This window comes from Sinohyriopsis cumingii, chromosome 16 (assembly GCF_028554795.1).
Source record: "Sinohyriopsis cumingii isolate HCF-2022 chromosome 16, ASM2855479v2, whole genome shotgun sequence".
NCBI lineage: Eukaryota > Metazoa > Mollusca > Bivalvia > Unionida > Unionidae > Sinohyriopsis > Sinohyriopsis cumingii.
In genome coordinates this window covers 26364903-26504685 of record NC_142976.1, presented here as the reverse complement: position 1 = coordinate 26504685, position 139783 = coordinate 26364903, and the positions used below count along the sequence as shown (strand labels likewise).

General features: G+C 36.9%; 1 protein-coding gene across 5 annotated transcripts; it reads left to right on the top strand.

Moving 5' to 3' along the window:
* The first annotated feature begins 62006 nt into the window (after positions 1 to 62006).
* On the top strand, positions 62007 to 138035 carry LOC149780109 (E3 ubiquitin-protein ligase TRAF7-like). 5 transcript variants are annotated; one of them, XM_089936879.1, is made up of 17 exons: positions 62007 to 62336; positions 74969 to 75081; positions 77970 to 78116; positions 78481 to 78584; positions 81072 to 81193; positions 84853 to 84980; positions 87334 to 87363; positions 93730 to 93826; positions 95141 to 95282; positions 103576 to 103680; positions 109476 to 109553; positions 111758 to 111844; positions 116293 to 116428; positions 125053 to 125201; positions 131290 to 131409; positions 133770 to 135485; positions 135610 to 138035. In XM_089936879.1, exons 1-16 carry the CDS (start codon positions 62110 to 62112, stop codon positions 133815 to 133817), a joined length of 1833 nt encoding a protein of 610 aa, XP_089793005.1. In that variant the 5' UTR covers positions 62007 to 62109; the 3' UTR covers positions 133818 to 135485; positions 135610 to 138035. The 5 variants fall into 5 exon arrangements, with proteins under 5 accessions (XP_089793005.1, XP_089793006.1, XP_089793007.1 ...); XM_089936880.1 differs by lacking the exon at positions 125053 to 125201 and adding an exon at positions 121310 to 121458; XM_089936881.1 differs by lacking the exon at positions 87334 to 87363.
* The last annotated feature ends 1748 nt before the right edge of the window (positions 138036 to 139783 follow it).

Below are 139783 nucleotides of genomic sequence, written 5' to 3'. Positions count from 1 at the left end.
CTTGCTAGGTTTTCGATCGTTAAGGTGGGATCCCCATCCACCTCTGTATGCTGACCAGGGTGAAGTAGGCAATGTTTAGGGTACCTTTTCTGTCCCATTCCTCGCGTTATGAACGTGAACAGTATGGTCCTAAAATAGGCTGCTCAGTCACACAAGGGGCTTCCGAGTTCCAGTGGTGTTTTATTGCAATGAAAATCGACCCAATACCCCGAGCCGCCTGTGTGCAGGACTGTAGCTACATCTCCCAGTGTTTCCACACATGCTTCTTTGCCGCTCGCCTATCACTAAACGTAACTTGAATGAATCATGGGGGGGGGGGGAATTAGTTATATCACTTGCGAGTGAGTTGGACTTAACTGAGTATACGTTGCACAGAGTCTCCCTCACTCCCTCATCCAGGCCTGTCTCAATCTAGTGGCACGACAGAATCTAGACATCAAGAGATAGGTCCGGATGTAGTGAATGGATATCAGTTTCTGCTGCACCTGAGTTATTCCCTGTGCTACCCACACTGCTCTTACCATCTGCCTTTACAGCCGGAGGAGGACGAGCATATCTGCTTGGCCGCCTGATCCACCAAAAATAACTTACCAGAGGGGGCCAAGTGTAGATGTCCACTCTGGATCAACTGTCGCTAGTAGTACCGTCTATTGTTACTTACAGTGGCAGATGATGCCTGACTGGACATTGATAAACAGTATGATAATAGAAGTTTTGGGGCTTTTATTACTATTATTAATATGTGCAGAATTTTGTTTTCAGTTGACTGCCATAACTTAAAGCAAAATAATATCTTCCAACGTGTCACTCCTTATAATCGAGTGGAAATATGTAGTCTGTCATACAAAAGGTCAAAGATCAATCCTGCTCTATGGTTTGATATTTTTAAAAAGTTAGTATATGATTTGCTATCTTAAATTAAGAAAGAATTATGTTACTCATATTTACTGTGAAAACACCTAAACACCGCAGGACATAAACGCTAAACACTGGCATTAACTTATAAATCTGCTCCTGTCAATCTCTTAATACACTCAGCAAGCCTACTAAGTTCAGCATAAAATAAAAAGAAAATTTCTTTGTTCTGCGTAAACAATGAAAATGTTTTTTTTGACTGGGTAACAATACTGAAGCTTTTCACCTATGAGATTCACTCAATATTTATTCGAAAATTTATATTTCTGTCAGAGATAAAGGAGTATAACAGACTTGCAAATATGGAATTAAAGGCATTCGGTAGTAAAAGTGAGTATATCTCGCAGATCGGGTACGCAGCATCCGTACGAATAGTAGGCAAATTATACATAAATTATATATTCGGTGGCCTTGACGATAGTCTATTCAGATGAGGTACATAGCGTGCGTGCCAATAGTCTGTCAGTTTAGCTGCACACCGAAGAGAAGAGTCTCTGTCTTTAGTTTATGTTTTCTAACGAAAGTATTAACAATAAATACTTTTAGCATTATCCTTTCTAACGGAGTACTCGATGAATGTATCCGAACTGGAACTATCATTTCCAAGACTTTACATTCAAGAACATACTCACAAAGCTATGGGTAACGGTATGTGATACAGAAAGTAAGTGTCATCCATGTTATCCGGGTAATTCATGATTACGTGAAAAGATAAGAAGTTCTACATTACATAAGTAGTGAATGGGGATACCCTAGCGTCAATGGGAATTAGCATTAAAAAACACCCTGGGACAATCTAGCGTCAAGGGAAAATTAACATGGAGAAAAATCGTGGGACAATCTAGCGTAAAGGGAATTTAACATGGGAATAAATCGTGGGACTGTCAAGCGTCAAGGGGAATTGAATATGGAGAAAAAATCGTGGGACTATCTAGCGTCAAGGGAAATTGAATATGGGATTTTTTTTTATTTTTTTATTTTTTTTAAATTTTTAAAATAATTTTTTTTTTTGTTTTAAAAAGGGTAGGCAATTGAAAGTCATTCTCTTTTCGAGAAATATGGGTGGCCCTGAAAAGGGCCTTTGGGTTTATGTTAATGTATCCATTAACATAAAGGGCATCTGCGGCATCTTCTTGTCCTCAAGCTGCGTCTTACTCGAGGGCCATAAATCAGTGTCCTCTTGAGACAACCTTGTCTTTCTACGTACACTCTTCGTATCCACAGACTGGTGTCTGACTTGTCGACAACGGTCCACTTGGACCGGACATACATGAGCATGTCCGTCCTAAACATCATTGAAGACACAAGGTTGGATGATTCGACTGTGGTCCACATCCTGAAGCGACGAGAACAGGTGAATCAATGCAGTGAACTGCGTTTATTTATAGGTAGAGGAAGGATTGAAACGGATTGAGTTCATTCACCAATCCGAACGCGCGTTAAAAATTCAGTCAGCCCGCATCCAATCCGAAGAGAGCAGTCTGTGACGTCACGTGGTCTATATAGATTCGCTAGCGCTTGTGTACAGTCAATCTATGCGACAGTGATTCAACATGACGAAAACTCAGAAAACGATCCATTGGGGTGCACCAGCAGGGAAGACTGCCCAAGGGAACCCGGACTTACTTTCAGAAGAGGTGAACTGGGATTTTGTGGATTTTCTTACCTCGCAAGAATTTGTTCCGGAACCTTCGTTACCTTCTTCATTACCGCAAGTGGAGAATTTTAAACAGAGACAGAAAGAAAAATTGGAGAAATTTATACAACGACAAAAGGAAGCGGAACAAACTTTTCTCCTACAGCAATAGCAGCAAGAAGAAAATGTAAGAAAAAAACAACAGCAACAACAGCAAGAAGAAGTAGCAACAAAGAAACAAGAGGGTGAAAATCAAACGGTTACGGTACTGTTGGACATTTAAGCGGAGTTAAGAAGTCTGAAACAAATGTATCAGACTTTTTTATTACGACCGAAGAGAATACGACCTTCCCGAGCTAGACACGTTAACCCTGTGACTAAGTCTACCGTACCACCCTTAGTGATTTCAACCCAATCATCATCAACATTACGCAGTCCAGAAGTAGGCCTTGGCCGTGGCAAAGGCTTAAGGCAGTTAAAGTTGATTGCTTAAACTCACCCCTACACCAAAAAAAAAAGGCCCTTTTCAGCGCCACCCACATTTCTCGAAAAGAGATAGCCTTTCAATTTGCCAAGAACTCAACAAAAAAAACCCAACCCATTTTACCCCCTATAGTACGTGTCTTTGTATGAGTGCGTGAGTGTACGTTCTTATTTTAAAATCATAACTCAAAGACACTTACCTTATATAATTAATTTATTCTTTAATCCATTGTTACAATCCAATTCACAATTCATAACAGAAAACTTTAATTAAAAGTTCATTTACTTCTTCTTTCACCTTGTTTAGTCTCTCTGTTTTTTTTGAATTTCTTCACCGTCTTTTCCTCTTCTTTCTCCTCATTTTCTTCCCTTCTTTTCTTCTCCTGTTTCTTTGCCTCTTGTAAATAGAATTGTCTTCTTTCTTCCTCTTCTTCCTCTGAAGAATCCCTCTCTTCCTCTGAAGAATCCCTCTCTTCTTCTGAAGAATTCCTCTTTTCTTCTGACCCCTCTTGTTTCTTTTTTGGGCAATCTGGAGACCAATGTCCTTTTTCTTGACAATAATAACAGGTATCTTGACTTTTGTCTTTTTTAGCCCTTTTTTTTCTTTTTTGACGGTCTGGACACTCTGAAGACCAATGCCCTTTCTTCTGACAGATATAGCAAGTATCTTGACTTTTATCTCGAAAGGAAGGAGAGTAGTCCGTGGGCTGGTCTGAAGAGAATTTTCTAATGACCCATCGCAAAGCTCTGATGAAACGTTCGATTTGGCTAGTCTCTTCCATTCTTGTGCTCAGCTTGAGAGTGAAATGAATAGTGAAAGGACAAGACAGACACCCTTTTATATACGCTGGTCTGCCATGACTATAAATTAGTCTATGGTGTTTAAACTTGAGTCATTTGACTTTTTGCACTCAAGATGAAACGATCCTATTCATTCGAGAAGAAAGAAGAAAAAGAAAGTAAGAGGCAGAAACGTGATCTATCGCCTCGTACCAGAGCTGAAGTCTTGGCACAAATTCATGCTAGTGATTTTGAAGAGGACATGAGTGAACCAGAATCCGAACCCTCTAAACCAAGTTCACCACCCTTAGTCAACCCTGAAAAATACTATTCCATTCGAGAGACGGAAAAGCGCTCCTCTAGAAAATTTAGAACCACGGCTTACAAATACACAGTGAAGTTTAAAGATTTCAAGGCTGAAGTGCCGTTAGAGAAAGCAGAAGGGTTTATTACTGGGGTGTGGGATTCTTTGCTCACCACACTCAAGCGACAATGTCAACCCAAAGAAGACGATCGCTTGAGACTTTCCATACAACACGATGGTTTGAAATCCCCTGTTTGGATCGAGTTTAGCACCCCTGCAGAATTGACCGCTTCCAAAGTCATGGACAAAATTCAACACGTACAACAATCTAATGACCAGTTTGACATCACCGATGGAAAAGCCACACTGGACATGACCCACGTCTCTCCTCCTCAAGGGACTGGACGCAAAAAGATGTTATTGGTGGACGACCTTCGCAACACCAAAACAAGTCTCGTCCGAATTAACAACCCTCAAGACCAGATGTGTTTAGCCCGTGCCATCGTGGTGGGACGAACCTATGCCAATAAGAACGACACGGTAGAATGGAAAAGAACCTGGAAAACTATTCAACAATCCGACCGAGCCAAACAACGAAACGAAGCAGAACTCCTGTTACAACAAGCCGGACTGTCCAAAGACACACCCTGTGGCATTCCTGAGATGCAAAGATTGCAAGATGCCCTAGCTCCACGATACACCTTGAAAGTGCACCCTCAAGAAATGCGCGGGCCTCTGTTGTTTCGAGGCCAAGACTTTAAGGACGGAAAATACATTCATGTCTATTATCACGATGACCATTTCGATACCATTACCAGTATCACTGGATTCCTGGGATACGGTTATTACTGTGAGAAATGTGACCATGGTTATAATAATCGAGAGCAACACAAACATTCCAGATCGAAATGCTCAGGATGTTTGGCCTCTCCACCCTGTCTGAGCGAAGGACCAGTGCCTTGTTCAACTTGTCTGCGCGCGTTTGTCAGCCCTACCTGTTACCAACAACATCTGAAGACGCAAGGTTCACAGCAGAAGTGTGCTTGTCAACTCCTGAGATTGTGCCCTACGTGTGGACAAGGCCTACGTACCAATAATGTCAAGGCACACGTATGTTCAGGAAAGAAAAAATGTCACATTTGTCACCACATCGTGGACTTGGAACACCAATGCTACGTGCAAAAATACCAACCCCCACCAGAGAAAGAGGACGGTCAAAAGAAGAAAGGCAATTTCATCTTTTTTGATTTCGAATGCATGCAAGAGACCGGTATTCACATTCCTAATTTCTGCGTGGCTCATCGAGCGTGCGCGAAGTGCATTCAAGAACCTATTTTCAGTCATTGCCCTCACTGCAGCAAGATTCCCGGAGGGCGTGAAAAAATCTTTCGAGGACCAAACACGTTAGCCGATTTTGCCCAATGGGTCTTAGACCCCATCGACAAGACGTGGAGCCAAGAGGACATCGGACGTTACGAAGATTGTCATCGTCATGCCACGGTGATGGCTCACAATTTCTCCGGATACGATGGACAGTTTCTTCTCAGATACTATACGGAACATGGCACCGAACGTCCTAAAGTGACTTTGAACGGAGCCAAAATCATTTTCATGCAAGTGGGACAAGTACAGTTTAAAGATTCGATGAGCTATTTGGCCATGCCTTTGAGTCGAATGCCTAAAACGTTTGGAATGACAGAAATGGCTAAAGGGTACTTTCCACACTTTTTCAATACGGAAGCCAATCAACACGCCGTTCTACCCCATTTACCTGAGGCTCACTATTACGACCCCGACAACATGCGTACCGAACAACGAGAAGCTTTCTACGCTTGGTACCAGGCTCACGCCTCGGACCCTTTCGACTTTCAGGAAGAAATGCTAAAGTATTGTCGTTCCGACGTAGACATTTTACGGCGTTGCTGTGGAAAATTTCGAGAACTGTTCATGGAACACGGAGGGGTCGATCCTTTGAAAGAAGCTTGCACCATTGCCAAAGCGTGTTCCTTAGTGTATCGACAACGATTCATGCCTGAAAACACCGTGGCTGTCATCAGTCCTCAAACGACCCACTATGTCAAACGTCAATACTCGGTCAAAGCCCTACGTTGGTTACATTACTTGTGCGACAAGGAAGACAAGTGGATTCAGCATGCCCGCAACGGAGGGGGTGAAAAGACCATCGGAACGTATTCGGTAGATGGCTGGGACTTAGAAAACCCCAAGATCGTGTACGAGTTTAACGGTTGCTTATTTCACGGATGTCCCGTCTGTTACCCTGATCGTAGCACTAAAAATCAGTTTTTACAACGAACCATGGAAGACTTGTACCAGGACACTTGTCAGCGGCGCCTAAAGTTGGAACAGGAAGGATACAAGTGGTGGAAATGTGGGAACACGAGTACGATCACCGTATGAAAACCGATCCCGATTTTAAACGCCTCGTGGAAAGTTACCAGTTCATGGACCCGCTGAACCCGAGGGATAGTTTGTACGGAGGAAGGACCAATGCCACCTGTTTGCTGTACCAAGCCAACGAAGAGAAAGGAGAAGGAATCAAATATTTGGACGTGTGTTCGCTGTATCCCTACGTGTGCAAATATTGTCGCTTTCCTGTAGGGCACCCGCAATTGTTAACGGAACACATCGACCTGAAAAACATTCGACAATACGAAGGCTTGATCAAGTGTAAAGTTTTGCCTCCCACGAACCTATACCATCCCGTATTACCTCACCATTGTCAAGGCAAACCGATGTTTCCATTGTGCCGTACTTGTGCCGAAACGTGCAACCAAGACCAACCTTGTCAGCACACCCAGGAAGAACGTTCCTTGACGGGAACCTGGGTCAGCGTAGAATTGTTCAAAGCTCTGGACATGGGATACCAACTGTTAGAAGTGTACGAAATTTGCCACTTTCCCAAGACAGAACAATACCTCAAGGGTGATCCCAGTCAGAATGGCATTTTCGCTGACTACGTGGATGCCTTTTTGAAACTGAAACAAGAAGCCAGCGGCTATCCTTCCTGGTGTCACACTCCCGAAGACCAAATACATTTCAAAGAGAAATACTATGAACAAGAAGGCATCTCTTTAGACCACTTCGAGAAAAACGAAGGCAGGCGATCGTTTGCCAAAGTGATGTTAAATTGCTTGTGAGGTAAAATGGCACAACGACCGTGTTTACCCAAGACGGAATATTTGACAGAACCTTCCCGCTACTTCCAGATGATTCACGACAAAAACAAATGCGTGAAACACGTGGACGTCGTTCGAGAGAATTTGATCTTGGTCAATTACGAAGAAGATCTGGACTTTGTACAAGACGACCCCTTTGGAAATGTCATCATTGCGGCTTACGTGACAGCTCATGCTCGCTTAAAATTGTACGAAGCTTTAGAACTGTTAGGAGAACGCGTACTGTACTTTGCCACGGACAGTTGCATTTACATCCATCACGCGAGTCAACAGCACCCTGACATCGAAGGAGACCGTTTAGGAGCCTGGACAGACGAGCATCCCGACGACAAGATTCTAAGTTTCGTCAGTGGCGGTCCCAAAAATTACGGCTACGAATACCGGGACAAACAAGGAGAAGTGCACACGACGTGCAAAGTGAAAGGACTGACTCTGAATTATCGTACCAGTCGTGTGGTCAACTTTGTGGTATTGACAGAAGCCTTGCAGAGAGGATGAACACTTTAAAGTGACCACCTATCAACCGAACAAGATTGTACGTTTACCAACTCATCACATCGTGAGTCGGCCCTTGGAAAAAGTCTATCAAATCGTGTACCAGAAGCGAGTGCTACTTCCCAATCATTTCACCTTACCGTATGGACACGTCGGTATTGGTCTGTATATAAAAAAGGAACCCTACGCATGATCGATAGTTCATTGTGACTACCAAGACCGAGCGAACAAGATGAATACTTTCAGAGAAACACAAAGTTGTTTAGAAAGGCACAATTCAAGTGTGAGGCTTCTGAAGTGGAATGCGATTGTGAGCCTTGCGATGGGTACGATGCTGTACGTTGTGACCTTAGCGATGCCGTAAAGCATCATGGGAACTTTAGTGTCACTACCCCTATCATGGAAAGGGATGCTGTGCGTGTCCAACCTGAGGGATGCGAAAGTGATGCCGCTCGTCCTCTTGGAAATTTTACTGGGTTTCGTTTTAAAGGGGAATGTTCACCTTGACGTCTACCCCCCTACGGATGTCATCCAGCCCTGAGCAAACTCCTGTTCATGTCACCCAACCCTCATCGAAACGAACCTGTGAAAGACGAATATTCGTTTCCTGTGCGTTTGTCGGAATACTGCGACTTTGAAAATCGTCTTCAATCGTTCAAAGGAAAATGGCCTAAGTATCTGGGAGGACCGACCCCCGTAGAATTAGCCAGAACCGGATTTTTCTACTTGGGCGAAGGAGATAAAGTCAAGTGCTTGAGTTGCGGTGTGTCACTTCACCACTGGGAACCGCAAGATTCGGCCTACGTAGAACATGCTCGATGGTCGCCGAATTGTCATTACTTACCCTTAGTGGGACCGAGACACTGAAGTAACTTACCATAATCTGTTCATGGATACTTTACACTAGAACATTCGTGCTTTCCCTGTGGAGTTGAGAGAGCGCATTTACCGAGAGCTGATCAAAATACAAGTCAAACGTAAAGAACAGTTGCATCCGTTACGTCACCAGATCTTTAACCACTGGTACCTGAATGGTATAAGAGAACTGATTCGTCAGAAATTGTTTCAGTGGTCAGACCTTGTTCAATACTTCCAAGCCCCCGATGATCCACGTGTTGATCATTTTGGTTACTTCGAGATTCACCTAGTACAACATATTGAGGAAGACAAGGTAAAGGATTACCGACATATTTTACGTGGAATCTACTTAGCGGAAGAGGAAACTTCTAAACGAAATCTGACGTTTCGGTTACAGTATGCAACATTTAAATTCCCCACTGGAGAACGAAGATGTCTGGCTAGAAAGTATGTGTATTGTTTCCGAAACAAAGAGACTATCAAAACACGTTGTCATTCCGCGACTTTTCTCGCATGTAATCCAACAGATTCCGTGGTAGGAACTCAATGACCATATTCAAACCGTGGATCATTATCATCGATTATTACAAGAACTGTATCCATTCAATTTGGGTCGACAAGTGGTGTGTGTCTTAGTGACTTGTTTTCTGGGATTTCGTTTACCAGCCGATTCCTTGTGGACTCTTTACGAACAGTACTTACCATCCCAATGGCCTTAAATGGTCACGAAAAACTCCTTTTGCTCAAAGCCTTGCGTTTTCATCTGGATACTTCTCGACCTCTACGGGAAAAAAAGATTCGTCAACTTTTAGCTACCCAAGACGTGTATGACGATGTGTGTGTAGCTTGTGACTTACACCCTCATTGGACAGATGTCCGTGCCTGGAAAGAATGGGATTTTGAGGCTTGGACCCAAGAAGTGGCCCAGTATGCACGAGAGTTGTTCAAGGAAAAAAGTTACTTTTCAACCCGTGTTAGTGACGGTGCCATAAGAACCCATCACCCAGGACGGGACTGTCGTGGACATGCCGGAAAGACCCTTTCGGGAGGACACTTGTGTGACCTTACCCCCTACTATAGAACTGGTTAGAACATTACCCAAAACATGTTGTTGTACAGACACTTGTTTTTATTCCACGTTAATGGTTATCATGTGCCTTTTATCCTTGTACTTAAGCCTTTGGCTTTTATGTATTTTTGTCTTTCGTATTCATGTTTGAAACATTCAATAAACGTGTTCTGAAAACACTATATAAACTCTTGTCTTGTTTGTTTTCGTGTCACAAGTGACATTTTTCACACTATGGCTACCTCTGCTGTCTCTGCTCCCTCTTCCTCCACTGTCAAAGTCATCGACGAACACTTAGATTGTGCCGGTTGGGAAGCTTTGTATCTTCGCCATCCCTTTAACATGCTCATTGCTGGACCTAGCGGTTCAGGCAAAACCGAATTCGTCAAACGTTTGATCGAACATAAACATCATTTGATCGATCGGCCACCTCAACGGATCGTGTGGTGTTACAAAGAGTGGCAATCGGCGCACAGCCTCTTGCGAGAAAGTCAAGGCGATTCCATCGTGTTTGTGGAAGGCATTCCTAAAGAAGACGACGGCATCGTCTCTCACTCCCGTCAAACCCATTTCGTCATTTTCGACGACATGTTAGGAGAAGACGAAGTAGAAATTAAACTGTGGTTCACGCGCAAAGGGCATCACCGTAATGCCAGTGTCGTTTACATCACCCAAAACTTGTTTCAACAAAGTAAAGCCCATCGCACCATCAGTCTCAATGCACATTACGTGGTCTTGTTTAAAAGTCCTCGAGATAAATCGCAAGTGCAAGTCTTAGCCAAACAGTTAGGAACGCCTTGGCTGACTCAGGCGTACGACGATGCCACTCAAACGCCACACGCCTATTTACTCGTCGATTTGAAACCTACAACCCCAAGGATTTGCGATTTCGTACCCACTTGATTCACCACTGGTGCCAAGACGGAGGGCCTGTCCTGTACACGTCTCCGTCCTCGACTTAATTTCACTCCACATAAAAAAATCTGTAAAAACCTCAGACCCTTTTCGTCTGTCTCACACAGTGTGAACATGACGTCCCTTCAGTCGCATCTTCCCGTCAAATTGATTCGTGCCTTGTATGGCATCAGTCGATAAAAAAATCCACAAATACGAGCTCTTGTCTTAGAAGCTAGTCTCAAAGAAGTCTTACGATGGTTCACGGTGACGGCACGTCAAATACTCCAAGGAATCATTCAGATTCCTCATCAAACCAAACGCTTTCTCGATCGAAACAAAGTCGCTTTGGTCCAACTGGCCGATCCCCGCATCGACACTCAAACCAAAAAACAAATTATTTTGAAACCTGGAGGGAGCGGTACTCTAGGAGGGGTCATCATTCGCTCTCTCTTAAGATGGGATCCTAATGCCCCCAAAGGTATCCCCAAGAAAAAAGTCCAACGAAGCCCCAAGAAGAAAAAGAAAAAGACCAGGTCCCCAAGGAGAATTTCTTCAGTGGCAGGACTCTCCTCTGACCAGACACCACCCCGGAAAAAGAAAAGAAACCCCCAGAAAAAGAAAAGTCCACAGAAGAAAACTAATTGCAAGAGAGGTACTTCGGCCAGGACGCAACTTTACACTCGCAAACCACGACCTGCCACGGCAGTGACTGTGTCTCCGGCAGCCTCACGTTCATCCACTTCTCCATTAATGACACCAAGAACTGAAGAGTACTTGGAGACGTTGATCACACCAAGAACTTCTCCGTTAATGACCACAAAAAGAACTTCCCCAGTGGCAGGACCCTCCAATTTAGTGGCAGTGGCAGCTGCTCACAAAGTACCTTCTCCCAAAATCAAAGTCCAAGAAAGATCGGGCATGTTACAAAGTTTACTGGATTTGTCCAAGCAAGAACTGGCTCGATTTAGTCCGTTGCGTACCCCTCCACGACGTGTCATGCCTGTCCTCAAACTGATACGACGTAAAGACAATCAGTGGCGACGCGTTCCAGTATAAAAAAGACCTGTGACCAAGTCGGGGGTATCAGTGCTTTTTTTTTGGTGCTCCGGAAGACTCAAAGATGTCACCCTCCAGAAAACCCCAAGGAAAGAAAAGGAAAGGACTACCACCACGTTTAGTCAAACATGGAGACATGTTATCTGTCCTGTCCAAAGCTTCTCCACCTCTACGAAAAAAACTCATTCAATCGGCCTCCAAAGAGGTCATTGATACCGTGTGCGAATGTTGTTTGAACGTCTTGAAAGGCACGATCCCTTTGTCCAAACACCAGAAACAATGCTTAAGCAAACATCGTCACGTTCTTCGCCAAATGGTTCAAAAGAAAATTCCCATTCGTCAAAAGAAGAAGATGTTGGTTCAGCGTGGAGGCATTTTGCCTCTTTTGTTAGGCCCCATACTGAAATGAGTCTTGGGAACCATGTTGGCAGGACTGGTGGGAGCAAGATGAAAAGGCCTTCGGAAGTCCCAAGATCTCAGAATCGACCCCTGACAACCCCATGGAAGGACGAAAACTAGCTTTAGTGCCTTACAAACGATGGATGCAATACCATCGGTGGAAAGAACAACGCACCACGCATTTACCTCCCAATCCCAATTTGAGCGAGATGTCCCAGTTACAACACGAATTGCAGTCCTTGATGGCTCGCCAAGATTTGTCCGAAACAGAAAAATCGCAAAAGTACGGTCAACTCTTGCAACGACTGCAACTCTTTCACCAGAAAGCTTTAGACGAAACAGCTCTACCCACTCTGAAAGATTTTAAGACCTTGATGAAAAGTCCAGCACCATCATCATTACCACCACCACCACCACCACTACTACCATCCCCAGAGGTCAGCAGAGATGCTACCCCACGAAGGCCTGAGGAAGAAGAGATGCGAGAAGTGTTTCAAACACCGTCAGCACCTCCCATTTCGAGTAAGATTGCAGCATCCTTGTTGACCCCGTCCCCCACACCCCAACGTGAAGAAATGAAAGCTTGGGTTAAAAAGATGATGTCCACTCCTCCTTCGACAGAAGTGAAAAAGAAAGAAGGGAAACCAGAAGTGAAAAAAGAAAAGAAAACCGAAGCCATTCCATTGCCACCTCCACCACCACTACCTTCGACTTCTACTCCCGTAGCCCATCGGACACGTAAATCCGTTTCTAAACCACCCTTTCGACCCACCCAAAGTAGCATCACCGAAGAGTGGGTAACTTATTAACACACCAACCAACACAAAAAAAAAAATAAAAAATGGAAAAAGTCTTAGCCAGCATTTACTACGATCCCTCTCATCCTGCAGGTTACGCAGGAGTTCAAAAATTGTATCGTGCTGCCAAAACTCGACTGAAAAGTCTCCGTTTACCTCAAGTGCAACGATGGTTACAAGAACAAGCTACCTACACTTTACACAAACCCATTCGACGCAAGTTTGCCAGAAGTCGCACCCGAGTGGAAGGCATCGATCATCAATGGCAAGCCGATTTAGCCGATGTCTCTCATTTGGCCAGTTACAGTCGTGGCTACAAATATTTGTTCTGTGTCATCGACGTCTTTTCCAAATTTGCCTGGGTCGTGCCCTTGACTTCCAAATCGAGCAGCGAGTTAGTGCGAGCCCTGCAACGGGTGTTGAAACAAAGCGGTCGTCACCCTCTTCGATGGCAAACGGACAAAGGCACCGAATTTCTGAACCAAGCTTTCCAGAAAGAATTAAAGAAACGTGACATTCATTTTTTTACCACCGAGAATCCCGAAACCAAAGCCAGCATCGTGGAACGTTTTCAACGCACTTTGAAAGAACGCATGTGGAAATATTTTACGCATCACCACACTCTGAAGTACATCGACATCTTACCGCATCTGGTGCAAGCGTACAACCAATCTTACCATCGAAGCATCGGACGTGCCCCGCAAGAAGTGACTCCCGACAACGAAGTGTTGGTGTTTGAGCGCCTGTTTGGTACGTCCCCGACGAGGGCTGTCCCCAAGAAAAGTGGAGAGTTGGCCGTAGGAGATTGGGTGCGAATTGGCAAAACCAAACGCACTTTCGACAAAGGTTACTTACCTAACTGGACGACCGAATTGTTTCGCGTCACTGGACGAGTGCATGGTCGTCATCCTGCCGTCTATAAATTGGAAGACATGAACGGAGAAGTGCTCAAAGGAACGTTTTATTTGCCCGAGTTACAACGTGTCACCAAAAAAGAAGACGACGTGTACGACATCGAAAGCATTCTCGAACGCAGAACCCGTAAAGTGCGCAAACCACTTGTCAAAGAAGTAAAAGTACGTTGGAAAGGATATCCACCCAGTTTTGATTCTTGGATCGACGCTTCGCAAGTCATCGACTATAAAAAGAAGTGACCATCATGCCTTTTCACACAGACGCAGCTACGTCGACCACTGCTTCACCTAGTTCTTCTGTGCAAGATCTACAAAAACAACCCTTGTGGGTGTGGTGTGGAGAACGTGTGCCTAAAACGCAAATCGTCTTTTTCTGCCAAATCTTCGTGGTGTATTGTGTCATCGGGGCAGCCATTGCCAATTTGAGTTTGCAACAATGAGACAAACAATTGTGGACCATTTTATTGAGCAGTTGCATCGGTTACCTGCTTCCCAATCCCTCCCTGAAATTCACCTCGAAAGGGAACCACGGGAACCTTGTGTCCAGTGCCAGTGCCAGTCACCACTCCAACAACCACAACAACAAGCCCATTTTGGGCGGAGACACGCCTCTGACGTCCAGTAACCACTCGGACAGCCACAGAACTCTGGAATTATGAGTCACGAAAACCAATTTTACTTAACCTTACCCAGTGACAGTTCCATGGAGGTGTTTCCCAAGAACACGTTGTGCTGTTACACGGCCAAATTACCTCAAGCCATCCCCTTAGATCACGAAGCCCATTGGCAAGTGGCTTTAGTGGAAATCATTTACCCAACACAAATCAAAAACATCACTGAAATTCAAAACTTTTTTGAGGTGGAAATCCTGAATGCCCAATTGGAGGAAGAAATCAACAAAATCGGGTTTTCAGGGGACACAAGACCAGCCAGCAATCCAGCCTTAAGTATCTACACCTTGAAAATTCCGGCAGGGTTTTATTTTAGTGGCCAACATTTGGTGGACACTCTTGCGGACAGTTTCGAGTTAGCCTTTGGCAAAGCCCTGAACAAACTAAATAAACGTGTCACCCTGGAGTACCATAAAATGGCTTGTCGCTTACAAATGAAATTTCAGGATACTCAAATGTTGTCCTTCAGGTTCAATGGTAGTTTGTTTGAAATTTTGGGTGGACATCCAACAATGGTCGCAAACAATTGGAGCCCCAAGATCAACAATGATATGGATTTTTACAAATCTTTTGGAAAACCGGTAGAACTGAACCAAGGACTGAATTTGATGTTTGTGTACTCCGATGTGGTGGAGTACAACGTGGTGGGACACACCACTGTGCCGTTACTGCGTGTCATTCCTTTCAAAGTGGATAGTACCACAACCAGTGACCAGGGAGGTGGAAACACCTATCACGTCCACCAGGAATTTGTACATCTTCATTATTTGCCTGTCAGCAAGTCGTATTTGGACACGGTCAACATTGCTATAAAAGGAGATTTGGGACAAAATATTCCATTCACCAAAGGAAAAGTCACGGTGAAACTCCATTTTCGAAAACGGTTCTCTCACGACTCGTAAGTAAGTCATGTATCCAGTGTACCGAGGGGTTGCACGACAGCCAGGACACGGTTTAGGAGATATGTTAAAATCGGCCTTTCGTTCGGTGGCCCCGGTGTTGAAACCGATGGTGACACGCGGATTGCACGGCCTGAAAGATGCGGCACTGACGCAAGGCAAAGAATTTCTCCAAAATGTCATCATCGACAAGCAAAACCCTAAAGAAGCTTTCATGAGGGCAGGCAAAAATGTCTTGCTGCAAACGGGCAAAGACCTTTTGGGCCGCCGAGTCACACCTATAAATGCCCTGCACGCTACCGAGTCAGGCATTCAGCAAGGACAAGGCAGAAAGAGACGACGAAGAAAACACCCTTTCACCAGACTTCAAGCTAGAAAGGCCAAGAAAAGAAGAACCGTTCGAGACTTAGACGTTTTCGATTATTGAGACACAGAAAAAAAATGATGCACCGAGAGTCATGTGCTTGTTCCAAGTCGGAACTGGATATGTTTGCCATGCCCCCCACCATGATGACGATGCAATAATCCCAGTGGGTGGAATTTCATCCCGTCTCCTCATTGGCCGATTCCGCTCCCATCGAGTTTGAAATCAAAGGACAGCCCGAAGATTACATCGATCTGAATAGCAGTTACTTGTACTTGAAAGTGAAAGTGATCGAACCACCCAACGCTAACCTAGACAATGATGATGCAGTAGCTCCCGTCAACAATTTCATGCATTCCTTGTTTAGCGAAGTGGACTTGTACTTGAATAACAAACTGGTCAGCAGCAGCATGGATACTTACCCTTACCGAGCGTACCTGGAAAATCTCTTGACGTACGGAAAAGAAGCCAAGAACACTCATCTGGATGCTTGCGTGGTATGGAAACCTGACCAAGCAACTAAGTTCAACGGCATTACACTTGCTGGGGATGCTCAAAATTCGGGATTTATAGAACGACGAATGAAAATTCATCTAAGTCGTAGTTTAGAACTGATGGATCGTTTGCATTTGGACATGTGGTTGCAAGAAAAGTATTTGCTGAACGGGGTGGATATCCGCTTGAGACTGAATCGCAGCAGTGCCGCTTTCCATTTGATGGCTGCTGCTGATGCCCCTTACAAAACCAAAATCGAAGAAGCCAGGCTCTACGTGCGTCGCGTAGAAGTGTTACCTAAAGTGGGAAACGACATCAGTCAGACGTTGAGCAGAACGACCGCCAAGTATCCAATACGACGCGTGGAAGTGAAAACCTTCACGATTCCCACTGGACAGCGATCCATGTTCGAAGATCATCTGTTCCAAGGACAGTTACCCAGGTGTTTAATCCTTGGCATCGTACGCAATGCAGCCTTCAACGGAGCCTACAACAAAAATCCTTTCAACTTTCATCATTACAATGTGTCCAAGATTGAAGTCAGTCGTGATGGCAAGACCTTGTGTACCCGACCTTTCGAACCTAACTTTGGTGCCGCGAAGAATTACTTGAGATCGTACTTGTCCCTGTACGAAGCTACCGGACAGTTAGGAACCAACACCAGTCACGGCATTACGTACGAAGATTACGCAGAAGGCTATGCTTTGTGGTCTTTTGATTTCACTCTAGACCAAGGCAGCGACGAGGGACATTTCCACCCTATAAAATCTGGCCAGATTCGAGTGGAAATTCAGTTTGCGAGTGCTCTACTCAACACGGTGAACGTCCTACTGTATGCCGAATTTGACAATACCATAGAAATCAACAGTTTGAGAGAAGTCATTCTAGACTATTAGAAGCCATGGAAGACTGTTATCCCTCTTTACCTAGTGGAGAAACTTTAAAGATGGAATGTGAGGAAACTGTGGAAGAAGAATCCCAAGACAAAGACGAAGAAGATATCATGATGAAGTCAAGATGGCCAGAACAAGAAGCCCATTTAGTCTGCTGTTTTGCCAAACACTTGGTCGAAAAAATGACGGAATTGATCAAGAAAAATTGCTGTGGATGTCAAAACGATCATCCCAGTCAAATTCAACACGATAAATGCCTGATGTTGAGTTAAGAAGAAAAATTGGATGAGTATCTGGACGAATCTTGGAGTCTCATCTCGGACGAAGACGTGTGGCACCAGTGGTATAAAGACTTGCGTGAACATTCTTGTCCACCATTAACCACTCAAGAGATCCATCGTATCGAAGCTCTCCTGAATCAGAGTGAGGAGACGAAACGAAGAAATGGTTATTTGTCAGACATTTTCAAGCAAAAAGTCAGGATCGAATTGATGACTTATTATTACCTGTGAATAAAAAAAACACACAAAACAATGGATACCTACGAACTTTATTACCTTTTGAACCACAGTTCGTATACGGCTTCTTGGAATCCTGTCGTCTGTGCTAAAGATGAAATCCCTCATCGCAAACCTCAAGACCATCAAGCTTATGTGATCAACACGGACGACAGTCATCTCCCAGGAACCCACTGGGTAGCCGTTTACTTTCCTCAAGAAGGATGTGTGGAATATTTCGATTCGTATGGATTGCCACCTTTGGAAGACGATATTATTGACTTTATGAGAAGAAATGCTCAGACCACCCGATTCAATAATGTGAAATTACAAGGCACAGATTCCTTGGTGTGTGGACAATATTGTGTGTATTTTCTGCATCATCGCAGTCTGGGCTATTCCTTAGAACATTTAGTGACTCATTTTGATCCTCGTTCTTCTTCTAGAAACGATGTGAAAGTAGATCGATGGTTCTGCGACCATTATGCTTATCTTTTGTGTCAAGCTAGGAAACGTAGTGTCCATCAATGACCTAATGACTTCCAACAGTGGAAATCACAATTTCATTCACAACGTTGTCAGCCCTGTTTAAAGTAGACTGTAAATTGAAAAAAATGTTTGTGATTTGAAAAAAATGTTTGATGTTATAATGTTGGATTATTGTTAAAAAATGTTAGAGTTGTTGTTGGTTAGTGTTAAGTGATTATTGAATAAAAAATGTTGTGTTTTGAAAAAAATGCCTTTGTCTTTTGTTTGGCTATAAGAATGTTTGATTGATGCTCTTTAATTTCTTACTATCCCTCTCATGTCACTCATTGAACGTTGCGGCTCGAAAACCGTGTGGGGGATGTTTTCCTTCACGTCCGCGCTTTGACTTTAAGAACCGGGTTGTTTCCAGTCTAACCATCCATTGTCGACTCATCCTCCTACGAAGATGTGCTCCAAACTAGCTAAGCTAAACGAAGCCTACGTGAATTTGCATAGGGTCAGACACAGTCTGATACCGAAGCCAGAAGAAATAGAGAATGTGAGAATGTTAAAAGTCACTGAAGACCTGATAGAAGAGCTCTTCAGAGAAGAAGTGAACAGGGAGAAAGAAGAATGGACAGAGAAGTACAGACTTCAGAGACAGCAGCAACAGCAGCAACAGCAACAACAGCAGCAGCAGCAGCAACCTGAACCTGACAGAGGCTTTGTCGATTGTCGTATTGACACTAAAGAGTTCTTCTTCTCTTTTCGAAGAAGCAGACCTATTGCCAGAAAGTCTATCCTCAGAGGACATCGCATTCTTAGAAACTAAAAGATTGCCATAGCAAACAAAAAAACAAAAAAAAAAACACAGCCCTTTTCAGGGCTACCCCAATACTCTAGAAAAGAAATAACCATCGATTTGCCAATGTGTGTGTGTAGGTAGAGTAGTGTGAATATAAACACTAACTCCTTTTTTTAATAGTGCGAGGGTATGTGTTTGTGTATAAGATTGTGTGTTTGTAAGTGCTCACGTACGTTGGTATGGATAGTAGATTAAGATCATGTTTTTTTTGGTGTTTGAGGTGTGGGGAGAGTAGATTTGGGGGGTTTGATTGGATTGCTTTGCGTATGTGAATAGTCTATTGAAGTGATTAATGAAAATTTTTTAGAATAGGAATGGGTAGTATAAAAAAAAGTGAGTGAGTGTTTCTTTTAGGTCCGAGCGTTGTTTTTTTTGGTCATGATCTAGGTAAGATCAATTTCATGTTTTTTAGGGGGATGTTTTCATTCACGTCCGCACTTTTAGTATAAATTGAAACTCGTTCGGCAGTCCAGCTACCCTTGTTGATTGATCAACACCAAAAATGAACACCAGACTAGCGAAATTGTTGGAACTTCATGTGCATCTGGAATATGCCAGGCGCCTGTTGAACGAACTGGCCGCGGAGGCCATTGTCGAAGAGGGAAGGATGAGAGAGGAGGAGGAGAGAAGAAACAAAGTTGAGGAGGAGAGAAGATACAAAGAAGAGGCGGAGAGAAGATACAAAGAAGAGGAGGAGGAGAGAAGAAACAAAGAAGAGGAGGAAAAGGAGAGAAGAAGAAGAAATTTCAGAATCCCAGAGACCGAAAATTGGGATTCTGAAGCTATTTATCCTGCCTCTGCTCTCTCCCCAAAAAAAGTAAAAAGCAACTGGGGAACAAGATGTGTATGTGGCGCCAGACCTGGAAGGTGCCACAATTAACCAGGTTTCCATGAAGTTCCAAAAAAACAGCCCTTTTCAGGGCTACCCAATACTCTAGAAAAGAAATAACAATCAATTTGCCAATGTGTGTAGGTAGAGTAGTGTGAATATAAACACTAACTCTTTTTTTAATAGTGCGAGTGTATGTGTTTGTGTGTTTGTGTTTGTAACGGCTCACGTAAGTTTGTGTGAATAGTAGATTATGGGTTTCTTTATTGTTTCTTAGCGTATGTGGAGAGTATAGTTTGGGTTTTATTATATGAAATGAGAAAGGGGGATGTTTTCCTTCACGTCCGCGCGTTGTTTGGTCATGATCTAGGTAAGATCAATTTTATGTTTGAAAACTATCTCTGAATTTGCTTGACTTGTTTACTGTTTAAAACCGGCTTGGTGTATAATTTTAAAATTTCTACTGAGTGCGGCCACCACCAACACCAATTAATATAGAAAAAAGGAACAGGACAACTTGTGCAAAGAAATAATGCTAAGAAGAGGAAACGATTAGCAACCCGGCAAGCCGTGAACAAAGGAAGTGCACAGATCTAAGGAACTCTCACAAAGGAACGATAGGAACACGCAGTAAGATAGTAATATATCAGACAAAGGAAATCCAGCCAAGCAGCCCGCCACGCAGCCATTTTGGATCATACCACCTCGTATAAAAGCTAAGTACTTTAGTACAAGGTAGGAAAATTACTAAGCCTGCGGGCAATTAAAACTCTATGCTGTTTACATCTCACTATAATATATTTTACCTTACTTGTACTAAATTCCGTATCTACTCAATTTACCGCCTATTCTCTTAAACAGTCTCTAAGAAACATACTAGAACCGACTGGATTGAACCCACACATGATATAAGCACCAAATATCATTGTGTGATTTTCAATCATAGAGAATAAATTCGACAAATTACACAACTAACCACTACCTTTTTCTTATAATAACAACTCTAGCTGTTAGCACTGTTCCCGAAAACAGGCACTAGGAAACACACTGATACCACGCCTGGTCAGAATCTCACAAATTACAAGCACAAGCTAACCGCTGTGAGATTTTCCGATTCACGGAACGTAACAGAATCTCATCTCTCATTGTTTCTTCATAACCACAACCACTATTAACAACAATAAGTAACCTAAACCTTATTCAAAACCAAAGTAGGAATGTCTCAATCAATCACAAACAAACTTAACACTAGAAAACAAATTCTGAGAAACAATAGGCTTGAAAAGGAAATGAAATCACATAAACCTCCCACCCCTATGACACCAAACCCGCAAATAATCACGGGGAAATTGGATCTCAGTGAAAACTCCAAGCACCTTGAACTTTGCGAGAAGAATCTCAACTTCTCATCCACTCCTGAAAGGAAAGATTTAACAACACCGCATCTAACCACCCCTGAGAGAAATGAACTAATTCAAATATCAGCAGCCGACTTAAGTATCAACTCAACTGTAAGTTTCAAAAACTTACTAGATCCATCGGCAAACAAGGACCTGGATGATACAATACCTATAGAAACACCAATATCGCCACTCCAAAAACAAGACCAGCCACCCACCCCCAAATACATGGTCATTGCACAATCCCCGGAAAAAAAACATATAGCCATGATAATAAGAAACCCACCGAAAATAGGGCCCAACTCATGTAACAAAGGAAAAACTACACCCAAAATGGGGCCCATGGTAACGATAACTCCACCCATTCATATCAGTAACAACAAACCGAAATATCATAACAGTCAGACCCCTGGACCATCAAAACCCTTAACTGAAGAACAATTACTCAGCAGCCGAAACAAAACACAAGCTAACCCAACCACTAAATCAAAACCTAACAGTCAGACCCCTGGACCATCAAAACCCTTAACTGAAGAACAATTACTCAGCAGCCGAAACAAAACACAAGCTAACCCAACCACTAAATCAAAACCTAACGTGTGGGATGGCAAGGGTAAAGGGAAGGGACCCATGTTTACCAAGAACAAACCTGCCCCCCAAAATAATTCAAACTCACACCCCCACAAAGAACCAAAGAAACAGGCCAAATTTTCATACCACCCCATAGAACACACACTTTATATCAGTAGCAACTCCAATAAACTGATAAACTTAACTGTTAACAGTCTCACACAGGCCCTCCTTAGGGTTCATCAAGGACAATTCAAAATATTTAGGCCAAACACAAGATACATAATAGTACACTGCAGCACTCGCAGTCAAATGGCCAAATTCCTAGAAATTGAAATTATTAACAACATTAGGGTTAACGTCGAAAGACACAAACAAATAGGGACAAAGAACATAATAACCAAAACACACAATAGCAACCAGACCCTCATGGCAATAAACAATAACACACGAACAAATGACTTAGCCACATACTCCCGCACGAACACCCCCACATTTAAAGCAGTTCTAAAACTCACAGGACAAAATAAAGGGATAAACAATGAAACCCTCACTGCCAAACTCAAAGACAGTGGTACCCCCATAAATAGGGCGTATAAACTCAAAAATCATTTAGGACAGGAAACCAATACAGCGATACTAGAATCAAATTCTCCACTCGCAACCATGATAAGACTAGATCACTCTGGGGCACGCCACCGCCTTGAGACATACATAAACAAACCCAGGTTCTGCAGCAACTGCCAACACTGGGGACATTTCTCTAACAGATGTAGATATACCCAACTATGCTACAAATGTGGGGGAAACCACAAAGATGTATGTTGTAGAACCACACCCAAATGTACCAACTGCAGGGGCCCGCACCTACCTAAATCCCACGAATGCCCCAACACTATCAAGGAATATCAAACCATAGATATCATGAACAACAAGCAAATCCCGTATCATGCGGCGAAAAAACTAACCCCCAGTAATAAAAATTACCACATCATGACCCCAAACAAACCAGCAACTGAAGCAACCACAGCCCAAACACCCAACCTACCAAGGTCAAACAAGGTCAAACAAGATCAAACAAGATTAAATAAACAAGATACATTCTTAATCAAATCCCACAAAGACTCACAACTCCACCCCGAAGAATCAGATAACACTAACACCAAAAACAAATCACTGTCAAACCCGACAATAGAAAAGTTACTCACAGAGATCAAAGCCGAACTTATCAACAACCACCACTACATCGTGGATAAAATAACACAGATAATAAGCATAATAAGCAAAATCGAATCAAATTTGAAGTTAACATAATAACCCTCAACACAAAAGAATCAATAAATGACCACCCCAATAATGGATTATACAACAAACCGGAACATTATAATATGGCAATGGAATGCTAGAGGCTTAATAAGTAATATCAGTGAACTCAAAGCCAAATTACAAAGCTTAGAACACAAACCAGATATTATATGCATTCAAGAAACAAAAATAACAAGTAGAACCAAACAAATACCCAAACTCCCAGGATATGCCCCAGGTCACTTCAAAAATCGAACCACGGGACAAGGAGGTGGGGGTTTAGCAATCTATATAGCAGATAACATCCCGAATGTAACAACAATAACCATAACACCAACCCCAGGTAGCAACGAAGCATTCGAAATTCAGTCCCTCATAATTCATACAGGCAAGGGTCAAATACAAATATTCAATATTTATGACCCAGGGGGAACATCAGGCACAGCTAACTTAATTACTTACAAACAAATAAATGATCACAAACGAGTAAATCAGATCGTCATCTGTGGAGATTTCAATGCCCATAACGAGCTATGGGGGGGGGGGGGCGGTGTGACGGACAAAAGAGGCAAATTGATTGAAGAATGGACCGCAGAATCTAACTTAGCCATTTTAAATGACGGTACAAAAACACGCCTTAACCCAGAAAACGGTCTCATGTCCGCCATCGACCTCACCATTTGCTCGCCATCAATAACCCAGGTGGCGGACTGGAGAGTGGATCAAACTGACCCCTTGGGCAGTGACCACTTTCCAGTAATAGTCACCCTGCAGATGACGGTCCAATACAACTCGCTAAAAAGAACCCCTAGATGGATATATTCAAAAGCAGATTGGACCTCATTTAATGAAACACTAAGCAAAATAGACACCAAAAACATAGAAAATGATAATATTAATAAATATTACGAAGACCTGATTGATACCATATTAAAGGCAGCCACCACTAACATACCCAAAACCAGTGGTAACCCACATAAACAAGGAGTCCCATGGTGGAATGATGAATGCAAACAAGCCATCACTGATAAGAAAAAAGCCCTCAATAAATTCAAACGCACTAAAAACTCTATTGATTTCACTATATATAAACAAAAGGAGAAAAACCTTAAAAACATAATTAAACAGGCAAAGGAATCAACTTGGCATAATTACTGCACGAATATCAATATCACAACTAGTACCAAACAAGTCTGGGATAAGATTAGATCAATTAGAGGAAAGACAACTAACACCACTCCAAAAATAGCTGGAGCCATTACTAATAAAGAAAAGGCTGACCGACTAGCTCAGCATTTCTCAGATATGAGTAGCAACACCAACCACACCCCAGCATTTCAATTACATAGGGACAAAGTAGAAAGAACCCATAGTAATCTCTTTAAAGACCTCGGTCCCAAAGTCTCGAACCTAAATAAAGACATTACAACTTACGAATGGGACCTAGCATTGAAAACCAAAAACGAAACTAGCCCAGGGGAAGATCAAATAGGATACACAATATACAAAAATATCCCAAATAACATTAAACAAACAATTATTAAATTACTAAACCAAATATGGACCTCAGGCAAACTACCCGATAAATGGAAACACGCAATAGTAATTCCAATACCCAAGCAAGGAAAAGACCCTAACGATATTAGCTCCTACAGACCCATTTCCCTAACAAACAACATTTCTAAGATCATGGAAACCATAGTCACCAACCGACTCAAACACCACCTAGAGAGCAATAATTTAATCTCCGATAATCAATGCGGATTTAGAAACAAAAGATCCACCACGGATCAACTAATACGATTAGAAACCGCAATTAAATTGGCGTTCAACTCCAAACGCAAAGCTGATAGGAATTTAATTGCAGTATTTATTGACCTCGAAAAGGCATTCGACCTTGTATGGACCAAAGGCTTATTAGCCAAACTCAACCACTACGCCATCACAGGTCGAATGTTTAAATTCATTGAAAACTTCCTCGCTGACCGTAAAATATCAACCAGAGTCGGCGACACCTATTCTGAACCACACACACTTGAAAACGGTACACCACAAGGGAGCGTACTCAGCCCAACCCTTTTCAACATCATGATTAATGACTTGGACACCAACTTAACATCAAAACTAATTGAACTCTCACAATTTGCTGATGATAGTGGATTATGGAGAGCAGGAAACCCTTCCAACCACAAAGTAATCAGCGATATTCAAACAAGTTTAAACAAAATAGGGAAATGGGCTGATAAATGGGGTTTCAAAATATCCCATGAAAAAACCATAGCAGTATTATTCACCACCAAACGTAAATTACAAAATCAGTTTCCCAAACTCACCATCCAAAATCAAGAAATTAAATTCGTAAATGCAGCACGATTTTTAGGAATGCATTATGACTCCAAGCTAAACTGGGGACACCACATAAACGAACTAGTCAAAAGGTGTAATAAAGACCTTAACCTCCTTACAACCCTTAAAGGAACCACCTGGGGATCCAATCAAGAAACCTTACTAGCTTTATATAAATCGTTAATTAGATCTAAACTAGATTACGGATGCCAAATTTACAACTCGGCACCGCAAAATAACCTCAAAAAACTAGATAGCATACAAAGAAAGGCCCTAATTATTTGCACTGGTGCACTACCATCCACATCACTAGTGGAACTTCAAATCTTAACTGGAGAACTGCCGCTCCACCTTAGAAGACAAGAACTCACCCTCAGATATGCAGCCAGGCTAACAACACACCCCGACACACACCCCACCCGGCTAGCTATAAATAAATGCAACATACCTTTTAGAACTAAATTATCACAAAACATACCAGCAGGGAAATTAGTCCATCAATTAGTTGAACAACTTCCTATAGACAAACTCCAAGCAGAAATTGAAAATCACTATGACAAAGAACCATGGATAAATATCAACCCCACAGTTAACACCCTCATTACGAAATATGGCAATAAAAACGAACAGGAACTCAAACTAAACACAATCTGTACAGAAGAAATCAACTCAAAATATTGCAACTACATTAAGATTTACACTGATGGATCCAAAATTACAGAACCACCCAGAACAGCAGCAGCTTACGTAATCCCCGAACTTAACATTAAAGTAGGAAGAAGACTACCTAACCTCTGCTCTATATACACAGCTGAATTCTGGGCCATACTTGAAGCACTCAAATGGATCAAAGAGAACAAAATACCCCAAGCGGTAATAATAAGTGACTCGCTAAGCGTCATAAACTCAATACTTAATAACAACACCAAATCAAGAGAAAACTATCTTAGGCAAACCAATTTATTGTTAAAAATACTGAACAATAATAACTTACAAGTAGAATTTATGTGGATACCATCCCATATTAACATACCAGGTAACGATATGGCAGATATAACAGCTAAACAAAAACTAAACGAAACCACTCACATCAACCTAGATTATAGCATATGCGAACTCAATAGCATATCTAAAACCCTCATTGATAATAAATGGCAGGAATTATGGAACACAAGCACTCAAGGCAGGAAACTAAAAACCATCATTAAAGAAGTATGTAGAAATAGGAAACCACCCAAAACAAAAGGCAGTGAACAAAAATTCATAAATAGAATACTCACGGGCAAAACCAAGCTGGCTAACAGCTTCGGACAGTACATAGGACCACAACCACATAACCCTAACTGCTACCACTGCAGGGTCCCAGAAGACATAAAGCATATTTTTAACAACTGCCGTACACTTGAAAAAGAAAGGGCTAAGTTTAAAGTTAAACAGCATAAAATTGGATCCCCTACAACATACCCAGAATTCTTGATGAACACAAACCCCAATATTAATCTAACATTCAAAAATATCATAAGTTTTATACACGAATCCAATCTACTCAAAAAAATCTAAGAAAGTAAATCAAAGACCAGTTAAAAATATAACAAATCACAGTTTGGGAATTATGACGGCCGGCTCGGTCTCGTGGGTTCACAGACTGACACAGCCGTTCATAGCCCGAATAATAAAAACCAGTTAAGGACGAATATTACAAAATCACTGTTTGGGAATTATGACGGCCTGCTAGGTCTCGTAGGTTCACAAACTGACACAGCCGTTCATACCCCGAATAATAAAAACCAATTAAGGCCACAAAAAATTAAAATAGGAAAATAGGAATTAATTAAAACAGGACTCCATAATAACATACAAACAACCATAAAAACAAGTTTTCATTCCAAACCAATAAGATAGGGAATCAAAATAAATAAGGAATTGATGAATAAAAAAAAAAAAAAAAAAAAAATAAAAAAATAAAAAAAAAATAAAAAAATACTTCTAACCGTCTCCTTGTCTCTTAAACAACATCTGGCTGAACTTTTAAATCAAGCTTCCACAGCTATTTCTAGCAACATACTCAGCCAAATCCAGGCAATGTTGGCAGACGACACTGAAGAATTTGAAACTTCCACGCTGGCAGCGGCCCTGGAAGTATCATCATCCAGCGGCGATGAAGCTGATGAACCTGCACCACCTAAACAGAGTGGAAAAAAGGAAGGCTCTGTCTACCGGAATATCGGACTGGGAAAGGCAATTGATGATATCAAAAAAGCGGGCCACTTCGTCAATGCCACAAGACCGGGTGTCCTAATGTGACCTCATCGCTGCCGACCAATCGTGGCGGGAGTCACATACTGCTTGGTTTGACACCTGGGGCATTTCAATCCAACTAAGAAACACGAGTGTGTGGTGTGACTATTCCCACTCATGTCTATTAGCCTTTCAGTCAGGTTGTTAAGGACTAGTTAGTCCTACACCTGAGTGGCTAAATTAAAAAGTACTCTTTGAGTACATAAAAGCCTGGGGGATGAGGCTCCTTTTCCTTCCCCCAGGAGTAATTAAAAATCACGCAGTGCGTGAATAAAAAAGTGGTACATGTTCAAAAGAACGAAAACCACTATAATCCAACTAACTAACTAATTTTATGTTTTAGGGGGATGTTTTCCTTCACGTCCGCGCTTTTCGTATAAGAACCCACAGTATTCGTCGTTCAAACCATTCTACAAAAAATAATCTAGACAAGATGACGCAAGTGACTGATTTATTTAATCAATTGAGGCATATCTATTTCTGGATAATAGATGCAGAATATGCTATAGAAAGGATACAAAAGGAATGGGAGTATGAAGATAAAGAACACTTGGTAACCAGTCAAGTCGAACGTATAAAGACCGCCAGACATATAATAGAAGGAATGATAGAAGATGAAGTCAACAAATCAAGAGGATTTATTGACCCACCTTATGTCAGAGTGGGGAGTTTGAAGGAAGCACTGAATTATGTCATCCAAGTCCGGTGCTTCCTAGAACATATAGTGTATTGGACGGAGTTGTCATATATGAAGAGGGGACTGAACAGGTTGAAAAAAGGAGAAGAAATAATGAAACAAGTGATGACTGAAGAGGTGAAAAAGATAAAAGAAAAATGGAGTCAAGAAAAACAGGATAAGGAAACAATAAAGAAGAAAGAGGCCTTTGACAAAGTCAATCAAAATTGGATCAAGATACAAGAGAAGTTCAGGGCTATGGGTCACCCAGACTGGTTACCTGAAAAAGAAAAGAGGAAGAACAAAGGAATTTGGGGAAAGATTAGGGGCTGGATGAGGAAATGGAGGAAATAGAAGAAGAAGCAGAAGAAAGCGAAAGGCCCTTTTCAGGGCCACCCATATTTCTCGAAAAGAGAATAACTTTCAATTGCCTACCCTTTTTAAAACAAAAAAAAATTTTATTTTAAAAATTTTTAAAAAAATAAAAATAAAAAAAATCCCATATTCAATTTCCCTTGACGCTAGATAGTCCCACGATTTTTTCTCCATATTCAATTCCCCTTGACGCTAGACAGTCCCACGATTTATTCCCATGTTAAATTCCCCTTGACGCTAGATTGTCTCACGATTTTTCTCCATGTTAATTTTCCCTTGACGCTAGATTGTCCCAGGCTGTTTTTTAATGCTAATTCCCATTGACGCTAGGGTATCCCCATTCACTACTTACATAACAGTGATAAAGCTACAATTTGAGATGATGTTTTATAACTCAGTTATAAAAGTATTGTTTTCCTCCTAATTACTTTCAATTTTACTATTAATATTTCATTTGGAGTCTCAAATACTATCTTCCTATTACTGCTTCGTTCATCATCTTAGTACCATAATCTCCTTCTAATGACGCGTTGCCTTTTTCTTGATAATGAATACGAAAGCAAACTTGAACAGTACGTCTTCACTTAATCATCTCTCAACATTTAGAACCACAAAGTGTTCGATTGAAGTAGTACCCTGAGATATTGCTACTACGTTATTCAAATAATATAATCTTATCCCATATCATAATATTCCTGCAAGAAATTAATTTTGAATTAAACGCCCAATGATTCAAGCGTGTAATGCAATTAAACGCTTTAAGCAAAGCTTTCAATGAGTTCTCAAGGAGTTATAAGTTTAAGCTTTTTGTTGTTTCCTAACAAATCTTTCTCTTTCTTCCAGTTGTTTCAATAATGCATTTAACATTTAGTTTTCTATCACGAGTTGATGCCAAAATAAAAATAAGCATATTATGTTTTTTTTTTTGTTTTTTTTTTTTTACACTAACCATCTGACACTAACCACCAGTACATTAAAGTAAGCACTATTCCTTATTTTTGACGAAACGGTTATCACGAGAGTGTATACAGTGTAACAATCGACCAAAGCCTATTCATTACTGCAAGTTTCCTTACAGTATCCGTGCCTAGAACCAACATTCCTTGTTGAAAGAAAATTGCAAATAGTAGAAGTCCGACTCCTATACAGCTATCAAAACAAATGACAAAAAAATACGATCTTTATTGCCACATTCAAATTTGCATTCTTTTCCCCATCAAATAGGAAAAACAAATATATTCATTACCACAGAGAATTTCACAATCATGTGCCGATAACACGTACAATACGGACATTAACATCAACAATGAGAACATCCCCACTTAGCTACGGTGTCGTAGCCTCAACCTGATTTGTTATGGCTGAGGCTACGAACTGATCCCATATCATAGAATGGAGCAGAAAAAATACATCACTAAAGTCAGAAAAACAAACAGTGTAGAAATCTACTACATAAGTATAATCATGTTGCGAAAGAAGTTTGGCTTATTTTGAATTTATTAAGCCCAAACACGGTAAAATAAATTGGCCTGTCCGCCATGAGAGATAACGCGAGACTCTCGCCGCGACCCCGTTTCTACGTAAGGCTTGCCAGACCATATTTGGATATTCTACGCTATGTTATTATCAATCAAGTGGCGAATAATGGTTTCTTGGTGGAATTTCAAAGTTGCCGATAAACCGTATTTACTTTAAATGCGCAGAATTTCTGACTCAAACCGTGCCATATTTTTACAACGATTTGTTTACGTTTCCAAACAAGGCCTCAATGTTCTTATATGGCACACAAACAAACGAGGCTGAGAACGGAAGTAATCATCATTTGAACTAATATGGCGGACGATCTAAACTAAAATATCGGATAAAAAAAGGTAAACGAGATTTGACAACTATTTCTACAATGAGTTTCGATACTTCCGGTATTAAATAAGAGGACTACTCAATTTATTGAATTATATGCAAGGAATATATTCAAATTGTTAATATTCGGCTAAAAGAGCGCCGGCTTGCTCCATTGACACTTATATGCTCATGTTAGTACCCTGTCCACGAGGTAGGAGTAAGGGTACTAATATTAGTACCGATCCCCGCTGGGAACCAACACAACTTCATGTATGAATTACCATGTCATAGTTAACATTTTTACTAGGCATGTGAAACTGAGTGTGCAGTATAAATCAACAAGCTTCACACAGTTCTTTCTTTTCATGTTGTTTCAATTATTACATTAAAGATTCCTGGACCCGCGCTATTAAGTATCGTATCACTCTTAGCATCCGTACTCAGAACCAACTTATACATTTATGTTTGTATATGTCTGAGTAAAATATCCCGTCCTTCCCGCACATTGGTACAAGTCAAATTATATGCATGTAAATCGTTTAGCATCTCCTGTTTCTTACGTAATATAGTTTAACATCTTTATTCTTTAATCATTGCGTGATCGCTCCGGTGGCCTAGCGTCCACCTAGGATGCGGGAGGTCATGGGTTCGAACCCCGGCCGAGCCTTACCAAAGACTTATAACAATGATACTAACAGCTGCCTCGCTTGGCGCTCAGCATTAAGAGGTTAGTGTTAGGACTGGTCGACCTGGTGTCAGGATAATGTGACTGGGTGGGACATCATGCTACATGTCTGCGGCATGATGCCCCAGTGCTAGACATCACTATAAACTGCCACAATGCAGACATCGTAGCGATGTGACTGAAAAATCGTTAAAGTTACGCAGAAAAGCGTGGTTTCTTTGTAAGGTACCTATACACGTATATTTGACGATATCCATCATCACTCAGAACCACGACATCTGTACTCAAAGATATCAAAACACATTTCCTAGTTAGAGACCATTACATTTATTGAAAACAAATAACTAACTGTAACCACATTTAACAAACCTTTACCGAAGGAAAAGTAACATCCGCGTCCTCACTGTTCTCTCTCTCTCTCTCTCTCTCTCTCTCTCTCTCTCTCTAGCACATTCCAACTGGAAATGAAATATGAACACTGTAATCGGTAAATTATGATTTTGACACTAACCGCCAACAAATTAAAGTAATTACTATCCCTTATTTTAGACGAAAAAGTTTACAAGAAAGTAGATAGTGTAATAATCGACTAAGGTACATTTATTACTGCAATTTTTCTTACAGCAGCCGAGCCTGGAACCAACATTTATTGCTGAGAGAAAATTGCAAATAGTACAGGTCCGACTCCCACACAGCTATAATAACAAATGCCAAAAAAGAAGATCTTAATTGCCACATTCAAATTCACATTCCTTTCCCCATCATGCGCCGGTAACATGTAGAATACGGACATTTACGTGATAGAAGATAACATCCACGCTGGGAATCAAAACAACTTCATAGAGTCATTATCATTCTATAGTTAACATCTTTACTAGGATATTTGAAGCTCAGTGTGCGGTAGATATCAACAAATGTCGTACAGTTCGTTCTGTTTTTTTTGCTGTTTCACTTACATAAAAGATTCCTGGACATGTTTCTATAATTGTTTGTCCTTGACTGTTAGTTTATAAACACCCGGTGTTGATCTAAATTCTGACTTTGATTCAGAATTAATAAACAAAGTTCTATTTTATTTTAAAATGATTGGTTGTTTCCAAGGTCATGATGGGATTATATTTAAGGTGTAAACAACTTTCTATTTTTTATTTCTTAGAGAAAATTATTGATCTAATCAAGGCCATATTCTGTGTACGTGATATAAACATGATCACCTGCCCACCCCCCTGGATTTCGCAACAACTTTGGGGAATTTCGAAACTGCTGTCTTATAATACAAAATAACCTTTGTTTTGAGAGAGATTTCTCAGTTTTTGGGCTTTTACACCTGGTATAATTTTTTATTTTTTTTTTGGTGCCAGATTTTGAGTTAATTATCTTCAGATCATTTGGATGTCAAAAGGATTAATTTTTTATTCTCTGGAAATATTTTGAGGAGTGCTCACACAGAAATTTTGAAAAGACATTGATTACAAGTTTAATTTGGATTTCCAATACCGGAGTGCCATTATTTGTATTTCTACAAGGAACTGTAGATAAGCACAGTACTGACTACAGCATACGTCATCGTCATCCATCTTGGATTTTCCATCAGGATTCGAACTTGAAATTATTAGAACATTTATTACTAGAACTTTTGCAATTTAATTCGTGGATTATACTTAGATTATTTTTGGGTTTGATTCTTGAAACGGTAAGTTCTTCTCCTTTATTCATTTTTTTCAGAATTTTCCAGGAAAATAAATTATTTGTTAAATTTTAAAAAGCCTGTTATTTTCACTCTTTCTGTGTTACTGTTTATTCGAGCCTAAACACGTAACAATGTATAATTGAAGATATGCATCCGTGCTCAGAAGCACGACATTCTAGTCAGTACGTATGACAGCACAAGTTGATACCAAAATAAATATCTGTGTATTATGATATTTTACGCTATGCACCCGTAATTTAAAATAAGCACTAGTCCTTCTTTTAGACAGAAAGGATATAACGATAGTATGTATAGACGTGTAATAATCCACCTAAGTCTATCCATTACCACTTGTTTCGAATAGCATCCGCGCCAGGAACCAAAACGTCTTCTTGAAAGAGAATTGTAAATAGTACAGATCTGTCTCTTATGCATCTATCAGAGCAAATGCAAAAGTAAACAGAACCTCATTGCTCCATACATCGTCACGTCCATTGTCCAATAATGTGCTGATAATATGTGGAATACGGATATTTACGTCATCGGTGATGAGATCACCGCTGGGAACCAATACACGACCATTTATTCTTATGCCATGGTTTACTAGGATATTATAAAGTCAGTGTGCAGTATAAATCAGCCAATATCATAGTTTTTCCTTTCATTCTGCTCCAAATAAGTCAAAGATTCCTGTACCTGTGGTATAATGTACTGTGCTAATTTTAGCATCCATGGTGAGAATCAGGTTATACATTTATGTTTGTAAATGATTAAATAAAATATATAAGGTTTTCCGCACATGCATACATGTCAAGTTATCTCCATGTATTTAATTTCGCATCTCCTAATCCTTAGGCATTCTAATTCTACATCCTTTTTTTCTAAAATCATTGCGCTCAAGACTGAGGCATTCTAATTCTACATCCTTTTTTTCTAAAATCATTGCGCTCAAGACTGAGGCGATTCCACTTTAATTTACCTGTCCTTGTATATTTTAAGCTGTTTCCGCGCTAAGGTTTACGTCATTAGTACACTTACACGATAATGCTAAATATAATATGGTTTGACACATAGAACCATAAATTAAAATAAGTACTACTCCTTGTTTAAGTCATTTCAAAATATGCATCCTCGCTCAGAACCAAGACTTATTATCACTGCGCAACATGTGGACTACCTATATTTACGTTATCGATAAGGTCAAATCTGTGAGCCAATACAAGACCATAAATCAAAGGATATCATACAGTTTTTCGTTCAATTCTGCTTCAAAAAAATCAAATTTTCCTCGACCTGTGCTATAATGTGCTGTACGGATTTTAGCATCCGTGGTGAGAACCAAGTTTCATATTTGCTTCACTTTCCCATCTAACTGTTATAGTATGACATATCAATATCAAAATATATATTGAACATTTTCTTCAAGTCCTGGACACGTTGTTTATTGAACGCAATGACACAATATACAGTGGTCATTTTGCATGTCAGCGAGGAAATGTATCACAATCAACTATTGTAAAAGAAATTTATTTATTAAATGGAACTAAGTTTCGTAATCGGAAGATAGGTTTATGTATGTCGTACAAGACAATAGTTGTTGTTGTAGGGTTTAACGCCATTTTTCAGCACACGATAGGCTATACATGCCGGCCAGTATTAATGGTGGAGGAAGAACACGGGAAAACCCCGGAAAGATCCATCGACCCACGAGAAGCTACTGGCAAGCTTTCTCACATATCCACATTAGCCGAATAGTACAGCCTAATAATGAGTTATATGACTGGTTTAATGCCATATTTGTAAAGGGGGGGGGGAGATACATAAGAGAATGGTGTATTAGATAATTGGTTGAATGCGAAAATCTAGCGTTGTCCATCCTAAAATTTATACTCTTAAACTTTTGCGCGCGCGCGCTCGTGTGTGTGTGTGTGTGTGTGTGTTTTGGATTTTTAACGTCGCTATAATAATTTTGATGTCATATCGCTACGATGTCTGCAGTGTGTAAATGTTTAGATTTCTAACACCGAGGTATCATGCCGCATACACGTAGCTTGATGTTCCACCCAGTCACATTATTCTGACACCAGGCCGACCAGTCCTGACACTATCCTCTTATTGCTGGGTGCATAGCGAGGCAGCTGTTAGTACCATTTTTATAAGTCTTAGCAGCAGAGAGACTGAGCCCACCGACTATTTCGTCAAACAGAACCTTCTATCGAAAACACTCTTGATAGAAGTATTGTCTTCACAAAATAAACCCTTCTGGTCAGAAAACACTGATAAATAGGCTTTCTCCGCTGACCAGAAGGGTTATCTCATGAAAAATATCTACCTATATAACTACTTCTCGATATAAGGGTCTACTAGACGAAACATTCGGTGGCTCAGTCTCTCTACTGCTAAAATCCTTTAGGATTTTAATGCAAGCATTTCTAATTCTAGAATTTCCGGATAAATCCTTTAGGATTTTAATGCTAGCATTTCTGGAAAATACTAAAGGATTTTAACACTAACTAAAAATTGTATCTAACCCAACTCGATACCGAGTCCGAGGATCATGTAAATTTATCGTTACAAATCCGTGTGGTTTTGCCTGAGCACGACTAAAGAAATTTCTGAATTTATTTATGTCCATGTCACCGCTGCACCAAGTCTGATGAATATTTCGTAACGTGTGTGCGTCAACGCCGTTAAATACCGCATGAACGTTACAGTTCACTTTCGGGATTTGTGTATATCGTTGAGTTACATAAATCACGTCTGTGTTTTTATGTCGGCCACGTGAGAATATCCTGGCGGGGTTTGATTGTTTGTCCAGCATGATATCATCGTACACAACTAAATTATTAATACTCCCATCAATATCATCGATACTCGGTGCTTCATCAATATCAGTTATAAAATCAACATCTTCTTCTTCACTTATTGACTTTGCACTTTCGTTAAAATCTTTTAACACGCTGTAGCATTGCTGATCGTCCACAGATGGGGCTATCAAATATAATTTATCCCACTTCATCCACTTCATTATTAAATAAAGTAACAACTGTGTCTTACCCGATCCAGATGGACCTATAATAATCATTCGAATTGAATTTGGTAGCACTGAGTTATGTTTGATTGGCTCTCGTCGCTTTGACGCAGAAAAGTCAGTAATCTCCATTTGAAATGTCTTTGACATTTTTATATATCATAAAAATAATATGGATTTATATTGTGTGAAATGCCGAGCACGTACCCCAACTGCGGATATGACAACAATTACAACAAAAAATAATCGACAAGCGCTTACAGGCAAGTGTGAACGATGTGGCACAAAAAAGTTTAAATTTATTTTTTAAAAAAAGGGGGGTGATATCGCAGCCAAGTTAGCCAAGTTACCAGGAACACCGTGGGCTAAATACCCAGGAGAAAAACATCTTCCAGGATATAATTACTGTGGTCCTGGAACCCGACTTGATATCAGACTTGATGACCAAGATCAACCAAAACCAGGTGAGTATCCGATAAACGCTATTGATAAGGCGTGTCATGCTCATGATGTAGCTTACCGAAGCAAGGATTTGCAACAGCGCCATCTCGCGGATGTGAAATTAATTCATGCGTTAAATGCCATCACTGATAAATCTTTCAAAGAAAAGTTAGCATCCTGGTTAATAAAATCCGCAATGAAATCTAAGCTTGTATTAGGCGCTGGTAATTAATTATAATGGAGTCGATTTATAATTCCCCAAGAGGATACTGGAGGGGTAACGCAGCAATTAGTAAACTCGCTGAAGCAGCAAAAGTTACAAAAGTTACTGCTAAAAATTGATTATCCCGACAGGCAATATGGCAAATTTATCTGCCGCGTCCTAAACAAATTCACTTTGCACATTTCGATGTTAGTGTACCAAATGAGGTTCATCAGGCTGATATATTATTTCTGCCACATGATACCGTTCGTCGCCGAACATACAAGTACGTGTTAACTGTAGTTGATGTTGCAAGTAGATATAAAGATGCTGAACCGTTAACGACTAAAACAGCATCTGAGGTTGCTTCTGCGTTTAAACGAATTTACCAGCGAGGTGGTCTGCGATGGCCAAATCTATTACAAGTTGATCCTGGCAAAGAATTTCAGGGTGCAGTATCATTACTGATGAAACAACATAACGTCACCATCAGACGAGGACATACTTAAATTCATCGCGATCAGGCAATTGTTGAGCGATTCAATCGAACACTTGCTGAGCGGTTATTTGGATATCAGTACGCGAAGGAATTTATTCAGGATACGAGATCGCGCGAATGGGTTGCAAGATTACCAAGCGTGATAGCTGCGCTAAATAATGAGATTACTCGAACAACCAACATGAAACCTGCCATCGCAATCACGAAAACACAAGGTGTTTTTCAAAAACATATACCAACACAACGACGTGATTCTTCAGCACAGCCAATACTGGGTAATGTCACTGTAAGATATTTATATGAACCAGGTGAACTTGAAGGTGGTAAAAAAAGAGCAACTGATCCTATTTGGAGTGTTACCACACACAAGATATCCACCGTGACAAGATCTACTGGTAGACCAGGAATCTACAGGTTGGATTCAACTGCTCCTCAACGCGGATTCACACGTGAGCAGTTACAAGTAATTACCGAGGACACACAATTACCACCGCGATCACTTAACTAGCACCCAAGGCGCTGGCGCCTCTACGTCGATTACACTCAAGACAGGTCAACATGATATTATCACGTGTATGACCGAAACTGTTATCTTTTCTGTCTACGGTAAATTGTCTTGAATTTTTATTCGAATACTGCCATAGCATTATACAATTACAGCTCGCGCAGTGATTATTCTGCTGTTGTTTTAACTCAATAATAAATTCAACATCAAGGTCGAAATCGCGATTATTTTTTTTTTGTCACTCTGTTTGTAACCGGCGAGTTTTTTTCTTATTACAGCACCATTGGTGATGCTGTTGTTTTCATTATTAAGTTTATCAGCTATTGACTCAAAATCCGAATGATTTTTCAAGACAATTCTTCGCAGTTGAGATATTCTTCTGACTCTGGACACCGCTAGGTAGACTAAGTTTGACCATTCGATTCGATCATCAACAATCCAGACAGTTGTATCACTGATAGTTAGTCCTTGAGATGAATGAATTGTCATTGCGTATCCTAGTGTCCACGGGGATTTATTCATTTTTAGTGCATCTTTGACAGCATTAATATCATCAACTAACACAATATCATTCAATACTAAATTCTGTTTCTCTGTCCCTGACGCAGTCAGGCGCCCTAGTATATCAACATCTATATTTTGTAACCGCGTATCAGCTGGTCTATAACATAACGGCACTGGCAGCATTGGAAACTTTTCTTGTTGTAATTGAAATAGCTGTTGTTGAAGTGTGTCTCTGACTGTCTTTCTACTTGCTACTATCAAATCGTCTGGTTTCCACACATCCCAAAAGTCGCTCATCGAAGTTTCAGTAATCATCTCGCGCATAATTTCACATTGAATTTTATTCGGCTGTAATCTGATTAATGTTTTAGATTCTTTCAACGCTGCATCAAGTGCTCTATGATCATCAGACACTTCTTCGTAATAATCAACAAAATCTTTTAACCAATCATGTGGAGATGCGCCGACAAACGGAGGTGGTTGACCGTGATCGCCGCACATAATCACTGCAGTATTTTTCGTTAGAAGCCAATCAAGAAATGTTTTTAATGTTTCCAAGGGCACCGTACATATCTCATCCCAAATTATTTTTTCGGGAATATATTTTGTTCCCATTCGATCTGACGTCCACACACCGCCGCTGTATTTGAAAAAGCTGTGCCAAGTACAAGAATTGACTCCTCGTTGTTTCATCTCCCTGGCAAGCCTGTGTGTAGGTGTCAGCACAATCATATCCGATTTTCCAAATAATTCAATCGCTCGAGTTGTCTTACCAGACCCACCCGGCCCGTTTAAATAAACGGTTTTGTGTCTAGTGATTGGATCATACACAGATGGCAACATTGACTTTGTCGTCGACATTTCTGATAATTTACAATAATCGTCCTTAATTGCAACATCAGCGGATTCACAATATTCATGTAACATCTACGCTTTTATTCTCCACGAACCCCATGATTCATCGCAAAAGTCTTCGACTTTCCTTGTAAAAGCCAGTGATTCTAAGTATCTTTTATTGATATAAAATGAATCCGTTGCAACTCTAACTGCGGTGTCAGGAAATCGATTTATCATTGATAGCAAATTTATAGAAGCATAACCCAGCATTGAAGATCTTAAATGTGTGTATTGAGGCGAATCTCCGTCGATATAACTTACAATTGTGCCCAACTTTTTCCCGTCGGACAAGAACACATCCTCCCGATTACAAAATATATTTTTCGCAACAGCGTCAGCAATTATAAAATCCAATTCAGCATCATCGATAATCAGTCGCGAGTGATGTAGTTTGTGATCATATGCAGCACCTTGAGTAAATTTACCGATTATTCTTCGTCCAAGATCTTTTGCTATTTTTTCACTATTGCTATGTTTGATCTTAAGAACTTTAGGAGCTTCTTTAATAATGACATCCATCGGGGTATTTGGACTCTCTCGTGCATACTCGCTAATAACTTCATCTAAACTGACACGCTCCGGTGTTGGCAACCAAACTGAGGTCTGTGGTTGATATGATATGATTGCTTCACTGACAGTCAACGATACCAGTATTCGGCTGTCAAGCATATATCGCAATAACACTATTGGTACCCAGCGCTTTTCACTGAAGTGTCTGCCAAACCAAACATAACAGCACGGATGAAGTCCCACGGCGAATTCAAACGAAGTCACACGAGCAAATCCTGTCAGGTCAAAATCGGGTAAAGGACCGTTTATAGCAACTCGTGTCATCGAGTTCGTGGGATGTCCAAATCGCTTAAAGTATTCGCGACACTCGCCCATCCCGAGAAAGCTTCCTGGGTAGCAAGCAATCATATCCACGGAAATCATATCCCGGTAGTCATACGGGGTATTCCACAACCCGCCATGCCCATACTCGACACACCTTAATTGTATATCCGAAAGAAACTGACTTCGGGTTGGTCTCCACGAATTTCTTTCTCTTCGGCGTGAGCGGCAACACTTGGAACTGTAAAACAATTAACCAATAACTGCTCAATGTTGTCGGAAATGCTTTGCATTTCCACATATTTCTCTGCGAGTTTTTTCATTTGTTGTTGCAACGACTCCGTCCGGTATAATTCATCGTTGGGTTTTACAAATTGATCATATTCGCCATCTTCGGAACTCTTAAATAACCACACTGACACAGGGTCGGTTTTACTCAGTGTGTAAATAAAATCAAATATGTTTTCCGAGTAAAATTTTACAACACGATCTCGTGGAAATATTGTAACTGCATCAGTCCATGCATGAGAGTTATGATCAATAATTTCAATCGGTGATCCTGACTTTTTATAATGCTTCGAATTATGTAATATTTCCCCGGTTAGTGCTTTTACTGTTATTGAAAATTTTAATTTACTTGATAGCACAGCAACATCATTTATTGATGCCCCAGTATCCTTGACTTGCTCAGCCCATGCTGGTATTTTTTCACGTCGCAGATCGGTTAAACCGTTTCCTCGTTTTGCGTTTTTAAAATGTTCCATTACTCGCTCGGCTACACAATTTAACGTAGTCATTAACTTTGTCAATGTTGACGAAGTCATTTTCATCGGGGTGAGTTTATCAATGTTTGTTTTTTTTTTTACCAGATAGATTCCATAAACGACTGCGGTTACAGGATACGCTTGAGCGTAATATGGTTTATCAATCCCGGTCAGCATTCCTGGTTTGGAATCTCTATTTACCAGAACGGTTTTTCCGTTATCAAGAACAGGGTCGAGTTTGTCACGGATAATCCAAGTATCGGAATCTGTTTGCACAATAAATTTTATTCTAAAAAATATTTCTTACCGCGTTGATGTTTATCAAGGGAAAGATAATCAGTAATTGTTTTTGCTCGGGCATCAGTCATTGTAGCATCGATGACTTCGTCTACAACGATGCTGTCATCGATGATTTCGTCAATATCGCGGATAATTTTAAATGACGACCATACATGAGAAGCGCCGTCGTCGCGGAATTCTTTTTTGGCATCCCTGATAATATTAAATAAATCAGTTAGATTTCGTCGTCGTGAATCCGGGGTTAGTCTGTCAAGATCGAATCTCCCGGCGCCAACTGCGCATAATTTCGAAAACACCACCATATTATATTTAAAACAAATATTTAAATAAAAAATATTATATATACAAATGAATAACTGCAAATGGTTAAAAGGTGGATCTGTAACAGTCTGTAATAAGCCCTGCAGGAAGGAATTCTGCGGTGAACATATACAAAGCATCAAACGAGGAAGCACAGGACCTATCCCATGCCTGCGATGTGGCATTTGGGTCAGGGGTAAAACACAATTATGTGCGGGATGCGGGGGGAAACGATACCGTGAACTCAAGCGATACTACAATAAAAAAGATAATAAAGATGCGCTGAAATCCGAGAGCTATTATATAACTAAATTCTCAAACAAATTATAATTAGGCAAATATATTATTATATAAATGAGCCAAGAATTTGTCCCACATCCAACCATTAAGAATTATGAAGCATCTCGCGAGGGAATAGTCAGAAATAGAAGGTCGAAAAAACCAGTTGGTGTCGATGGTAATGCTGGTTATCTAAGATTTACTGCTGGAAAAAAAACATTATCATAATCACAGGATCGTGTACGAGTGTTTCTTTGGGATAATCAAAGATGGTCTTGTAATTGATCACATTGATGGACAGAAACTTAATAATAATTTATCCAATCTGAGAGCTGTGACGCAGAGCGAAAATTGTAGGGTTGGTAATACTGGGGGGAAGAGAGAGTCTAGGGCAGTTGTTTCCATAAATTTAGGTACGAATGAACAAATAATATTTCAATCGATATATGCAGCTGGCAAGTATTTCGGTATCTGTGCACCCTCAGTACAAAAAGTCGCAGAAAAAATATATAAATCCGCGTTGTCAAAAACATATAATAAGCAGAAAATTGTTTTTCATTATTGTTAGGTAATTTACTATAATCCGAGGATTTTCCAAACGGAGATAACTCTACAGCGACTGCGTGAAAATCCTTCGGATTTTTTAAGTCAATGATACAATTATTTCCCCTTGTCAGGAAGTGTTGCGCAACACTCCTTGACAGGTAAATTTATCCAGTGCGGTTTTTTTTTTTTGCATCCAACTGTATACACACTGCGTCACAGTCTCGCGTTTGTCAGTATTTTCATAAATCAGAACTTAAATTCAGTGTTTAAAATTAAATTCAGAGTTTTTTAACTGTCTGTTACCACTACAGAGGTATATTATTTTACAGGTAACAGCAGACGGTTTTCTGCACAAGGAAGTAAATAACTTCCCTTCATTTTATCACCCTTGATTTTATCAAGGTGACAGTCAAGAATGACAAAGTCCTTGATGAAATCAAGGGACAAACGCGTATTTATCTTTTTTTTACAGACAATATCATTATTTTATTACACTTGTTCGGGTTTATGGTTCATCTATATTTTCCACACGATCATATTTAAGAAAAGATATTTTAAACAAATCACGCTGAGCTATTAGTCGGTTTATATACAATATCGTCCGAATAATATACGGGGTTTCGAAACCCAACGAAGTTGCACAACTTTCTCCGTTATCGCCCCGTCAGGGGTGGTGTTTTACCACCCAACGGGATTGATTTTGGGGATGCGGGTGCAACTTCGTTGGACGTAGAATATAACCCCGCGTCTGTCTGTGTTGTCTATATGTTTGTACCGTCCTAGGATAAGTTATATAATTGTAAATACAACTGCTGTAAATATGCTTCTACTGTAAATATTGTAAATACAACTGCTGTAAATATGCTTCTACTGTAAATATTGTAAATACTTTGTGTTTGTGCCGTCTTAAGATAAGTTAGAATTAAGTTACATGTTTGTACCGTCTTAAGATAAGTTAGAATTAAGTTATACTACTGTGTAAGCTTGCTAAAATGCGGTGGCAATTTAGAAGCTTTACAGATGTAAATGCTACATGTTATGTGTTGTCCCTATATGAACCTTGCTAGCATATCAAATGGTAAGCTAGGGGGTTCACAAATGGGGAATGTCTCGTCGTTCGCAAACACAACCTCTGAGCTTTCTAGACTGTTATTTGACAGTTTAGGAGCTCATTGGGGGTAGTGTTTCCGCTCCTGAGTTTGGTAGCCTATCATAGAAGCTCAAGGAGATGTGATGTTTTTATATTTTAAATATATAAAAATATATATATATTTATAAATATGAATCATGAAAATATCAATAATGTGATTGATGCTATTAAAAAATTAGAAAAACAAGGATTTAATTTATCACTAAATCCTGAAACAATTCTATCCGATTTTGAATCATTATATGAGGCCAAATGCGCAGGGCGTTATATTCTTCCTGCTCAATAAAGATGATTCAAAATAATTTGTATAAATCGCTGGCCAGCGTAGAAGAAGCACAAATAAATGAATTTGTTCCATTGTCTCGTGCAATTGAAAAGATCAGGCTGGCATTGGCATCCGAGTATGAAACTAAAAAGATAATAAATAATCGCGTTAGAAAATTGAAACATTGTATGTCCCTTGAAAATGCTTGCATTTTTTAAGTCCCTGACAAAGTCACTGACGAGGAAGTAAATACCTCACCTTGATTTCGTCATTGAAGTCAAATACCTTGATAAAATCAAGGAAGTGAAATCCTTGACTTCGTCAACGAAGTAAAAAAAGATATTACTTTTTTTACCGTCCGATTTACTAGTAAATACCCCAGAATAAAGGATTTCTGGAAATATCTTTGACATTTCTAACGCTAGCGTAGAAATGCGGAGCATTTCCAGGATTTTCAGTGCTTGCACTTTCACTGCAATATCTTATTAAGATGATCCCGTGAAATACACGAGTGAGCATAATTCAAGATTTGGTCTGGAAAACACATGGACATTGTGATATGATTCTCTTGTAGTTGTTTCAACTGTGATTCTGTCAGTAAAAAATCATCATTACCGTATTTATCAATAACTATTTTAACTTCACCTATCAACGACGTTCCGCTGAATACTTTTTTGATATATTCTTCAAGTACTTGTTTGTCGTGTATGAAACATTTCACGTGCTGATACATTATATGATACTTGCTTGATTAATTGTGGAAATCGTAAACGATTTTTACTGTGACTTTTACTAGCTAAGACCCCATCAAGTCAAGGAAATCTGTCGATGTCAGTGACTTTTACTAGCTAAGACCCCCTAAAGTCAGGGAATCTGTCGATGTCACTGACTTTTACTAGCTAAGACCCCATCAGGGTTGAAAAATTAGACGATTTCTGTGATTTTTACTAGTAAATACCCCATAAATTTCAGTGTTGCAGAAAACATATATAAAGTAAAATATTTTTACTGGAAAATCGTGGAAGTCTTCGACTTCTACGATTTCGCCTGCACAAAAAAAAATACTTGCTTGTGAATTTCAGACGATTTTTGTGATTTTTACTGGTAAATACCCCATAAATTTCAGTGTTGCAGAAAATATATATAAAGTAAAATATTTTTACTGCAATATATTATTGAGAGGATCTCGTGAAATGCATGAGTCTTGCTATATTTTTTTATAATTTATTGAAATATTTTTTATGTTGACGGTGACATTACTGCTGTCGTCGTCGTCGGTGATGTCAGTGACATCGTCGTCAGTTACATCATCGTCAGTTACATCAGTGCTATCGTCGTCGTCGGTGATGTCAGTGACATCAGTGCTATCATCGTCAGTTACATCACTGCTGTCGTCGTCGGTGATGTCACTGCTATCATCAATGAAATCATCATCACATGTTTTCGGAAATGCTTTGCATTTCCGGGACATTATTATATTATAATATAATGTTATTAATTGGAAATCGTTTACGATGAAAGTCGCGATAATCGAAGATTTTTAGGATTGGAAATCCTCAGGATTTCACCAGGAGGCTAATATGTAGTGTTTCATTCCGTAAATCAAGGGGATTCCCAGACTGGTCTGTCAGCGCGAAATTTATTCTGGTCAGCCATGGATTATGACATCGTAGATAGACCGGATTGATTGGCTCTTGCACAATCAGAAATCCAGGTGGTTCTTTCGGAGTAAATGAATAAAGAATAAATCCTTGCTGGACTTGATTTGATAATGTCGTGTCCATGCTGTAACTACCATCAATGACATCACACACAAGATTGACCGCGACCACAGAAGTTATATTTACGATGCCAGGGGATACATGACGACCTTGCCCTTCGGTGTTATTGTTATGTCTGAGGATAGTTGGCTCCGGTAGTGTTTGTCTGTGTCGTGCAAGTATGTCGTCGAAGTACTCTTCGACGATATCGGTAACAAATTTTCTCAACATGACCAGGGAAACGTATCCCGGTAATTTATAATTTACTAATTCAGCTTCTGTTATTTTGTAATAATCGAGAAATCGTTGTTTATTGACGAGAGTTTCATCGTTAATTATTGCTTGAATTAATTGCCGGTGATAATATTCCATGTCTGCGGCAATCTGATTTAATATTTCAATTTGTTTAATGATTTCAACGCGCGGACTTGTTATGTCAAAAAGATGTTCTTGGAAATGTAGCCGTAGTCGCGTTAGTTGTATTTTATGTTCTTGATTAATGTTTTCAAAATGATTAATAATCATATTTAAATTAAGCGGATAACCTCTTCCTATGGGAGACCATGCTATATCATCCTTGCTGTGAAATATAAACATCAGCTGAATTGGTCTTTTTATGTAAAGTAGATTTTGCTTGTACGATGGATCAACTTCGTGATATGATTGCGCATCTGTGATATAATCAGACTTCTTAGGCGCTGGTGGTATCGGTGGTGTCGATGGTGGATTCTCAGGCCATCCTAGCACTGTTCTGATTGAACTATTATAGATATCCACGGCGTAGTCTGGGGTGTTTATTTCAATCGCGGATGACAGCGTTGGCTCGTGAGCAGTTATTTCTATTTTTGATTCCTTCCCGGTGATTCTTTTTATTCGACGTTGTAATTCATCATTGATTTCTTCGATTTGATAAGACCCGGTTGGTAATCCAATGACGTTCCAGTCTGGCGTGCCATCGGGTTTATTTTTATATGCAAACACAAACGAATTATTTGCTGGCAATCCACCAAACGATTTTGATCTGATGTTGGGCCAACTGTGATATACTCGTAATTGCGCTTACTGGAATCGCAGTTGAAAAATTAATACTGAATTCTGGCTTAGTTGAGGTTACTGTTAACAAAGATGTTCGCGCCGGGTTTGTATTTGCGACTATCTGCTGATGTAATTCCGTCATTATTCGTTTGCCGTCGTTTCAAATAGAAGTTCTTTGTGTTTTCGTAATCGTTGTACGCGGCTCCCATCTGCGCAAATTCGGAATCTGATATTGTTGTATCGTCAAGGCTGGATGATATCAACGAGGACAATTTCGAGTAGGTGCTTGTGGCCGCGCTGTTTAACTTTTCATACTCGTGCAATTTTGTTAGCGCACACGAGGATATTTTTTTCGCAATTATATTAGCAACTCCTGCTATCGTTGATGTTGTTGAAACTGTAATTGTAATTACAACTGCAGTTGTGATTGCGGTCGTTACCGGAGTTAACGCAGACAATAGCACCCCAGTAGATGCAACTACCGCGGATACCGAATACACTATTGTGTCTAATACAGTTACACGCCGTTTGTATTTTTTTATCTTTGTTGTATATTCGTTGTTGGTATTTTTTAACTCTGATTGCCATTCGCGTACCTGATCATATCTATATTGCTGCGCTGTTGTCGGTGACTGCGTCATTTATTATTTTACGCAGTAACCAATTGAGGCGTTTCAGCTACAAATTCCAAACACCGCCAGTAAGATGTTGCGGTTAATTTCTTGTCCGCGGCTTCCAGTATAAATGTTTCTTCGGTTCCGCTATTTAATATGATAGTCACAACCCCGGAAAACTTGTCGGTGGAATGTCTCCAGGGATATGTTGTAATGATTTCAAATTTAGCTGCGGAAAACACAGACAGTCTGTACACGCCAGTGGCTGTTGCTGTATATTTGATAGTATTATTTTGTCGGGACCATGTTGCAAATCCAGATGATACCGTGTATACTATGTTGGTGATATGCCCGGGAGTTACTCCAGTGGGGGCTTTAATCAAATTGGTTTTGTTAACGATCTCAGGAATCCCCGATACGATATCCTGCTGTGTTTGTTTGATCGTGTCAATGTTGGTATTGATATCAGAAAGCTTCATATCAACGGTGTGCGGAGTACCAAAGAATTCCTCTGCGGTCTCATTGGTTTTTTGAAAGTTTCTTCGAAGTCTTGTAAACGCGTTTACAGGAACATCATACTCGGCTCGCAACGTTGTTAGTTTACTGTCAACGGCGCTAGTGCTTGCGTGGACACTCGTGTCTACATATTGTTTGTTTGCGGCATCTTCCGGGGATGTTGGATCTCTTAAAACAGTTATTTTGTTTCCGTTCATGCTGAGTTCACCTGTCATTGTATCACCGGTATTTTTTAGCCGAGTAACGAGTATGCCTCCAACGGTTGTAAATAGCGTGTCAACATATTGTTTGTTTGCGGCATCTTCCGGCGATGTTGGATCCGCTAACACAGTTATTTTGTTTCCGTTCATGCTGAGTTCACCTGTCATTGTATCACCGGTCTTCGCTACACGTTCCCCTGCGGCTTTTCGTGCATCATCTCGCAGCATTGCAATTGATATCAGCGAATCTTTAATTCCGCCGCTGTCAGCGAATACAACGATATTGTCCTTGGTAGCTCCACGGACCCTACGAATTATTTCATACCATTTGATATCGCTGGTTTTAGTTTTCCGTGCCGGTCCTGAAAAATAACAACCTCATCTGGGTCTATTCCGGTTAACGTTAAAAGATTATCGATTTCATCCTTTGTCGCATATTTTGATAAATCCACATCGGCGTGTTTTTTTGTCTTTGTTCCGAGAAGAGATCTTCCGTAAATATCAACCATTATTTGATAGGAAACTGTTTAAATCGACCCATAGTATACTCGTGCACGGTTTTGTGAGAAGAATTCGCTGATTTCGAGATCGCATCGAGAACATTTAATACTTCACGACCACATATCGGAGGATCGGTCAGTGTTTGTGTTGGTAACGTTGAATACCAAACCTTTGTCCCTGTCTTTGACCCTGACTTTGTCAGGGGGATGTTTTTTGTATATCGAAGAAACTCAATTGGCGGTGCTAACCCATACGAATCAAAATAGATAATTCCACGTGGATCGATCGCGTAAGCAACCCAGTGAGTTCCTGGACCATCACTGTTATCAAGATTAATAATTCCGGTTTCTGGATTATTCGGTCGTGCTGATAATTGATCTCGCATATAGACGCCTCTGAAGTTCTTTATATTTAATTGTTTAACAGCATCAAGCAAATCAAAATTAGAAGCTGGAAGCTTCAACATCGGTGTGAAAACACTTTGTGTTTTTACGCGAGCGTTTTTCAAAACACTTTGTGTTTTTAAAACCGTTTTGGGTACCATGAGGGTGGAGTTCCTGGGAGACTTAACCCGCGTCCCTTTTTTGTACCCCTTTCCAGTGGCTTTCTTTAATGCCATTGCAGCAGCTGTTCCAACAGACCCTAACGCGGCGGCTTTGGCGACTGCGGGGGCAGCAGCAGCTATCAACGCTGGTATTGCCGCGAGAAGAGGATATATACCGCCGGTTTTAACCATATCTTTGACCGCGGCTGGAGAGAAATCAAGCTGAGTTCCAGTCGTTGCTTTCTTTGCTTTATTGAAATGTTTTAGTTGGGTATTAGTTAATGACAGTTTGTTTGGACCGCCCATTAACTGATCGTGTTTTAGTGTTATTGCTGTCCCACATGTGCTCGCGTTCTTCGATTATAATTTCTTCACCTGACCAGGAGTCAGAGTGACATTAACATGACTGTATGACATTTTATTTAATACGAGATTGATCTAATTGTTACATATTTTTGGAAAACCTATAGGTTTTTTACTGGGGCATCGATGACTCCTATTCGTCCACCAACACCTTCAAGTAGCATTGCTTTATCGGAAAGTATAACCGCGACGGCTCTGTAATTAGCTATAACTCCTGCGTCTCTATTCACGGTAGCCCGAAAGTGTATATCAACGACAGACTGTCTGGTTAAATCAAGATGCTCCAGCGAGAAGTAATAGACCGGATAATGAGAGATAAAATCCAATTGTGATATTTGCAAACCAGTGTCGATATTTAGATCACGCGCTAGATATTTTGTCAATCGTTGGTACGCGCGTGCAACATGGTTGTTAGCAAAATTTAGCATTATGTTCTCAGATGGTTCTTGATGCCCGCTTATTCTCAGAGAAACGTCAGTAATACCAAGTTGATCAAATATCATTTGTGAGCGTGTTTGATCACCTACTCGTGCAGCATTTTGAAGAGCAATGAAAATATGTCGCGGTGCAGAAACCCCCTGCTGTGATGCTATATGCCATGTGAACAGACCATTAATGTTACTTTGTATGCTATCTGTGGATGTTGTGAGCCACGATAACAACGATTTACCACCTTGATCCATAAAAGAAAGCAGTCGTTGTTCTTCGGCAATTGCAGAAGTCATTACCGGCATCCACAGTGATAGTTTTGTTATGTTTACCTTACCAGCGTCACCTAGAGGTCGCCATATAGCATCATCACTGGTGGCTTTTCTAACAAGCGCGACCGTATGTTTTGTTCCAAAAATTGCCTTTCTGACATCTCTGCAAAATCCAAAGATATGCGACAGTGGAATGGCACATGAAAAATTTCTACGATTACCTTTCAACATTTGTCTACGTGCAGCGAAACCTAAATTAAATTCTGCATTAGCGCTAATAATCATGTCTTCGATTTCAGCATCAACAGGAGGAACAGCACGATTTCTTGGTCGTCTAATAATAAACTGATCACTGTTAGGAAAATTAGATGCGTCCTTGGCAAACATCATTGATGGACCAGCTGATCTTGTATAATCATCAGAATATCTTGCTAGACCAATTATTGTTGTAGCAACATCGACATCCTTGTGAATCGCTTCAATATTTTTTCCATCAATGCTGTAGACAGCACTATCAAACAAAGCCATAATTCCGTTATTGACGAAACCAACTTTAACATCGGGTCCGTATTCTGTATCATCGGCTCTTACAATTTCACCTTCGATTTCAATAAATGCTTCAGCGGGCAGGAAATATCTACTTGTATCCTGGACCTGAAGTTCAATTCGCATTTGTAGTGGAAATCGTGCGTCATAAGAGTAATACTGATAATCACGCACTGATTCATTTTTAAGAACCGGTTCGTCTATGTCGAATGCTGGGTCGGATTCCCGTTTAAACATTTTATTATAGAAGTTATCGTCTAAAACGAAGACCACTTCCCGCAATCAAACTTGTGGTTATTTGTTCAGGATTTATCAACGCCGCTAGTTTTTGATTTGCGGCTTCATTTATTACTTTACTAACATTTGCTGGCATGTCCGCGGTGGCTGGTAATTTTACCGGCGGAGGCGAACCTCTTTCAGGTGAATCTCTTTGAGATTTGCGTATTAATTGTGCTAGTCTGTCCTTGATTGCCAGGTATGCTTTACAGGCAGCGCTACCAATAGCGCCAGTAGCTTTATCTTTAATAACATCAATGGCTTTCATCGATAATTGTTTTGCGATCGGTATTGCTTTAGGTGCCATTCTCGCAAATAAACCCTGAACAACATCAACTAATCCGTTTCCATAAGTCATCCTGTATACGGGTACTCGTGAATTTACCACCCTAACCATGACTGGTCTACGATGAGAATTGTGTACGATCATTTTATTTAATTAGTTATTTCTCTAATCGCGACGACTTTCAGTCGCTGTCGACGAGTTCATCAATAAGTTCTCAATAGATGTGAGTATCCATGATACCGCCGCGAAATAATCGCTGACAGATATCAGCGGCTTCATTAATTATTTCCGGAGAATTATTTCCGGCACATCTTCCTCCGATGATGACTTCTAGCCGTGATACGTCATTGATGATATTATCCGGACAGGGAATAAAATCACCCCCTAAACCTTTGCCGGATATTTTGTTAGTTGGTTGTGTTTTTAGTGGTATTTTTTTAGTTGGTTGTGTTTTTGATGATATTGGACTTTTAGGAGGTTCAATAAGTCCAAGATCCACAAAAATATCTTGAGCTTCTTGTTTTTGTTGTTCAACAGGTCTCGTAAAATAATTTTTTATATCTTCATTAAATTGAATCCATCTAAGATCGTTTTCTCTAACCTGATCAGTACCATAATATATACGAAATATACCTTTTTGCCATTTTTCACGACCCATTTTCCCCACGTACTCGGGTTTTAAAAATTTATGTCGCTGATCATAAAGTGAGTAAGGCGCTGGACCTAACTTTTCTTCGCCCAATTTTTTTATACCAATAATATTCTCCTTAATAAAGGTATCCACAAAACCAGCCTTAGCTGGAGCTGAAGCTGTTTCTGACGCTTCTTCAAAAACTTCTTCTTCTTCTTTAGGCGGCATTACAACAGCTATTTCACTGGCTATTTCAGGTGGAAGATCTCGTAAAATCCATTTTGTTTGTTTAGTTCTCCTTGCAATCTTTTCAGTCTGTTCGGCGGTTTGTTTTAGCACTGGAAGAATACCCGGTTTGTTATATCTGTTGGATCTCCCAGTAAAGCTTCTTTTGTGACCACCGCAGCTTTCTCAGTAGCTGTTGTAACGGGTTTAAATAATTCTTCTGCACCTGTTGCAAATTCAACTTGTGCTTGCTGCCGTGCTTGTAATTTTTGTCTTACACTGTCTCGCACAGAAATAAATTTTTTTATTGCTTCTAGTCGCTCTCGAGCTAGTCTAGCAGAATGTGCTTCTCCAATGTTGGCCATTATTGTTAACTTAAATTTTTAATTCACGGCGACGACAATCAAACCCGGCCAGGATATTCTCACGTGGCCGACATAAAAACACAGACGTGATTTATGTAACTCAACGATATAAGAAATCCCGAAAGTGATCAGAGATAACTGTAACGTTCATGCGGTATTTAACGGCGTTGACGCACACACGTTACGAAATATTCATCAGACTTGGTGCAGCGGTGACATGGACATAAATAAATTCAGAAATTTCTTTAGTCGTGCTCAGGCAAAACCACACGGATTTGTAACGATAAATTTACATGATCCTCGGACTCGGTATCGAGTTGGGTTAGATACAATTTTTGTTAGTGTTAAAATCCTTTAGGATTTTCCAGAAATGCTAGCATTAAAATCCTAAAGGATTTTTCCGGAAATTCTAGAATTAGAAATGCTTGCATTAAAATCCTAAAGGATTTTAGCAGCAGAGAGACTGAGCCACCGAATGAATCGTCTAGTAGACCCTTGTATCGAGAAGTAGTTATATAGGTAGATATTTTTCATCAGATAACCCTTCTGGTCAGCGAAGAAAGCTATTATCAGTGTTTTCTGACTAGAAGGGTTTATTTTGTGAAGACAATACTTCTATCAAGAGTGTTTTCGATAGAAGGTTCTGTTTGACGAAATAGTCGGTGGGCTCAGTCTCTCTGCTGCTGTCTTTGATATGACTTTGCCGGAGTTCAAACCCGCGACGTGCCGCATCCGAGGCGGACGCTCTAACCACAAGGCCATCGGAGCGGTGGATCCGGGATGTAGATCACACCTTTAGGTTGTTTTCGTCCAAAAATGTCCACATACTTTAACATTGATTCTGCCTTATATACGTCTCCATTCGTCTTGATAATGGCTTTGGAAAGGATTATTGATGTTGTAAAATGTTGAATTTTGAATTGCATTGAACCTTAAAGTTGAATGCATTGAGCATTAAAATTTTATCACATTTTAAACAGAAAAGTCTTTGTGATAGGTCACTTCGACCTTTCTTCTTTTCTCCCCCATGTCAGTCTTAAAACTTGAAAAACTAGAATTTATGACTCATTGCGATTGTCCATGGCATTGCTACGCTGTCCTGAGAAAGTAAACATTTGAGCTACCAACCATAACCGCTTAATAATGACCCATGTCAAATTATCATTTCCAAAGGAAAATTGATATACCAGTACTTCACAGATTCTATGCTGTCTGAAATCTGACGGAAGAAATGATTATGTTTGGAAAAATTTAGGAACCGCTGCTTACAATTGGCCAGATTAAATTAAGGCGTACACTTTGAAAGTAATGCAAATTTCAAGTGACGACCTTAGTCGAAATTCTTTAGTCTTAAATTTCCTGAAAGAGAAGAAGTGACCCCGAGGACGCCTAAAAAGAATAGTGCTTTCCTCGTTAATCAAGAAAGGGGACCAGGTGGCTGTCTTGTAAGAAAGACAGGGTTTAGTGCTAGAGCGCACACTTTCTCAAAGAGAATAACATTAAGGTACGCAATTTTATTTCCCCACGTAATTTACTATTTTTGATTGTTTGTTTTATGCAGATGTGTTGATCTGATTAGGATTCATATTATGCATCGTTTATTCAATTTCATAAAAGTCTGTTAATGCTAGAGTTGTTATACAATTTATCTCTTTAATTATATAGCTACTAGTTCATTGATAGTATTGACGATTGCATGCCATCCAAGTTTTCATATGTGTCGGATTTCATAGGGTTATATGAAATAATTTTCTTGGTCTGTTAGGACGATTTTGATTATCGTGAGTTAACGATAATTGCATATTTATATCTGATTTTGTAATGTTTAAATAATCTTGTAAGTTAGGGATAGCTGTGAGCTAGAATTGTGTGAATTGTATGCAATAGTAATTGAGCTTGTCCTAGCGAACGTAAAGAGATATGGTAACGTTGGATATACCGCTAAGGCGTTAATTATGGCCTGTCGCTGTGAAGCGAGGGTGATATTCTATCGGATTAGTTCAGAATTTATGTAATGTGGATAGCTAGTATGCTCTTGAGGAACATAAGTGAAGGAATTTTATGTACATGTAGAAAGTGTTACATACAGAGATCATGGGGTAAGTGTGTCCTTTAAGGAACAGCTTTCTGGAGAGAGACAGGACAGTCCGAAGACAGAAGTTCGAAAACATGGAGTGACGAGTTCAGAATAAAGGACTAGGAAGTCCAGGAAGGGATTCATGAGTAGAGAATAGGAAGGCTTTAGGAAACAGGAAGACGTTGATACACGTATCAATCGAAGGAATCTCACGTTACGAATTCCTCCGGGAGCAAGAGCGGTTGACAAGAAAATCGCTTATAACTACATTAAACGCTGTAAAGTAGGGGGTAGTTCGGAGTTTGTCAAAAGAAATGGGCTAATTCATAGGGAGTTTTCCACACAAGGGTGAAAGAAATACTGGCAATTAGTAGTACCTAAAAAATAGCAGTCTTGAGGGTAGCCCATGACTCTAGCATGGCAGGTCATCTTGGTATGGGAAAGACGACCAGCAGAGTACTGGCTGAGTTCTACTGGCTTGGTCTAAATAGTGACGTTAATAGGTTTTGTCGGTCTTGTGACGTATGTCAGAAAACAGTCTAAGGGAAGCTAGTCACGTGTTCCCTTAGGAAAGATTCCCTTGACCGACAAAGAAAGGCGCGATGACGCATTAGAAAAAGGGATGTTGAATGTGTTCAGCGGTTATCGAAGATGACGCGGTGATGGGAGTATCTTAGATGCTCAACTGGAATATCCCTTGCATAGTGAAAGAGAAGAGATAGATCAGATGAATGTCAGTGCAGAGGTACCCACAGATCAATTTAAACAGATCAAAGAGTTCCTAGGAAAGTATTATGATGTTTTCACCAATAGACCTGGATGCACAACCCTAGTAGAGCTAAAACTAAAGCTATTTACATCTGATCCAACTTGGATTAAGGGATACCCAGTTCCATTTTATACGCGAGAGACAGTGAATGAAGAGGTTAGAAAAATCCCCCACTTGGGTGTGTTGAACCGTCTAACTCGCCATAATCATCTTCCGTTGTCCTTGTCAGGAAAAAGACTACTAATCGCTTCTGTATCGACTTTCGTCAGTTAAACAAGGGGACGATGTTTGATGCCGAGCCGATATCAGACATGAAGAATCTTCTTGCGAAATTGTCAGGTCACCAATATATTTCGAAATTTGATTTATCAAAATGGTATTGGCAGGTACCGATTGTCGACGAGTCCCGCCAATTGACGACATTTGCTACACAGAAAGGGCTGTACCGATTCAAAGTGATGCCATTCAGATTGGTAGGAGCCAGCGCCACATGTTGTCGCTTGATGCGCAGATTACTAAAGGGCTTGGTATGCTTTGATAGCTTTGTGGACGACATTTTTGTATAAACGGATACTTGGGAGGAACATCTTTTCCGTTCTGGCTGAACTTTTGAGAAGACTCTGTGAAGCCAAACTTACGGTGCGACCTACTAAATGCAGTATTGGCTATGCTGATTTAGAGTGCCTGGGTCACATGGTCTGCTCAGCCAGGCATTTAAAACCTCACCCCAAGCAAGTAGTAGAAGCGGTTATGAAATCACCTCAACCAAATAACAAATCGCAGGTTCAGTCTTTTCTAGGCTTGGTAGGTTTCTACAAGAAATGTATTCCTCATTTCGCTGCCTTTGCTACCCCATTATCTTATCTAAAAAAAGAAGGGGCAACCAAATAAAGTGGTATGGGGACCATCTCAGGAAAAGCATTTAATGCATTGAAAGAAAAATTGACTAGTGCACCTATTTTAAAGGTACCTGACATCAGCAAACCTTTTATCATATAAGAACCAATGTTTTCGAGACTAGGTTGTGAGCAGTTTTGTTGCAGGAACAAGACATTATAAAAATGTCTGTAGCCTATACCAGTAGGAAGTTACTGTAAATGGATCAATAGTACTCGGTGACTGAGAAAGAATGCTTAGCTGTAGTTTGGGGGATTGGTAAATTTAATACCTATCTTTTTGGGAGAGATTTTGTTCTCGAAACAGAACATCAACCATTGTTGTATTTAAACAAAGCTAAGGTCGCTAACGCTTGGTTGATGCGTTGGGCGCTAACACTTCAACCCTATCGTTTTCGAGTTGAGGCAATCAGAGGGGTAGAAAACGTAGGTGCGGATTATTTGAGTAGGATGTAAATAGAAAATCCGTATTACTGCATAAAATAGTTTATATATTGTAAATCAACATCAGTAGTTACTTTTCCTTTATTCTGTGCAATTTAAAAAAGTCTACATTTTTCTCTTGGGGGGAGGTATTGTCACAGAATAAGGAAAGAAATAATTTGGTTTCGCCTTAGAACGATTTGATCCTTTTCGTCGTGCATGCGTACAACGTTACCTAGGGTAGATTATTGTTTTCTAGTTGAGCGACTGAACTAGCATGTATCTCGTCGTAGATCGCTTTCGGCGAGGAACACAAATAGCACGATATGCACGAGTATTTTACCCTTACTAATACTCATTCTCCTGTAGATTCAAGGCAAGTTTTCTTTTTAATTGACACATTGGTCTTTTGGGATCTTATAAAGGAGTGTACGTTGTCCAATTTGTTCTACAGCCATAGGGGCAAGTGTTACATTTTTATTTTATTTGACATGTGAATCATATTCAGATTTAAGGTCGTAGCGTGAAATGTTGCCTTTACCACTACGCGGATTTGATACGTTGTGAACTTTTGAACTGTTACAAGCTGCTATTACGAGTTTAATTTAGTAGCATGTGTCTACAGATTTTAATTCCGTACCTGTTATTATGACCAGTTTGGTTTTATTTTAGCTGGCTGTGTGTGTGCGGGTGTATCAGGCTGTCGGTCTGGCCACCTGTATGTCTGTATGGGGATGGAAGCAGGTGTGACGATCAAGGCCATACAAGGACGGAAGTGTTGATTTGTAAACTTGTGCGCATGGTGGATCCATCATTGGAGTGTGTGGCCAATACAAGTGTGGGCCAGCCCAAGATTTCAGGAGAACTGGGTGGTTTGACAATGGACATATGAACCAGGTCAAAATGTTTCGTTTGCAAGTTTATACAAGTATTTATGAGTCATACGGGGTTATGAATCATACGGACTGTACAAATGACTGAGTCACGAGTCATATGTTTGTTTCAGTTCTTTATGTTGTTTCAATTGACTGCATGGAACATATGGTGTGTTTCAGCTGAGTACAACTGAGTCATTTTCATTACACGAGGTTATATGAATCTTGCTTTCATTACATGGGATTATGTGAATCTTACTTTCATTACATGAGATTATGTGAATCTTACTTTCATTACATGAGATTATATGAATCTTGCTTTCATTACATGAGATTATATGAATTTTACCTTAATTACATGAGAATATATGAATCACATTTTTGTTTTTCCATTTGTGAATGTTTGTGTTAAGTAACTGAATGAGTCTTGTGCTTAGAGCTCGAAAGAATCACACTGTATTTGTAGAGGATATACATATTTTTATTAATTCATTTCATAAACTTCCATCTTTCATCACAGTGTTGAGCTGTCATTTAATCCAAGCATCCTTTCAGATCAAATCCTGTTATAATAACGTTATCATCATCAACAATAAATAGAGTAAATGTCACCATCATTAATTCTGCGCTTCGACGTTGACAATTCATCTACCGATGATATTGCAACCGTCATTTGCAAGTCATTCTGAAAGATTTGTTTTTCTAATACAGAAAATCTCAATCATATGTATGTTTGTCACGTGATGAATTCACGTTAAATGTACACAGATGTAAAACTTCTTTATAATATGTCAAAGCTAGAATGAACAAGAAACAATTCTTCTAGACTACACGCCAAATTTGTATTGTATCTGAGAACTGAGACATACACTGAAAATCTAGTTTTTACACTTTGTGGCCCCTCTAATGATGAAGGTTGTGTCAATATCTCTCCAGAATTTAACAATGTCCACCGTTTCTTGGATGCTTGTCTGCGGTGGGGGTAGATCAGATACTGTAAAATGAGACAATACCAATTAAACCGAGAAAAAGGACATTATCGTTTAAGCCATATTGATCGTATTTAAGAAAACAGAAGGTAATGTATTAATAGATCATACAAGAACGATATCACTGATATATATATTTACCTGTTTTACAAGACAATTAACGAATCCCCATAGTATTATCCCTATAGTAAATGATTTTCGGTTGAACATTTTAAAACTTCATTAGGGAGGATTTTTTCGGTTCATGAGGAAAATGATCACGCAAAATTGATGAAAGAAATTTGTATTTTACATGTTGACAGTGGTTCATTTTACTGTTCATTAATAAACCCTTGACTGACACATTGCGACAGGTAATGTGAGTAGATTTGCGAAATACCTGAGTTGTTAAAGAGCATACTTTACTTGCCTGGAAATCTGAAGCACGATTTTCTAACACAATCCCAAAAGTGTCATGGGATACCATCGTGATTAGTCAGTGATTCAAACAGAAGATATGCTTGTTCTGTCTGATCACAATTAAAGATCCTCGTTCAATGCATCTTCCAGTATCGCTACGGAACGTCCAATAGCTACGTGGTTCTGCAAATATTTAAAAAGTTCATTGGTTTTAATATAAGCGACTCTGTCAAGTAATTTTGACATTATTAAATCAGCTGTCTGAAACTTTTCAATTGATGAGACCGATTAAAGAGTGATTGGCATGAAACATTGTGTTGTACAAATTAGATCAGAGACAAAATTTGATCGTCGGTTATAGCGCTTAGAAATATAAAATACCAAAAGATATTTTAAAATTGGATAAAGACATATTGGAGACGATGCATCAATACATTCCCAAATATATATAATTTTTTATGCCGACCTACTGTCCCATAGTAAAATCGTTTACCGCTTCCATCTACCGATATTGTTATCCCAAGAATCCAAGACATGTTAGTATTTCTGGTCCGTGCTTCCAAGTCATAAATTTTGTAGACGTATACACGCGGCATCTGTAATGCAGATTTTCGAGTAGATTCAAACCCCTTTAATCCATCCAAAGAGAGACTGTACTGCCAAGACAGAACATAACTTTATCGCCAAAATATGTCGAACAATATATATATATATGGTATAGCTGATAATCAAAAGTAGAAACAAAACGGATAGAGAGAGAGATAATCCGACAATTACACATTTTGGACAATTTCCAGCCATAGTTGACAGCATAATGGGAGGTGGAGTTGTCTCGGACATGACAAACAAGTAACCTCTTGGCACATACTTACTTATTATTTACATGGCATAGAGTACTAATAAATGTGATGCCAAATATTGGCTGTATAGGATAAAGAAGGAACGCTTTGCAGATAGAGGCAATGTGCAATCATATAACTTTAATTCAAATCGCATGAGGTTAGTAAAGACATTGACTGAAAATGTTCAGTGTTCAGTGCTAGAAAATATTGATATTGCATTTGCAGATGATCTACATATGTAATAGAATTACCTTCAGTCCAGATCGAAAGCGCATGCAGACATCAAAACCAAGGGATAATGAATCGTTGTAATTGTGAATCCCAGCGGCCCATTCTTGGTACCGGAAGGGCAGTTTGCATTTCATGCAATGCTTTATGTACACACGCACACCTGAAAATATTAAAGTATTTATTTATAAAATGAATCAAACTGTTCCATCATTTTTACTAGCATCTGGGGTACTTACTTCAAAACCGTAGGAGTTTTGTGGGAAGTGTCGCTTTCTTTTTCATTTTTCCTTTCTTTCTTCTTTGTTTATTTCATTTCATTCATTCTAAGTATATAAATGTACATAAACGTTTTCTCAAATTGAAATAAAATCATTGGTAAAGAAATCAATGTTTCAAACTTTAAGAAATCGATATTATTATTCCTCCACATTAATAATACAGTAACTGTATATTAGTCTTTTAATTTAATGGTGGTTCGTATCAGATGGTTATTGTATATATATATATATATATATATATATATATATATATATATATATATATATATATATATATATATATATATATATATATATATATATATATTAAAAAAAACCTGTTATACTGATATTTATTTTGGTAAGAAGGTCATGGTTATGAGCCTCAGAGAAACGAGTGTAGCAATGATTTAAAAATGAAGCTGCCAAATTGCAATATCTAAGGACCAAGAGACGTTAAATGACATACATGGAGTTAATGTGACGTGTACAGATGTGTAAGAAATCAAACAGATATGACTCAGGCATTTACAAAGAGAAATATATAGATTGGTTTTAGTACGGATGCAAAAATTGATACGGTACTTTATAACACAGGTCCGGAAATCTTTCATGTAAGTTAAACATGTAAACAACGAACAGTATGAAAGTTGTTGATTTATACAGCTCACATAATTTCCAATATCCTAACTATATTATCATGAAACATACGTGAAGTTGTTTTGGTTCCCAGCGGGGATTTTATCATTCATGATGTGAAATGTCCATACTCTACATGGAGATAATTTGACGTCTACAAATATGAAGGAAACCCAATATATATTACTCAGGCATTTACAAAGAGAAATATACAAGTTCGTTCTGAGCACGTATGCTAAAATTTAAATGGTAGGTTGATGTGATGGAAGCCCAATACATTTTACCTGGGCACATACAAACACAGAGGTACAAGTTTAATTAGGCAAATACAAACACAGATGTACAAGTTGTTGATACGGGTGCTAGAATTCATACGGTACTTCACAGCACATGTCCATGTATCTTTGAAGGAACATGAAACAAAAGAACTGGGTGATATTCTTTGATTTCTGTACATTTACAGACTGGACTATATTTATTATTTTGTTGTAGAGAAACACGAATCTAGAGGCTGGTTTACAGTACGGATGCAATAATCCGAGCGATATTACACACCCCATTTTAGTAGGTACTACATGTCAGAGAAAAAACACTTCGTAAAATTCCTAGATTGATCATGGACGCAGAATTTGAAATAACTTAGGAATTATTTTGACTATTGCTAGATACTGCCTTTAATTGTTTTGGTTCCTGGTGAGAATGGTATGATCGCTGATGTAAATGCTCGTATTCGACATATTATGGGTACAAGATTAAAATAAATAAATAAATAAATAAATAAATAAATAAATAAATAAATAAATAAAAAACAGTCGTGAATTTGTATAGGGCTTTTGAGATCTTATACTTTGAAATTTCTTATGAGATCTGTATGCGAGACTTATCAAACATTTTAAACATTCTGAAACCAGTGGGGTTAGTTCGATGTGAGTATGGTGTAAAGAAGCCTACAATACGAAATATAATTACGTACATTGTACTAGGAGTTGTTTGTTATGTGTAAGAGTTTACTCATATTAATCGAGGATTCCAAAATGTCCCTAAATTTCATCTGAATTTTGTGCTCAAAGGTGCGGTATTTAATTCCTATCGCGGATGTATCTAAGAGAGAGAGAGAGAGAGAGAGAGAGAGAGAGTGTCACTGTTGATGTAATATTTAGTAGTAGAAATAAGTTTTTACTTACTAATTGTAAATTTAACATGAACAATGATAGCCACAAATTGAGGTCTAATATTTTGCAGACAAATTTTCTCTGTTAACGTAAGAAACGTATGTAATAATTGTCATGTTGCATTGAAATATCAAATATGAGAGAGAGACAGACAGAGAGATATGTGTGTTTTCATATGCCTTCGCTTTAGCCGTGAGAGAAAAAAGAAGAAAAATCGCTTTACAAAGAAATATTGCTATTTAACTTTACGTGACGAGACAGGGGTAACATATTTATTAGCTCTTTTGTTGTTGTTGTTCTGTGTACGTTAATAAAGGGAAATTACTCTTGAATTGGTTCCCAGTGGGGATGTTTTGCAGCGGTTCTCGCTGTGGACTTCCGGTTCTTGATACTGTTGAACTAAAGAGATACCCGGAAGTGTCAATCTGTAACGGTATGTGAGTCAGATATCAGGGGAAATGTGAGATAATGATCAAATAACTAGATTATTTTGGAATGTCACAAAAGACAGACGAAAATCAAAATGATGACAATTTATCCCCAACAGTTTACAGTGTTCCACCGAGTCAGCATCTACAGTGTCCAGTATGTCGGAAGTTGTATGTTGATCCTGTGATAAATGTACATTGTGGACACACATTTTGTAAAAAGTGCGCCTTCGCCTGTACCCACTGCCCACTAGATGGCAATCATTGTGACACCTCACAGCTCGTGGTCAATAGGTAAAAATTTGTGGATTGATTTAAGGATTGATTTAATTGACATGAATGCTGTAGAAACACGGGTGCATAGAAACACCGGAACGCACCGAAACGCCGGAGCGCAATAGAAACACCGAAACGCACTTCAATTTTATCGTATATACCATAGTGTATTTTGGTTGTGTATGTTTAATTCATATCTGTGACATTTAATATTAGTTATATAATAAATTAATATGTACTTTCTTTTCTGCAAGTGATGCAACATCAAATTAAAAAGAAGCTGGAAACGGCGCATTTTGGCGACAGTTTGGAAAGTAATTTTTTAAAAATATTAACAGCATGTATTGCAGTTTATACATAAGTTGAATGCTTCAGCTATTAATAATAAACACATATTAATATTGATTTATTAAGCTGATTATTATATTGTGGTTATTAATAATTACATTTTTCTTATCTTAAGTTCCGGTGGGTGGGAGATTTGCGCAACCCAGCAGGTGAAAAAGCTGTATAGTTTAAGTGTAACTATCATGAATTATGCACAATAATGGTCTAAATGCAAAGAAACATGCGAGAATGGTGTATCAAATCATTTCCGTCTTTCGTTATCATTTTTTAAACCTATTCTGCTATTGGAAGAAGAGTATGTGATATTGGATAGTGGCAGAAATGGGTTTAATACACAAGATAATTTTTGGAACATATTTCAAAGTGTATTTGTTTGATATAACACACAAATGTTTAAAAATTAATATACAAATAAGGCAAGTTGGACTTGCCCACACAGAGAGAAAATAAGATTAAATGTAACAACAACACGAATCAACACATCCCAGGTTATATCAATTAAACTGATAAGACTTTGGCCTCTGCATACAACTCTCAAAGTCGCTGTTGTCGTGCATGAAGACTGGTCCTATAAAAACTGGTGGTTGTCATGTATGCTGTCTAATTATAGAAAGTTGTTTTTAAGAAGTCACAGTCACATGCATGTCACAGAAGTTAAATGTTTTATCCACTCCTAAAACGGTATGTCCAGTGCAGTACATATTCTTTATGTCAGTTAGCTGTTCAGTGTCATAAAGTAAAATGCATGGAGTTTTCCCATTAGTCTGTATTAGAGTTCTATTGAAAGGATGGCTTCGTGTAATCATATTCTCAAGTTGCTGAATATGATCCGTGACAGTTTTTCTATGTCCAGTAGTATGTCCCTGCGATTTTTCATACTTCTTTTTGTCAAGTGTTTGCTGTATTCCAGTCGGTCGCGTCACCTCATCATATTTCTTCTTAAGCTTTGCATAGATCATTTTTGGTTTGTCTATCTGTAACATGTCCTTTATTTCTGTCATTACAAAGTCTGGTGAACCTAATATTCTGATACTAGATCTTTGAATTTCTGGGGTGGAGGCTAGATCAGGAAATGTGCCATTGTATTCTACTACAGCAAGCTGACTTGTTAATCCCCCTTCCCCTAACCAAGTAACTCTTTTCTTACACAACTTATCTGCTTTTAGCAAAGATAGTACCTATGAACCATAACAACTTTGTTTGATTCTGGTTGAAGGTCCATTGGTGTTTACTTCCACTCCATCTGCCCATGTTCTTCTTTAACTTTGGATGCTTATAGAACTGACCCATATAAAAATATGTTTTCTTGAGATCACCATCTGCACATAATAAATAAAAGAATTTCGGTGAGAAACCCAAAGCTGTGTCCAACTACTGCAATCATCAGAAAAGCTACTCTTTGATTTCTTGCTGCAATTTATGATATTGGATCCGTTGTCAATAATAAAATATACATTTGCGTGGATGGTTTAATCAACAGAGATGTTGCCATTGTTAGACACAACTTTAAAAAGGAATTGGCCATCATTTGGACTATTCTAGTTACTGTCCCTCCATGCCTATTGAATAAACCAATAAGTAAGATATATTTTTCTTTAACTTTGTGGTAGCAGCGTGATGCTGCCTTCCATGCATGTGTCTGAAAATTAACATGCTGAACATGAAAATGCATCCATTTGCTAGTGTCATATTTTCATTCCACCATGATAAAGACAGCACAGTAAATATATTAATTACACATAAATTAGTGGAAGAGTGTAGATATATGTTGCCAAGTATATGAGATATTCCTGAAACTTTGACTGCTTGTTCCGATACAGTGCCGTTATTTGGATAGTAAGACATAGCACTAACACAAAACCAACATGTGCTATGTCTTACATTGTAGGACATGGGGTAGCCGCTTACTAGCTGGCCCAGCAAACTTGAACAACCTTTCATCAAAATATACCTGCATGATATTGATAGGAATATGATTTATTTTCTCATGTCCAAATATCAAAAATGGGGTGGCAAGGGTCAGAGGAAACTCAGACTACCTGGAACACTGTATTATTGTGTTACTTAATGTTCTTATCAGTACACATTAAAAGTGTTTTGGTATTGCTGCTTGCTTATAATTTGTAAAGTTTCAATGACTTTACATCTTGCCTAACTTAAGTATGGTAGCACACATGTATAATAATAAACATAAATTGCAATTTACCCATGAGAAGGAATGATCCACGCTTGTACTGGCAAAATATTTTTACACTGAACAAAAGGATCCAATGATCAAATTGAACACACAAATGTAATTAAAATGGAAATCCATGAATTACAACATTACAAATTAAAAACAATTATTATTGAGCTCTGTATGAATTTTAAATGCAGTGTGGGCAAAAAATATAAATATATCGGAAATTAGTATTAATATCATTATTATTATTTAAATATTATTGATTTCAAGAAAGTTTAACTGTTATTGTATTTTTATTTATATACGAGAAGTATGATTATAAGCAACATTTTGTCAATTTTGGTCCATATTGGCTACCATGGAATGAAATTGCAACCTTAATCTTGTAAGGACACGTTATGTCACCATCAGTATATGACGTATAATCTTAAAATGTCAGATGATGCACTGAATATATTTGGTAATCAAAGCCAATGCAGGTATAGCAATTTAGACTGGAGTTTTGTATATGATGATCAGCGGAATTTCATGCACTTTACAAAAAGGTAGGTTCATTTTTGTTTTCAATTTAAACTTGTGCTATAAGATATTTGTGTCCCTACTGGCTACACCTTTACATTCGTAAACAACCGCTAAACATCATGTGTCCAAAATTTATCAGAAAATCCTGTTTGCCACGATAATATAGAGCCCACAATAATACAGTATTGGAGTATACTACGATTTACCATTTCCGCATGATTCCTTTATTGTCACATTATTTTAGCAATTACTAGAACTGCTGTCATCATGCATCACATGTTTGTTGCATATATATGTATGTGTGATTGTGATATATTATCAGTAATTACATCTATTTAAAATCTTTGCTTTAAAAGGCTATATTCAGTACAAAAGATCATGATGTCTACACAATTTCATCATAGGGACTACATCAGTTGTTGTTCAGAACCAATTACCTCATGCTTGTTTCAGATCTACTACCAAATACCATATGTTCTGGAAAACGTTTTTAAATCGAGTTTCATTCGTATACTCTATTGGTATTGAAACTCTTTACTTAGTTATTATTAACCGAGTACATTCTTACTTTAAGGAAAATTAAGAAATATTAAATGCTAGTAAGTCCAGCTCTGCAAAAGCACAGAATTGTCCAGAAAGAAAACTCAAGGCCAAGATCTTTACTTATTCTTGATTCTGTGTATCATTGTATGTAGTAGCAGAGACGCAGTATTTCCTACACCAAGTGCTTATTTTATCTCCACTACTAACCAAACATATTACATAAAATAAGTTAACATTCTGTTAAAACTGGTGCAGATCCATATGTTTTATGTAATTTTAGTAGCTATACATGTACAAAAGCTTGCTGTTTTATGATTTTGAAAAATTATTTGTCTGCTCATGGTAAATTCTATATTTAAAATAAAGCTATTAAATTTTTGATTTTTTTAATTTTTTTTAAAATTAAATGCTCTGAATGATTTTGGTATTTGAATTTCTTGATATACCAAAAATGAAAGGATCACATAATAATTACAAATATGCTAAAATATCATACAGTAGAATATAGCCCCCCCCCACTTCCACTTGAACAGATCGAGTGATTGATTGTATTTTAACAGCACATCAGTACCGTTTGGCTATTCAGTGCCATACAAAATGTTATATGTATAATCTTTTAAAAATTATAAAAAGTCTCATATCGACCAGCGATTTAAAAACCAGATAGTTGAAATTAAAATGATAAGATGGTAACAGTGAAAAATAAAGCTTCCCGATCAACAGGGGATGTAAATGGTGTATGTTAATGAAGACAGATGAAAAGGTATTAATAAAAGGGACAGTATATATTTTGCATTTAAAATGCTTGAACAAATAGATAAACAGATGAATAAATAAATACTGAGAGAAAGTCTATAGGGACAGATTAAACTAAGGACAGTGAAGTCCTGCTTGTAATGCAGAGACTATAAAAAATTAAATATGCATTGCCAACATTTGGTAACAAAATTAGGTCAAGAGAAGCAGAAATTTATCATGCAGCATAGATTGAATATTTGAAACAAGGTATGCCAAATATTTGATAATATCATCATATGCAGGCACAGTTTGATGATTATTGTTTTAGAATTCTGCACTGAAACATTGAACAAGTATTAGTATGTACTTAACATAACTTTGGAAATTAATATGTGAATAGTCCAGATGTAATGTAAAAGTTGTTCCTTCATTCCTTCATATGCCTTAAAAGTCTCTAAGTATCTGTGTGTGTGTGTGTGTGCATATATATATATATATATATATATATATATATATATATATATATATATATATATATATATATAGTGTGTGTGACCCTGCTATAGCACTCCCTGCTATAATGCCAATTCGGATATAACATGGTCGCGGCGTGGCTCCCAAAATTTTATATGCATGCATTTTTTGTGCACATGAAAAAAAAATTCTGAAAACTACACAAAAAAATGTAAAACATTTATTATCATTTCAAGGAAGAGATTGTGCATGAATAATACAAGATGATCGTGGAGTGGCTCCAGAAATTTTATATGTATTTTTCTAGTACACGAAAAAAAAGTTTTGTCTTCTTAAAAGTACGAAAAAAGGTCTAAAATGTTTATTCTAGGATCGTGTAGGGCTTCACTAATGTCGCAAACTGCGATTTTATTTTCCTAATTGGTTGCAAAATATAACATTTGGTGATTTTTTTGTTGTTTTGACAATGTTGGCTTTAAACTTGTATATACACCCATTGGTTTGGAGTGGAGAAATTCAGAGGCACTGAAATTTATCTGTTGTTATATAAACAATTTCTTTGTCCATATTGACAAGCCATTTTAACAGTGCATTGTTATATCATAATCCACTTATGTTGACATTGAGCATGAGTACTGTATGTTGTTGACATTTCTGGTAGCAGAGATCAACCGGATGAGGCATTATCTCATCATCTATCTTTCGACAGATTTTTGGCCACTTGCAAGTAATTAACATATTTACATAGACTGACATTTGTGGGTGGATGGTATGTAAAATTTCTCTTCTTTCCACTCAGAATTAAATCCTTCAGAATACCCACATGTTCTGTACTAATCCTTGTCATCAGACCAGAACACCTGTGTCTCTATCGTCCATTGACCCTTTGTTTAATTGAGAGGAAGACAGCATCACTCCGCAACCACAAATGTAAAAAAAATCTTGTTGGTTTATTCAGTAGGCAAGGAAGAACTGTAACTACGATTGACCAAATGACGGCCAATTCCTTTTTTAAAAATGTACCCTGATAAAATATTTTGCTGAAATTTCAAAGAAAACATTACCTTTCAAGCACCGAATGTTATGAAAACGTACTAAGCAAATGGAAACAAATCAGTCACAAGAATGCAATACAATTATTTGATGTTGATGCCACAATAAGAAACAGGCATTTGTTTGGTTTTCTAAAGCTGGCCTTTAGCAGTGACTTCAATGCGCATACATATTTCATCAAGGAAAGCTGACTACAGTCTTCAATAAAAACAAAGAACTTTTCTTCAAAGAAGTCAGTACCAAACTTAAATAAAAGCAATGAATCTGATGGATTTTTGCATTTTTCAACATGAGTGGAACAAGTTTACTGTGCTGTGAAAGTTGCCATTTTGCAGGGAAAAAATTTGTGCTTACGAATGCTACCAACGGTGGCTTAAAACGCAAACTAACTTTTACTGACTTTGGATGTACTGAAAAGTAAATGTGTTTCATCATTCGTTATGTGATTGTGCTATTTTTATCCACTGAATTCAGACCTATATGACCTGTGACAAAATTATTGAATATTTTAAATCTGTGGATTTATTCGATGGAAATACTTGTATTGTGGATTCAATGTATGTGATGAGATTCGAGGATGAATACACGGTGTTGATACTATTCATGCTATACATAAGACATGTATATAAAAACAGTATACACATATATGTACCAATCCATGGTTCTCTAAATAAAGTAAAATAATATGTATGCCTTATCTGTTTTCACTACAGGTGTATTTCACATTTAAAATGCATCAATTTAAGATGGTAACGGTGCCGATGAAGCACATATTTTACTGCCCGCATTTATTACCTACACCCCCTCCACCCCCGCAGATTTGTTGGGGTACATGCATCATTTTCTTAAGCTAACTGACCTGGTTGCTGATAACACGATTCGGTCTATAACACATTTGGGTTCTATGGCTCCCAACTACTGTGTTATAGCAGGGTCACACTATATATATAGAGAGATCAGATTATTGGTAAAATAATTGCTGACATCACAGCGAGATGGTCTAAACTTGTGTACTTATCTAAATTATTCATAAACAGTGAAAGCAAGAAAACCAAGATTAATTATCAAAACATCACAACTTGTCAAGTCCTCACTAGAGCCAGCTAGTTTTTCAAATTGCTTTAGACGTGACATTATCAACACGATAAAGTCTGAGTGTTTTAATTACCCACTTCAGACAGACTGCCTCTTCAGAACATCCATAAAATTAACATCCCACTTTTGCACACCAGTAAAATAGACAAGACGTTTTATTGCCTGGCATGTTTTTTTAAATTTTTATAAATCATTAATAATACAGCAATCCATATCTTAAAATATCCACATCTGTTTGAAGTTTAGTGATGGAATTTGCAAAATCTTTGTTTATAAGTGTCAGTTACATGTTAATTCTTTTTAGTGAATATCTTTGTAAAGATATGAGAAGAATCAATCCAGCAGATCATTTCAGATTCCTGTATTTAGAGAAAGATACATGTCAAGTATCCTTTCCATAGTTCAAGGATTTATATGTACAGGGTGTATAGGGACAGCATAATTTGAGAGTTTCATGTGTACAGGTGTATAGGGACAGCATAATTTGAGAGTTTCATGTGTACAGGGTGTATGGGACAGCATAATTTGAGAGTTTCATGTGTACAGGTGTATAGGGACAGAATAATTTGAGATTTTCATGTGTACAGGGTGTATAGGGACAGAATAATTTGAGAGTTTCATGTGTACAGGTGTATAGGAACAGCATAATTTGAGAGTTTCATGTGTACAGGGTGTATAGGGACAGCATAATTTGAGAGTTTCATGTGTACAGGGTGTATAGGGACAGCATAATTTGAGAGTTTCATGTGTACAGAGTGTATAGGAACAGCATAATTTGAGAGTTTCATGTGTACAGAGTATATAGGGACAGCATAATTTGAGAGTTTCATGTGTACAGGGTGTATAGGGACAGAATAATTTGAGAGTTTCATGTGTACAGTGTGTATAGGGACAGAATAATTTGAGAGTTTCATGTGTACAGGGTGTATAGGGACAGCATAATTTGAGAGTTTCATGTGTACAGGGTGTATAGGAACAGCATAATTTGAGAGTTTCATGTGTACAGAGTATATAGGGACAGCATAATTTGAGAGTTTCATGTGTACAGGGTGTATTGGGACAGAATAATTTGAGAGTTTCATGTGTACAGGGTGTATAGGGACAGAATAATTTGAGAGTTTCATGTGTACAGGTGTATAGGGACAGCATAATTTGAGAGTTTCATGTGTACAGGGTGTATAGGGACAGCATAATTTGAGAGTTTCATGTGTACAGGGTGTATAGGGACAGAATAATTTGAGAGTTTCATGTGTACAGGGTGTATAGGGACAGCATAATTTGAGAGTTTCATGTGTACAGGGTGTATAGGGACAGCATAATTTGAGAGTTTCATGTGTACAGGGTGTATAGGGACAGCATAATTTGAGAGTTTCATGTGTACAGGGTGTATAGGGACAGCATAATTTGAGAGTTTCATGTGTACAGGGTGCATAGGGACAGAATAATTTGAGAGTTTCATGTGTACAGGGTGTATAGGGACAGCATAATTTGAGAGTTTCATGTGTACAGGGTGTATAGGGACAGCATAATTTGAGAGTTTCATGTGTACAGGGTGTATAGGGACAGCATAATTTGAGAGTTTCATGTGTACAGGGTGCATAGGGACAGAATAATTTGAGAGTTTCATGTGTACAGGGTGCATAGGGACAGAATAATTTGAGAGTTTCATGTGTACAGGGTGCATAGGGACAGCATAATTTGAGAGTTTCATGTGTACAGGGTGTATAGGGACAGCATAATTTGAGAGTTTCATGTGTACAGGGTGCATAGGGACAGAATAATTTGAGAGTTTCATGTGTACAGGGTGTATGGGACAGCATAATTTGAGAGTTTCATGTGTACAGGGTGTATAGGGACAGAATAATTTGAGAGTTTCATGTGTACAGGGTGTATAGGGACAGCATAATTTGAGAGTTTCATGTGTACAGGGTGTATAGGGACAGAATAATTTGAGAGTTTCATGTGTACAGTATGTATGGGACAGCATAATTTGAGAGTTTCATGTGTACAGGGTGTATAGGGACAGCATAATTTGAGAGTTTCATGTGTACAGGGTGTATAGGGACAGAATAATTTGAGAGTTTCATGTGTACAGGGTGTATAGGGACAGCATAATTTGAGAGTTTCATGTGTACAGGGTGTATAGGGACAGCATAATTTGAGAGTTTCATGTGTACAGGGTGTATAGGGACAGAATAATTTGAGAGTTTCATGTGTACAGGTGTATAGGGACAGCATAATTTGAGAGTTTCATGTTTACAGGGTGTATAGGGACAGAATAATTTGAGAGTTTCATGTGTACAGGGTGTATAGGGACAGCATAATGTGAGAGTTTCATGTGTACAGGGTGTATAGGGACAGAATAATTTGAGAGTTTCATGTGTACAGGGTGTATAGGGACAGAATAATTTGAGAGTTTCATGTGTACAGGTGTATAGGAACAGCATAATTTGAGAGTTTCATGTGTACAGGGTGCATAGGGACAGAATAATTTGAGAGTTTCATGTGTACAGGGTGCATAGGGACAGAATAATTTGAGAGTTTCATGTGTACAGGATGTATGGGACAGCATAATTTGAGAGTTTCATGTGTACAGGGTGCATAGGGACAGAATAATTTGAGAGTTTCATGTGTACAGGGTGTATAGGGACAGAATAATTTGAGAGTTTCATGTGTACAGGTGTATAGGGACAGCATAATTTGAGAGTTTCATGTGTACAGGGTGCATAGGGACAGAATAATTTGAGAGTTTCATGTGTACAGGGTGCATAGGGACAGAATAATTTGAGAGTTTCATGTGTACAGGATGTATGGGACAGCATAATTTGAGAGTTTCATGTGTACAGGGTGCATAGGGACAGAATAATTTGAGAGTTTCATGTGTACAGGTGTATAGGGACAGAATAAGTTGAGAGTTTCATGTGTACAGGGTGTATAGGGACAGAATAATTTGAGAGTTTCATGTGTACAGTGTGTATAGGGACAGAATAATTTGAGAGTTTTATGTGTACAGGGTGTATAGGGACAGAATAAGTTGAGAGTTTCATGTGTACAGGGTGCATAGGGACAGAATAATTTGAGAGTTTCATGTGTACAGGATGTATGGGACAGCATAATTTGAGAGTTCCATGTGTACAGGGTGTATAGGGACAGCATAATTTGAGAGTTCCATGTGTACAGGGTGCATAGGGACAGAATAATTTGAGAGTTTCATGTGTACAGGATGTATAGGGACAGCATAATTTGAGAGTTCCATGTGTACAGGATGTATAGCAGGGATGGTCCTGGCTTTTAAAAAGCTGTCGCCAAAAAAATCGCCAACCTCAATATTTTGTCGCCAATTTTCAAAAAGTGTCGCCAGAACAAGTAGCGTACATTTTTCCAAGTGTTAATTTAGTCTATTAATGTAACAGGCAATGAAAATTACAAAAGATGGGTTGGTTAATACTTTAATTACAACAAGCATTAACAAAATGTTACAAAGTGTTACATGAAGATCTGTCGCGATTTTAGGGCTACCCACTTGTTGAATGCAGTTTCAAAGCCTAATTTTTCACATCAGTACATGCTGATTCTCATTAAATTCTTGAGAGATGAGATGCAGAGTTTATTTCTGATGTCAGTTTTTATGAGGTTCATTTTAATGAATCCACGTTCACAGTCTACAGTGCTGACAGGTGACACCAGTAGTCTCTCAGCAGCCCCCCCCCCCCCCGCCTTATGGCTAGCTTCTCAAAGCTTGTAGTGAATTGCTTCCCAAGAATGATCACTGAATGCTGTATACATTTTCTCGACAAGCAAAATAGGATCTCCATTCCAATGAATGAAACTTACACGAGTCAACACCTGACAATATTGGACTGTATATTTAAGCATAAATTCACACCCAATTTAGGGATTCTTTCACTCCTGAATTTTGAGAAATAATTATTTTTAATTATGCAAAACTGTTTGTTTTTCGTTGTTGCTATTTCTTGTTGCGCAGTTTAAGTCTCTGCAGCCGTAACACGGGATTGATGGCAAAAGAAAAAGATCAGTGAGTAAAATGCTGCACTGGCGACAGATATAATTGTGATTGAGATTTTTTCCATTTGCTTTGTATTTATACACAGTAGTCGGTATTTCAAAGGTTATCAGTTTTCTATGAAGGTTCAGCAAAACTATTGTATTGGTATATGTAAAAAAAAAATAACCAGAAGGATTAGCCATTCAATTAGTTGTATCTGTTCTATTCGCATCTTCAGAAGTCGGTCAGGTGTAGGTATAGTTCGGTAGCATGATTGTCTGTATCACAGCATACAGTACTCAGCCCCAGATGTCAGCATAAGCAGATTATGATGTAACAATGCACTCTAAAGATGGGGTTGTCAATACGAACAAAGGATCGTTTGTGTAACAGATTGATTCCAATGCATTGCTTAGTCAAGTTTGTGGCTTCATTTCGTTCTCCATTCTAATTTATCCAGTCCAAATCCATGATTGTATGTACAAATTAAATAACCCAAAAGTCTGTCGCCAAAAAAATTGCCAGATGGGATATTTTTGTCGCCAATAAGGAAAAAAAATCGCAATTTGCGACATTGGCGAAGCCCAGGACGATCTCTGTGTATAGGGACCATATAAGTCAAGGATTTCATGTGTACAGGGTCTGTAGGGACCACATAATTAGAGGAATTTATGGTACAGAGCCCACTCCTAACAGTGAAGTTCAGTGGCAAACATGCTATATCTGTCGTCAAGGCTGGTAGCACAGTCATCCATATACCAAAAGAAATTTCCTTTCTTGCAGAAGATAGTATTTTAATGGAGATATAAATCCATGCAGAACTGCTGGAATGAGAAAAATGTTAACTATCACCACAAGGAGGCATTGAAGCTCCATGTTTCACCTTTAAAAGCTCTTTTAGAGGTCTTATACAGTGGCTGAACTCAAAATTACAAGCTGTAAAGAACCATGGTGATGTGTAGTTATTGTTTATTCTTTTCCTGAGATCTGTCTTAAAGTTTGTTCAACTTGGTCTGTCTCTCACAAACATAAATGCTGATTCTAAAATATTTCAGAGTTGTTTTAGATTGATTAATTAAAAGTATGTTTCTCAGAAATTTGCAATTTGAGTCACATGACTGAATGATACTATGTATATTCTTCAGCAACAGATTTATTTTTTCCGATCCAGACTTCTGGATTCATGGGTTGGCATGACTCAAACATTATAGTACCCAATGGTAGCAGTTCAGAAATTACTTCCCTTATCAAAACTGCATTTTTGTCTGATTAGAGACACTTAAGAGTGTCACTGAAAACAATCTTTAATAGTGCAAAAGGTGGAAATTAAAGGTAGATAGATGTCTGGAAAACTAAAAGGCACACGGGTTAATGTTGGAAAAGCTCTGAAATAGACGCATACAAAAAACATTGTTTTGCCATTTTAATTACTGATATAAGTACTAAACTCCATAATAGAAGTTAAAAAATTAATACTGAGAAAATAATATTAGTCATAAGTATGTCTTAATGTTTAATTGATATTTGAAACATACTCCAAATTTTATTTTGTAAGCAAACATACATAGATACAAATTTAATGAAGTATTTATAAATACAAATTTTACCGTCTGCCTTTATTTAACTGTTGAAAATGAAGTACATCATCTTCTTAATTTTTATAAGTTTAAATTTTGTTTATTTAAACAGATTGGTCATAGGACAAATTGAGGATTTGGAAATCTACTGCAAGTATGGTCTCATTAAACACGAGGGAGACTATGTGCCAGACCCCAGTGGATGCCAGGCCAAAATACCACTGGGTAAGATAAAATACAGAATAAATATTTATTTTATTCTCTTTCCAGAAGGAAAAATTACTGGAATTATCTTTACATGTACATATACTATTTTCAATGAGGTACTGAATGCACTTGTATTCATGAGTTACACATTATTGTTGGTTATTTATTTATATAAACCACAAACTTAAATAACTAGCTTAAAAGGTCATGCCATCAATACCTTTTATGTTATACCACACAGAATCACATTAAAGTCCACCTGCAAACTGTACAGACCTAGATCTGCCATTGCATAATGTGCTGGCAGATATGTCAATGCAGTCTGTTAGGAATAATTAGTATAACAAACAACATAGATTCTGATCTGTCAGATGGACTTGACTTAAATGCATGTGTATTTGCATTTGTTAAACATGGACCATTGTGTGTGAACTAATAATTTTTGTCTGAACAGCAAGTCCACTAGGTCATTTAGTCTGCTTGGGATGTGGCATACCAGTGAACATTTTACTGTTAAAAAAATGCCCACAAAAGTAAATGTACTCGAGTATTAAATGTGATATTAATGCCAATTTATTACCATTGGAGTCAGTTTTAATAGGTCGTTTGTAAATTATCCAATGATGCTTTTCAACTAAGGCATATATTTCATTATCCCCAGCTACCTAGATGAGGGGGCATCAAAAAGGAACCTATCGTTCATCTGTCCATTCTTTTGTCCAAATATGTGAACATTCTTTTAATTTAATGTGAAACTTAATCACAACATAACATAATGATTTTAATAATGAACATGTTTGAATTTTTTTTAACCAAGTAATAATTGTTTTACTGCATTAAAGTATGCACAGGGATGGTCCTGGCTTTTAAAAAGCTGTCGCCAAAAAAATCGCCAACCTCAATATTTTGTCGCCAATTTTCAAAAAGTGTCGCCAGAACAAGTAGTGTACATTTTTCCAAGGGTTAATTTAGTCTATTAATGTAACAGGCAATGAAAATTACAAAAGATGGGTTACTTAATTCTTTAATTACAACAAGCATTAACAAAATGTTACAAAGTGTTACATGAAGATCCGTCGCAATTTTAGGGCTGCCCACTTGTTGAATGCAGTTTCAAAGTCTAATTTTTCACATCTGTACGTGCTGATTCTCATGAAATTCTCGAGAGACGAGATGCAGAGTTTATTTCTGATGTCAGTTTTTATGAGGTTCATCTTACTGAATCTACGTTCACAGTCCACAGCACTGACAGGTGACACCAGTAGTCTATCAGCAGCCCCCCCCCCCCCAATGGCTAGCTTCACAAAGCTTGTAGTGAATTGCTTCCTAAATCCCAAGAATGATCACTGAATGCTGTATAAATTTTCTCGACAAACAAAATATGATCTCCATTCCCACGAATGAAACTTACACGAGTCAACACCTGGCAATATTGGACCGTATATATAAGCATAAATTCACACCCAATTTAGAGATTCTTTCACTCTTGTATTTTGAGAAATAAATAATTATTATTAATTATGCAAAACTGGTTGTTTTTTTTTTTGTGCTATTTCTTGTTTCGGAGTTTAAGTCTCAGCAGCCGTAACACTGATTGATGGCCAAAGGAAAAGAACAATGAGTAAAATGCTGCACTGGCGACAGACATAATTGTGATTGAGATTTTTCCATTTGCTTTGTATTTATACACAGTAGTCGGTACTTCAAAGGTTATCGGTTTTCTATGAAGGTTCAGCAAAACTATTGTACTGGTATATGTAAAAAAAAAAAAAAAAAAAAAAAAAAACAACAGAAGATTTAGCCATTCAATTAATTGTATCTGTTCTATTCACGTCTTCAGAAGTCGGTCAGTTGTAGGTATAGTGCGGTAGCATGATTGACTGTATCGCAGCATACAGTACTCAGCCCAGATGTCAGCATAAGCAGATTATGATGTAACAATGCACTGTAAAGATGGGGTTGTCAATACGAACAAAGGATTGTTTGTGTAACAGATTGATTCCAATGCATTGCTTAGTCAAGTTTGTGGCTTCCTTTCGTTCTCCCTTTTAATTTATCCAGTCCAAATCTATGATTGTATGTACAAATTAAATAACCAAAAAGTCTGTCGCCAAAAAAATCGCCAGATGGGATATTTTTGTCGCCAATAAGGAAAAAAAATCGCAATTTGCGACATTGGCGAAGCCCAGGACAATCCCTGTATGCATACGGTGGTAATCCCTCATTATAATGTTATCCATGAGAGCCACGGAGTGTACCATGTTATAGTGAAAACACTTTATAATGAAATACATGATACAGTATAACCTCATTATAATGGCATCCATGGAGTATACCATCTTATAGTGAGATTTCCATAAAGATGATGATACAGTATGCCCTCATTATAATGCTGTCCATGAGATCCATAGAGTATACCATCTTATAATGAGGTTCCCTCATAATGAAGTATATGATACAGTTTAACCTCATTATAATGCAGTCCATGAGATCCATAGAGTATGCCATCTTATAATGAGGTTCCCTCATAATGAAGCATATGATAGTTTAACCTAATTATAATTCAGTCCAAGAGAGCCAGAGTATACTGGCTTACAATGAGATCACCTTACATGCTAACCCCTCATTATGATGCTGTCCATGAGAGCCATATATTTTACTGTCTTATAACAAGAAAAATGTTATAATGAAGGTCATTATGATGAGGGAGAGCTGTAATTATTTTCAGTACACATTTAACATCAGTGTAGCTAAATGTGTTAAGTATTTGTGTTTTATTGGCAACATGCATTAATATGGAATTTCTGTGAATGTGTGCACAGTCAAACCCAAGATAAATACGATATAGGAATTAACTATATAAAACATGGACAAATTATTCAATATGTATCTTTTCTGAACTATAGGTAAGAGAAGTGAGCATGAAAGCCAGTGTGAATTTATCCCAGTGCCTTGTCCAAACAATCCAAGTCAGTGTGGGAAGTTTCGTAAACGAGAACTAGATGAACATGAAACAATCTGCCCCTTCATGCCATGTGGTCATAGAGATAAAGGTATGTCTTGCCTTATGAGAAGCATTAAAGTGCCACTTGTGAGTGTTTTGAGAAATATTCCGATTCTTTATAATTTGGTCCTCATGTTATGACATTGGTCATTATAAGGCATCAATCAACATGGAACAAGACAAGCTTCAAGTTCACAATCACCAAATTTGTTGTAATTATTAAAATGAATGGCCATCTGAAAATTGTTTTTGTTTGGAGATTGTATGTACCAGCATAGATGTAACTTGCATTAAAAAGAATTACCAGTTTTTGATGTTTTACATTATTTGAAGCTGCATTAGCAGTTCATTAAATCATGTAGACAGTGAATATTCAAACCAGCAGTACTGCATCTATTGCATCTGTCTTTCAGGCTGTGAGTTTGTCAGTCAGAAGGACCATGTCGCAGAGCATATGAAATTGTGTGGTTACCGTGGTTTTCAGAAACCTGGAAGTGTTCAGGACATGAAGGAATATGTAAGATTAGTAGGAATATTGTTGTTGTTATTGTTGCTGTAGGGTTTTACACCATCTTTCAGTACAAGATAGGCTATGCATGGTGGCCAGTATAAATGGTGGAGGAAGAACCCGGGAAAACCCAGGAAAGAACCACCGACCATGAGAAGCTACTGACAAGCTTTCTCACATACCCACATTGGCCAAATCTGAGACTTGAACCCACACAGACAGGTGAGATGGTAGTGATCCATAATGGTGAGTGCTTTAGACCACTCGGCCACTCTGGGCCCCTGAGCAGGAATATGACAGTTAATCAGAAAAATGGAAGATTGGTTGGAAAAGCCAAACAATCTTATGACAGTCTTATGACAACATAAACGCCAACCACCAAGAATTTAAAATGACATTTATGTCTGGAAAAATGTAGAAAAACCAGGCAACTAAAATAGTTGGTTGATTTTTATGTGAAGTTTTTAAATTTCAGCAGATTTACAACAGTAAAGAAGAGGTTTTTTTGGTATCAGTAGAGTAGATTAAATTTTCACTATATCTGTTGCAGAAGTTTCCAGTCCAAATGTGAAAGCACAGTCTTGACTGATTAAGCCATTAAATTCTTTGGTACAGTTTTTTAAAATAGTTCTTGGATCAAGGTATTTCTGAAATAACACATATAACTTTTCTTGAGACTGTATGTTTGTGGACTTTTTGGCAGTCATTCAGTAGCAGACATGAATTTGACTTTATGTGTGTGCTATATATAAATGTGTGTGCTATATTTAAATGTGTCTGCTATATATAAATGTGTCTGCTATATATAAATGTGTGTGCTTTTCAGAAATTCCCTTGCAGTAATAATGTTAAATTTCCAGTTTTGACCAGCTACCACAGCACTGAGGAAGCGAAGAAAATGGTCTTTTAATTTTTGTTCTTTTCCCTTCAAATGAAAATTGGGCTGCTTATTGGAAATATACCTTGCCCAACAATGAATAAATTTAGTTGCCCAGGCTAGATGGACTATGGAATTGTTCTACCAAGAATTTTCAATTCACATGTGGTACTCGTTGCAAATTTACATTAGGATAGAATATCGAAAGATCTGTATTATTTGCCACTTCTTAAAAACCCCAGTGGGATCAGTGACATAGAATAGGGTAACTGTATTCAGACACCTGTCATAAAAGGCGACTCGTGGACACAGGTGCTGTGGTGATTTTAGTTAGCATGCCTGACTCATGTTTGAAAGGTAGAGGGTTCAGATCATATCACCAGATAATTCAGGATCAGTTACCAAGGTGTGCCCTTGGGAAAAGCAATTTACTCCAGTTGCCTCAGAACTGAATAACATATTTGTGTTATGTGCTGAATGTTAAAATGAAAAAAAGCATAAATGTACATATATGTTGTAACTTTGAAATATACCTGTTGTTTTCTGACTGTGATGTCTTTAATCTGTAGGTAATGAAGATTATAAATGACTATTTTCAGTATCAGATAGGTTACAATCTTACATTACAGTTCTTATAAAACAGTAGTTGGGGTTTATAACTGCCAATCATGTTATTTACCAAACCATGTTATAGTGAAGCATGTAGTATATACTGAACCATGATGTACTGAGAAAAACAATATACTGAACTGCAATAAAGCTGAAATAATCAAAATTTGTTGAATAATAATGTTTTGAAAATGAAATAAAGATATATTTCTAAGCTTCAGATTGTTTTCTTTCAGCCAGTACTCTCCTACATTGGTAAGATTTTGATATGAGATTCACAGCAGTACCACCTTATGTCAGGAATCATGTACGTTATAATTAGAGAGCTGCATGTGTAATAAGACAAGTATGGAAAGAGTACTTTAGGAAATAAATGAGTTAGAAATTCACTGCTGTAAATTCTTACTGCAGATTAATTTGCAATAAAGCGTTCTCAACTCAAAGTGTCACTAAACTTTGAGTGCAGAGTTACATGTTGTTAAACAAAGGGTACATTTTTTATTAATAACTTTTTAGTTCACTGGGCCAAAAAGCATATGAGCTATGATGTTTCAGTATCCATTGTGTGATATGTGACATATGTTTTGCTTTAATTAAAATATTTGCTATTTATTAACTTTGTTCCCAAAACCATTGAATTGATTTTTACCAAATTGCACAGGCACCATTCCTCGCCTAGTGGTATTTTGGCCTGACGTCCATATAATGATTTACAGGAAAGTACTCTATATAGTCCAGTCCAACTGCAAACAGGATATGACCTCCACTTGCATTATGCTCTGACAGATCAGGGTCAATTGTTTGTTCTACTGATTACTCCTAACAAACTGCTGGGTATGTTCATTTTACATTTGGACTGGAATTATAAGTGAATATAAACAGTTTTATTCCAATCAAGTGTTCTTAGAAGATCTCATTTTGTAGATATAAAATAAATCTATACATTGAGTTGAATATTGTGTTTTATTTACGTAGGTGTTTTTAAATGGTTTTACAATTTTTACTGTCAGGCACATGCTGTGGAGGCCTCCAACAGAGAATTGCAATACCAGGTCCAGAGTCTGACAGACCGAGTCCAGACACTGGAATCACAACAGAGAACTACAGCAGAACAGTTGCAGGCTTACGCCAGGTAGGAAACATTGCTTTTGGATTTTCTTAAAATCTACAAGCCATGCTAAGCCATCTAGCTGTGAACAGCATAGATCAGGCTTCAGTTTCATCAGCATATTTTAAGGTTTAAGTTTGGATCTTAGACATTTGATTGGTCAGGTTTAAGTATGACTCAAATTTTGTCCAGTCAGATTGCTGGATTCAAGAATTAAGTTAAGTCTAGATTTAATTGCTGTTGGTGAAAACAAAGTCTGGTCTAGAAATCATAACTTTTGCGTTTGAGAATTTGTGTCATCCCCCATTCAAAAGTCACATTACAATTGTACATCAGTTTTTATTGGTCAGTCATAATACTCGTAGTCACATTTTTTAAAATTTCCAGTCCTGATTCAACCGTCACATAATTGACTGGCAAATCATGCTCTGGTAGACCAAGGATCTTCTAAAGGATCTAGATTTTGGGATGGGTTGATTCATTCAGCATAAAATAGGATGTTCCCAGTATTTCACTTTCAGGTTTTGCTTTGCTGCTTTACAGTACAGCAGCACTGGTAGGTTATTTGTTGTGGAGGTCAATTAAGTAATATGTGAAATGGTGGTTTATATCTGACCTCTGTGCCTTTAATTGCTGCTATTTAACTGCCCAAGGGATAGTTTTACATCAGCTCCAGTCATGACTGTTTACCGTTTATACATTCTACATGTAATGGGCATGTAATGAAAGTTTCTACATGTAATGGGCATGTAATGAAAGTGTGTTTTTTTTAAAGATTACTGATAATTGTGTTTTTTCAAAATGCGACCGTGTCGGGGAGGGGGGTTACGAGTACAAAATCATATTTTTAGCATGAGATGCCATGCTTCAATCATATTAAAATCAGATCTCACTTTCATGTAGGACAGTGGTAGTCTCATTTAAATTGTGCCACAGTGTGGCAGGTATGTCAGCATATTGAAAATACATTTACACATTTCATCAGCACAATCAAAGTTTCCTTAGGCAAATTAAAATAAAAAAATTTCTACAAGCCCAAGAGGCACCTTACTTAGAATATAGGATAGGCTTGATCTAAAATTTGAGAGGCCCAGGGCATTGTGCTATCAAGTATTTTTAGCACTGCTTATAATTTAAGAAATGAAAATAAAAAATAATTTTCGACATCTATCATCTGAAACCTTTACATCAGAAACTATTGGACTTGATTTGGACACTACCAAATATGTATTTTTTACAGTCACAATATTTGGGTAAGATATTTGATTCCTAACAGGCTATTAACCACCCAAAATTACCCATGTCTCTTTTAAGCTGTAATCATTGATCCGTATCTGCTACTGGCTAAAATACACAACTGTCCAATTTGTCACTCAATCAGATCAGTGACTTGATCAATGTAAACACAGCTTACTGATTATACAGAAGACCAGCTTATTGTTGACTAGTATATATTGACACTTGGATGGCAACAGATCACAGAAAAAATTAGCAGACGCAACCTGACGCTACCTTCTTTAATCCATTGCATTGCAGCCCAGAAGAGATAGACCTTCATTTGCATAATGTAGCTGCAGTATAAATAATTAAACAATTAAGTGTCATTTTCCAGCATGAGCTGAGTCTTATTATTTACAAGACATTTTATCTCGCAGTGGAGATGTCCAGGAAAAGGAAAGCTTTTTTTGTTAATACAATTGTGAGTTTAATGGATTCACAGAGGAGGATGTTGAAGAGGCTAAAGCTGTGCTATGGGGACATTTTTAACTCGTTTGATTTTGGTCAGCACTGGATCAAAATTGTTGAGGACTGCCCCACTGTTGAATGTAAGACCGATGCTGACATAGTCCTGTTCTTCCTTGGTGCCAATTTAGACCTTGATCAGCAGGAAGTAGGATTTACTTTTGACAATGACCAGGAGGACCTGCCAGAAACACCGGATGCTGTTTCTGAAGCTATATTTACATTTGAGAAAGGACTGATGTGGCTGGAAAGCCAGGACATTGAGCACTTGAAAATTATGCAGCTGAGAAATATCATAAACTTTGCATTTAAAAAAAAGACAACAAGAATGATCCAGTGTAAAATAACATAAAATCATGAAGTACTTCCAGTAGGAAATGCACATCTTGTGAGTCAATAGTGTTTTTTCTATTTGGAATAGTACATTTTGAGAACAAATGTATTTGTTTCAGACGTCATTGGATTTAAATGGATTTCATACATGTATGTAAGTTTGTTATTTTTTCTGTAATTCCATGTTCTGGATTTGCTATAAGCATGCTGCACATAATGTGAAGTCACTCAGTCACTAAGCATCTTATGTAACTGAAATTTTGAAATGCAAACGAGATATTTTATTGATAAAAAATGACTTGACATTACTCTGAGCACTTGTTACAGTTAGATGTTAATTTCTTTTACTGCAAAATAGGTGCAAACATGGTACATATCTGATTGTGATCTCCAAGTTAAAAAAGAATGAAGCTTTAAAGATCAGGCCACATTGACCTAAAGAGAAACCTAAATTTAATCATTTTTTTCTCCAAGTGATTTCAACATTTTTAATTACTTCAGACATCATACAGTTGTTGATACAAAATTATAACTGGCAGGTATATTTATGAAAATGAGATGTTTATGTCATTGCTTGTAATAAACCTATAGTATTACTATACATTTGACTGGCGTTTTTTGTTTACCCAGTCGAACATACAAGTACACTCTTCAGTTTTGATCAATTCAAGAAAGATTATGCAGCAAACTCTTTTCTTTTTACCAGAAATATTAACATTAAATTTGTATCCTTTTTTGCCAGATTAATACTTTTCACAAATTGCAGAATTGGCTGTTGACATGCTGACATCTGTATGGCATAATGACCTTTGAGAAACTGGATTTATTTCACTGCAGTAGCAGTTGTTTGTTGGAGCTATTTTTAGAACACTTCAGTATGATGGAATGGCCAGTGACTTGAATGTCGGACAGGTGAATGGGTACTTATAACTAACATCATAGTGTACTCTAGTATGTTGGTCAGGTTGTTATTAATGATGTATGATTAAAATACGAATTGAATGTCTCAGTGCATTTTTACTCTACAATAAAAGGTAATGACTCAAATGTTTGATGTAATGTCACTTGACTAGGCGATGCATATATCAAGTGTCATCACGATCAAAACAGGCTATAACAGTGTTACCCCGCTATAGCGCGCTGTGTTATAAGACAAATTCGGAAATATAACACAGTCGTGGTGTGGCTTCCAAAATTTCATATATATGTCATCACGATCAAAACAGGCTATTACTAGCTTTGTTCTGCCATTAGGTTAATAGGATAATATTAACTCTAGTAACTGCTCACCTGTGAAAGAAAACAAACAGGTCATCATTTAATGTATTCTTGATTGTTATATCTTTTTTTGAATGATTTAAATTTTGAAAATGCATGCCAGGATGATTCATAGAGTGATTCATGCTACTTAAAAACACCAAAAACATTGCCCTTTGAAAAAAAAAATTAGATTATGCATAATGCACCATATTTGTAAGTCTTTCCTTAATTACTTGATTAAATCTCCCACAAATTAAAAAAATCATCCCTTTTTTAAGTGGAAGAGAATTTTCACCTAAAATGCACAGTTCTAGACCCATTAATAGAATGATATTATATCCTTACAGTTCCATGCAGACACAACAGAAGGAATATGAATACCTTCAGTCCATGTTGGAACAGCTTTTGACCATTAGGAACAAACGATCTGTGGGGTCCCCAAGCAATTCTGCAGAAGGAAAATCGTCCAGATCCAGTAAGTTTGCAGGAGCCAGTGTAGACCTAGCCAGCTTTGTAAATTAGTAGTTTTATAGGTCTATGCAGTTTGTATTTGGACTTGTCTTATATACAGGAATGAGTTTCTCTAGAATCATCTATTGGAGGTCATTTTGAATGATGTCTTTCTGGTTTGTACAAATGATGTTGCTTTTCCATCAAATTTGGCTGCAATTTTCTAAAAATAGAAAATCCTTTAAATTACTTCTGTTCAAATGCTGCTAAACAGAATTTTTCAAAAATTTTACAAACAGCATCTGGGCATGTAGGGCTTTCAGATTTGTACAAATGACGATGCTCAGACATTAAATATGGTGACAATAACTGAATATAGAAAAGACCTATTAAAGAAAACCCACTTCAACAGAATTTAACCACAATAAGCAGAAAACATCCTGGCCAGTAGGGCAGTAAGATATTTTCTGTGCAAATGATGCTGTTCAGCTAGCAGAAGACCTTGAAATGACTTCTCAGAGCAGAATTTGATCAAATTCTAGAGAAAGTATTTTGGCATGAAGGCTTTACAGACTTGTGTAAACTTCTAAGAGCAGAATTTGATCAAATCCTAGAGAAGGCATTTTGCCATGAGGGCTTTACGGACTTGTGCAGACTTCTCAGAGCAGAATTTGATCAAAGTCTAGAGAAAGTATTTTGGCATGAGAGCTTTACGGACTTGTACAAATTATGCATATCTGGTATCATATATGGACTTGATTACTAAATAGGAAACTGTTTTAAAATGACTTCTATTTTTAAAATGTACTTAACATAATTTGGCCATATTTGGCAGAGAGTATCTCAGCATGAATGGTCTTTGAGTCTGTAGAAATTATGCTGATCTCCCATTAAATATGGCTTGAATAAAGACATAGTACCCTCATGAATATTTTCTTTGCTAAAAACTAGGCAATCCATTTATAACTTGAAAACTCCTCAACAGAATATGAGCAAAATTTGATATATCGCATCCTATCCTAAAGGTCTTTCAAATTTATATAAATTGTGGTGATCTGCCCTGAAATAAAGATGCCATTGTTTAAAATAGAAAACATGTAAACACTTCATTTCAAAAACCTGCTGAACAGAAACTGACCACCTTAGACAAAAAAGCATGCTTGCACTGAGTTCTTTTTTATACAGAGCAACTGATGTGTAATTATATAGAAAGGAAGATATCCAAAGTAAAGAAACCTTGAAACAGTTTTTTTAATAACATATGCAATCAACAGTGTTTGATGAAATTTTACTGAAAGAATCCTTCTGACCCAGATTTCTTTGCATTTGGTCATTCATCATTGTCTGCCAGGTGAATGATCTTGGGCCTTTTGAAAAGTGCAGTATATTTAAACATGTATGTTTTGGTAAAAAAAATGAGCCTTTATAAAATGTTTGGCCATCATATAGAGGGTCACATAATCAGTGCAAATTGGTGAAATTTATATTTTTATTTCTTTAAAAGTTTCAGTATTGGAGAGAGTGATCGGCTGAATATGTAAACCTTTCAACATTAATTTCCGGTGAAATGTATGAAACCTAAATGACCATTATAAATCTAGCTAACCATTATTAGTAGTTGACTATCATGTGAATAGTATTGCTAATACAGGTTTATAATATATGAAATAGGTTTGATGCATCATTTTATGGTTATAGTCTTCATTTGAAACAGAAAAACTGGGACACATCAAAATGTATTTCAACAATCTGTATCCTTACATAAAGGATAGTAATGTTATTATCATAAATTTAAGTGACCGTGAGTCAGAATCTCTGACGGATTCAGTAATTCCATTCTTAGATCTTAGAAAAATTAATTATAGAGCAATGACAACAACAGTAACATCAAGAAAGCATCTTAATGCAAAATTAATTAGTAAGTGAGATCACCATATACAGTTCGTATTCATTTATAAGTTAAATCCAACTGCAAACATCATAGACCTGATTTACTGTAGCATAATGTGCCAGGAGATTAGGTTCTGTTTTGCTTGTTCAACTGGTTATTCCTAACAAACTGCGTTGTCTTGGATCAGCTGGCATAGTTTGTGGTGACAAATGTAGTTCGATACAGTTCCAGGTAAGACTAGATTTATAGGTAAGTATATGCTGTAATATATTCCATTAGTATTACATTAGTATCACATTTGTATTACATTAGTATCACATTAGTATTCCATTTGTATTACATTAGTATCACATTAGTATTACATTTATTTCTTATGTTTCTTAATATTGATTTGGAATGCAAGTATTAGGAACAGTTACGTGATGATACTTTTAAGAAACAGACTGGTATGTTCAATTTTGACATTGTATTGATTTGTCCATTATAGATATAGTGTATCATTCAAGATGCAAGCTTGGTAAGCATTGCACAAATTGGATATTTTTTAAAAACTGAATGAAATGTACTTATCTTGTGATGTGAATTATATCAAAAAGACAATAGTATGACTTTTTTAGGAGAATTGCATGTACTTTTCATATTATTGGAGTGTTTGCACAACTTGGCTCTTGATCTGTATAATTTATCTTCTTTATATTGTGACTTATGGAGATTCTTTCTTATAGGATTTCATCATTGCCACTACCATATTTGCCAGTCTGTAAAATGCACCCAACCATGAACATTGTAAACCCAGTTCTACCCTTGTATAATACATTGGCAGATATCAGGCTCTTGTTCATTGTGCACACAGTCAAACAGCATTGACCCTAATCTTAGAGTACAGTAGTGAGCCAGCAAATCAGGGTCTATCCTCTTAAATTCTGTAAATGGTTTCATTCAAACAGCATTGACCCTAATCTTCAGGTGCATCATTAGAAGGCAGATCATGGTCTTTACTGTAAATTCTATCATTTCAATAAAATAGCATTGAATCTGATCTTCAGGTGCATTTCATATGGCAGTTCAGGGTCTACTGGTGTACTGTTCATTGTGTCGATGATTTCAGTCCTGTAGTATTGACTTCAATCTTCAGGTACATTATGAAATGCATGTCAGGTGTCTGATGCTTTACCAACTGAGTTACCACATCTCCTCCATTGTAAAAAGAAAAAGTTCTCATACCCAACTGCACGTTACAATGTAAAGTGATGTTAGATCAAGGGAAGAAACAGTTTCCAAAAATAATGGTTGCCAACTGGACTAAAAATATAGTTACCCAGCAAAGACATCTGGTTGTATTATTAAATCTTTTTTAATGGTAATTCCAGTTAAATAGATGTTTAACAATGATTTAAAATTTAGCATTGGATTTCATGCACAGTATGTGAAAATGAAGGCCAAAATTCCTGTTTCAGTTATTAATCTGCATCTTATACTTATTTTAAACTCTTAATATATCAAAAGCTGGTTATCTAGGTCTTTAAACCCTTAACATATCAAAAGCTGGTTATCCAACAAGTCTAACATATCAAAAGCTGGTTGTCCAGCAGGTCTTTGACTTTGAGTCAGTTTATTACCCAACTTTACTTGTTAGTTGTCCCAAGCAATTTGGTAACATAATTTTCTACCCAAGCCATGAATTAAATGGCAAATCAATTCATTCAGAATTGTGTCCCAGCCAATATGCATATCGTTTCATCTTATGACTGATTTGAATAAAATATTGTCTTTTAAGCATGAACTGTTGCCATGTGACTGAAAGATTCCATATCACTCATGTTATAGAAATATTCTAAACAATATCCATCTTTCTTAATATTTTTTCTTTTGGTTTCTTCTTGGCCAGTTTTGAACTTGACCAGTCCTTTTATCATAATGCAGACTATTTGACTAATTTTGAACTTGACCAGTCCATATATCATAATTCAGACGATTTGGTCTATTTTTAATATTTTAACCATTGATAGATCATAATATAGACTATCTGGTCTGTTTTTAACTTGACCATTCCACATATCTTAAGACAGATACAGATTACCAGTCTATATAACATAATATGGATTACTAGTCCATATATCATAATACAGATTACATGGTCAGTATTAAGTTGACCAGCCCATATTTCATATTACAGAGTGCCAGGTGTGTTTGAACTTGACCACTCCATAGATCATAGTTCAGATTACCTGGTATATTTTTAACTTCACCATTCCGTCTATCATAAGACAGATACAGATTACCAGTCTATATAACATAATATGGATTACCAGTCCATATATCATAATTAAGAGACATGGTTTATTTTTAAGATGACCTGTCCATATTTCATAATACAGAGTGCCTGGTGTGTTTTAACTTGACCATTCCATATATCATAGTTAAAATTACCTATGTGTTTTAACTTGACCATTCCATATATCATAGTTTACATTAACTGGTCTATTTTAAACTTGACCATTCCATATATCATACTTAACTTGACCATGCCATATATGATAGTTCAGTTTACCTGGTCTATTTCTAACTTGACCAAGCCATATATCATAGAACAGATTACCTGGTTTATTTTTAACTTCACCATGCCATATATCATAGTTCAGATTACCCATGTATTTTTAACTTCACCATGCCATATATCATAGTTCCGATAACCTGGTCTATTTTTTACTTCACCATACCATATATCATAGTTCAGGTTACCTGGTCTATTTTTAACTTCACCATGCCATATATCATAGTTCAGATTACCTGTGTATTTAAACTTCACCATTCCATATATCACAGTTCTGACTACCTGGTCTATTTTTAACTTCATCCTGCCATATATCATAGTTCAGGTTACCTGCTTTGTTTTATTACTCATTGTCATATAATGTAAAAGTAAATTCAGTTCATCTCAGCATTTATGGATATCACAGAAAACACATATTAAAGCTTTATTTTACTAATGATTTATCAAGATAGTAAACATTTGTACATAAAAATGCAATAAAGGGAAAGGAACAATTCATTATAATATTCAAGACAGATATTGCATACCAATGACAAGCTTTATTGCAGTTTATGGACCAGTCATAAAAGTATTTAGACTGTAGCTTGGCTTTGGTCCATTTATTCATGGACTTGGTGGGGTGGAGGTGAAGGACCAGTTCATAATATGACATAAGGGTCTCATCACCAAGCATTCTTTGTTATTTTCATGCCCAGTAATGCTGCAAAATTAATTTACATACAGAACCTGATGGAGTGTTTCCATGCATAAGAAGGAGATTGTTTGTGTTTAATTTCTCATTTAATTATAAAACACTTTGCTGTAATATTTTCAAAACATTTTCACATGAAAAATCATCTGTGTTTTATAAAAGCAATAAAATGATGCAGCTTTAAAATTAATAAATTGAAATGAAAACTTATTTGTTGAGATTAAATCCACTGGCAGTCACTTAGATAACACAGAACCTTTGGACATTTCAAATTAAATAAACATCTTCAAAATGGACTGATGTCATAGGTGTCAACCCCTTGAGATGAAAACCTGTATGCCAGACCAATAAAAACCTTACAAAGACCAAAAAAAGACTTACATGAAAAAATGCATTTATACATTAAATAAGATCAACAAAACAACAAATGCTGTACACAAAGTATTTTTTACAAATATTTACATAATTATTTACATTTCTGAAACTTCCTTTCATTCTTTTTACTTATAACACTATCATCTTCGTTGTTTGACTGAGCAAAGACACTTTTGATGGATGCTTCCTCCTTCATTTAAAAATTTCTTTCATGCAGTTTTGTCATGAAGTGCTCCTCCACATCATATATGCCTGATGCCACCACTTTAATGTCTTTACTGCATATTTTATAAAAAGCATGGGAAGATCCTAACTTGGATACATCTACAATGTCAGGGAAGACTTTAATCAAATCAACCTGAAACTTGCCATGACCTTGGTCGGTGTCTTCAATCTTGCATTTCTTTGAGTTAGGCTCATCTATTTGATGGATGGAATATTTTAATTAGATGAAAGAAATATGAAGAATTTTTTTTTAAAAAAAATTAGATTTGACATGTGATAGAAGAAGATCTCCTGATTACAAATGTGTTACGAATTTATATTTTCCCCATAAACCGCAAGATAATACGCCAGGAGCTATCCAGATATTGAAATCTAACAGTAAACAAAATTGACACAGTAGCAGTCCAGAAGTTTATACATTGTAAGTTGTTGATTGTTTCTATTAAAATTGCATATCTGGTGTTTGAAAAGTTATGAATTTGCTATATGGTGTGCTGAATTTGGTCAAAAACTTGATATAACTTGTCAGTGTTACATATTTTCAAGCCATGAGAATGATATCACTCAGCATTAGTACTACTTCTGTCATTATGGCAATGCATCTTCCTGTTTGTGTCACATATTTTACAAACTTAATTCAAAACTATGACAGCACAATAAAATGCCAGTACTAAATTCAGCAGACTATTTATTTTTAATTAGTATATTGTTAAAAATTCTAATAAATTGACTTTCTCCACACAGAAAAGTCAGACGAATTACAGTTACACCATCATGACTGCCACACTATGTAAAGTATGAAAATTGATGTAAACTTTATGCATTTGATAGTAATAAGTACAAATAATAAACCAATAATGTATAAAATAAATAAACATACTACACAGGTAGTTAGCCAATATTAGAAATCCAAGTGAGCATCAAATTTCAGAGCAATACATGACAAGATCTTCACACACAGGAGTTGAACCATTAAATGAACCCATTTCATTATCAAAGGAAAAACGTGGTTTTAAGTATGATTTGATTGGTTGTTTCAGGCCACCCAGATCTTGTTGAATTCTAGTTCTAAAACTAGTATGTCCATAGTCCCGGATGCACACAAAACAGGAATTATTTTATTAAAAAAAATAAAAAAATTGTATGAAAAACTGTACAAAACAGTTGTACGGCCATACACTAATGAAAATGAAAATAAATATACAAATTACGGGTAAGCCATATAAGTTGACACCTGTGTGATGTCAGATTACAATATATACAGTGGTCCCTTGTTATACAGCTCCTTAGTGAAGTGCAGTCCCACATAAAACACATGTACAGTCATGGATCTCTAGAGCCTGGGTGGGCTGTGTGGTCTAAGGTACTCACCTTTACAGATAGGTCACACATCTCACCCTAGTCTGCATGGACTGAGTGGTCTAAGGTACTCACCTTTACAGATAGGTCACACATCTCACCCTAGTCTGCATGGGCTGAGTGGTCTAAGGTACTCACCTTTACAGATAGGTCACACATCTCACCCTAGTCTGCATGGGCTGAGTGGTTTAAGGTACTCACCTTTACAGATAGGTCACACATCACCCTAGTCTGCATGGGCTGAGTGGTCTAAGGCACTCACCTTTACAGATAGGTCACACATCTCACCCTAGTCTGCATGGGCTGTGTGGTCTAAGGTACTCACCTTTACAGATAGGTCACACATCTCACCCTGTGTGCGTGGGCTGAGTGGTCTAAGGTACTCACCTTTACAGATAGGTCACACATCTCACCCTAGTGTGCATGGGCTGAATGGTCTAAGGTACTCACCTTTACAGATAGGTCACACATCTCACCCTAGTCTGCATGGGCTCGAGTCTTGGCTCAACCAACATGGATATGTGGGAAAACTTCTCAGTCGCTTCCCATGGGTCAGTGGTTCTTCCTGGGTTCTTCCTCCATCAAAATATACTGACTGCAGTGTATAGCCTATCATGTGCTGAAAACGTGTTATTCTCCACAAAACCAAACCAAAACAAACCATGGGTTTCATTTTTGGGGTTCATGTTGTTTTGATTTTTGAACATTGTAAACACACATCTGTGGCTGTCTGAATGGCATTATAGCCAGGAATCACTGTATTTTGTTGTAATTAATAAGTCTGGTATACATGCATGCCATAATTTGAACAGTATAGATCCAGATCTGCTGTAGCATCCTGCGATAATTCAGGGGCAGATTGGTCTTCACAATTTCTTTGAATAATAATTACATTGAAGTGAGAAATGTAAGCCCTGTGTCATGCACTGGAAAACAGTAGTCTGTGCTGCTGACAACTAAATACATGCAATACAAGGGCAGGTGGTGTAAATTATGTACATGCAAAAGAAGGGCAGATGGTCTAAATTATATACATGCAAAATAAGGGCAGGTGGTCTAAATTATATACATGCAAAAGAAGGGCAGATGGTCTAAATTATATACATGCAAAAGAAGGGCAGATGGTCTAAATTATATACATGCAAAAGAAGGGCAGATGGTCTAAATTATATACATGCAAAATAAGGGCAGATAGTCTAAATTATATACATGCAAAAGAAGGGCAGATGGTCTAAATTATATACATGCAAAACAAGGGTAGATGGTCTAAAATATATACATGCAGAAGAAGGGCAGATGGTCTAAATTATATACATGCAAAAGAAGAAGGGCAGATGGTCTAAATTATATACATGCAAAATAAGGGCAGATGGTCTAAATTATGTACATGCAAAACAAGGGTAGATAGTCTAAATTATATACATACAAAACAAGGGTAGATGGTCTAAAATATATACATGCAAAATAACGGCAGATGGTCTAAATTATATACATGCAAAAGAAGGGCAGATGGTCTAAATTATATACATGCAAAAGAAGGGCAGATGGTCTAAATTATATACATGCAAAACAAGGGTAGATGGTGTAAAATATATACATGCAAAACAAGGGTAGATGGTGTAAAATATATACATGCAAAACAAGGGCAGATGGTGTAATGTATATACTTCTTATGGCAGGTTCTTTCAGGAAGTCTCTGTCAAGCAGCCCAACTTCTGCACATAGGATAGAAAGCTGGCAAATGCCATTCCAGTTCAAATGTATTGGAACTCTCAGGTAAAGATGAAAAATAATGGTAAATGCTAATTTTTATTTCTAATTGCAAAGTGTTTACTTACATCAAAATAGTTAATGATATTTCAGTGGAACTCTTGGGCACAATATCTCCTGCATTGTTCATAAGGAAAAGTCCTCACAATTCATATTTTCATGAGGAAAAGACCTCATAGTTCATATTTTCATGAGAAAAAGACCTCATGGTTCATATTTTCATGAGGAAAAGACCTCATGATACATATTTTCATGAGGAAAAGACCTCGTGGTTCATATCTTCATGAGAAAAAGACTCATGGTTCATATTTTCATGAGGAAAAGACCTAATGGTAAATATTTTCATGAGGAAAAGACCTCGTGGTTCATATTTTCATGAGAAAAAGACCTCATGGTTCATATTTTCATGAGGAAAAGACCTCATGGTACATATTTTCATGAGGAAAAAACCTCATGGTATATATTTTCATAAACAAAAAAGCTGCAGGATACATATTCTTCAGTTGTGTCCACAAAAATTCAGACTCAAACCCTAAGTCTTAAAAATTATGACATCATGTAACTTTACCAAGAATAATGTTTTGATAGATGACATTCCATGATTTCTCAACTTTGTTGTCTCATTAGTTTGGTAATGTCCCATGTTTGATTTTGATTGGTTCTTGTTGGGTTTTTTATGGTACTTTTAACACATTATTGACATTATCCAGATGAGGAAATGGAAGTTGAGTGCTGTTACTAAGGACACACCAAGGCAGTTATCAGACTTGCAACCCTTTGATTAACATTTTGACAATCTACTGAATTATAATAAAATTTGGAAGTTTTAGTTTTTATTGGAATTGGTTTGGTTAAGTAGTTTCCAAATTGTATGGCCAGAACCATATAAATTAATTTTCCATTTATAAATCTAGAAAAAATACAACATTCATGATAGCATTTTTTTCATGGTATAAAATGTTTTTGTACTTGTTGCTTTTATAATTTTTAATTATTACAGCTTTTATATTTTGATGCACATTCATGAATTCAGCTCTTGAAATTGCAACACAGCATATTGAGGGTGAGTGGGTGAGGAATAGTATATTTCTTTGGTGACAGTAAACTGAAGAAAACCAGAACACATGTAGGACACTATCAATGCTTGATTTCTGTACTATATATATACTGGGTATTGAACCTGGAACTGCATGATACAAAGAGAATGCTACACCTAAATATCTAGTCATATCACCTTTATATCATGGTCTTTCAGCCTGACAGTTGTTGCATAAAAACAAGTAAACATTTTTATGATAATTTATGCTTTCCTGTTTGTAGGGGTCACCAGAACATTGTATGGTGTTTGGCAAACCACAGAAGCAAACTATTCAGCTCAGGGGCAGACAGTGTTATCAAAATCTGGGATCTAGAGAACCTGGCTCAGGGGTGTATAAAAACCCTAAAGGGACACAATAAAGTAGTATGTTATATTATTATTTTTATTATTATTATTTTCATTATTTTATTATTATTTTTAACATCTCCCCTGCAGATCTGCATTCCTCCTGAATCCAGTTTAGGATGATTACACAGAATGAAATTAGATAGGCATATCTATTATGTATATATAGATGACGAAGTCAACATATACATGTGATTTAAGCAATAAGATGAGCATTCTTCTGGAACAATCTCAGGTTGACACAGTTAATGCAACTTTGTTAATGTGATCATCTAAAAATATTATCAACCTTTAATAAGAACACAAATTAGTATTTTCCTATAGCTACATGCATGGAAAGTCTTACAAGTACCCAGCCTAGAGCCACATAGGTCAAGCTTATAAAGCAGAACAGAACAAAGCATCCTTCACCAAGTGTAAGTCTCTATGCACACAACTTTGAATTAGATTATAGAAATCTGCATGCCTAGGAAAGTTGCGAGTATGGGGATTATTGTGAATGCCTACATTCAGCGGGTTCATGGAATGTTATTTGCTCAAGTGGGAGATGAGAGTCATGATTTGGTAAAAGCTGTACAGACAACACATCACATGTTTAACAGGTACAGGAATTACAAACTCCATAAGACAGCAATGCCAGGTGCAGGAATTACAAGCTCCATAAGGTATTTATACCAGGTGCAGGAATTACCTAAGGCAGCTGTAAAAAAAATGAATTATGGAGTCCATAGGCAGCAATATCAGGTACATGAATTACAAACTCCATAAGATATCTATACCAGGTACATGAATTACAAACTCCATAAGATATCTATACCAGGTAAAGGAATTACATACTCCATACAGTATCTATACCAGGTACAGGAATTACAAACTCCATAAGGTATTGATACCAGGTACAGGAATTGCATACTCCACAAGGTATCTATACCAGGTACAGGAATTACATACTCCACAAGGTATCTATACCAGGTGCAGGAATTACATAAGGCAGCTGTAAAAAGACATGAATTACAGACTCCATAAGGTATCAATACCAGGCACATGAATTACAGACTCCTTAAGGTAGCAGTACCAGGTACGGGAATTAAAGACTCCATAAGGCAGCAATTCCAGGTACAGAAATTACATACTCCATATGGTATCTATACCAGGTGCAGGAATTACAAGCTCTATAAGGTATCTATACCAGGTGCAGGAATTACATAAGGCAGCTGTAAAAAAAACATGAATTATGGAGTCCATAAGGCAGCAATACCAGGTACAGGAATTATAGACTCCATAAGGCAGCAATACCATGCACAGGGATTACATACTCCATACGGTATCTATACCAGGTGCAGGAATTACAAGCTCCATAAGGTATCGATACCAGGTACAGGAATTACCTAAGGCAGCTGTAAAAAAAAACATGAATTATCGAGTCCATAAGGCAGCAATACCAATACAAAGTACATGAATTACACACTCCATAAGGCAGAAATACCAGGCACATGAATTACAGACTCCATAATGCAGTAGTACCAGGCACATGAATTACAGACTACATAAGGCAGCAATACCAATACCAGGTACATGAATTACAGACTCCATAAGGCAGTAATACCAATACCAGGCACATGAATTACAGACTCCATAAGGCAGTAATACCAATACTAGGTACAGGAATTACAGACTCCATAAGGCAGTAATACCAATACCAGGTACATGAATTACAGACTCCATAAGGCAGCAATACCAATACCAGGCACATGAATTACAGACTCCATAAGGCAGTAATACCAATATCAGGTACATGAATTACAGACTCCATAAGGCAGCAATACCAATACCAGGCACATGAATTACAGACTCCATAAGGCAGTAATACCAATACCAGGTACATGAATTACAGACTCCATAAGGCATCAATACCAATACTAGGTACAGGAATTACAGACTCCATAAGGCAGCAATACCAATACCAAGCACATGAATTACAGACTCCATAAGGCAGTAATACCAATACCAGGTACATGAATTACAGACTCCATAAGGCAGCAATACCAATACCAGGCACATGAATTACAGACTCCATAAGGCAGTAATACCAATACCAGGTACATGAATTACAGACTCCATAAGGCATCAATACCAATACTAGGTACAGGAATTACAGACTCCATAAGGCAGCAATACCAATACCAGGCACATGAATTACAGACTCCATAAGGCAGTAATACCAATACCAGGTACATGAATTACAGACTCCATAAGGCAGTAATACCAATACCAGGTACATGAATTACAGACTCCATAAGGCAGTAATACCAATACTAGGTACAGGAATTACAGACTCCATAAGGCAGTAATACCAATACCAGGTACATGAATTACAGACTCCATAAGGCAGTAATACCAATATCAGGTACATGAATTACAGACTCCATAAGGCAGCAATACCAATACCAGGTACAGGAATTGCAGACTCCATAAGGCAGTAATACCAATATCAGGTACATGAATTACAGACTCCATAAGGCAGCAATACCAATACCAGGTACAGGAATTACAGACTCCATAAGGCAGCAATACCAATACCAGGTACAGGAATTACAGACTCCATAAGGCAGTAATACCAATATCAGGTACATGAATTACAGACTCCATAAGGCAGTAATACCAATACCAGGCACATGAATTACAGACTCCATAAGGCAGTAATACCAATACCAGGTACATGAATTACAGACTCCATAAGGCATCAATACCAATACTAGGTACAGGAATTACAGCCGCCATAAGGTATCTATACCAGGTATAGGAATTATAGACTCAACAAGGCAGCTATTAAAAAAACCAGGAATTAGAGACTTCATAAGGTACTAGAATTAAAACTCAAGAAGGTAGCAATACCAGGGACTGTAATTACAGATGATGTGGATTCCTCACAGTTCAGTGTGTCTTTGATTAGTGATGTTTTTGGGAACATAATGGAGGAGATTCAGAAGAAGAAAGTGACATATCAGACAGAGAAAATGAGAAATTGCTTCTTATCAGTAGTCTGGAGACTAGAAGAAATGCAGATATTAGGAACATTTCCTCCTGTTTTTATCTCTTCCAACTACAATGGTTGTCAGAGGCATTAAAATGAACTTTTTTTTGCATTGTAGCTAACTTTCTCAAACACAGTCATGTACAGTTATGAAACTTGCAAGGTTTATCCCTCTTGGAAGGTACTACTTGCTACAGGCAAAAGTAGAACACATTGACCTACTTTTAATTTTCCTGTGATTATGTTACATGTTTGCATTTAGCTTTTACACAGTTTTATATATAATTATGAAACCTGAATCAGGGATGGTGCTAGACTTCACCAGTGTTGCAGATTGTGATTTTTTTAACTTATTGATGACAAAATATACCGGGGCCCCGAGTGGCCGAGTGGTCTAAAGCACTCTCCGTTACGGATCACTGCCATCTCACCTCTATTTGTGTAGGTTCAAGTCTTGGATTTGGTCAATGTGGGTATGTGAGAAAGCTTGCCAGTAGCTTCTCGTGGGTCGGTGGTTCTTTCTGGGGTTTTCCCGGGTTCTTCCTCCACCATTAATACTGGCCGCAATGTATAGCCTATCGTGTGCTGAAAAATGGCGTTAAACCCTACAACAACAACAACAACAACAAAATATACCAACTGGCAATTTTTTGGCAACAACAGTTTTTGTCTGTTTAAACTTTTATGTACACTCTTGGGTTTAGAGTGGAGAAATTCAAAGGCACCATGTAATTAAGCTGCAAACTTGGATATAAAATGCACTGGAATCTATCTATTGTTACATAAACAAATCCATTGTTCATATTGACAAATGCATCAGAACAGTGCGTTTTTACGTCATAATCCACTTATGCAGACACCTGGCCTGAGTACTCTGCACTGTGATGCCTCAGAAGGCAGGAACAGGAAAAGCTACAATTGACTAAATGACTTTTTTTGTTTGTGTTTTTATATATCTATAATTATATAAATAATGTACTTTGAAAAAACGGTTTTGCTAAAACTTCAAAGAGAACTGATTACCTTTGAAGCACCAGTTATTCTATAGAAGTACTAGGCAAATGAAACCAAAAACAAATTGGTCTCAATCAATGTTCTACAATTATTTGATGTTACCACCGCAACAACAAACTCGGCATCTTATGAAAATGGTGCTAATCTGACATTCATCCATCTTGAAATCTTATTATTATTTCTTATTCAGAATAAAATGTCATATCAGTATGGGGTTTTCACCTAGAAACTTGTGATGTCTAGCTTATTCTAAATGAAAATAATTCCATTCCAAAATCCAGTATGGATGGCCACCACAGTGACCATCATAAAAATCTTGCTGATGCTATTCCTGCCAAATGGATAGTCGTATCATTATGGGGTTTTCATGGCACTTTTACCAGTTATTATGTACTTTTCAGAGAGTGACGTATGTAAGGTGAAGTTGTTTGCATTTGAAACATGCACAGTGGAGAGAAAGCTGACATACCTGCATGCTACTTTGATGTAATGTGGTTAACAATTCTTTGGATATTGTACTTATGGAAATTGTATATGATCTTAAGCACACTGCTAACTAAAATGACTGCTCCCATATGCTAAAAAAATCAGCCTGAATTAGTCTAAAGTACACTATCTTTAGCACCTATTAAAATAGGGAAAATGAATTTTGCCCAACTAGACAATACCAGCTTCTGAAACTCCAATGGATGAATTACTACATATATAAAATGTAAACTGAGTTATCAGCTCTTTTTTTTACAATTTACCTCTGAAGTCCAGGAAGTACAAATGACCAAGCAGAGCTAGCAGTTTTTGAAAGGTGCACATCTGAAGTAAGGCCAAGCTGTATACTCTATAACCCATTGTATACCCATCAATCATACACCTAAATAAAGGGAATTAAGGGTTCTTTGAACAATACTTAGGATATACAAGGTCTTTTTTTAAATAGCCAGTATAACCAGTGAGGAAACCCAGGGAAATTTTTTTTCTTTAAAATTCTAACCATATGCAAAATACGAAACTGTAAAGCGCCACCTTATGTGACTGATACAGCCAATATGGCCACCACAGTGGCCATCTTGTAAATCTTATAACTACTTTACCTGAATGGTTGTCATATCAGCATGTAATTTTCATTAAAGGTTTTGGTGTTAGACAGATTTTATTTAGAGTCATAATTACATAATTAAGAAAACATAAGCTCATTGGAGCTATATTAATGAGTAAAAATATTGTGGTTGGATAACTTTATGTTAGTTGAGAGACCCATATTTGTCAAAATTCTTCTTGGAACAGAGGTGAGTATATGTACTCCTATAAGTGAAGATTTAAACCATGCTTGTTATAGGGAGGGGTTCCTGTTACAGGTTTGGATCCCCCAAATGCCCTCCATTTATTGGCAGATACCCTAAAAAAAATGTAATGAGCCCCCTTTGGGTAAATTAGTCATATTTTGAGAGACATAACCTTTTTTCCCCAGTCAATTTGAAAAAGGGCCACCAAAATGTTGATAGCATTAAAAATGTTCCAGAAGGAAAATTGCCATGGTTGCAGCCAATCAGCAAAGAGAATGCTACACAAGAATTCATGGGATTATTTGGACCAATTCACATAAAGTGAAATGTTTATGCATGAAAATATTAAACTGCACATACTATATGTAAATTGCACCAACTATATGATAAAGTCAGATGTTAAAATTAGTAGGGTCATAGCTTTTTCAAAACTTGAAAATTGTATTATATAGTGGCTATGTTACACTCATTGTAATTCCACTAGAAAAATTTGAGGATAGAAAGTCATTTTAGATGTCCAAAACTAGGATTTCAAAATTCAGATGGTAGTAATATATCTTGAGAATAGAAACATTTAATTCCTGAAAGCAGACACACACACACACATTATTATCTTTAATGCTAAGATCATGTATAAATTTAAACATCTGGACATAGAAGCATTACAAATTACACAGAAGACAGACATGGAAGGCATAACTGATTTTGCAATTCTTAATATCAGTTGAATGTAATGGAATCAATTTGATAAAACTTATATCAGTATTATTTAAAATAATTATGAATAATAATCAGTAGTGGTGAAAAATAACAATGTCAATTAAATCAGGGCACAAACATCAGGCTGTAATTATCATAGTCCATTGATTCTGTTTTCCCACTGCAATACAGTGTATATTATGTTTATTTGAATCTTCCTGATGTCAAATTTCTCAGTAGTGATCAAAGGTCTCTCCGTCTTTTCATTTAGTCAAATTGTTTTCACTTTTTTTAAACTGTGGATGTTGACATTTTACTCCTTTTGCAGCAACTTGTTCTGTCATTGGCAATTTGTAGTTGTTACCCATAATGCTCTGTGCTTACAAAGGAAGTGAGCTTGTTATGTGACTAACTGGTTTTATTCTGATACCCTTTAAGATACATTTCATAATCTATAAGAGAGTGGCCACACTAACTAACATATTAGTTTTTGCTTTCGGGCAACCAGAGTCATGCTTAACTGAACAATACTCTGCTTATCAGCTGTTAGCTTTTGTCATCTTGAAAATTATCAGACATAATAGCCTATAATTATCAGGTGATGAAACCTAACATCCATGGCAGTTTGGATAATTGAATTACATACCTTTACTAATGTGAATGTGTTGAATTTAGAAATAAAGAAAATATTTGAGATTTCTAAGCAAACATTATATGACTGCTCATGAGGGGTAAATTTTGACAGTTGTTGCTGGTCATGTTAGAGGGGTAAATTGTGAAAGTTGTTGCTGGTCATGTTGTTGTTGTTGTTGTTGTAGGGTTTAATGCCATTTTTCAGCACACAATAGGCTATACATGGCAGCCAGTATTAATGGTGGAGGAAGAACCCAGAAAGAACCAGCGACCCTAGACAAACTACTGGCAAACTTTCTCACATACCCACATTGGCCAAATCTGAGACTTGAACCCACGCAGACAGAGGTGAGATGGCAATGATCCATAACGGAGAGCACTTTAGACCACTCAGCCACTCAGGGCCTCTGTTGGTCATGTTAGAGGGGTAAATTTTGACAGTTGTTGCATTAGTATGGTTGTTGCTGGTCATGTTAGAGGGGTGGCCATCTTGAATTGCACTTTTGAACAGAAACTTGTTGGTGTCATGGGATTCTGGCCATATTAAGTAGGTGGTCAAGGGAACCACTGTACATAAAAGGATGGAAGGCTGGATTTTTTTTGTATTGGCCTGTTCACAAAAGTGTCAGACAAATCGATGTATAGATGATCTGATTACACGATTGTAGCAGTTTTATCATGTTATATCATTATTGTACAGTTTCTTGAACTTAAATTGTATTACTGAAAACCTTGTTATCATAATTAGTCAAAAGCTGTTTGACCTATGCAAGTGAAATTTGGTAGCTAGGTTAGTTTATATCCACACAAATGAAATTTGGTAGCTAGGTTAGTTTATATCCACACAAATGAAATTTGGTAGCTAGATTAGTTTATATCCACATGCAAAATGACGTTTGGTACCTAGCTAGTTTATATCCACATACAAATGAAATTTGGTAGCTAGGCTAGTTTATATCCACACATCAATGAAATTTTGGTAGCTAGGTTAGTTTATATCCATACACAAATGAAATTTGCTAGTCATGCTAAGTTACACCTTCATGCAAGTGAAATTTGGTAGTCAGGCTAGTTTATATCCACACAAATGAAATTTGGTAGCTAGGCCAGTTTATATTCAAATGCAAATGACCTATGCAAATATTTGTGCCATTTAGATTATTTTCTTGCCAGCCTTTCTTTGGCTACATGTGGCATGTTCTTTTTAGAAACACAATCTACTTTAAACTTGCACCAAAAGTTCTCGTGATGTTAAAATTATTAACTGTGGGTCATGTTGTATGAGTTCATTGCACTCAGATGCTGTATATAAGTCTGGTAAACTGCAAACAGCATAAACCCAAATCTTACGGTGCACGATGCCATGGCAGATCGTGGCCTATGTTGTTTTGTTGCACTGATAAACTGTATCTGTCAGTGCATTATGCAATGGCAGATCTGGGTCTTTGTGATTTTCAGTTCGATTTTACTTGTAATCAGTTATATATGATAGGTAAAAGCTCACAGAATTCTGAATCCTCTCATTTACAGTCATTCTTCGGTCATCATACACATATAGAAGTGAATGTTTTAAATAAGTGCTTGTTTCATCAAAGATTTATTAAGGTAGCTGCTTATGAGACTTTGAAAGTACTTCTCATTTCTTATTTAGGTACACACAATGTGTGTAGTTGGTGATTTCCTGTACACTGGAGGGGACGATCTCACATTGAGGGTCTGGAACATAGAAACAGGAGCAGAGGTACAGTGTCTACAGGTAAGTGCATATTTCTTGTATTTTGATGGGTATAAAAAATATTTTCCAGGTTTTTGTTATAAATCTGCAATAATAATGTTACAATTTTGTTTGTCTGGCTTTCTCTCCGTTCGTTAGGGTCACCAGGTGGCCAACCGGCCTAAGGTGTGAGCTGTTACTGATTACTCATATCTCACTTTTGTCTGTGTTGATAGGAGTCTCTACTCAACTAGCATGGGTAAGAGAGAAAGCTAGGAAGTATCTTCCCATGAGTCATGAGTCAGTTCTCACCTCTGTCTGTGTAGGTTCGAGTCTCGGATTCGGCTAATGTGGGTACATGAGAAAGCTTGCCAGTAGCTTCTTGTGGGCTGGTGGTTCTTTCCGGGGTTTTCCTGGGTTCTTCCTCCACCATTAATACTGGCCGCCATGTATAGCCTATCGTGTGCTGAAAAATGGCGTTAAACCCTACAACAACAACAAGATGAGTCAGTAGTTCTTCCAGGGGATTTCCTGATTTCTTCCTTCACCAGATATACTGGCAGCCATGTATAGCCTGTTATGTGTAGAAAAATGGTGTTAATCCCCACAATACCAAACCAAACTCTCCATCCATCCATATCTCAGTTTTGGTTTCTGTATAACAACTTAAGTTGTAAACCAGTGGTATTAACCAAACTGTGTGGATGGCCTGCACATGTGATGTAGAATATGCATGTTAATTTGGGATTCAAGGGTCAAGGTCACACAATTAGTATGGTCTTAGATTATATGCTGTAACAAACTTTGTGGACAGCTTGCACTTGCAATGAAGAAGAAGCTTATTGATTTTTGGGCTTAAAGGTCACTGTAACTGATAGAATAAAAATTATTTCTGCAAAATAAGTTTTTTATGACATAACCTAACCAAACTTTTTGCATCAATTATTTGAGGTAAGAAAGACAACATTAGTATGAAGATCAGAAGGTCCAAATGCTGAGGTTAATGTGACTGAAAGATAAAAATTCTTTTTGCACAGTAATTTAATTTTTAGACAACTTACCTCCATGAAACTCAAAGCTTTTGTTTCATTTTGAATAATGAAGACACCCATAGGTTTTTGGTGTCAAAAGATCAAAGGTCATTATTTAAGCAACAAGAACTATGATGTTATTCTGGTGATAATTTTGATGCCTTTACGTAACACATTATTAAGAAATATCGGCAGTGTGTTAGTGGTAGGCATACCAGACTCTCCACTATAAGGGTGTTTGTTTGAATCCTGTCATTGGTGTGATGTGATGTGTTTTGGATTTTTAACATAGCTTTTACAATTTTTCAGTCATATAGCTACAATGTCTGCAGTGTGGCAGTTTATAGTCATGTCTAGCACTGGGGCATCATGCCGCAAATATGTAGCATGATGTCCCATCCAGTCACATTATCCTGACACCAGGCTGACCAGTCCTAACACTAACCTCTTAATGCTGAGCGCCAAGTGAGGCAGCTGTTAGTACCATTTTTGTAAGTCTTTGGTATGACTCGGCCGGGGATCGAACCTACGACCTCCCGCATCCAAGGTGGACGCTCTAACCACTAGGCCACCGGAGCGGTTACTATCATTGGATTAGCCAGGATCATCTATTGTGATGTGTCCACAAGTAAAGCTTTTTACTCCAGTTTTCTCTGCACTGAATAATCGAGCTATGATATTATGCTGTAAACCAGACACTAAGCCAGACACTAAACCAGATACTAAGCCAGACTAAAGACTTGAGAAAGTAGTGTGGCTTCTGCACAGTATTCATTGTTTTACACATATTCTGTGACCAACATAGTTTGTGCATGTCATGATCAGGAAGATGTCTAAGGATTTTGGACTCAGATTGTCAGCTGACTAATTAGTGATTGATTGATCACTGTTGACAGATTGGTGATTGATTGATTGATGGCCGTTAACTGGTGAATGGTGACTGGTGAATGCTGAAGAAGTGAAGTAGTGATAGTTATGTTGTATCTCTGTATATGCATTGTACTGTACATGTTGTTTAGCCGTGATGCTAATTTGGGTTGTGTTATACCCAGTGTGCTGCTGTCTGGTGTGACAATGGCCAGGAAAAAGATAAAAGTCATCATGTAGTGAAGAACCAAGGCTTCTAGATAAACGGCTCTGCAGAGAAAAGAGATTTTATGGTTCTTTAGGCAGACCAGGAGGACAGACCGTTCGTGGTGGCTCCTCAACCATTTGACAGCGTTGGGGCTGAGAAGACCTTTTGGATTTGCATTCGATTTTGCAAGATATATCATATTTCACTATTTGAGTGAAAACAAGCCATATTTCAATATGTAAGCTAACTATATCATTTTCATGTGGAAATTGTCAATGTTTATGGCACCGCTCTGGTGGCCTAGTGGTTAAAGCATCCACCTCGGAAGCGGGAGGTCGTGGGTTCAATCCCAGGCCAAGTCATACCAAAGATTTACAAAAATGGTACTAACAGATGCCTCGCTTGGCGCTCAGCATTAAGAGGTTAGTGTTAGGACTGGTTGGCCTGGTGTCAGGATAATGTGACTGGGTGGGACATCGTGCTACATGTCTGCGGCATGATGCCCCAGTGCTAGACATCACTATAAACTCCCACACTGCAGACATCGTAGTGATATGACTGAAAAATTGTTAAAGCTACATTAAAAATCCAAATCACACACACACACTTTGTCTTTAATTTTAAAGATATAAAAATGGATCCAAACTATCTTATCATAATTTAATTCTAAAGTGACAGTTTCTGTTTACTTAATTATGATATCAAATCAACATATACATGTACAAGAATATTGTAATATTATGCTCTGTTTTAAGAGTGAGATATAATTTCAACTTGTGTATGACTTGTCATTATGGTATTTTATGAAAAAAGTGATTGTGGAAGGGCACTTAAACATGGCTGAAAAAGGCTTCAGAAGTACCCAAAACAATCAAAAAGTAAATCTAGTATTAAAGCTGAATGTTCACAAAATATTTCTATATTACCATATGTAAAGAAATATACAGATTTCAGCTTGAAATAACCACGAGGTTAAGATTTTTGCAAAAAGTGACAAAAGACCAATATTAAAGTGTTGGATGGTGCATGTGTTTGAATGCAAGGTGAGAATTTATTTGGAACAATATCATACAGATGAGTTTAATTTTGACTTCTGTACACACATTGCATTTTTAGAGCAACATATCATTTCAAAATGTGTAAGACTCGAGAGTATAGTATTTCATTCAAACATGGAAAGGGGGAGGGGAACACTTGATAAAAATGCACAGAATAGCTTACGAAGTACCTGGAACACAGGAAGTCTATTTATTTGTATAGCTAAATGTTCACCCAACATTTCTATGTACCCATATGTAAGAAATATGCAAATGTCAGATTGAAGTAACATGAGGTCAAAATTTTGCACAAAGTTGACAATACCAATATTAAAAATGGTGGATTGTTTATGCATTTCAATACTTCCTGAGAATTTATCTGAAAAGATATCATAAATATGAGTTCAGTTTTAGATTCAGCACACTCGAATTATGCAGAAAACATTCCATTTTTATTTATTTTAAAAGTCTGAAAAATTCATCTGTTGCTGTCATCAGGTCAGTAAACTTACCACATGGTCAGGTCTAGAAAATTTTATTTTTTGGTCTGAAGATCTGGAAAGGTCTGAAATATTTTTTTAAATTTGTGGCAAGAACCCTGATTAGACTTACAGCAATATTATCTAAGAAACTTTAGACCTGGTGTGATATCATCAAAGAAACTTTAGACATATAGTGATATTATCAGAGAGATTTTAGACCTATAATGATACCATGAAACTTTAGACCAATAGTGATATTACCAAAGAAACTTTAGACCTATAATATCATCAGAGAAACATTAGATCTATAGTGATATCATTAAAGAAACTTTAGACCTATTGTGATATTATCTCAGAAACTTAAGATATGTCTAGTGTCAAAGAAACTTTAGACCTTTAGTGATCTCATTAAAAAAACTTTAGATATATATATATAGTGATATCATCAAAGAAACATTAGACCTATAGTGATATTATCCAAGAAACATCAGACATAATGCAATATTATCTAAGAAGCTTTAGACCTATAGTGATATCATCAGAGAAACTTTAGACCTTTGGTGATATCATCAAAGAAACTTTAGACCTTTAATGATATCATCAAAGAAACTTTGGACCTATAATGATATCATAAGAAACATTAGACCTGTAGTGATATTATCTTAGAAACTTAAGACCTATAGTGATATTTTCAAAGAAACATTTGTCTTGTAGTGATATTATCGATGAGTTTAACTCTACTGGTGCAAGAACAAATGATGTTGAAGATATGAGACTTTAAAATTTTTAGCATCAGCTTTAACTTGTTAACACTGTCACTTTTAGAAAGGACTATTTTATCTCATCATACTTATATTGGTGAGAAAAAATATAGTTTATTTCATTGTCTGGCCTGAGGTTGAAGCAGATTGTGACTATTTACAGTTTTGTTAGCCAAATCTATTTACTACTGAAAATACCCTTATGCTTTTTCACAATTACTCTTTAATTTACCTTAACTAAGCTTATGTCATCTTCCACAATTGGTTCCGCATTAAGCTGATTCCTGTTATCAGTTTCTATGGTGACCATAATATTTACTGCTTGGCAACTAGGGGTGCAGTGATAAGCCCAAACCATATTGCAATATACCAAACCCATATTGCAATACAGTAATACTGAATGAAAAGAATAAAATAGTCACTATACTATTTACTAGTTGAAAAAGACCACATATCTAAGTGATGTTACATTGTAAGTCTTCAAATGGTAGTGAGTTCAACATATAAAATTAACATCAATATGAAACAAGTCTACAGACACCTGAAAGCAGTCATATTATCATGGAATTAAAATCTAAACCCTTTTCTAGTCTGTTTTAAAGATCCCACTGAATACTTTTTGCTTTTTTGAAGGGAATAATTTCAGAATCCATTTTTTTTTAAAAATTGTGAACATTAAAAATCAGGTATTGTCTACACGCCTGTCAGCTAATTTGAAATATGAGTCAACATTAATAGATATTTTGAGACAAGAAAAGGAAGTAACATGATATATGCAGTTTCATCTGACTGACCATTATTTCACATGGAAAATATCACGTGTGGCCACTGTTTGTTTAAATGTTTTGCTCTCTTTTAACTCTTTGAAACAAAAATATCAATCATAACTGCAGATGCTTGATTGTTTTTTATGTACATTCAGGGCATGGGATGCTAAACTAAATTATTTTATAGGAATTTATATATTAATCAACACTGACTCTTGAGTACTGATCATTTAGTGTCATTACGAACAGGAAAAAAATATATGAGGCAAAATTAAGTTTATAAATTATTATTTTATAACTGGAAAAATTTCCCCTTGTCTTGACTTGCCACTATGCCAGTTGAACTTTGCCGTAATAATGGTACTGTGCATCTCATTTCACATTCTCTTTGCAATCTCTTGCTAAGTATGCATTGAGGGAAAAAGAAGAAAATATGGTTCTTAAATTGGAAAAATTGTGTAGTATACAGAGATATGTTGGATGAAAGCAAGACCATGAAAAAAAATCACAGTACAGGAAACCATATGGTGGTATGTATTGCCAGACAAGCAAACCACAATAGACTGGTATATTGTTGCATCCCTATTGACAACCATAATTTGAAATTGCCACTAGAATTTTCAAGTGGTTGCCTTAAGGCTACTAAAATGCCTATATCTTTAGTACTCATCAAATTTTCTTCAGAATGCCCATGACAACATCATCAGTGCCATGAATCATGTTGGAGATTACCTGTTTACCTCGTCCTTCTCCCTCATTAAGGTACGTATGATTACATGTAAACATTTTTTTTATCCTTTTGTTTTAAATTAGATTTATTTCCTTCAATATACAAGAGTAGAATATTGGCAGCATCTCACTTTTTTGTAATGGGAATAGCATACATTATTAGTGTTTTTTTTAATATAAAATGTAATGATTTAATCACTCGTTGGTTTTATATTCAGTAATTATTCAAAAAGAGCCCCGTTTTTTTATACTCTGCCTCAGTGCAGTTTTTAATACTCCCACAATTATGTTTTATTGTTTTTGCCCTTTTTGATTTTGGGTTAATTGCAATGTATTTCACTATCTTGTTAGTGCAAATAGCCCATTTTTGTTTTTACTTACTTATAAGTCCGTCAAACTGCAAGCAACAAAGATTCTGGTCTGCTGTAGCATAATGCTCCTTGAGATCAAAGTCTATGTTGATTGTTCTCCTGAGTACTCCAAATCTGCCTGCGTATTATGTGATGGCAGATCTGGGTCTGTGCAGTTTGCAAAAAGTTAATTTATCATGTAGAAAATCATGTGGAGATCAAAAATCTCTATCTATGGTGAAATTTACTCCAGTCAGATTCCTGAAATATGCAATTAAAATTGATGACGAGTTAGATTGTATAACAGTACTGACTGCATTGCTTCCCTTCACTAAGGCTCAGTTTGTTTTTATGTGTGATGTCATAGTTGAACAAGCTGACCAGCCACAAGTGTAGAGATGTATTGACTGTGCAGTCAGATCAAGTAAAAATGATGGAATTATTGGTTTAAAAATTGTCAAGAAAAACAGAAAAAGGGATATTGTTTTCCTTGAAGACATTAAGTTCTGTGAATGAAATGATAAAGTCAGCTTAGAGTGAACATGACTGCTTGAAATCTTTTGCAATTTATGGTCTTTTATAAATTTACTACAGAGTCTTTGTGTTAAAGAAAACTGATGTGATCTCAGTATCTGTGTTACTCACCATCATGCCCATTTCTTTGAGTATTCGACAAGAGGAGTCTGTAATCTTCAACTAACGCAGATTTGATGAATTTTTAAATACTTATCCAACTATTATTTTATAGAGGAATCCATGATAGGGTGTTGTGTTCCATATTTTTCTATGTAATGACCCTTACATGAAGATAAGATATTCAGTTATGGGTAGTGCAATTTTCTCTGTATATTTGATAAGAGGAATCCATGACAGGATGTTGTGTTCCATATTTTTCTATGTAATGACCCTTACATGAAGATAAGATATTCAGTTATGGGTAGTGCAATTTTCTCTGTATATTTGATAAGAGGAATCCATGATAGGGTGTTGTGTTCCATATTTTTCTATGTAATGACCCTTACATGAAGATAAGATATTCAGTTATGGGTAGTGCAATTTTCTCTGTATATTTGATAAGAGGAATCCATGATAGGGTGTTGTGTTCCATATTTTTCTATGTAATGACCCTTACATGAAGATAAGATATTCAGTTATGGGTAGTGCAATTTTCTCTGTATATTTGATAAGAGGAATCCATGACAGGATGTTGTGTTCCATATTTTTCTATGTAATGACCCTTACATGAAGATAAGATATTCAGTTATGGGTAGTGCAATTTTCTCTGTATATTTGATAAGAGGAATCCATGACAGGATGTTGTTTTCCATATTTTTCTGTGTAATGACCCTTACTTGGAGATAAGATATTCAGTTATGGGTAGTGCAATTTTCTCTGTATATTTGATAAGAGGAATTAATGATCTTCATCTTATGAATTTAAAATACTTGGTTATTGTTTTATGGACTTTAGGGACTATGTTCATTTTTCTCTGTATAAGTCACCATACTTAGAGACAAATATTCAGCTAAGAATAACAGAACAAAATGCACATCAACCTAAAAAAAACTGCTAAGTGATTTGTTTTGTTTGCACTCTTAGCCATGTAAAAATATATCAATTTAAAAAATAAATAATCCAACACTTTACAAATTAGCATTGTTAGGGACAGGTGTCTGAATATGGAGGTGTTTGTTAGTACAGGTTTTAATTTACTTTGATTTTTTGCGAACTCTAAATTTTGCTAGATCTAAATTTTGGCTGCTACTATATAAGTATAAATCTTGCGGGTCATATCAGCTTACCTGTTTAATATTAGGTCATGATACAATGATTTAATCACTTTGCTTTGGTTGACTATATAATACATATTTTCTTTCTTCCATACAGGTTTGGGATGCAAAGACTTTAACATTAAAGCACACCATATCAGGATTATACCATTGGGTCAGAGCTATGGCCATCCATCCTGATAAGGTAGGGTTGTTTTCTTGCCAGCATATGTGGATAGACTAAAGATTCTTGTTGGACTTGACAACAAGACAATGGAATTCCAGCCAGCAGGGCTACATTGTCTTCAGTGACTCTATGCTGGGAAGTAAATTATGCCCCCAAAATGAATTCCCACTGCAATAATAGAAGACCATTCTGTCCTTCACAAACTTCATTTCCAATCAGTTACATTTGAAAGATGGATGTGAAATCAAATCTAGCTTGAGTTTTACCATTAAGAAGATGTAGGCAGGCCAGGTTCAATTTTCATTATTCTCTGGCCAAATTCTACTGAGTTATGGCCCCTTTTTGACTTAGAATTTTAATCTTTCACTTCCTTTTGTAGTGTTTTAAGGCTGAATGGATTGAAAACAAAGGACAAGGTTCAATAAAGGCAAATTTGGGCCTAATCAGATTCCTATGAAACTCGTATAGATAACTCTTCCCAAAACACGTATTTAATTCTTATCCAGGACTTGCAAAAATGTTATTTTCTGAAAAACCAATGAAAATAAATGAATTCACATTATATTAAAGCATTGAATTGCGTTCAAGAAATTCACAGTATATTAAAACACTGAACTGCATTCACAGTCTGTTAAACCATTGAAGAATAAATAATAATAAAGAAAATCAGCTATTAGAAAGCCAGTGATTTTCTCTTCTGTTGTGGAACCTACTAACATGCCCTATGAAGCTGACTGCCGAAAAGAGATGCATCTAAAATTATGCATTTACTCAGTCTACCTAATAGTCACTGATAGTATGTAGAAATAAGTTTTGTTTTCAAAAGTTTTCTAACGATATGTATATTTCCATTAAGTACGGTTGATTACCTCTTCATTTCAAAAGTTATGTTTATGTTTAACATTGATTCATGAGTTTCTTTGCCATAAGTAAACACACAACATCCATGCAAATCTTTTCTGCAGTAAAAATAACTATGTTCCTAGAGAGCATAATTAAGAATCGAAACCATATGTTCATAACATCAGTGATCAAAGCAGTTTTGTGTATGTATCTGCAGGGGAAAGCTTACGTTTTACTTTATAACCAAATCAATGAAATTATTCATTATATTGATCAGTGATAATGAAATTAGATATTTTTTATGATTTTTATGAGAGTACATTAGCTGTAAGGAATATGACACCCAATGCACTTATGTTTTCTGTGTAATATGGTTTTGTTACTGTACAGATAGAGGATATCCAGTTTGATAATTCAGTGTGAAGATAGTGAGTTGACAGGCACCGGTTTCCCATTTTATATGATATGGGCCATATAATGAAGGGAAGGAAAATAAAACATTTGACAGATTGTTTCAGCTGTATTTGTTCCAGTGTGCTCCCACAATTCCACCATTATTTCTCAACATCATTGCTGTCGCCTAGTCAATTAGAACTCATCAAAAAATAATTATGGCTTTCACATACTTTGAAAAATATATTCTTATATCGAAGTAAAAAGAACCTATCATGTACATTGCATTAGTTGAAAAAAATCTTGAGGTAAAATTAAAACTATACAACACCATCCTCCAACATTAAATATAAAACCAATGCACTAATTCTTTAATGTTCTGTTTAATTATGAAACAAGGAAATATGCAAACTTTCAGGTCTGATAAATGTCAAAAATGCTTTTATTGTGCATTGATTGGGAATCCAGTCAGAAAAATTTATAAATACTTATGCATGCATGACATCGAGCTGTTGAGCATCTTGTCATGTTTCAAAATTTATACCCGATTTTAGGCTGGCAATCAGTCTATTAATTTAGATTTCAATCTGATATAATACAGCAACTATGGTTGATAAATGTTGTCTGGTACTGACAAGATTTCATTTTTTGCATGCACACACTCACATGTGTACATATGCAACACTCTATTACAAATTAAGCTGCAAAATAAAAACAAAACAAAATATATTAAGCATTCAAAACACTGCAGCTTAACACTGCAAAGTACTAAGGATATGCTCCAAAAGGGCCATCTCTGCTACATTTTTCTAGCTAGGGTCATTCACTTAGCTTTCTTTTTCTTTCTCCACTCTGTCTCTCTCATCACGGATGCTCTTAGATATCACTGGAAATATATATGTGCATGATACCCCAGTTCACGTAGAGTTGTAGGTCTCAGATGATGTATGGAGATCATACAGGACAAAGCAATTCCCTCATAACAGCTAAAGCAGATAAGATATTATGACCTAAAATTGATGCTAATAAGTCACATGGCAATTGCCGGTGCCCATTAAGGTCAGCATAGCCATATATTTTCTGCAGTTGAACAGAGATATTATGAAAAAGAAAAAAATAAATAAAATCTTTTTCAGTTTAGTTTACACGAGACATATGCCTCCCCTTTATGACTTGGGAACAAACCATTTTTTGGGGGGTGGGTGTGCAATGCGGTTGCACAATTGGTAGAGCATTTGATTTGTAATCTAAAGGTCATGTGTGCAATTTCCAAGCCACAGTCTAGATTGGCTGTCTCAATGTGTCTTTGAGAAAGGCTTCCACTTCCTTGGCATGATATAGCCATTGATGTCTATAAAGTGCTGTTAACACTCCCAGCAACCCATCCACCCCTATTCATGTCATTATTTGACAACATTAATGTGTAATCAAATATGAAATTGCATTATTTTAAAGAAAAAATACTTTGAGAGTTACTTTTAAACTCCTGAGTCAAACCTTTGGATAGATAACAGTTTAAGTTATTCATCAGAAAAATGTAACAAATGGAAAGTAAGACAGAAATAAAGAAATGGTGTGAACAGAAAATCCATGAATTACAGAAGGTAGAATAAAAACAAACTTATTTTTACTGAGCAGAAAAGCAAAAGAAAAAAAATAATAAAAAAGAAAGAATGGTTGTGGTTGGGCTCGAAAAGCTGCTATCCAATGCATTTGTACTAAAAATGAAACTATTTTACCCTTACACCATCAGTCTGCAAACATGAATGATTGACAATTTCCTATAAACAGTTATGTGGCCTGGAAATAGATATATCCAAAGGTTCTATTATCTACTTTTTGTTGTTTGTTTTTTGTTTTTTTTAAACCCAGATTTTATACACATCGTTGCACTAAAAGTAAACAAATTGTATAATATTCCTTTTAATTAATAAATATTTCTTTGAAAATTGCTATAATCCATAGTTCTAATTATAATGTGATGGTAACCTACAGAGTAGGTCTGTTTTAAATCCAGTCTACAGACAATAATTTAAAGCTAAACTAATTCTGGAAATTGAAACATGATACTAACAAATATTGCATATTTGCTGGATTCAGCGCTGATTTCATATATTTAATGTATGCCAGCATATTTGAAAACATAGAGGAGTGAAATATAAAGACTAAATGCAACTTAATAAGATCAAGGTAATGAAATAATACACTGACATTTTATTTCTTACCTTTTAAACTGACCAGTTAGTCAAAAATAGCATCAGCGGCTGCTTCCTTTTTTCTATTGCTGTGAATATTTCCCGATGCTCATCTTCTATATTTAACTGCACTCATCCAGATATTCCAGTTAAAATATTCCAGTTTGCACTTTAGAATACCCCAAAATGCAACCAGAAGGAGAAGAAAAAAATACAATCACTCATACAAATAGCAAATAACATTTGAATGTCAATTTTGTGAGAAGAAACATAAAATGGTATATTTTTTTTACTGTGAATTAGGTCTGGAGTTATATGGTGATGGACATGGCAGGTTGTCTGAGAAATGCATCTTGTCTTCATTTTCTGCTTAATAGTAATGAGCACAAATGAGAACTTGTATAAAATTTGTATCTGTGTGAGATGGTTACAAAAATATTTATAGCCCCTTATTTTAGTTTTATTTCATCATATTGGCAGGGGTGTTCATTGCATATAGACATGTGTTTAGTTTTATTTCATCATATTGGCAGGGGTGTTCATTGCATATAGACATGTGTTTAGTTTTATTTCATCATATTGGCAGGGGTGTTCATTGCATATAGACATGTGCTTAGTTTTATTTCATCATATAGGCAGGGGCGTTCATTGCATATAGACATGTGTTTAGTTGTCCCAAAATTGGATTGCAGATACTGCCTTATTATCCTCAAGCAACAATGTGTTCAATTCAACCATATTTTCCTGATGAAATAAGCCACCAAATAATTGCTTGCTTAAGAATACATTTTAAATTGTCAGTTTTCTTGGTCTGTGGGAGAAAAAAAGTCTGGAACAATGAAGAATATCTTAATTTGTTATTTAAGAGCTTGACTGCATATAAGAAAATTAAAAGTACATGTAAAATGATTTTATTAATACAGAGGACACATTTGTTCTGATTGTGTACAAGGTCTGCATCATCAGGATCAGGTTGATTAAACTAAACAGCTTTCAATGCTTATTCAAAAGGAACCATTTCATTTCTGTTTTCAGGATAGACTGTACAGTGGCTCACACAATACCATTGATATATGGGATGTATCAGGGACCTTTGCCTCAAAGGGAAAAGTAGATCACCAGTTTGGATCTGTGTACTCTTTAGCAGTCACTGCCAAATACTTGATAGCAGGTAAAATCTCTATCCCTTCCTTTATAGTACTGCATGGCCTTGGGAGCCATGGCAGCTATTTAGGTAGAGCATCAGACTCCTATAGGATTCAAGGGTCATGCAGGCTTCCGTGCAGTGTCCTTGTGAAAGATACTTAGCTCCCATTTGCCTGGCATGATATAGCCAATAATGTAATGTATTAAAAGTGTCATTAAAAAATAAACCACCCAACTTAAGGCATCTTCATGTTCTTACCATGAGACCTTTTATCTTGCTAGAGACCATACATTCTAATTGTAGGAATGCATGAGACCTTTTATCTTGCTAGAGACCATACATTCATACTGTAGGAATGCATGAGGCTTTTTATCTTGCTAGAGACCATACGTTCATACTGTAGGAATGCATGAGACCTTTTATCTTGCTAGAGACCATACATTCATACTGTAGGAATGCATGAGACCTTTTATCTTGCTAGAGACCATACATTCATACTGTAGGAATGCATGAGACCTTTTATCTTGCTAGAGACCATACATTCTAATTGTAGGAATGCATGAGACCTTTTATCTTGCTAGAGACCATACATTCATACTGTAGGAATGCATGAGACCTTTTATCTTGCTAGAGACCATACATTCTAATTGTAGGAATGCATGAGACCTTTTATCTTGCTAGAGACCATACATTCATACTGTAGGAATGCATGAGACCTTTTATCTTGCTAGAGACCATACATTCTAATTGTAGGAATGCATGAGACCTTTTATCTTGCTAGAGACCATACATTCATACTGTAGGAATGCATGAGACCTTTTATCTTGCTAGAGACCATACATTCTAATTGTAGGAATGCATGAGACCTTTCATCTTGCTAGAGACCATACATTCATACTGTAGGAATGCATGAGACCTTTTATCTTGCTAGAGACCATACATTCTAACTGTAGGAATGCATGAGGCTTTTTATCTTGCTAGAGACCATACATTCATACTGTAGGAGTGTATGAGACCTTTTATCTTGCTAGAGACCATACATTCTAACTGTAGGAATGCATGAGGCTTTTTATCTTGCTAGAGACCATACATTCATACTGTAGGAATGCATGAGACCTTTTATCTTGCTAGAGACCATACATTCTAACCGTAGGAATGCATGAGACCTTTTATCATGCTAGAGACCATACATTCTAACTGTAGGAATGCATGAGGCTTTTTAGCTACCAAGCAATGCCAGGTTTTTATATTGCTGCCAAAAGGCAGTGCATATAACATAATGACATTGTCTGTTTGTCTCTCCCTCTGTAGGTCAATGCATCTATTGTCTTTTTTATTTCTGTAAAATACAGCCAAACAGACACAGAGTCATGGTTTCTTTTGAAATTCTGTATCACAACTTTGTAGTGACAGTGAATTGATTGAAATAGTTTTGTTAGTTAGGTTTATCTCTGATGGTTTGCATCTTGTCATGGAAGAAATTTGCAAACAGGTTCAGTAGGTCAACTAGACAGAAGGTCATTGGAATTGGTGTACATCGGCATGTTAGTAATATCAAAGAACTCTTTGCTTGTGTGTCTGTGTGTGATTTGGATTTTTAATGTAGCTTTAACAATTTTTTAGTCATATGGCTGCCATGTCTGCAGTGTGACAGATTATAGTGATGTCTAGCACTGGGGCATCATAATGCAGACATGTTGCATGATGTCCCACCCAGTCACATTATCCAGACACAAGACAACCAGTCCTAGGACTAACCTCTTAATGCTGAGTGCCAAGTGAGACAACTGTTAGCACCATTTGTATAAGTCTTTGGTATGATTTGGCAGGGGTTCAAACCCATGACCTCACACATCCAAAGCAGACACTCTAACCACTATTCCACCAGACTGTGAACTCTTTGCTGCTGGAACTTTCTTTGATCTTAGTATCTGAGTAGGTTGATATTGCTGCATGGACTATGTGACATTCTTCTTAATGGCTTAATAGATTTGTTTATGAACAGTAAGACTGGATGAATGCCAAAGCCTCTCAGCTTTATATTGTTGTCTTTTAGCAGCATGAAGCTAGTCCATCCAGTCTAGTGTACAATGTGGTATGGCATGCTGTTTAGTGATTATTTGATGAGGGTCTTTAATAGTACAAACAATTCGACTGGCCAGTATTATAGCACTGGGGTAAGACAATTGAGAAAAAATCTTATAGATCTTGTTTCCAAAGGAAGTAAATGAAGAAAGATATTCCAGTAGAACAGCCAATGCATGATGAACACAATAACATAGACAAAGACAGTAACTAAGTGCATATATCTTGAAACACAGCACAAATATCAGAGTAGCTCTCTCAAACCTGTTAAGTAATAGCAGCCATTCATTCCAGTATGAAGGGCATTCTATTAAATTGGGATAGACTAAGCAGTCACTGTGAATGTGTATCAGTGAACACTTAAGGCAGGGAGAAACCACTACTTGGTTAGAAAATACCTGGCCAGTAACTAGAGACCATTACACACATGAGATTTATATAGGAAATTTGCCAAGGGGGAAGGGGGAATTAGAATGGTTATTTTGAGCAGGTGAACATTAGGGAAGGTTTGACTAACTTTGTTTTGCACCTTCTGCCTCCACAAAACATTTTGAATGACTTGCACTTGTGCTAAGGGTGAAACCTATTTATATTGAGGTCAAAAGGTCTAAGGTCAAGGTCACCATGACTGAAGGAAGAAAAGTAGCTTCCATACAGTAACATTAGTTCTATATCGCACCTGGACCAACTATGGATTGTTTACGCTTGGGATAAGGAAGAATCCTGTCAGTTTTCGAGTCAAGATTTCCAAGATCAAGGTCACTGTGACTGAGAAAAAAATGGTTCCTGCACAGTAATTTTAGTTCTGCATCACCTATTCAGACTACACTTTGTGTATGCTTTGTACTTGGAGTGTAAGGAAGAAGCCTGATGTAGTTTCAACATCACATACTCAGACTACACTTTGTTTATGCTTTGTACTTGGAGTGTAAGGAAGAAGCCTGATATAGTTTCAACATCACATACTCAGACTACACTTTGTGTATGCTTTGTACTTGGAGTGTAAGGAAGAAGCCTGATATAGTTTCAGCATCACATACTCAGACCACACTTTGTGTATGCTTTGTACCTGGAGCGTAAGGAAGAAGCCTGATGTAGTTTCAACATCACATACTCAGACTACACTTTGTGTATGCTTTGTACTTGGAGTGTAAGGAAGAGGCCTGATGTAGTTTCAACATCACATACTCAGACTACACTTTGTGTATGCTGTGACCCTTGATTTTTCATCATCCTAATATTGTTTCTGCAGCTTAATGTTACTTGAGATTTCAGATTTCATCCCAGTTTATCATGTACCTTGAATTAGCTTCATTTATCTCATTCCACAACATCCTATATAAGAGTTATGTCTCTCTTTGTTTACTTTTTCCAAGGTTTGTTGGACTTCAACCAAATTTGGTATGCAGCTTTTCTATTGATGAAACATTAAATGAGTTTGATTTAAAGAATTCCATATCATGGTTTGGAAGAGTAATGGCCCTCAAATGCCCATAGCTTTCTTTCCTATTACAAGTTCCTCAGTTTAAGGTCCTGCCAAGAAATTGTATCTATTGGGACCCTCAGGGTCTATGTATTTTGTTAGGAGAAGTCAGTAGAATAAACAGCATAGACCCTGATCTGCTTGCACATTATGTGGTGGAGGATTTGAGTTGGTGTTGTTTGGAATTGGACTTCTAAGCATGAATATATGGTATTTATCTCTCTTTGGCTAGATCATTATCAGACTCCATAATTATTGATGCTTCTTAACTAGATATAATCATACAGTATATGGCAAAGGAAATACTGCACTCCCTCATTATAAGGCCTTCTTTTTATCATTGTTCTTATTATATGACAGGTACAGTTGTGGGTACATTTTCATTATTCAGTTGTGTAATTATATGTATTATGTTTGTCATTATATGGCAGTCTTACTAAAAGTTAGTAAACTCCATGGCTCTCATGGACAGCATTATAATGAGGGTATACTGTTATCTTTTCATCATTATAAGTTAGTTGGACTATAAGATGGTATACTCTATGGCTGCCTTGGATGCCATTATAATGAGGTTATACTGTATCATATACTTCTTATAAGGTTGTCTTCTATAAGATGGTACATTCAGTGGCTCTGATGGACAGCACTGTAATGAGGTTATACTGTATCATATACTTCATTATAAGGTGGTCTTCTGTAAGATGGTACATTCAATGGCTCTCATGGACAGCATTATAATGAGGGTATACTGTATCTTTTCATCATTATAAGTAAGTTGGACTATAAGATGGTATACTCTATGGCTGCCTTGGATGCCGTTATAATGAAGTTATACTGTATCATATACTTCATTATAAGGTTGTCTTCTATAAGATGGTACATTCAGTGGCTCTGATGGACAGAATTATAATGAGGGATTGCTGTTATAACATTATTACCACTTACAGGCCGCATAGTGCAGCATGCATATACAGATGACTGCAAAAAAATCACTTCACTCCCTTAAAAGAATTGAATGTGTGAAATAAACTCTCTCTTGCTTTTACTTGGATGTCCTTTTCTTTACTTTCTAATGCATAAGAATTGGTGTAATTGGTCTTAGACACTGGAACAACACATCTACTTTACTAAAACATGTATAAAACTAATCTTCAAGGAACCGGTACGTTTATTCTTAAAAAAATGAAATTTTGAAAATTAGATACAGATCCAGAGTATAATGATGACCTCACCATTGTAGTGCAGTTTAAATTTTTTGAAAATTGGTGAAATCTCTTTATATGCATTCATATTAGTCTTAGGACATATTATAAACTTTATTTCCCATGGTCCTTCAGGAACCTATAACAGGAATATCCAAGTCTTTGACCTAGACACCAAAGAGCATGTGAACTCCCTTAGGGGCCATATTGGCACCATTACAGATCTAACAGCCTCCCCCTCAGGACGATTTCTCTTCTCCAGCTCAACTGATTCATCTGTGAAGGTAAATGGAGTAAAATAGTGACTTAAGGGTTTCAGATGGTCCTAGCAGGGGGCATTAGGATTCTTAGTTCATTTCTACCAAAAATATTTGCACCCATTTAAAGTTTATTTTGCATAAAATGGTTGGGTCCATTCCCATTATCTCAAGGTCTATGAGAAAACAATTCTGAAACTTTGGTGGTTTGGTTTAGCAGTAGAAGTCACATTGTATTAATCAGCACCAGGAGCTGAGACAAATGAATCAGTCTCCATAACTGTCAGTCAATACACTAGTTCTTTCAAGAAAACTGGGACTGAACTTCATTTTGCTTCTAATACACAAGGCATCTCGGTCTGTAAATCAGCAGATCACACAGCCAGCAAACAACGATAGATCTTTTTTCTTTAATTTGAAACTAGTAAATGCATTCTTAATTTCCAGTGCAAGCTTTAATAGAGAAAAGTGGCTTGTTTTCATTTCTCTTCATGAACTGCAAAAAAAATGTCAACCTCAACAATATTTACTTAAAAAACAAATTTAATAATGAGTTGTCAACAGGCACAGACTTGTGCATCCACTATTAAGTATTTGTTGGGCAAAATAATGCATCTTTGTTGAGTGAAAGAGCATTAGAGATGCAGCCATACTGCTTAATGCCATACCTGCAATCTATATTTGGCATTACAATTTTGTTTCATATGTAAGGTCAAAACACTGTAATTGCAAGGAATACAAGTAAAAGTTACTTTACATTTTGTTATGCTACGATGAGTGTAATGTTTGTTCCAAGATAAGAGCCTTCTGTTTAGAAAAAGTCAGAGCAAAAGTTATGTATCACAAAATTTTCTTAAAATATTTGCAGAAACTGTTACCAAATTGCATCAGATCAGTTGAGGAAGACACACTTCACTTAAAGAATACATTTTAAAATGAGTATATTGCTAAAAGAAATTTTCTCTGTAAGTTTATCTTTTCTTCCAATGATGACTGAAACATTGCAGACCTTGAAATGTCTGGAGCTGCTTTATGGCAGGTTGTAAATCGGCTTTGAAGTTTACAACTGATTTAAGTAAGAACTGGACATGCTGTGATGTAGAAAGAGATTGGTCTCAGTACATTTAGGGCAGCTAAGGCCAGATAGAACAAGAGGTATGTTCATCCAAGGGGACATGGTAGCTTATATCATAATTTATTCTGAGAATTATCAGTTAAATAAATTTGTGGATTTGTTAACTGCTTTTACATTTCTGCATAATAAAAGCTGGATAACTTTCCCCAGCTGAACAGAGTTTTAATGTATTAGATTACGGAAGTACAATGGCTTTATGTGTTGTATTTGAAAGCCTTGTTATATTGGGGCCAAATCATGAGAGAATGCAACATCAAAAATGTAAATGTTTCCACTTTCAACATATGCAATCAAACCTGTATTAAGAAATAACATCTCAACCACTTTTTCTGCTCTCATAAACTATTTTACAGTGAAATAAACTTCCATTTAGCAGCCACCATTCTTTAGAATCCACTTTTCTCACTTACCAGAGGATTGCTGCTTGAGTCAGGTTTAATTGTATGTTTTTTTACGCTTATCAAGATGTAGGGGAAAATATGTATAATGTTTAACATGATAGATCTTTATAAGGTGATTGACTTTTCATAGATGCACTAGTCCATCTTGTCAAAGGTCTCTTTACTGACATGCCTGCTATCCTAAAAATTCCCAACACTAGACAGAGTTAGGAAGAAATATGGTGTCTGTTCATACACTTTGAGGCCTTAATCTTGAGTTCAACTTGCAAAAATATTTTTTTTGTATTAAAAAATATCTTCGTAAATATATAGAATTCATTTATTCATGTTTAAAACCACCATTAAAAACCAGGCTGACAGATGAGATGAGTATTTTTTGAGACACACCATTAAAAACCAGGCTGACAGATGAGATGAGTATTTTTGAGAAATATTTTACTTTATTACAGAACATATAAAATAAATCTGTGCTATTCCACCTTACCCTGGAATGCCTGCATCAATAAGAAGAGGAATCGTCTGGAAGGGAGACAACTTTTATTTTGGTCCAAAATTTGGCTACGTAATAGTTATAAATCTTTTTGCATGTTTGCTTTTTTGTATAATAAAACAAAATGCAAATTGTGAAGAATGCCCTATCCAAATGCATTCTGTTTCACTATTAAAATGGGGGCAGAGCTCTTTGCATTCTTCCCAACAATTTTGACAGTGACTTTTAAAGTTTATTTTCCAGTGATCAAATCTTGGCATGTATATCCCTAAGTCAGAGGAAATTTACAAATTAAGGAAGTTATATTCATTAAATGAGTTATTGCTGAGTGCATGTAATCACTACACAAAACATGTTATATTTTCTCTATTTGCATGCAAATATCTAATAACATCTTTTGTGGGGTTTTCATCCTATTAAGGTAACAAATAAATTAATCTTGTATTCAGTAAAAATAAGGAATGCACCATTACAAAAGAAAGTTTCCATGACAGAATTCAAGCCAGGTGACAGTTACCTTTTCGGACACTATTAATCTCATGAAATATATATTCAAAATTCTGGCTGCAGCCATCTGGGAATTTTTTTTGTCCTGGGCTATGTCCTTGGAAACATTCCTACCAATTATAAGCATAATTGACTCAACTGTTCTTGAGAAAATGCTGATAATAGGATTTCAATATGGTTGATATGGAAGCTTCACTGTTGCTGGGGAGCCATCCTAGAGGACACAGTTTTGATAGGACATGTACTAACAAACATTCTAACAAAGCCTGATCAGAATTGGCTCAGCCATCCTGGAGAAGTTGGAAATGGTTTTTCCATATGGTTGTTATGAAAGCCACACTGTTGCTAGGGGAGTCACTCTGGACACAATTATGATAGAGCATCCCCAAGGAAACATTCCCACCAATTTTGATCAAACTTACGAGTTCTTGTAGAGAAGCAATAACTTCTTATTCGAGATCCAATAATATTGTAAGTCATGCAATTGTAGCATCAGAGTTTGATGAATTTGGCATGTAAACTAAATTTGCTAAATTGTTCATTTTACAGTATTTGAAGTGACATTGCATCTAATAACACATCATATACAGAGTGCATAGTATTGTTGCAAATGTCACAAATTCACTATATTAGTAAAAATATTACAATAATAAAATGTTGAGTTATACCAGGGATTTAAAATTTTTATAAAAGTGATCTTGCCTAAGGCAAGCTGGCTGGAAAATTGAACTTACCCTTGGGAAATTTGAGCTTGCCCCAAATATGGTTGGGTGGAAAAGGGTTTCAAAACAGCTAGATTTTGAAAGAGCGAGATTATGGTTTTCTTTCCTCATTTAAGTTGAAATGATCTTGCAGATTTAAGCATGCATCCAGTAGGAAAACAAGGTAAAAATGAACCCATTGCTGAAATTAAAAAAAAAAATATCAATGATTTCACTCTATCCAGTTCTTCTGGGGTTTGCTGTGTCCACTCACATGTCTGCTTATTATCATCCAGTTGTCATGAATGGCCGACATGCATTGAAATGTTTGACAAGCCAACACAAAATTGCATGTCTTCATGGCTCGAATTCTGTTCTTTTTTATAGGGACCTATAATCAGAATGTGCAGATTTTTGATATCATCACTCAGCAACATGTTCAGACACTGACTGGTCACATTGGCACAATTAATGGCGTAGTTGTCTCCCCATCAGGAAGGTTCCTCTTCACAGCATCTATTGACAGTACTGTGCAGGTGAATTCACATTTCTGTTATCCACCTTGTGTGGGTTATACAATTTATACTACACAATATTTGTGTGGACAAATTCCTTGGGCAGTGGATGATGTTTTTTAAAGTCAACCCACGAGTCATTGTAAAAGAAAAGCCTGTTTATTATATACTTTTAACTAAATAAAGACATAAAAATGTTATTTGCATATCCATAAGTTTAAAAATGAAACATAGTGTTCTAAGTTAAAAATTCAATGTTTCACCTTCACAGAAAATAATTACAAATACCCTCAAAAAATTGTAAGCTCACATTGTATTAATCCCATATATGCAATCTTTATAACATCACACAACAGTGATGATGTAAATGGAACTGTTATAATGTGGCACCATTAAAGGCTTCAAAGGGGTAAAAATACCAGTAGTCTCATTTTGACAGTGAAGCCATTATATTTCCATAAGTAATCATGCATTTAACATTATTTGTTTAAAACAAATTTTGCTTTCAGATTGCAAATTTCAGATGTTTGGTACAAAGTTAACATTGGAATGTAAAAATATGTATCTCTGTCCATTCAAAAGACAGTCCAGCAAGGTTTTAATACATATCATCCAAAAGGCTGTTTTTTTTTTTGTTTAATGCTATTTTTCAGCACATGCATGCTGGCCAGTATATTTAGTCGAAGAATAACCCAGGAGCCAGGGCAAAACCATCAACTCATGGGAAGCTACTGTCAAGCCTTCTCACATACCTACATTGGCTGTCAAGCCTTCTCACATACCTACATTGGCTGTCAAGCCTTCTCACATACCTACATTGGCTGTCAAGCCTTCTCACATACCTACATTGGCTGTCAAGCCTTCTCACATACCTACATTGGCTGTCAAGCCTTCTCACATATCAACATTGGCTGAGCCAAGACTCGAACCTATGCAGAGATAGACCACTCTCTCACCCAGGGACCCACAAAAGGCAAATTTTTTATTGTTATGGTGTTATCTGTCACTCTATACATCTACCTGTCACCTTTTTTTCTGCACAATAGCTTTAGTTTTACACTGTGTACCTTTGAGATTATTGAAAGAAGACATATGGTTTATGCGGAGTCACAGACGTGGACTAATTTTTGCATGGCTTGCATTTGGGGAGAGCAAGATGTCTATTGATTTCAGGGTTGAAAGGTCTAAGTTGAAAATTTTGTTAAGTCCAGTTAGAAGATACAGTAATTGTTTAGCTCAAAACTGCATATTGTGACCAAAGTCAGGGCCAACAAATTAAAGGTCAAGGTCGTTGTGGTTTAAAGAAAAGTGGGCATTAACTTTTATTCTAAGTTCCTTTACCAAACTTTGTGGATGGTTTGCGCTTAGGGTAAAAGCCTAATCCATTGATTTTGCAGGAGTGAAAGGCCCATGGTCAAAGACATGATAAGTCACATAAGAAAAAAATTGGTTTCACATTTTGTTCACAACTGCATACCTTGATCGAACCATTGATACTCAGTTCATAATTTCCCAAGAGTCAATAGAGGATTGTAAAACATGGACCAGGCATGTAATGTCCTGTTCACTGTACTCTAGTTGTGAATTTATTTTCTAGTTGGTTAAATTAAAACCAGACTTTGAATCTGCTGTTCACAAATTGGGCTTTCCTGCTGACATGGGCATTACTTTGAAACATTTCTTCTAACTGATATATGTTCCAGTTTAAAGCATATAATAATGAGATCTTGTATTTTAAATGTTTGGTTTTTTCCTTCAATTTATCCACAGCATAAGCCATTCCATTGTTTACTCCACTCTTGTTTACACCTTGGACTCAGACAGGAATAGTGTATATTTCCTAGGGTACCTCTTCTTTTCTTTTAAATGTTTACATGGATCTAAAGCTGTACCGATTAATCGGTTATACTCATAATCGGGCCGATTATTAGAACAATCGGTATAATCAGTATCGTCAGAAATAATCGGTGCTGATTTAAACAAATTTCCAAAATATAAATTTAATCATAACATTCATCTTGACATGGTTTGAATTTTAAATCAGAATTAAAAAGTGGAAATTAAGGAATAAACATTTGATTTGGGGTTAATTGAAAGACAGTATATTTTTAAAAGTAAATACTTTTTAACACGCTTGCTGATTGTCTGCTCACAACAAATTATCAATACCATTCATGCACTCATCCTAATCACAGCAGCCAACCAGCCAATGAGGCCTCGTGTGGCTGTTGAACTTCCAGCATACACATTACAGGGATGGTCCTGGCTTTTAAAAAGTTGTTGCCAAACAAAAATCTTCAATCTCAATATTTTGTTGCCAATTTTCAAAAAATATCGCCAGAATAAGTAGTGAATATTTGTCCAAGACTATTAATGTAATAGGCAATGAAAATTGAAAAAGATGGGATAGTTTTTACTTTATTGACAACAAGCAATACAGCCATAATATTACAAAATAAATCATTACATGATTGTTTTGCGCTACTTCCATGGTCTTTGCATTGCGCATCACCGTTAGTGCATAGGTCTAACTGTTGTCACCTGAAATAAATGCATTATCAATGTAAAATACCTACTTTCCTACAGTCTCTCTTTTTTTAATAGAAACATCAGGTATTAAGCAAATCTATATTATGTATATTATTTTCCAATAATAGTTTTGTAAGAAACTTTATTTAGATAATGACATTTTAATACTAAAACCCTGTGATCATACTTTGCAATGTAAGATAAGTGACGTAAAATGCGACTGTCGATTTCACTCATTCAGGAATTAAACGCCCCCTCCCTTTTATGGTTAGCTTCACAAAGCACATCTCCATCAACCAGAGTTCAGAAATTTATTTTTACTGTGCTTTACATACTTTGCTTGTTAGTGAATTGCTTCCTAAATCCCAGGAATGATCACTGAATGCTGTAGATTTTTTCTTGACAAGCAAATTATGATCTCCATTCCCACCAATGAAACTTACACGTCAACTTGACCTGGCATTAGTGTACCATATATATAAGTATTGACTACCATCATTAAATTAAAAGAAAGAACGTAGAAACATATCACAGAGCATATGTGCCCCCAAAAGACTAATTCGGAATATATGTTATTTAGTAAAGAGTTTTATTTGCATATATGAGTTAACAATAAGAAATAAGGTGGGATATAAAATGTGGGAAATAGGTATCACATGTATGGTAGCTTGAGACCACATTTGAACTATTAACATAAATCTGCAACCATTTTAGACATTGTTAATTATAACAAAAATAGGGCTTGGTTTACTTGTCAATCAAATGCTAGTGCTTTCACTAACTGTAGAACAGGCGGTTTCTTGAAATAATTGGTCTCATAATTGGTATCGGCATTTTTAATAATCGGCTATACACGGTATCGGAATAATCGGCAAAAAGTGGCATTTGGTACAGCTTTACATGGGGATCCCAAAAGATTGGCCTTTTTTTACTGCAGAATAATTGTGATTAATTTCCAGAAATATGCTTCTATGTTTGCTTCAAACAAAGCAGCTGTTTGAATGATTGGTTGGAAAGATACATTTATATGTAACTATTCCTCTATGAACAATCAAACTGATGGGGCAAAAAGTTACATTCTTAATACAGCTGCCATTTTTTCAAATTATCATTAGGTACATGGCTGTATTTTGACATTAATATTGCAGTGGCCCCTTACAGAAAGCAACATGGTTATTAATGATTGTAATACAAAGAATGCCATTTTGGGATCTCAGATGGCATATGCATGGTAAATGACTTCAAAATAAAGGGCATCCTAAAATGAAATCATATCGACTGAACATTGTCAGTCATAACAGTGCACAATTAGGCAAACAATATATGCTAAATGTTTCAAGTTTAAACTCTTCCATGTTGTCTTATTCCTGTTGTGAAAGAGACTAAAATTTGAGGGCTTATTTTTTAACCACAAACAAACTTTCCTTCCTCATGTTAGATACCTCTGGGACAAATGTCAAAACATCTTGGATTTAATACAAGTCATGACAAACACCAGATTAGGAGCAATTTAGGAGATCTTGATCCAATTATTCAGGTCATTAATAAGATCTAAACTTGATTATGGCTCAGTTGTGTAAAAATCTGTGTAAATCTTACCTGTTGATGCTTGATTGGGGACTTTGGATGTTTTTGAACTTCACTATACTACTAAACTATCTTTTTTTCCATTTAATCTCACATATGATGTTTTACACCATACCTTGTAAACTCAGAAACCAAATTTCATTCTTCATTCTAACATGTGAATTCTAGATATGGCAAATATCAATAGTCCCAAATGAACACTTTTGTTATCAAACCCCCCCCAAATAATATTTGATCTTTCATAATTCAAAACATTTTGAGCATTTCCGTTCCTTTTTTGAGTAAAGTCAAAACTCCCTATCATACAGTTTGAACAATGGTGACAAGGTTCAAACTGCCTTTGTAAAATCATGACACCATTTGTAGCTGGTTAACAGACGAAGCGTCCAATTTGTACTGAAGAAATTACAGCCATGCTAAACTATTTGAACTACATTGAAACCTATCATAAAACAAATTTCATCAATTTTTTTTACATTCCCTTTGCTCAAAGTCTTGCATGATCTTAAATTTGACAACTCATTAAAATCCCAGATCTTACAGAAACAGAATTTGCATATACATTTCTGTAAAAAGTACTCTTTGCTGTTGGCTGCCTTGTCAGATTATGATAGGGTAGATAAAGCATCCAGAGCTACCTGTTTCCACATGGAAGAGTCCACATACTGTCTTTAAATATAATATAAATTGTCGTTTTCTTGATACGCAGCAAATTATGTGAAATGAAAACTCCAGAGATATTAAATTTATCACTGGAGAGCAGCATCACTCAGATGACATGGTATTGTACATATAGGACACACATACCTTAATCTTGCCTAACGCCTTAAGGGTAAATCTTGAGCCAAATGCATACCACCTTCTTGTCAGGAGTATCAACTCCCCCCCCCCCCCTTTGAGACAGGATTTTTTTCAGGTGAACTCAATTAAGGAACTTTACAGTGATATTCCACTGGAGAAAATTTTGTAAATATTAGGGAAAGCTCTTTATATAACAAATTTTGACCTTATAGTGTAAGGATTTTATACTTTTAGCTTTTTTATTACATTCTTCATCTAGCATATCATGTTCAAATTTTTGAAAGAGTTCGTCTTCCTGAAGTGTTTTCTGGAGTTCTTTATTTACCTTTTTACTTTTAATCAGCAGCATCTACAGTATATACTCTCTTATAAGTCAAGCCACACTGCAAACAACATAGATCCAGATCTGCCATTGTGTAATGCACCTGCAGATCAGGGTCTTTGTTGTTTGTTCTTCTGATTACTCCTAACAAACTGTAGACCCAGATCTGATGGCACATTATGTGCCAGCAGATCTGGGTCTGTGCAGTTTGCAGTTGTACTTGTCTTATAAGCAAGTTTAGAAGGTAATCATGTTGTTTTTTTTGCTGACATGCCATAAAATACTAATACATGCATACATACAACTTGGCTGCGGTTGCTGTTGCTTTTATGAATATCCTTTCAGTTCATTTTATCAGAAGATTTTCATCCATTAAATATATTATTGTTTACAATTCAAATTTTTCTTTTTGTAAATTGAGTTCCTACATGTCAACTTTATCATAAATTACACATGATTTTGTTTTCTTTTGTCTAAAAAAGCTTTTTAAATTCCGAATGTTATCACATCCATTAGTTTTAGGAAGATGTGGGTATGTGAGAAAGCTCGCTGGTTGCTTCTCGTGGGTTGGTGGTTCTTCCCAGCGTTTTCCCGGGTTCTTCCTCCACTATTAATACTGGCCGCCTTGCATAGCCTATCATGTGCTGAAATATGGCGTTAAACCCCACAACAACAACAACAACAAGAAGTTTAAGGAAGAAATCCAGGATCATGCATAAATCTTTTACAATTTAATGTTTTGAAATGAGCAGAATGTATATTCAACACAATGTTATACTTATAAAGATGTATACGTACATTTGCAATAAATAATTCCCAGTAGTTTGAAGGACAATAATTACATATATTGTTGTAATTCTGTGACTGTAGATTTGGAACCTTGAGAATTTCCTCCCCATCCAGACACTACAGCGCCATGAAGGTAGTGTCAATGCCCTGATATTGATTGGAGATTACTTAATGTCAGGATCAGCCGACTCAGAAATAAAGGTAAGCACTTTATCAGTTCTTATTCATCCAGAAGTAAATCTCAGCAGAATCCTGACTTTTGTTCTACCTTAAATAAGTGAGATTTATAATTGTATTACTGGGATAGCAGTGTTGTTAAAGGCATCAGTATTAAATGTTAAGCTTGACTGGTCATAAACGAGGAATGTTTATAGGATGGTCAGTCGTCCATCCATCCATTAGGTAAAGTTTGTTATTGCTAATCCACCTAAACCACTTGGAGGATTGCCATGAAACTCAACACATATATTCATCCTATGGTTTCGTTGGTCCTAAATGAAAATTGCTCTTCTCAGACATCCAATATGGCCACCAGAGTAGCCATCTTGAAAATCTTGTTATCTCTAATCCTTCTGAATGGATGGTCTTATCAACATGGAGTTTTCACTAAAATATTTTTTATGATATCTAATTTGTAACTGAAAATGGTGCATATGTGATATGGCCATCACAGGAGCCATCTTGAAAATCTTGTTATTGCTAACTCCTTCTGAATTAAAAGTCACATTAACATGGGGTTTTGGCAATAATATTTCTAATGATGTAGTTTCTAAATTAATATGGTACTGGTAGCACATCTGATATGGCCACCACATCTTAAAAATCCAATTATTTTTGTACACCTCCTAAATGGATGGTCAGATCAACATGGGGATTTTAATGAAAGACTTTTTTGTTGTCTGCTTTGGTCCTAAAATAAAAAATGGTGCTGCTCAGACATTCAGTATAGGCACCACAGTTGCCATCTTGAGAATCTTGTTATCACTACTTCTCCTGAATGAATGGTCATATCAACATTAGGTTTTCACTGAAAGCTTTCTTATGCTATCTAGTTCAATATGGCCACTGCAGCAGGCTTCTTGAAATCTTGTTATTGTTACTCCAAAAACAGAAAGTCATATTGGATTGGTGTTTTTGCTGGAAGACTTCTTAAGAAGCCTAGTTGGTCCTAAATTAAAAATGGTTCTGATCCAATGTTCAATATGGCTACCATAGTGGCCATTTTGAAAATCTTGTTATCACTACACCTCTTCAATGGAAAGTTATATTAGCTTGTGATATCTATTTGGTAATAAATGAAATTATGCCAGTCATGCATCTGGGCCATCTTTACAGTCTTGTTGTCACTACCCTTCTGAACAAATGGTCATACTGGCATGGAGTTTTAATCAAAAGACTTGTAATGATGTCCTAAATAAAAATGGTGCCAATTTATTATCAGCATGGCCATCAGCATGTGAAATTGCTTCCAGCCCTCTGGTCCAATGCCAGCTAATTTCATTGTGGACTGGAGCAAAACAGGAGTAGCCAGTCTGTCTGGCCACTGGGAATTTTAAGTACATTGGCAAAATTTAATATATATATATATATTGGAGACTTTTTGACATTAAGAGAAATAATAGAAACCAAGTAAAAATTAAATAACAGTGAATTGTTTCTGGTGACAACCTCGAATCTGGGTGAAATGACAAAATAAATAATTCACCCCTTGTTTGCATTCAGTAGACATTTGTAATTTCAGTTACAGTTTCCTCCAGGTCAGATGACATGTTGCTTGTAATATTTTAGGATTAAAGAATATTGGACTGCATAGCTTGATGTCATCAAACTAAATATTTGTCAAGTTGTTTGATAAGGATAAATATGGTAGTTTGAAGAGCTTGTGCAAAGTGGAATTTGAAATGATCACAGAAAATCTGACATGATAGTGTGTTACACAGTGTACTGAACAAAATTTTGAAAGTAGTCTGAATATGTGATATGAAACGTTCATAAAATAGTACCTCTGTAATCCAGCCTCATCATTAGAATGGCCTCCTGTAGCCCTGCCTGCTGTGCAACCCAGCTTCCTCAGTGGCATAGTCTTCTGTGTGGTGCAGCTTTCTCTATAGTCTAGCTTCCACTATAGCCCTGTCTCCTTTGTAACCTGACCTTCTCTGCAGCTCTGCCACCTTAGTACCCTTGCATAGTCTGTATCCTAATAGGCATTCTCTAAAGTTTTGTCTCAGTATTCTGGCCTCCTGTATCCCATTAGGTATTCTCTGTAGGTCTGTCTCAATAGCATTCTGGCCTCCTCTGTAGTTCTACTCCTGGCCTCCTCTATAGTCTTGCCTTCTCTATTGCCTATTCTCCGCTGTAGTCTGAATTTTTGTTGGTAGCCCAGCCTTGTTTGTAGATGTACAGGTATTTTGGTTTCAAAACAGGACCTTCTAATACTTATTTAACCTTTGTATACTGGTCACCTGTATAAATGGCCACATTGCTGGTCTAAGGTGGTTTCATTACATTTAGACTCTACAAATATTACATAAGCCATTCACCATTTCATTTTTTATCTTCAGGTTTTCAGACACTTCCAAATGCAGATGGGATTTGCCTGCAACACATGACCTTTACAGTACCTGAAGTACACACTATTTTCTCTGCCCATTGCAATTTAAGTCAAATTTTTGGGAAGAACTGTTTTTCCTGGCACCAAGAAATGGTCAAGCTCCTACAGTCAGCATTGTTTAAATTTATGAAAGAATGTCTTATTTCTATCTCATCAACTGCCCCATCAGGATGCTTAGATGATTGGTTGAACTGCCACTTGAGAGGACAGAGACATGCATTTTGCACTCTGTGGGTAACAAAAGCTGATTTAAACATTGGAATGCATTGATACAAGGACTGAATTCAGCTATGGGAACACAGCCTTATGTACAGAGAAATTTATAAGCTATATCATTGCCATAAAAAAATTTACTGAGAACTTTGCATAATTCTTAAATTTATATTACGCTTTTGTTTGATGTTATTAGGAGGTATGCATGATGAAAGCCTTTTTATGAGTAACAAAATATTGATAGATGAAATACAAAATACCAGAGCTGTAAAGATGGTGTAAAAGATACGAGATTAAACTGATATGATAAGTTACCTATTAACCAAACTGTTTATAAGTTAGAGCACCACGGAACAGACCATCTAAATTGTACATATTTAGCTAAAATACTTTGAATTGGACTGCTATTAAAGATTCCTGAAATTTGTTTTTTCTGGGCATGGCTAACATGAAATCGCATAAAAAATGCTTTAATATAATCTCACAAGAGTAAATGAGAAAACATATGAACATGTTACTTACTTGGTGTAGTAAGAACCAAACATATTTTTTAATTTAATAACTCTAAAGTTTATTTAACAACCCAATGGTAACATTTCCATTTACCATCTGGGCTGGAAAGAATATTAGTTTTATTGTTGTTGGAAGTGTGGCAAAATGTAATAAAGCTTATAGAAATTATTTTAGCATAGATATATATCGGGGATCCCAAAATACAGATGCCCTGCAAAAACATCCTTTTAGATTCCCTCACTATATCAATGTTCAGGGAAGCAATAAAAGTGTACCATGATAAAGGCAAGGGTGTTTTATTTTGGGGTACATTATATGGAATATAATTCAACTAACATAATGGAATTGATGACCATGCATGTGTTACATCAGGTATTGTGTTATACTGAGGTGTGCTGTAATGGTGTCCATGACCATGCATGTGTTATATCAAGTATCATTATACTGAGGTGTTACAAGGGGATCTATTACCATGCACATGTTATGTCAGGTATTGTGCTAGACTGAGGTTTGCTATAATGGGATCCTTGAACATCTGTGTGTTATATCAGGTATTGTGGTATACTGTACAGCTTTAGAGTGAGGGACCACTGTATAACTGAATCTTTTATTAACTAATAACTGAATCTTTTATTAACTAATAACAGAATCTTTATTAACTAATAACAGAATCTTTTATTAACTGATAACAGAATCTTTTATTAACTAATAACTGAATCTTTTATTAACTGATAACTGAATCTTTTATTAACTGATGTGCTGGCACATGCTTTATTATATGTTTTTTTTATATTAATTGAATTCCATGATGCATTGTATAAGCAGGTCTTTATAATCATTTCCATTTTGTATCATTCCATTGTAATTACATGATTTTTACATGATCTGGCCTACACTAGCTAGTTTGAGGCGTGTGATATGTACCACTAGCTAGTTTGAGGTGTGTGATATGTACCATCAGCTAGTTTGAGGCGTGTGATATGTACCATCAGCTAGTTTGAAGCGTGTGATATGTACCATCAGCTAATTTGAGGCGTGTGATATGTACCACTAGCTAGTTTGAGGTGTGTGATATGTACCATCAGCTGTTCAGACATAAAAAAAAATTATATCCCATTTGAACACACTTGTTGTTGGATACACATTGGTTTGGGACTATTTCACATGAGCAATAGATTATTCTGCGTAATCAAGAATGCAAGGAACATTCTAGTTGCTTGTAATGGGCCCCGGTAGTATGCACATAGTGTCAGCACTGTCTGCAACACACATTTAATGTAGCCATCTGGTTCCAGCAAGTCCCATTGTATGCATATATAATGCAATCTCCTGGTCCTTAAGCTTCCAATCAAGCCCTTTTTAAACATGTTCATATATGCCCAACCATTCCCTTTGATGACATACTTACATATAATGCAGCCTTGTGGCCTCAGCCAAGCTCTTTTTATTCATGTAAAAAGGATTATACACAATGTTTGTTGTAATGGAGTGTAAACTGTGGTCTCAAGAACAACTTGAGGATGGAGGATACTGCTGATTTTGCAGACTTCCATGCAACAATCGGTTTTATATTGTTGGATGTTAATTTTGTTGAAATTTGAGGATAAATCAATAGATTTAAAAATAAATGTACATATTTTAATCCTAAATAATCTCTACTCGTACAGTGTGGCAGCAGGTCAGGGTCAGTGTTGTTTGTTCTGCTGATTACTCTTAACAAACTGGATAGACCCAGATCTGAAGGTACTTTGTGTGATGGCAGATAAGGATCTGCATCATCTGCAGATCTATGTTGTCAGATTACATACAAAATTAAAACTGTTTGCAGAATTTTATTTTTTTCAAGTCTGTATAAGATTCCTATCAGTGAACTAGTTTACTTATTGTATATTCATTTCTCATTTGCCCCAAAATTGTGTGGGCAAGTTTCATGTTGCAACTAAAAGAAACGCAACATTCATGCATATTTCAAACACAGTTGTTTCAACTTTTTTAATTTTATTCTCTTAATAATATGACTATTTTTTTTTTATAATATGTGTCTTAGATTTTTATGCATGTACACAAATATTTTACCTCTATTCAAGTATTGTTCACTAATTAAAGTGATTGTTGTGCAAAAAAAAGCTATTTTCTTGTATGGACTTGCACTGAATTCTTGTGAGGGTGAATAAATTATTTTGATATAAAACTTTGATGTGATTATTTGACCCACTGCAAGTGACTATTTTTATGTAGTATTGCCCCAGTTTGTCCATTGCATCATCATTCTATCCAAAGTTCTATTTCTGCTCAGTAACTTTCTAGGTTGCAAAAAAAATTGGAATTAGACTTTACATTGAAAATATCCAGGTCAAGTTTGATTTTCACTTTTTTATGGCAAAATCTTCATTGAAGAGTTATGTCCCTGTTTGACTTAGAACCTCTCCCTTTCAGTTTTGTTTCAATTTAGAAACTTTGATGGATTGAAATTATTTGATATATGACTTTACATTAAAAAGACATAGGTCATGTTTCATTTTCACCATTTACTGTCAAAATATCTCTTAGTTCTGGCCCCTGTTTGAATTGGAACTTTTCACTTCAGTTTTCATGTGAAAACATTTGAATGACTTCATAGATTAAAACTAAATTTTGTCAGCGGTTTTATATAAAAAAGATTTAGGATTTAGTCAAAGTTTGAATTTTACTGATTTCTAACAAAATTTTGTCAATAGATTGGGTAACATTTGTGTAGCATTAACAGTGTGTGGAAGTTTTTGTTTCAATTATTATATTAGATGTGTAAAACATAGGTGTTAACTTTTTCAAAATGCTTATTGATCATATCCATAACAATGCTATTTGATGCAAACATCGTTTGAGGATAGCTGATGTGGAACACAAGTTTAAAAGTTATTGCTTTGGCTGAGTTTGGGTACTTAAAGAAGTTAGTGATAAAATTTTGATTCGGCAATTTCATGAGAGTATCTTAATGTTGTCATCAATGGTTATTTGCTATCATTAATGACTCAAGCAGGTTTCAGCACTAAAAATATTTTAAATTTTCTTGAATATTGAAAGTTACTCGATTAATAATATGTCACTCTCTTTAAGGAAAATATTTGCTCCGTGTTCTAGTCCCAAATTTCAAATAGTGTCTGATATGAGGGGTTAGATGTGGAAGATATGGAGTTTGTTCTTATCGGTGAAGTCATGAAAATATCTCCCAATAGAAGGTTAAGACCATGTAATACTTTTTATTCACAATAAGACTTGTTCATGGGGAATGACCAATCAACATCAAACATTTCAGTCTGTACATGTCACATTTTAAAACAAAGAGATAGAAAGAATAGATAATAGGTGCTGCATTCAAGTTGTTTAATTTATTTTATAACTGTATGAATCAGACTACTTTCCATAATTATATCTAATACTAAGAAGAACATTATAAAATGACTGTCTGTGATTCAGGTTCCAGTCAAAATCCATTAAAATGTATTTGATATACATTTATTAGTTTATATGAATTAACTGTGATGTGTATTTTGGACCAGTGGTCTTTATTATTAATAAAGCAGCTAAATCTTGAAATCATTTATGAAGTGGTGGCCCTTTTTTCACATAGACCTTTGCCCTTGAATTGCCTTATATTGGTGGGGGCATCCATGGCATATGGACAAAATTCTACTTGGATTACATTTGGTTTTAGACATTTCAAGGACACCAATAAATTGACAACATAAATTTAATACTGTACTATACTTATATTTAACAAATGCATCAGAAAATCAAAATATGAGGGCTAATTTTACATTATGACAACAAACTGCTCTGGTGGCCTAGTGGTTAGAGCATCCACCTTGGATGCAGGAGGTCATGGGTTTGAACTCCGGCAGAGTCATACCTAAGACTTCTGAAAATGACACTAACAGCTGCCTCATTTGGCACTCGGCATTAAGAGGATAGGGTTAGTCAGCCAGGTGTCAGGATAATGTGACTGGGTGGGACATTATGCTACATTTCTGCAGCATGATGCCCCAGTGCTAGATATCACTATAACTGACCCATTGTAGACACAGTAGCAACATGACTGATGTTTTTGTAAAGCTATGTTAAAAATCCTAACCTCACACACACATTATGACAACAGTATGAAAAGTAAGACATATGGCTGAAACGTAAGGCTTGGATAAGACCCCTCTGAAAAAAATCAATACTGCTTTGAAATAAGCATGTCTCTATAATGATCATTTCTAATTAAAAATATCAGCTATTATCATTCCATTTTGTAGGAAGCATAACTAAAGAAAATTCTGATTGTCATTACACCCTCAAATATGGTAATGTATATACTCCGAATTCGAAGTCCAGCTACACACGAGATAGACCATATTCTGTCACCACATTATGCACCATCAGACTAGGGTCTATGTTTTTTGTTCTACTGATTACTTCTAACAAACTGCACAGACCCAGATCTGCCACTGCATTATGTAATCTCAGATCTGGATGCAGGTGAACTAGACTGATAAGTATATATATATATATATATATATATATATATATATATATATATATATATATATATATATAGTATTCATACAAAAATAAAGAAACTTGGAACAATCTTGCAGGTATCAAATTTAACTACAATTTTCAAAAAATATAAATACTAGTTAGCATGATTTCTTATTGACTGGATATTCATCATGATTATAAGATGCTGTTATTGTTGTTGTTGTAGGGTTTAACGCCATTTTTCAGCACACGATAGGCTATACATGGCGGCCAGTATTAATGGTGGAGGAAGAACCCAGGAAATCCCCAGAAAGAACCACCGACCCTCGAGAAGCTACTGGCAAGCTTTCTCACATACCCACATTGGCTGAATCCGAGACTTGAACCTACGCAGACAGAGGTGAGATGGCAGTGATCCGTAATGGAGAGCGCTTTAGACCACTCGGCCACTCGGGGCCCCCTGCTGTTATCAATATCAATTAACATTTATTAAAAAAAACAAGAATCTTATTATGTCAAAAGGCAAACTTTCCTTATTTCTAGCAGTGAGAATAAACCTTGATAACAATTTAGCTTTGGCCAGTGATCTCATATGACCAGAATCAAGATTGCCTAAATGCTAGATCAAAGAGAAGCATATTCCTTGATACAAGACTGCAAAAACGTATTCAGTACCTTGTATACAAAATCAAGATTATGCTTTATTTTAGCATATAACTGCTCTAGAAAATGGAA

Bases quoted from the DNA above. Each gene is read 5' to 3' on its own strand.
- LOC149780109 (XM_089936879.1), top strand. From the start codon at position 62,110: ATGTCACAAAAGACAGACGAAAATCAAAATGATGACAATTTATCCCCA. The intron at 75,082-77,969 runs GTAAGATAAAAT...TCTGAACTATAG, and splicing joins CCAGGCCAAAATACCACTGG to GTAAGAGAAGTGAGCATGAA. The intron at 95,283-103,575 runs GTATGTTATATT...TTTCTTATTTAG, and splicing joins TAAAGGGACACAATAAAGTA to GTACACACAATGTGTGTAGT.